Consider the following 144179-nt stretch of genomic DNA (forward strand, 5'->3'; position numbering starts at 1 on the left):
TGACAAATGAGGGCTCTATATTTACAGCCTGGACAACTTTGCTAAAACCACCTAACCATCCCTTTGATCTCCAAATAAGTATTAAAAAAAAAAAACTAAGCTTCGGGGACCAGGAGTTTGGCCTAGTGGTTAAAGTGCTTGCCTAGCATGCATGAAGACCCGGGTTCGATTCCTCGGTACCACATATAGAAAAAAAAAAAAGCCGGAAGTGGTGCTGAGGCTCAAGTGGTAGAGCTCTAGCCTTGAGAAAGTCCAAGGACAGTGCTCAGGCCCTGAGCTCAAGCCCAGGACTGGCAAAAAAAAAAAAACTAAGCTTCGGGCCGGGAGTTTAGCCTAGTGGTAGAATGCTTGCCTAGCATGCACGAGGACCCGGGTTCGATTCCTAGGTACCACATGCATAGAAAAAAGCCAGAAGTGGTGTTGAGGCTCAAGTGGTAGAGTTCTAGCCTTGAGAAAGTCCAAGGACAATGTTCAAGCCCTGAGTTCAAGCCCCAGGACTTGCCAAAAAAAAAAAAAAACAACTAAGTTTCTCAATAACTTTAGGTTGTCTGTTATGGCAGTATAGTGTTATTACTCTGTTAGAAATATTAGCCTTGCGGGGCCAGGAGTTTGGCCTAGCGGTTAAAGTGCTTGCCTAGGATGCACGAAGGCCCGGATTTGATTCCTTGGTACCACATACATAGAAAAATGCCGGAAGTGGTGCTGATGCTCAAGTGGTAGAGCTCTAACCTTGAGAAAGCCCAAGGACAGTGCTCAGGGCAAGCCCAGGACTGGCAAAAAAAAAAAAAAAAAAAAAAACCCAGAAAACCAATGCAAAACAAACAACAACAACAAAAAGAAATTAGCCTTGGGCCGGGAGTTTGGCCTAGTGGTAGAGTGCTTGCCTAGCATGCACAAAGACCCGGGTTTGGTTCCTCGGTACAACATACATAGAAAAAAGCTGGAAGTGGTGCTAAGGCTCAGGTGGTAGAGTTCTAGCCTTGAGAAAATCCAAGGACAATGCTCAGGCCCTGAGCTTAAGCCCAGGACTGGCAAAAAAAAAAAGAAAAAAGAAAAGAAATATTAGCCTATTCAACTTTTTTGGGGGGGGGGCGGGTAACTGAGTAGTAGGCAATTTTAAGTACTTAGTCTACTTACCTGATACTTAAGAATGTCTTACTAACTACCAGAGAAGCCCAACCATGTTAGACAAGGCCATATGACCTGCTTGGGATAAATGTAAAGGAGTATCTGGGGCAACTCTTTTATAGACAGACCTTGTAGTCTTAAAATATGCTTAATCAAAAAAATACGCTTAATTAGATTCAAAGTCAGGAATCTGGATTAGATTTTTATGGGTAAAGTCTCTGAAGACTTTAAAATCAACTGTGAGATCTCATAATTACTACGGAGAAATTTATCTTACCCACAAACTGCAAATGCTCTTTGGCCCCTTCTCCAGCTTGTGGGACAGGCTATCTGAAAAGCACATTGGTAAAATTATTGTCAGAATAACTATTACCATTCCAGAGATGGTGATTATATGTTCTTCAGCACTGTAGTGTTTCATTCCTTGAATGCGTGTGTATGTGGTGGTAATGTGGTTTGAGCTCAAGGCCTTGAGATGAGCCATTTTCAAGTTCTTCCTTTTTGCTGGATAATTGCAGATAATTCTCTTGGACTTGTCTGCCTGGGCTGGCTCTGCACCATATGCCTATCTCAACCTCCTTGGTAGTAGCTAGGATTACAGGCATGAGCATGGTGCCCAGACAGAATGTAAACTCTTCACCACCTCCTGGAATACTGCAGTTTGAACCAAGCCCTTATACTTGTGGGCTTTCTTGCTCAGGTGTGCTTTTTACTATTTGAGCCATGTCTCGAGCCTTGCTTTTTGCTGGCTACATTGGAGATAGTCTAACAGACTTTTCTGCCTACTCTGGATTCAAACCACAATTCTCATAGCCTTCTTTGTAGCTAGGGTTTACAAGTATAAGCTCTTAACTTTTATCTTTTTAAATTTCTTTAAATTTAAATTTTCTAAATTGTATATCCATATGTATTTTGTACATTTCAAATAAAATTTAAAGGAATTATTCATTTTAATAATATTATTGGGGGGCTGGGGGCATGGCCTAGTGGTAGAGTGCTTGCTTAGCATGCACAAAGCCCTAGGTTTGATTCCTTAGTGCTACATACACAGAAAAAACTAGAAGTGGTGTTGTGGCTCAAGTGGCAGAGTACTAGCCTTGAGAAAAACCCAAGGACAGTGCCCAGGCCCTGAGTTCAAGCCCCAGAACTGGCAAAAAAATAAAAATAATAATACTAGGTATTTAAAACAGGTCTATTATGTTTGAAGATCTAAGTGAAACTGAAGTAAAAGAAAGGAGTTCTTCAGGCCAGGAGTTTGGCCTAGCAATAGAGTGCTTGCCTAGCACGCACGAAGACCCGGGTTTGATTTCTCCGTACCACATACATAGAAAAAGCCAGATGAGGCCGGGAGTGTAGACTAGTGGTAAAGTGCTCACCTTGCATGCACAAAGCCCTGGGTTTGATTCCTTGGTACCACATACACAGAAAAGGCTGAAGTGAGGCTGTGGCTCAAGTGGCAGAGCTCTAACCTTGAGCAAAAAGTGTCCAAGGACAGTGTTCAGGCCCTGAGTTCAAGCCCCATCACTGAAAAAAAACAAGGAGTTCTTCAGGTTCAAACACCTACTTGAAAGACTCTACTGTGGTCCCAAAGGAAGGCTAGCTGAACCAAAGCATGAAAGCTCCATCTGCAATGGCTCAGGGGTAATCGTGTACAAGCTAAAGCTAGTATCTACTATGTTAATTAAAAAACAACCTATATCTCATCTTAAGAATGACTGTATGATGCTGGGCACCGGTGGCTCACACCTGTCATCCTAGCTACTCAAGATGCTGAGATCTGAGGATCACAGTTCAAAGCCAGCCAGAGATCAAAAGTCCATGAGACTCTTACCTCCAATTAACCACCAAAAAACTGGGAAGTGGCACTGTGGCTCAAGTGGTAGAGTGCTAGCCTTGAATTGAAGAGCTCAGGGACAATGTCCAGGCCCAGAGTTCAAGGCCCATGAACAACAACAACTAAGAAAAGAACAAGAACAGGAAAATCAGAAGGCTGGATGGGAGCATAGCCTAGTGGTAAGAGTGCTTGCCTAGCATGCACGACGTCCTAAGTTCGATTCCCCAGTACCATATACTCAGAAAAAGCCAGAAGTGGTGCGGTAGCTCAAGTGGCAGAGCACTAGCCTTGAGCAAAAGTGTCCAAGGACAGTGCCCAGGCCCTGAGTTCAAGCCCCAGGACTGGCAAAAAAAAATCAGGATTGATAATGGTGGCTATTGCTGGAAAAAGTACTTTATATTTTCTTGTTTTATGGCTTTTTTGGTATGCCTATTCCAGGACTTGACCTCAAGACTTGGCACAGTCCCCGAGATTCTTCTACTAAGCCACAGCTCCACTTCTGGCTTTTTTTGGTAGTTAATTGGAGATAAGTCTCACAGACTTCGCTTTCTAGGTTGGCTTTGAACCACGACCCTCAGTTCTCAACCTCCTGAGTGGCTAGAATTGCAAGCTATGAGTATTGGCTTTTTTGTTTTGTTGCTGTTTTGAAGTAAGGTCTCACTATGTTGTCCAGTTTGTTTTCAAAATTGTGGGCTCAGCTTATCCTTCTTGCCCAGCCTCTCCAGTAGCTGGAACGCTAGGCATATATCACTATATCTAGTTTACTTGTACTTTTCCTTTTTAATTAACAAATTAACGTATAAGCATTGACAATAGATTTCCTCTGTTCTTTCAAACCAGTTTCTTCTTCAGGATTTGAACACTTGTCCCACTGGACAGCTGTCTAGAAGAATGAAGAGGATGATCCTGTGGACAGGATATTATAGACAACCAAGTGTACAGTCTATGCTGAGACAACCCCTTCCTATTGCCAGGGAAATTGTTAGGGAAATGCGGAGACATGTCTACACATTCCCACCCCACCCCCAATTTAATGTAAGCCCCGAATCTCCACTGGAAGCAGTCATTTGCACCTCGTTTCTTCATTTAGACATTATTTATTTACTATACAAATCATTTACATTACCAGCTTCAAATGTCTGGCCCTTTCACCTGCCCTAACAGATGTGCAGCAGGGCCTAGTCTCTGCCAAATTTCTGGAACCACGTTGATTCTGTCCTTGGTGTTCACTTAAATGTCGAGCAAACACTAAGAGGCCAGTAGGGTAGCTGGCCTCCTAAGTACCTAGGCTTTAAGGACATACGTAAAAGAACTGGCCAAAATAAGAATCAGGAATAGAAAATTGCCAAAGAAACAACACACTCATCATTCTCTCCATCATACTGAACTTTTTATCTATACTGGCTAGTTCTAGAGCAAGTTTAGAACAAAAAAAAAGCAAAGATAATTTTGAATTATGTGTGTGTGGAGAACCAGAATAGAAAATCACAGCAGTACCAAAAAGTTTTTTTAAACTAAGACACTGATGCCAAAGGACCACCCTGGGGATGCAGCTACCCCAGATGGCCTCAACAGGGCCTAGGATACTCTGAAAAAGTGCCATGACTATAGCTTAAAATGATGTAGCCAAGAAAATCAACTCAACTCCAGCATCAGTCTCTGGAGGGCTGCTGGAGGAGAGAATGCAGAATCAAGAACAACTGCCCATTAACAGCCCAACTAGCCCACACGCCCCAGCTGGAAGCCCCAGCCTGAGGGGTAGCAGGGTGATGACTGTACATATCCCATGAGGAAAATGTGGGAAAGCAGAGCACCTTGTCCTGGTCCCTGAGAGCAGTGACCATGTGGCATGGAGGATCCTGGGGTGCAGAGCCCTGATGCCAGATCCTGGACCCCAAGGATGAGTGAGGTCAGCACCCATGCCAAGAAAGGACAAAATGATGCCTGCGAAGGAAGTGAGGTCAGACAGGAACCACAGCAGCTCAGAGGGCTTGTTCCTTATGATCCCTGGGAACAGGAGGGCTCAGACATGCTTCCAGGAAGCCAAGGCATTGCCACAAGTCCTGCTTTGTCTCAGGACTCTGTGTACTTGCTGGTTTTGGCAATAAAGATGGCTTGTAATATCCTCAGAGCTGAGTGCCCCATTGGGAATGGTGGCTTGCAGCAAAGCCTTCTTAAAAACAGAAATTAGGGAAGTCCATGTGATTTTGAGCCTTAAAATTGTTTTCATTCAAATAGAAATGAAAAAGAATGTTGTCATCTTCCAAGAGACAATGGCAGATTCTTTTCAATCACTGCTCAACAGTGGACCTCCTTGCTTCCTTCCCTTTGCCTAACATATTTCTCTCCATCGCTGTCCCCAGTGGCCTCACCTCAGGAATCTGTGATCACTGTTTCCTTACCTTGGCACTGCCCAAGATCACCAAGTAAGGAGAAGGCGGAATTGCTGACACGTTACGTTTACTCTCCCAGTTCTTTGCTACTGAAATTTCTTCAGCAGAGTTCTAAAGACTATCCAGCTTTTAATAGACTGTATACCTTGGAAATCAGTGGTCAGGTCCGGTTGTACCTCAGTACAAAGAACAAGTTCAGGGAAAAGTCTCAGTAGTCTTCAAGCTAGCCATGTGCCTAGACATGCTCCTCACACAATGGAGACTCACACCAGGCACTGGAGGCAAAAGCCTAGCGATCCTTCACTTTCTTCAGTCTCATTGCCTTTCTCGCTGGCTCAAATTCAAGGAAAAGCTTAGAGAGTTCTTCTTTATGGACTAATGATCATTTCCAGAAATGCCTGCAGGGAAGGTACCTTTCCAGTTCAGACACCACAAAAGAGACTTTTTTGTGCTATCAGTCTTCATTAGAGGTAATCCAGTGCCATGGCCCGTGCCTGCCATTGCTCAAGAGAGTAAAAAATATCAAAGGTACCTTGTGTAGGCCAGTTTCTGTCTGTGCTTCTCCCGCTGCTGCTGAGCAGTGATGAAGTCACCCAGAGTAGGGCTCACATGCCAACAGTCAAGTATGGACAGCAAAAAGGACACATCAGAGGAATATCAGCAGAGCACGCTGGAGCAAAGCATGACTTACGGCTCCAAGCATGCCAGCTTCCCAAAAGAGCCGAGCCCTGGTGTCATACCCCTCAGCTATTGAGATCTTCAAAGGACCAAATGAAATGAAGCAGCATGGTCCTCTTCTTATTGACTGGAGAGCTCAGATTAGGTCCCATGATAAAACAGCCTGCAGCAAATAAGGGTGGGGAAAGGTTGAGGTAAAGGCAAGGCTTCTAGGTGATACAATACTCCAGACACAGAGGAGGAGCATGCGATATCTTCTGGTGAATGGTTATGTGTGTTATGGTCAGTGGTATGCCTATAAAATGTGCCCACGATGCTCTAATGAGAGCAAAAGAATCAAGCAGATGACAGGAGTATAGTCAGAGCATGCCAAAGCCCTCGCAACCCTCGCTGATGGCCAGCTGAAGCATCCTGTGCACCTCTTCATACGAGTCATATGTAGGGAGGCACAGCTGGTTAAAACTGCAAAGGCAAGAAGAGAAGTGATTACTTTGTAATACTAGAAACACAGTAAGGCTAGAAAGCTAAACCCTAACAAAGATATGCACCAGACAGTCAATACCTACCATGTGTGTGCAGTAGGTAGTGTACTATGGGTGGGAGCAGCAATAATCTGAAATGAGGGACAGAGAGCAGCAAAGCCTCCAGGTGGTAGCTGAGAAGAACCTGTTGTGAACTGAAGTAACCGAGCCAACTCCTCCTGGGTCAGACTGGAAATCACAGTCCAAAACCACCTCATGACCTGGAAGAGAGTTCAAGACTAGAATCAAGCCCAGGAAATCGATTCTTGGGTGGAAGAAAGAGGAGACTCTGAAGTGGGGGCATGCCTGTTTTCACAAACATAGGTAGGAATGATCGAACTGACAACCTTTACATTCTGACATGGTCAAGAGGGTAGTTAATGATGGCTTGGCTCTATTTATTTGCATTTCCAATTTACTCCTACTGTGGCAGTCATCATAACAACGCATATGGATCAGAAGTCGGTTCTGCACAGATCACCACCAGTCTTTTCAATATCTACCTCATCCCCCCTGCACCGGTTCACATGTCTAGTACTCCTCTACATTTTCTTCTGAATTTTTTTTTCCTTAAAACACAGCACAAATCCAACAGAAGTAAGGCCCATTACCTTTTCTCTGAAATGCCAGGACCCACCAACAACTACAGCATGAGCTTTAAAGTCAGACACACTGATGTCACCAGTCCCACACATCAGCAGCTGAAGAAAGAAAGTCAGAGGTTACTAGGACAGAGGGACTCTTAGAAATGAATGCAAACACTACACAGCCAAAATTACCTGAGATGACATGAAGACACAGAATAAAGACAGAAATTCAAGCCACGGTGCCAGAATACTACTTTAAGAAAATTAATTACAATATAGATATTTTTAAAATCTAAAACAAAGGACACAACCATGATTGTTATCCTAGCTCCCAAAGGGGTTGAGATCTGAGAACTGAAGTTCCAAGCCAGTCCAGGCAGACAAATCCCTGAAACCCATATCTCCAACTAACCATCAAAATGTTGAAGAGGAGCTATGGGTCAAGTGTGGTAGCCTTTACCAAAAAGCTCAGGGACTGAAGCCAGGATCATAGCCTAGTGGTAGAGTGCTTGCCCAGCATGCACAAAGCCCTGGGTATGATTCCTTGGTACCACATACACAGAAAAAGCTGGAAGTGGTGCTGTGGCTCAAGTGGCAGAGTACTAGTCTTGAGCAAAAAGTGTCCAACGACTGTGTCAGTACTAGCACAGAGAGAAAGAAGGGGGAGAGGGGGAGAAGAAGGAGAGGGAGAGAGAGGGAGAAAGGAATAGAGGGGGAGGGAGACTGGAAGGGAGGAAAGACAGAGAGAGAGAGAGAGAAGGGGTCACATTGATCAAGATTCATTGTATTATAACTGAACTGAAACCCCTTTGTACTACTTAACACTTTTTTGTTGTTGTTTGCCAGTCCTGGAGCTTAAACTCAGGGCCTGGGCACTGTCCTTGGACACCTTTTGGTCAAAGCTAGCGCTCTGTCACTTGAAGCACAGCACCACTCCCAGCTTTTTCTGAGTATGTGGTACTGAGGAATCAAACCCAGGGCTCCATGCATGCTAGGCGAGCACTCTACCACTAGGCTACACTCTTGGCCCCTATACTACTATTTAAAAGATAATATAAGCCGGGTACGGTGGCTCATGCCTATAACCCTAGCTACTCAGGAGGTTGAGATCTGAGGATCAAGATTCACTGCCAGCCTGGGCATAAAAGGACCTGAGACTCTTATTTCCAATTAACCACTAGAAAACTGGAAGTGGTGGTGTGGCTCAAGGGGTAGGGTGGTAGCCTGGAGCTGAAAAGCTCAGGGTCAACGTCCAGGCACAGACATAGGGTGGTAGCCTTAAGCTGAAGAGCTCAGGGATAGAACACAGACCCAGAGTTCAAGCCCCACAACCAATAAAAAAAAAAAAAAAAAAAGATAATATGGCCATGTGCAGTGATTCATGACTATAATCCTAGCTACTCAGGAGGCTGAGATCTGAGGATCGTGGTTCAAAGCTAGCCTGGGCACAAAAGTTCATGAGACTCTTATCTTCAAGGATATCACCTAGACCCAGAGTTCAAGTCCCATCACACACACACACACACATACACACACACACGCTAATATGGAAAAAAAAATAAAGGAAGTAATTCAAAATTTGAGGAAACAGAATTGCTAGCATTAAAAAAAAAAAGAGGCTGGGAGTTTGGCCTAGTGGTTAAAGTGCTTGCCTAGCATGCATGAAGACCCGGGTTCAATTCCTTGGTACCACATACATAGAAAAAAGCCAGAAGCGGTGCTGAGGCTCAAGTGGTAGAGCTCTAGCTTTGAGAAAGTCCAAGGACAGTGCTCAGGCCCTGAGCTCAAGCCCAGGACTGGCAAAAATAAATAAATAAATAAATAAATAAATAAATAAATAAATAAATAAAAGAACAGTAAAACCCAAACTAACCTAAGGAGCCCTAGTTCCCTTCAAAAAGAACTTTCTAAGCTAATATGACCAGGATTTGAAACAATTGTGGGAGACTCTATTATTCCTGTCAGTCACTATTATACAATGTTACAAATCTTTGTTTAAGTGATAAAATAGCCCATGGCTATGTCTCAGCAACCATAATAATAGCATCAGGTAAGAGATCTATGTGAACTTTAGGTTGTGATATGAAGAATTCATTTTGTTTGACTCTCATATCTGAAGGTAATATATAAAAGGTGATGAAAATTGTATCAGATTTTGTAGGAAAGTTCAGTTTAGATATCATCTATGAGAGGTTTAAATAAAAACAAGTTATATTTTGTCCATTCTTGATACAGATTTTATTTCAGCTAATTATAATAAAAATTTAGCATTTTATACTCACTTTTTGGTTGTTACAGTATCAAGATCTGCAATATGAATGTATTATCATGCATACATAAAATATACATAGTATTGGGACTGGGAGTTTGGCCTACTGTTAAGAGTGCTTGCCTAGCATGCACAAAGACCTGGGTTTGATTCTTCAGTACTATATACATAGAAAAGCTGGGAGTGGTGCTGTGGCTCACGTGGTAGAGCTCTAGCCTTGAGGAAAGAAAGCTCAAGGACAGTGTTCAGGCCCCAAGTTTAGTACCCAGGACTGGCAATAAAAAAAAAAAATAAATAAAATATATGCATACACTTGGTATTATTACCCATACTTTGAATATATATTTTTTCCTTCTTTTCCTTCATAGCCCCATGATGACTGGAACTTTATGCCTGTTTCCTAGTACCTCAAAATGCATGGCATACAGGATGAACTCAATAAATAGCTGGACACTATCCCCTTAAATAGTATAAACTATAAAAACTGTACATAGAACCAATATCATTTACTTTAGAATCAATAATACTTGATAAGTATTAACTCTTATTCTTGTTTTAAGCTATTATTCTTCATAATTATTTGCTGCTTTTTGACTTTTACGTTATAATTTTATAAAGCTGAAGTTAATAAATGGAAGAGTAATAAATCCTTTGCATAAGGGACTCACCTCAAGTTCATTCTCATCAAAAATAGCCAAAAGGTTCTCAGGAACCAACTCATTCAAGCCTGAAACAACGTTAAAGCTGAGTTAGAGGCATACCAATCAACATCATGGATATAAAATGGCACTTTAACCTCAAGGCCATGAGGAGATGGGATCCCACCTTTTAGGAAATGTTCCACCTCCTCTTTTACTTGACTAGCTAGTCGATATTGGGCCAGCAAGTTCAAATAGAAGATTTTATTTGCATTGGTGACTGGGGTTTGAGCTCCACCTGTCATGAGTTCTACAATCTAAAATGAGAGACAAAAGACAGAGAGGTCTTAGAGAGAGAAGATTTCTAGAAGTTATCTGCCCAGTTTGTTCAACAAACAGCATAAACCAAATTCCATCAGTGTTAACAAGAAATTTCTATTGTATATTTACTGTATATTCGCCTTTCTAACTCATTTGCTTTTTTTTAAACTAATATTTAGGGGCCAGGAGTTTGGCCTAGTGGTACAGTGTTTGCCTAGCATGCACGAAGACCTGGTTCAATTCCTCGGTAACACCTACATAGAAAAAAGCTGGAAGTAGTACTGAGGCTCAAGTGGTAGAGCTCTTGCCTTGAGAAAGTACAAGGACAGTGCTCAGGCCCTGAGCTCAAGCCCAGGACTGGCAAAAAATAAAAACAAACTAATATTTAATATTCTATTAACTACTACTTCTGAAGTGGATGTCTGAATAACATAGCTATTCTTTCTTTATTTATTTTTTGCCAGGCCTGGGGCTTGAACTCAGGGCCTGAGCATTGTCTTTAGGCTTTCTTAAGGCTAGAGCTCTACCACTTGAGCCACAGTTCCATTTCCAGCTTTTTCTATGTATGTGGTACTGAGGAGTCAAATCCCAGTCTTCGAGCATGCTAGGCAAGCACTCTACCACTAGGACGAACTCCCGGCTGACACAGCCAGTCACAGTGCTCAGTACTGTCAAGTGGTGATGATACAACAGAACAATGTTATAGTTAAGGGCTACAGGTATGGCTCAGACCACTTGCCTAGCATGTATAAGGACCTGAGTACAATTCTCAGTACCACACTTACAAAAGAAGTAATACAGTTCCTTGTTAGCAATGCTTTTAATCTATCATCTTAAACTAAACCACTAATGATCTCTTCTCAAAGAAGTCCTTTGTCTCAGAAAGTCTAATATGATTTAAAAAAATTGTTTCCACAAGTTCTTCTATCACCAGAGTAAATAAGCATAAAAAGCCACCCCTTGAAACTTGGAAATCTTAGTTTCTTTTATTTTTAAAAAATTTTGGGGGGTTCATGGGGCTTGAACTCAGGGCCTGGGGCACTATCCTTGGGCTTTTTTGCTTAAGGGTGGCACTCTACTACTCTGAAACATAGCTCCACTTCCAGGTTTTAGGTGGTAAATTTGACAATGAGAGACTTATGGACTTTCCTGCCTGAGCTGAATCTGAAGAGTGATCCTCATATCTCAGCCTCCTCAGTAACTAGGATTATAGGCATGAGCTACCAGTGGCTGTAGGATTACGTCTGAAGCTCTATTGTTCAATATGGAAGCCACTAACTCCAGTTATTCACATTTAAATTAACTAAAATAAGGCAAAATGAGAAATCCAGTTATTTAATTACACTAGATATATTTTAAATTTTCAATAGCCACAACTTTAGAGCCTTTTCATCACTTCAGAACATATTGGTGCTTTAGAGAGAGCTGGGAAAAGGGGAACCACACATATCATTTCTCTTTCTCACCTTATCCAATTGACCTGCTTTGTTATATTTCTCTTCTGCAAAGACCAGCTCCATCTCACTCATGTCATTGTTGAGGATAAAACAAACTTTGGATTTGTAGAATTCCGGGTCATCAGTTTCAAAGTACTAGGAGATAAAAAAAACACAGAGCAGAACATAAATACCCTTTTTTAGAAATTCAATTTGTAACTGCTTGGAACCACTTATCTCTTCAACCTTAAGGATAAAGAGCTAAAGGCCAGGCAGCCTTGTAGAAATGCAAACCTAAGATGTTACCTTGTAATGCATACGTAGTCCTATGATTTGGGCCAGGAAAGAACGCGTGAAACGAGCACGGACCAACTGCTTGTAGGCTCCTCCTAGAGAAGATTCATAGAGACACTTGCCCACCAGTCGCCCTGCAAACTCATACATTTTTAGGCGGAGATGAGTTGGGCGATTTGGGTTGGGATGCACCTGTCAAACAGAAATCGAAAAGTACTGAGCCATTTCATCAAGCCAAGTTCTGAGCCCAACCCTATGTAATACAATTTGGAGATACCCAAAACGTCTCCCAAAAGGCCATGTAAAAAGGCATGGTCCCCAGATCATGGCACTGCAGGAGGTAAGAGAATCTTTTACGAAGTGTGCCTAGCCAGGCCCAGTGGCTCACACCTGTCATCCTAGCTACTCAGGAGACTGAGATCTGAGGATCTCGGTTCAAAGCCAGTCTGGGCACTAAAGTCTGTGAGACTCTTATCTCCAATTAACTACCAGAAAACTGGAAGTGGCGCTGTGGCTCAAGAGGTAGGGCAGTAGCCTTGAGCTAAAGAGCTCAGGGACAACACCCAGGCCCAGAGTTCAAGTCCAACAAAGCCCCCCCCCCAAAAAAAAACCAGAAGTTTGCCTACTGGGAAGTCTCAGATTTAGAGGTACATGACCTTAAAGGAGAACATGAATCCTTAGTCTCTTCCTGTCTTGCACATCCTAGCCATGATGTGAACAGTTTCGTTATGCACTACCACCCTTGATGTGCTGTCTCACTGTAGTTCTATAGTTCCAAAAGCAGTAAGGCCAAGATTCCATGGACAGAAAATTCTAAAACTGTGAGCTAAATAAACTTTTTCCATTATAAGCCGATTATCTCAGGTATTTATTACAGTAATGAAAGCTAAACAGGTTATGCCAACATAGCAAAACTTTTAATATGAGGATCAAAAATAGTCTTTTGAAAGCCAACTATGGTAATTTAAAGTGACTGGAGGACAAAGGGCAGAATGGGTTTTTACTAAGCTGAAGAATGTTGATTGAGTATGAAAATCTGTTATTATGTCTTTTCCATGAACTAGAACTGCTTTCAGCTAGTCTATTTTTCTCTTGAAACCTCTACCTAGTCAAAGATCTAGTTCGGAAACCAACTGCCTCAAATATGTTTTGAGAAAATGATTAATAATTATTAGAGTAGCAACAACATTACCATGTTTTTTAGTCAAATACTCGATTACCTGCATTCTTTTATTTTATAGCAAAACAATGAAGGCAAGTAGGAAGGAAGCAAACTGATTAGTTAAGTCATAAACAGAAAATTAAGAAAAGGATGGGGGCAGGAGTTTGGCCTAGTGGTAGAGTGCTTGCCTAGCATGTATGAAGACCGGGGTACTCCTCAGTACCACATATATAGAAAAAAGCTGGAAGTGGCGCTGTGGTTCAAGTGATAGAGCTCTAGCCTTGAGAAAGTTCAGTGCTTAGAACCTGAGTTCAAGCCCCAGGACTGGCAAAAAAAATAGAAAAGGATGGGAGTCATCAGAATCTCATGCCAATTTCATAATTTCAAACCCCTTTGAATCCATTATAACATAATCCCACATTTCCAGCCACCTAAACTTACCAATGCTTGATTGTTGTCACTAAATCGAGTGAAGAGCTGACTGGTGGTATCAAATAGGGCTTTGCAGATTAGCTCAAACCATTCCCGGCGAGGCCCTCCCCAGTCCAGAGCTGTAAAAATATCAGGAAAATAAACAGTGACTCTAGATGACTTCTCTCATCATTTTTGTTCCTTTCATATTCCCTACATTCTTTTCTATTATCTTACTGTTTCTTCATTGCAACTACCTCAATGGTAGAATATTTTGAATCTCACTCCATTTCTATCGGATTGAATATTATGATCTCTAAGCTAATGGAGACACAAATCAGAGATCCCATGAAATAAACTCTTACAATAGGACTTTGTTCTGGCTTGAATTCCTTTTATTTTTTTTCCACCAGTATTGGGGATTGAACTCAGAGCCTTCCTTGCATTCGTTTTCTTTTTTCTTTGCTTTTTTTTTTTTTTTTTTTTTTGCCAGTCCTAGGCTTGGACCCAGGGCCTGAGCACTGTCCTTGGACTTTCTCAAGGCTAGAGCTCTACCACTTGAGCCCCAGCACCATTTCTGGCTTTTTTCTATGCATGTAGTACCGAGGAATCAAACCCGGGTCTTCGTACATGCTAGGCAAACACTCTTACCACTAGGGCAAACTCCTGGACCACCTTCCTTGAATTCTTGCTTGGCTTTTTCACTCAAGGCTGGCACTGTATTACAAGCTATACTAGTACATCTAACTGTTTTGTGGTTAACTAAAAATGAGAGTCTTATGGATTTATCTATCCCAGTTGGCTTTAAACCATCATCCTCAGATCTCAGCCTCTTGTGTAGCTGTGATTATAAGCATGAACCACTAACATCCAGCTTTGGTTTAAACTCTTTAAAAGAGTTTGTCTCCAGTCCCTATATCTCTGTTCTAAAAACTCCACCACACCATCTGGTTAGTAAACACTTCCTTTTTTTTTTAATTCTTGGAAGAGTTGTTTTAGGGAGTCAGAGGGAGTTTTGTTTTTGTAGAAGGAGAGTAAGAGAGAAAGTGGCAGCAAAGAGGTGAACTAAAAGCTAAAATGAAATTACGAAACTGACCTTCTTCATCTTGGAAAACCACTTCAAAGTTCTTGCTCCAATCTGAAATGGAGAAATTCCGAGTGGCTTTCAGAGACTACAAAGCAGTGAAAGAAAGGAAATTGTCAGAAGACTGGCATCCTTTGGATGCTAAAGACGCACTGCCATTGTTTGTTGAGCTAATCACTACCACATGTAGGAGATATACTGCTTACAAATAAATTATAATAATGGCATCTTATATTTAAATGTACCTGTCACTAGAAGAAATTTAAGGTTTGAAGAAATAATCTAAATTAGGAATGCTTGTACATGTAATCCCAGCATTTACCAGATGAAGCAGAAAAATAGCAAGTTTGAAGATAGCCTGGGCTATTTGACATGACTATAACTTAAAAAATCAAATTTTCCTTTATATAACAGTTTTATATTTTGTTCACAATCTTCATTTTATTAACAAGAAAATCATATTGAAGGAAATAAGACTGATAGTCAATAAGCTATAACCAAGAGAATCAATAAGTCCTGGTTTTTAGTGAAGTGCAGACTATCCTCTAGACATTTACCCTCAAGGTGATGTTCAGCCAGGGAGCCATACTACATGGCAAGTGTGGCTGAAGAAAGAGTTTTCCAATTGCTCCAACCAGAGCCAAATACCACAAACACTTTCTGGACAGGCACTAAGCCTTCTCATTCTTGGGGAATGTCAAACCATGCCAGTGTCTATGTGGTGGAGGCGGACAGACACCAGGTGTTCCTTTTCCATTAGACCCACAGTAACAACAAAAATCACTTCAAGTCAACAAGAGCTCTTCTATTACAGAGATTCAGTAACAAGAAACTTTCTTCTGTAACTACCACTCTTACCTTCCTACATTTCTCTAAAACACATCTCAGTCACAGATGCCCAAATGCAATATAAACAAAGAGAAGAGCAAATAGTGTCTAACAGATACAGTCCAAGATAGAAATGAACATTTCATTAAAAAAAAAAAAAAAGATAACCTGCAGGGTATAACTAAGAGTAAAGAGATTCACAGTTGGAGAACTTCGGCAACTGCTGACCAAGATGGAAGTTTACGCACCGATTCCAGTAAGGCGTGTCTGCTGACCTTCAGGGTGACTTTGGAGTGAGGTCTTTTCATGTGTACCTGTCGGAGCTCTCGCTGAAAAAAGTTCACTTTGTCCTGAAAGGTCTCAGAGCCTCCTGAACAGAAAGATCCATTGTCAGTAGAGACTTTCAGCAAACGTGTGGAGTAACCACTTCTACCCAGGAAGCTGATCTCCGTCAAAAAATCCCATCCAACCTTACCGATGTTCTTATGTAGGGAACGGATGAAAGTGGCTGCCAGAATGTTCCTCTCCTTACAGCTGAGCTCCACAGGAGGCTGAATGCCATCATCCACAACCAGAGTGAGGAGCTTATGAACAGGATCAGGACCCAGGTATGAAAACTAGCAAAGGAAAGAAAAAAAGTTCGTCTATAAAACTCTTACACTTAGTAAAAACCTTCTACACATCCCCATTCTTCTGTATCACCAAAAAATAAACCTGTTTTCTCTAAGTACCTGCTAAGAGTAATCTCTTGTTTTTAATCTCATTATTCTATAATTCAAGTTTTATGTGAAATTATTTGAATTATAGAAACTATCTTTACATAAGGACCTCAGACAATGCTATAAACTTCACTAATATAAAATATAAGAAGGATGAAAATAGTATAGACTTATGAGATAGCAAAAAATTAGCACTCCACTGCCAGGAGGAAAGTGAATATTTATTATTTTATCTTGTTTTGGTGCTGATCCTAGGGCTTGAACTCTAGGCCTGAGCACTGTCCCTGACCTTCTTTCACTCAAGGCTAACACTCTACCACTTGAGCTACAGTGCCATTTTTGGCTTTTTCTATTGATGTGGTACTAAGAAATTTAACCTGGGGCTTCATGCACACTAGGCAAGCACTCTATCATTAAACCACATTTCCAGCCCTCTACTTCCAGATTTCTTTTGATAGTTAATTGGAGATAAGAGTCTAATGGACTTTCTTACCCAGGCTGGCTTCAAACCACAACCACAATCCTCAGATCTTAGTCTCCTGAGTAGCTAGGATTACAGGCATGAGCCACTGATAAAATGTCATAATTAAGTGTCTTGGCCAAAGTTTAGATTCTAACAGCCCTCCTAGAAATTTACAAATCAATTTTTAACTGCATGAGAATGTTTCTTCTAAAAGAATAAAATTCAACACACTGGGAGACCAAGGTTGGGCCAGAAATACCAACATTCTTTTCTAGGAAATCTGTCCTAGAGACAAGGCATATATCCTTCTAAGATTCAAATATTCTATACACCATTTAGTGAGGAAATAGTTTTCTTCTCTTTTCTTTTTTTCTTTTCTTTTCTTTTTTTTTTTTTTTTTTTTTTTTTGCATTGTCTCTGAGCTCTCCAGCTGAAGGCTACCATCCTACCGTTGAGCCAAGCCCCCTTCCCATTTTCTAGAGGTTAATTGGAGATAAGAGTCTCAGGTCCTTTTGTGTCTGGACTGGCTTTGAACCTTGATCCTTAGATCTCAGTCTCCTGAGTAGCTAGGATTACAGGCATAAGCCACCTCTCCTGTGAAATTGCTTTGTTTATTTAGAAATGAATCTTACACTGAGTGCTAGTGGCTCCTGCCTATAAGTCTAGCTACTCAGGAGGCTGAGATCTGAGGATCCCAGTTTGAGGCCAGCCTAGGCAGAAGAGTCCCTGTGAGACTCTTATCTCCAATTAACCACTCAAAACAAACAAACAAACAAACAAAACACCAAAGGAAGTGGTACTGTGGCTCAAGTGGTAGAGTGCTAGCCTGAAGCACAGAGACAACACAGTTGGAAAAAAAAAATCTTGCATACATGGGGAGAACTTCTAAAAACACTAAAGACTCTATGGGGTGGGGGGAGAGTGAAATATACAAGAGATGGAGAAGCAAGAGTGGCAGAGTGCTTGCTTAGCATGCATGAAGCTTTGGGTATGATTCCTCAGTATACCACATAAACAGAAAAAGCTGGAGGTGGTGCCTGTGGCTCAAATGGTAGAGTGCTAGCCATGAGCAAAAAGAAGTTCAGACCCCGTGTTCAAACCCCAGGATTGGTGAGGGGGGTGGGGTGGGAGGAGAAGGAAGCAAGGGAGCAAGCAAGCAAGCAGAGCTGAAGCTTACTCATTGTGAAATAAATATGATATTCAAATTTTCAACTTACTTTTGTTCCTGGACAGACTCGGAAGGTATAAAGGCGCCAGGGAATGATTTTCAGGTAGAACTCCTTTACTGAGAATTGCTGGAAGACCACATACACAAAATGACTGACATGAAGTTCTTATTTGGGCATTATAAGCCAAATATCAGTTTCTTCCTATATTTTACATATAAAATAATCCAATTAGTACTATAATAAAAACATGAAATATATCTTTTTAAAAGGCGAATCACAACTATATTTAATAGCCTTAATACCAAGTCTTTTCGTAATTTTGGAATGTCTGGGCTCAGGTATTCACCTATGAAATAAACAAGACCTCTGTTCTACCCCAAGCTACCAGAATGACTTGCTCCAATTCCACAGATAGGAAACACCAGTAGCCTAAACCTTCGGTTTTCTGCCTACTTGAATGGTATTAAAGATTTGCTGGGGCCAGGAGGGCATGCCTGTAATCTTAACTACTCAGGAGGCTGAGATCTGAGGATAGAGGTTCAAAGCCAGCCCGGGCACTGAAGATCATGAGACCCTTATCTCCAATTAATCACTAGAAAATGAGAAGTAGGGCTGTGGTTTCAGAGGTAGGGCGCTAGCCTTGAGCTAAAGAGCCCAGGCCCAGAGTTCAAGCTCCATGACCCACAAAAAAAAAAAAAAAAAAAAAGAGGAAGATTTGCTGGGGAAGGAGAGAGAAGCAAGAAGATAAAGGAAAGGTGGCTGGTAGTGGCTAGTCTAGAATGCAGCTGTTGGCTCATGCCTCTAATCCTAGCTATTCAGAAGGCTGAGATCTCAGGGTCGTGGTTCAAAGCCAGCCCATGCACAGCACCAGGGACAGCACCCAGGTCCAGAGTTCAAGTTCCACAATTGACAAAAAAAAAAAAGAGGAAAAGGAGAATGTATTTGTTTTACTTCTTTTTCATCCTGGGTGAACTCAGGGCCTGGGTGCTATTCTTGAGACTTCCTTTTTATTTGTTTTTTGGTCATGGGACTTGATCTTTGGGGCTGGGAGTTGTTCCTGAGCTCTTCAGCTCAAGGGCACCACCTTACCCCTTGAGACACATTGCCACTTCCAGCTTTCTAGTGATTAAGTGGACATAAGAATCTCATGGACTTTTTAGTGTCTGGCTGGCTTTGAATCACAATCCTCAGATCTCAGCCTCCTGAGTAGCTAGGATTACAGATGTGAGCCATCATACCTGGCTTGAATTTTTTTTTTTTTTTGCTCAGAGTTAGTGCTCTACCACTTGAGCCACAGCTCCACTTCCAGCCTATTGGTAAATAATTGGTGATAGGAGTTCCAAAGACTATGTTGCCCGGGCTGACTTCAAATCACAATCCTAAAATCTCAGTTTCCTGAATTACTAGATTAAAGGTGTAAACCACCGCTACCCTGTTCTTTTGTTCTTGTTTGCTTTAATAGAAGCTGTTGGGGTTGGAGGCATGGTTTTGTTGGTAGAATGCTAGTCAGTGAGCAAAAGCATCAGGTACCAAGTTCAAGTCCTGGTGTTGAACCAAAAAAAAAAAAATCTGTTACTGATCATATGGCAAGTGAGACAACTTCATTCCCTTTTTTATTTTTATTTTTGCTAGTCCTAGGGCTTGAACTCAGGGCCTAGGTACTGTCCTTGAGCTTTCTCAAGGCTAGTGCTCTACCACTTGAGCCTCAGCCTTTTCTGTGTATATGATACCAAGGAATCAAACCAGGAAAGCCCTGCATACTAGGCAAGCACTCTACCACTAGGCCACACTCCCAGCCCTATTCCCTTTGTTAGTGCTGGAGATCAAACCCACTAGCTTACATATTTAGGTAAAAACTCTTAATACTGAGCTACATCCCCAGCTCCCAGATTTATTTTTTTAACTTAGACACTTTTCATTAAAGAAAATTTCTAACAGTATCAAAACTATAATCTCAGCTTCTCAGGAGACTGAGATTAAGAGGGTAACAGTTATGATATTCCATCTCAACAAACAGCTGGGCACTGTGGTGCAGGCCTGACATCCCTGTTCTGGAGGAGATTTAAACAGGAGGGTCCTAGTACAGGCAGGGCCAAAACTAAAGGCCCTAATCCCTCAAAAAACCAAAACAAAAAGGTCTGGCAGGCCCAAGACAGTCCCTGCCTAACAAACATGAAGGACTGAGTTCAATGCCTAATAAAACACATACACAAATTCCAGCACATACTAATGAAATGGTATGCAAATGCTAATCTTGTTTCAATTGTTCATCTTGTCTACTTCCCTCATGACTATCTGTCCTAATCCAAATAAAGGCTATATTTTTAAATGAAGAATGATACACATCAAAGCACCATAAAGTAGAACAGAATTTGAATTCAGTTTTGCTTACAATATAAACAGGATTAAAAAAATGTTTCAACAGTCTTGTTTTTATGAGGACTGAGTGAATAAGAAAATATAAATATTCAAAAGAAATTCTTAACAAGAAGTCTGTGAGCTTCTTGTTAAGGGGCTTGGGAAGTTCACCTCCTTGTTTCTGCCCACATCTCTTTATTTCAAATGTGGAGCCTGAAAATGACATCCATGTATTATGGTTTCATAAATCACAGAATGAAAGATCAAATTGTTTCAGCACAGTATAAGGAGATAAGAGTGACTTTATCCTACTGAGTACTTTTAAATGTGTTAAAGTAGCTTCCTAAAAGTTCTGAGAGCAGTGCTTTGAAAAATCTTCCCCCACGCAATCCAAGAGCAGAATGTACAAGTGCTCTACAGAGTCAAAGCACACAGAATCATTAGGCAGAGTATCAATCTAATCCAAGCCAAATATTTTATAGCAGCACAGAGGTAGTACAACCTTTAGCTCCACTTGTAAGTAGATCCTATCCTACTTACATTCAGGCTGTTATTTCATAGTCTCTATTACCAAATGCCAATGAAATATAGTCTCAAGCAGGGAGATTTTAAGGCAAGAATGGGGTTCTAACCTTTGGTGACACATAGCAGTATACCTTCTTCGGTTTCTTCACTTTCTCAGGGGTGTGGCACTCTGAGGGTGAGTCTTCTTCTTCTTCTTCAACAGCAGTGGAGGGTCGGCGCTGGGAAGAGCTCATGTGCATGGGTGGAAGGTGCCATGGTGTGCTGGCACAATTAGTAGCATTATAAAGGTAAGCTTCAAAGTAAATGCTTACTCCTGAGGTGGACACATTGCGTTCAACAATATTCTTCTCGTTTTCTGAAGTACAATAAAGAATAAGATTTAAAACAGGAGTCTGGGAGAAAAAAATTACCTGACTATTCACTTAGGACTTAGGCAGGTGTGACTCAAATACCAAATGTTTGCTGGATTGGTCATGAATGAAGAGGTAATGGGGAACAAGACTAAATCACAGCTCTCAACTCACCACTAAGGACAATAATGTCAAATTCGCCATTATTGATTGGCTGATTTTGGTATGAAATGCAGGCATGGAAGCAGCCACGAGAATGCAGTGTAAGTCGCAGGAACACCTGGCAAGTTTGCCTGTTGGATGTCACTGACTTCTCAAATGAGACTCCAGTACTCTCTTCTTCTTGGGGGCCAAGCTATAGGAAGACAAAGTATTACTTAACACATGCCATTTCTCTATTTGCAAGGCAATTTATTTTTCACAAAGAAGTTTCTATTGATCTTCTAGTCTAGGTCTCACAATTACTGAGACAGGTCATGATGTAATAATCACAGAAGTCAAGAAGAAGACAAGAAATGAAAATGAATCAGAAGGTGCGAGAACGACTTGGAAAAAGTAGCCTGTCTTAGCATACATAGGAAGAAGGGAGCCCCTTACCTCATGAATAGACAAACTGTAATTGTGCTCATCTCTCAAGGACGTGGAATTGTTGGTAGGGTTATCATACTCATCTCGGGGCACTATTTGAAGAGTGTGTGGCTGCCCACAGGTTAACACAAGAGTAGAAAAATGACACACAATCTTGGTTTTGGAAGGAACCACCATTCCTGGAACAGACAAGGGAATGTAACATTTAGAGAGGTGGGGAGGTGCTCTTGCGGGAAAGATCTGCTTCGGAGTTAGAGCTGGGATCCCCTCTTAATTTTTAGGGAATATTAAAACACTATGAAGAGAAAAGGCAAAGAAAAGAAATAGAGTGAATAACACAAATGAACTTTAGGGACTTGTTTTATAAATTCTTAACAGTACTAAACAAATTTTTTTAAAAAACCTAGAGAAAGGGGCCCGGGAGTTTGGCCTAGCGGTTAAAGTGCTTGACTAGCATGCACAAAGACCCGGGTTCGATTCCTCGGTATCCCACATACACAACCAAGCCGGAAGTGGCAGAGACGAGACACAACCAAACCAGAAAAGTGGCAGAGACAAGACTGCGACGGCGACAGAGAGCGAAAGAAGCGAGCTGAGCTGAAGTGAACAGAGCCCAACAGAGTGGTGGCCGGAGCGAGCGGGGCGGAGCGAGCAGGACCGGAGCGTGCGGGAGCGAGCCGAGCCAGAGCCAGCGAGGCGGAGCGAGCGGGGCCAGAGCGAGAAGGGGCCAGAGCGAGCAGAGCCAGGAGCAAGCAAGAGCTGGCCGGGCCGGAGCGAGCGGGGCCAGGAGCGTGCGGGAGCGACCCGGGGCGGAGCGAGCGGGGCCAAGAGCAAGCTGGAGCGAGCGGGGCGGAAGAAAGCTGGGCCGGAGCGAGCGGGGCCGGAGCGAGCCGGGCCTGAGCTAGAAAGAGGGCCTAGCCGGGCCCGAGCGAGCCGGGGCGGAGCGAGCAGGGCCGGAGCGAGCGGGGCCGGAGCGAGCGGGGCCTGAGCTAGAAAGGGGGGCCATGTCATAAGAAAGGTTATCAATGTTTGTGAAGTTATGCACCTTCTATCTGGTGAATATAATGTAACCCTTCTATTAATCACAATAAAAAATTATCTTTAGTAGTTGTTCAAAAAAAACCGTAAGTGCTAGGGGAAAAAAAAGGCTAAACAATAGTAAAGACAAACATTTAAAAAAAAAAAAAACCATTTCGGGCTGGGAGTTTGGCCTAGTGGTTAAAGTGCTTGCCTAGCATGCACAAAGACCCAGGTTCGATTCCTTGGTACCACATACATACAAAAAAGCCAGAAGTGGTGCTGAGGCTCAAGTGGTAGAGCTCTAGCCATGAGAAAGTCCAAGGACAGTGCTCAGGCCCTGAGCTCAAGCCCAGGACTGGCAAAAAAAACCCCACTTCTCAGAAGGCTGAGATCTGAGGATCCAGGTTCGAAGCCAGCCCAGGCACTAACTAGTCCATGAGACTAGAAAACCAGAAGTGGCGCTGTGGCTCCAGGGGTAGGGTGGTAGCCTTGAGCTGAACAGCTCAGGGACAATGCCCAGGCCCAGAGTTCAAGCTGTGGCTCAAGTGATAGGGCCCAACTTTGAGAAAGCCCAGTGCTCAAGCCCTGAGTTCAAGTCCTAGGACGGGCAAAAAAAAAAAAAAAGTTCTGCAATGCTTTATTTATAGATTCAGACAGTATTCCAAAATTTATATGGGAAGGTAAAGGAATCAGAATAGGTAAAATAATTTTGAATAAAAGAATAAAGTAGTGGGCCAGGAGTTTGGCCTAGTGATAGAGTGCTTGCCTAGCATGCACAAAGACCCGTGTTGATTCCTCGGTACCATATACATAGAAAAATGAGAAGGTGAGCTGTGGCTCACGCCTGTAATCCTAGCTACTCAGGAGACTGAGATATGAGGATCAAAGGTTAAAAGCCAGCCCAGACACAAAAGGACCTGAGACTCTTATCTCCAGTTAACCTCTAGAAAACAGGAAGTGGGACTTGACACAAGGGTACGGTGGTAGCCTTGAACTGAAGAGCTCAGGGACAGCACCTAGACCCAGAGTTCAAGCTCCAAGACACACACACACAAAAGAATAAAGTGGGAGAGCTAATTTACCAATTTGTAGACTTACTATAATATTTACAGTAATCATGTTATATATATACATATATATGTATGTGTATATAAATACATATACAAACACACAGTAATCACGCAGCTGGTGGCTCATGCCTGTAATCCTAGCTACTCATGAGGCTGAGATTTGAGGATTGTGGTTCAAAGCCAGCCCAGGCAGATAAGTCCCCGTGAGATTCTTATCTCTAGTTAAGCACTAGAAAACCAGAAGTGGGTACTATGGCTCAATGTTGTAGAGTGCTATCCTTGAGCAAAATGTGCCAGGGACAGAATCGAAGCCCTGAATTTCAAAAAGACCTCTCAAAACAACAGTGGGGAAAAAAAAGTCCAATTAGAAAAACTGGCAAAAGACAGAGACATTCTATGGAAAAGAATACAAATGGAGCCAGGCTCACACCTGTAATCCTAACTACTCAAGAGGTTGAGATCTGAGATTCTGAGGACAACGCCCAGGCACAGAGTTCAAGCCCCACAGCTGACAAAAATAAATAAATAAATAAATAAATAAAAATATATATATAAATGGCAAATAAGCACATTTGAGAAATGCAAATTAAAATCATAAGAGATAGCATGTACTTGTTGAAATGGCTAAAATAAAAAATAGTGACAATATTAAATGTTGTCAAGATGAGAAGAAACTGGATCACTGCTAGTGGGAAGTAAAATGCTCTAGTTATTCTGCAGAGGCAGATTAGTGGCTAGCTAGGTCTTGAGGATAGACAACAAAGTAACTGCCAATGTGTCTAAGAGTTCTTTACTGGGTTATGAAAATGTTTTGAAATTTATTATGGTGATAGTGGCATGGCTGTAAATTTTCATAATTTTAAATGGATGGATGTTATGGTATAAATTAAAAATCGATAAAAACATTTCTTTTAAAAAGGGGACTTGGAAGAGGAACTCAGCAGTAGAGTGCATGCTTAGCACACACGTGGCTTTGGGCTCAACTCCACCAGAAACTACCAAAAAAGGAAACAACAAAGGAAAAAAAAATTAGAGACAGTAAAAGGATGTGGATGGAGAGAAAGAGAGAACAAAGAACCTACCAGGCTGAAAAATTTTGTAGTAGGGACTATAGGCCACATTTAATCCACCAAGCTTCACTGTAATCTCATAACGCCCAGCCTTGCGCACAGTGAAGGCCACCTTTACCACATTGGAATTGGGCTCCTGAAGGACTTCCTGGGTCACTGGAATTTCCACTGCTAGCTCCACATGAGAGATGTGCACTCTCAGGCCCACAGGTCGATGTGCAGGGAAAGGCTGCCCATTCTTATAGAATAACTGCAGTGGAAGAAGAGGGCCACACATCAGTAAGCAGAAGGAGAGCAGCACTTCCTGTGTAACAAGAATGGGGGAGAAAGGAAGTAGCTAGTTGAAGTCACACTCGTAAGCCCCAGTGACTACCTTCACCTGACAGTCAAGAAATCATTAAGTTGGGCCGGAGTTTGGTCTAGTGGTTGAGTGCTTGCCTAGCATGCACAAAGACCCGGGTTTGATTCCTCGGTACCACATACTTAGAAAAAGCCGGAAGTGGTGCTAAGGCTCAAGTGGTAGAGCTCTAGCCTTGAGAAAAAATCCAAGGACAGTGCTCAGGCCCTGAGCTTAAGCCCAGGACTGGTCATTAAGTTACAAGCGCTGGGAATTTGGCCTTGTGGTAAAGTGCTTGCCTAGCATGCACGAAGACTCGAGTTTGCTTCCTTGGTAATATATATATATAGCCAGAAATGGTGCTGTGGTTCAAATGGTAGAACTCTAGCCTTGAGAAAGTCCAAGGACAGTGCTCAGGCCCTGAGCTCAAGGTCCAGGACTGGTTAAAAAAAAAGTCATTAAGTTATAAACAAGTTCTTAACTTGTTCAGAGGACATTACTAAATCAAGAAATACCAATTTCAATATGACATTTATGACTTATAAATGCTGTCTCTTTAGTGTCCTTAGTCTTACTCTGTCAACATTATCCCAAATGTGAAAGCAATCAGTTGGCAGCACTGCTGGGCAAGGATAAGGAGGGGCCCAGACTTGCATACCAAGATTAAGGCAACAAAGTGGCAAAGTCATTATAGGTATTGCAAACTTCTGTAAAGTGCCAGTGTATGGTTTTATGGACCATACACAAGCACTCAACTGTCCTAATACTCATGTAAAAAGGAATCTTAGTCAATAAGAGATAATGGGTGTGACTAGATTCCAATAAAGATGCATTCTCATAGTGAACGTGAGCCTGCTTAAGCCCACAGGCTACTGTTTGCTAACATCTCTTTTAAATAGTAGTGTTCTTATTTTTAAAAGACAACAGTTCTTCAAACCTAAGCACCTAGTAAACCAAAAGGATAGAGTAATTCATGACTCTTCAGATACTAATAATTCCCAAGTTCCTGGGAGGAGTTGAAAAACAAGGGAAAATATTAATAATATTCCTGCCAGCACCAACAGACTGAACTAGGTTCTGGAAAGCAAGTGACTCAGAATCACCAATGGATAGGGAGACAGAAACAATCCCTTACATGCACTCGGAAGGCCATGCTGTGGCCCACCTCATAGGGGTCCTTCCAATCCCAGGACACTTTGCAGGACCGGGGATCCAGGTAATTTCCCCGCACGTAGTCATAAATAGTTCGGTCCCCTCGGCGCTCACGGTCCTCATGCTGAAGGAAGCTGACCACACGTGCGGCAAGCTCAAAGAGGAACTTAATTGTGAAGAAGAATGCAACCACAGATACTGTGATTCCACCTGTGTAAAAGAAAGAACAAACAAACCACCTGCCAGTTACATAACACAGCTTCTCATCATCACAGAACAGACTACCCCGCTCACAAAAAGGAGCCACGATGACTTTGTAAGACTGTCAAAGAAAACACTGTGATGGGTCACTACTTCTGTGGGTGAAGAGAAGAACTTCTAAATGAGGTATCAGTAACTACAGCCCTCAAGTCAAATGCCACTTCCTTCTTGGGAGTGTAAATAAAGTTCCCGGGCTCATACCAATGATTTGTGCTACTTCTGCACCACACTAGCAGAGCTACAGACCTTTAAAGAGACTTCATGGCTTTGACGTCTGGGAAAGTACATAATCCCTTGCTTTCACAGAGTCTTCTGACTTCATTCTATATCATGAACTACATTTAGCAGTCCTTCAGGACTGGGTCCCAATAGTAGCAGTAAAAGCAATGTGCATTTGGGCCCCTCATTTGAAAGCCTTTCCCTCTCTTACATATTTGGCAAAAAGCTTTTGGTAAACCCTACCAGAATTTGGTTGTTTCTCTTCTAGGTTCCCTCAAATACTGTATCTATTCTAACTTTTCTCAGAGTCTACCTTCCCTTCATGTAAGGTACTCCTTAAATGTACATTTTTTTGCCTTACTCAATTTTGACTCTATAATTAAATATGTGGCCTGACCTGGAATTACTCAATAAATGGTTTCTACATCAATGAATTAGTCTGTTATCTCTAGGAAGGTACTCTAGGGGGAGTGGAAATATTTTTTTTTTCTTTTTTGTTGGTCATGGGGCTTGGACTCTGGGCTGGGGCGCTGTCCCTGGGCTCCTCAGCTCAAGGCTACTGCTCTACCTCTGCACCTGGCGAGTGGAAATATTTCTCTTTACTTTCAAGGGGAAAGAAGATGGACAGAGAGGCAAAACAAGAACTAGGCAACCATAATACAAAGTTAATAAAGAGAACATAACATATATAACATACCAATAACGTAAAACATCAGGTCCCTTCAATACCAACAGACAGCCGAAGATCACAGCTGCAGCTGCAAAAGAAAATTTTAGTTGTTTTTTTTTTTTTCTACCTCTCAAATTCCTCTTTATGGCCATCATAGAGATAAAGTACAGCATATGGCTTAAGTCAACCAACTGTTTTTAGTATGGCATCCTTCTTTCCTAACCTCTCAGTCTAGCTTGACAAGTGCCTTGCATAATTCATGAAAATGGAGACTGGCATCTCTCCCCCTAAAGGGTTTCATAGGAAGGTACCATAAGAATACCATAGGGCAGAGACTTGCTTTCATGCTAATTATGAAATGTAATAATAGGGATGTCATTTTCTTAGATCCTGAACTCCCAAGACAACTTCCCTCCATGCAAAGTAATGCTAATGAACATGGTGCTAATTAACCTAAGCAAAGAGGATAATGAAATCTATTACAATATTTTGTCTCCTAGAAATAATTCAACTAAGAACAAAAGAGCTATATAAAATGTAAGTTTTTCAAAAGTAAGATTATTATCATGTTATTATGTAATTAAAATAAACTCTGAGGCATCCCAATAATAAGCAGTGGGTATGTATCAGAAATCATTTAAAACATTATCAGATTAGACAAACAAATGTACACTCTGGAAGATGAACTCAGTAGAATGGCCAAAGAGGGAATAAAAGAAGAGGACAGTATTTCTCATTCTAAGTGGCACTTGCAGAAAGTAGAGGTTGAGGGGATATTTCCACTGTTTTTTAGCTTGCTGAAACTTGAACAAAACTCAATCTTCATTTCTCATTTGACCCACCAAAGGTACTATATTAAAATGCTATGTATGCTAACCTTATATTATTACTATGTGTGACCTTACTATCAGCTGTCTATGATCTCTAATCTACAAATGTACTAAATTCACTCTCTTCAAGTCAATATACTGTAATATTGTCACATATCACTTATTTCCACTCAGCACTACTGCCAGTACTAGAACAGACACGAGGGCTGAAAATTTCTAAGCTCAGATCTGGGAGGAACTGAAGTAAGTTCTTTATATAACAGTGAGATATTGGGGAGGGAAGGGTTAGGAGTGAGTCATGGGGATCAAACACAGCATCTTGTACATTCTAAGCAAATATACTTACAATCATTCAGCTACATCTCCATCCTTTAAAATTTTCTTTTTCTTGTGCTGGTGCTGGGGCTTCACCTCAGAACCATGCAGCATTTGCTTAGCTTTTTCACTCAAAGCTGGTACTCTACCATACCTCCACTTTCCAGCTTTTTGCTGGTTAACTGGAGATAAGAGTCTCTCAGATGTGCCCAAACTGGCTTTTAACTTCAATCCTCAGATCTCAACCTTCTGGTATTTGTTTTTCAGGGTGGATATCACTATGAAGCCTGGGTGGTCTGGAACTTGCTGTATAGTCCAGCTTAGTATCAAATTCCTGCTTCAGTGTCTGAGTACAGGGAGTAATCCAGCCTGATTAAAATGGTATGATTTTGCCAGCCGATGGCTGTAATCCTAGCTACTGAAAAGGCTAAGATCTGAGGATCATGGTTCAAAGCAAGCCAGGTAGGAAAGTCCATGAAACTCTCATCTTCAATTAGTGACCAGAAAATTGAAAGAGGATCTGTGGCCCAAAGTGGTAGAGAAATAGCCTTGAGAGAAAAAGCTCAGAGACAGCACTCAGGCCCTGAGTTCAAGCCCCAGGACCAGAAAAAAAAAAAAATCATCTCTTCTGCCTAGAATAATCTTCTTTTTTTTTTTTTTTTGCCGGGCTTGGGCTTGGGCTCAGGGCCTGAGCACTGTCCTTAGACTTTCTCAAGGCTAGAGCTCTACCACTTGAGCCTCAGCACCACTTTCAGCTTTTTTCTATGTATGTGGTACCGAGGAATCGAACCCGGGTATTCGTGCATGCTAGGCAAGCACTCTACCACTAGGCCAAACTCCCGGCCCCCTAGAATAATCTTCTATCTACTTTAGTCTCCTGACCCAAAGCTCTGGAAAAGGTCCTAAACCCTTCTCCCTAAATCTATCTTGATACTCACTTTAAAAATCTTTTCATTGCTGGGCACAGTTGCTCACACCTATAATCCTTGCTACTCAGGAGGGTGAGATCTGAGGATCGTGGTTCAAATCCGCCCAGGCACTAACGTCCATGAGACTCTTACCTCCAATTAACAATGAGAAAACTGGAAGTGGCACTGTGGCTCCAAGGGTATGGTGGTAGCCTTGAGCTAAACAGCTCAGGGACAGCACCCAAGCCCAGAGATCAAGCCCCATGACAAAAAAATAAAATAAAATAAAAAATAAAAATCCTTTCAAGTTGAGCTCCAGTGGCTCAGGGACAACACCCAGGCCCTGACTTCAAGCCCCAGAACTGGGACAGAAAAAAAAGTCCTTTCCACCTTGGAATTTATATCCAACTTAAAAGAAAATTATCTATGGCAATTATAGTCTGCCTTATAGTCTCTTGCTTTTTTTTTTTTATTTCAGGTAAATAACATGAGGTAAAATAGTCTTAAAAATATTCCAAAGCCCCCAATATACTTATATACAGAAACCGTAATAAATATGAATAAAGTATTAGCTGAATGGATTGAATCAAATGTCTATTCTTCCCTTCCCCCTCACCCCCCTATTTTTCTTTTTATGCTAGTCCTGGGGCTTGAACTCAGGGACTGGGCACTGTCCCTGGACATTTTTTGCTCAAGGCTAGAGCTCTGACACTTGAGCCACTATGCCACTTCTGGCGCAGTGTATGTGGAAATGAGGAATCAAACCCCGGGCTTCATGCATGCCAGGCAAGCACTCTACCACTAGGCTATTCTCCTGGCCCTGATTCTTCCATTTATCCACAATGGCTAAGAATCAAGAACTGCAGAAATGGAGCCAGATGCTAGTAGCTCATGCCTATAATCCTAACTATTCAGGAAGCTAGATCTTCGGACTGATGTTTGAACCCAACCTAGGTCGACAAATCCGTGGGACTCTAATCTCCAGTTAACCCAAGGCCTCACAAATTAATCAAGCATTCTACCACTGAACTATACCTTCAGTCATAGATATAGTTTTAAACACAATTTCTATTCAGTAGGAATAGTGAATCTCCAACCTGTGATCAGCTACTTGATCATTACATCAAGTAGCTTTCAGTTTTTACATAATCTTTACTTTCCCTATCATAAGCCTTAAGTGAATAAATTCCTTTAGTCCAAAATGTATCAGTTTAATTCAGTTCTATAAGCATGTATGAAATGGCCACCAGTAACATCATGGTTGTCAAATACAGTATTTTTCTTCAAGTTGTTTCTATGGTACCCTCTACTTTCTGCTGCTCACACTTCTCCTGTCTCTTCCAAAGTCTAATTCAAGCATCCAGAAGTATGTCAAGCCTCTACTATACTATGACATATGATTTGTTCATGAGTCTTTTGTCTTCATGTTTATCCTTATAGTGTTTACATCTTCACACAATTTACTAAATTGAGGTACACCAAGCTAGTGGAACATTAGTTCTACTCTGAGGCCCACAGCTCGTAGTCTCATATAATACTGAATCATGGAAAATAATGAAGTCATATAGATGTTCTATTCAGTGAGAAAACTGATTTAAGAAAACAGATAAGGGCCTGGAGTCTGGCCTAGTGGTAGCATGCTTGTCTAGCATGCATAAAGTGCTAGGTTCTATTCTTCAGTACCACACACACACACAGAAAAAGCTAGAAGTGGTGCTGTGGCTCAAGTGGCAGAGTATGGCCTTGAGGAAATGGTGTCCAAGAACAGTGGCCAGGCCCTGAGCTCAAGCCCCAGGACTGGTTAAAAAAAAGATAAAAGGGACTGGGAATGGGTGGGAAGTTTGGCCTAGTGGTAGAGTGCTTGCCTAGCATGCACAATGACCCAGGTTTGATTCCTCAGTACCACATACATAGAAAAAAGCCAGAAGTGGTGCTGAGATCCAAGTGGTAGAGCTCTAACCTTGAGAAAGTCCAAGGACAGGGCTCAGGCCCTGAGTTCAAGCCCAGGACTGGCAAAAAAAGGGGGGAGGGGCTGGGAATGTGGCTTAGCGGTAGAATTCTTGCCTAGTATATATGAAGCCCTGGGTTAAATTCCTCAGTACCACATAAACAGAAAAAGTCAGAAGTAGTACTGTATTAGCCAAGGCTAATACTCCTAGGCTCATGCCTATAATCCTAGCTACTCAGGAGGCTGAGATCTGACAATCAGGTTCAAAGCCAGCTAGGGAACAAATGTCCTGTGAGACTGTTATCTACAATTAACTACCAGAAAACCGGAAGTGGAGCTGAGGCTTGAGTTCAACCAATGAAAGAAAGAAAGAAGGGGGTGCAGGGAGGGAGTAAGGGAAGGAGGATTGGGAAGATGGAAGGGAGGGAGGGAGGAAGGAAAAGAAAGGAAAGAAAGAAATCACACAATCCTAGCAACTAAGAAGGGTGAAACATAAAGGATCAAGGGTTGAACCCAGTCTGGGCAGAAGAGTTTTCAAGATTCCATCTCCTAGTTATGAGCAAGAAAGCAAGCCAACTGAGAGAGAGCAAGCACAAGGCCCTGAGTTCAGTGCACACACACACACACACACACACACACACACACACACACACACACAATCTGCAAGATTGTTTCCAGTGAGGCTAAAATTAGAAGGATACACTAATGGCTCTTTTTGTTATCTTTTGAAATAAAAATAGCTCATGATAATGGAAGGTAGAATGCAGTACCTATTATCAAATATAGAAACATCACTTGCTCATGTTAGGATTCTAGACAAATTGCTCAATACCACAGCACTTTGACTCATATTCCACATAAGAAAGGGGGGAAATACTGGAAAATACCTGTCTCAAGGGAATGTTAAAAAAAAAGTCATATAATGAACATATTATAAAGCCACTTGCTTTTGGGGGGTATAAAAACTTATAATCACAATATCAAATGAAGTTTATCCTAATCACTTTTAGCTTCAAAAGCCATTTTCCCAAAATGGAGAAATGACTGCTTCAATTCTCAATGCAACTTGTGCTTCAACAGCTATCTACTAATGAAGAAGCTTAGGGATTTGTCATTAGATCCATGCTCTGTAACCTAGTAACTGAATCTTAACATGATGTGTTACCTTACCTTTAAACGAGGGCCCATGTTCTGAGAGCCAAGTTATTCACCGAAGCAGATAATTTTTGGCCCCTTTCACTTTGTCTTCCAACTTCCACATGAAGAAGAAAAGCCACAAAGTCACCAGAAAGTATCTGTCCATCAGACCTTCACTGCTGGTATGTCACAGTAAACAAAGGGTCAATGTTTCTAAATGAATTAATTCCAGGGTGGAGAAATATAGTCCAAGAATAATGTATCATTCCTAGACTTCTCTAGTGCAATGTGCAATCAACTGCTAAAGGATGCATCGGTTCTGGTGTCCCAGGATCCTACCCTAAAAAAGAAAAACAGTTAAGTTCAGTAAGTTTTTTTTTTTATGGAAGAGTCTAACCCCAAAGAGAAAGAATCGAACAGGCAGTGGAAACCTGGGTACACTACAAATAACCAACATTTGATAAATTCTAACCAAGCTTTTCAAATTGAAACTATACTTTGCTTAAGGAACTCTCATCCATTGGAACTATGTCACTCCCTAAATGAAAATCCCAACACTTCAATTGACTCTAGTCTTTCAGTAGAGGTAAACTAAAGCACAATTTCAAAATTGAGACTCATTACAACTGCATGTCTAGTCTCAGTTTAAAGGTGCTGGAGTGAGGGGCCAGGAGTTTGGCCTAGTGGTTAAAGTGCTTGCCTAGCATGCATGAAGACCCGGGTTCGATTCCTCGGTACCACATACATAGAAAAAAGCCAGAAGTGGTGCTGAGGCTCAAGTGGTAGAGCTCTAGCCTTGAGAAAATCCAAGGACAGTGCTCAGGCCCTGAGCTCAAGCCCAGGACTGGCAAAAAAAAAAAAAAAAAAAAAAAAAAAAAAAAAAAGGTGCTGGAGTGAAGAGCTTGTAAACAAACCAGAGGAAAAGAGAAGCACAGGAAGAGCCAGATTACAGAAGACCATAGAAAAAGGACTCAAGGGCCGGGAGTTTGGCCTAGTGGTTAAAGTGCTTGCCTGGCATGCATGAAGACCTGGGTTCGATTCCTCGGTACCACATACCTAGAAAAAAAGCCAGAAGTGGTGCTGAGGCTCAAGTGGTAGAGCTCTAGCCTTGAGAAAGTCCAACAACAGGCCCTGAGCTCAAGCCCAGGACTGGCAAAAATAAATAAATAAAATAAAATAAAAATAAAAATAAAAAGGACTCCAGATAGTATTCATCTAGAAATGGAAACACAAGAGCTTTAAAACCTAACCTATCTGCTTGAGCAATCTGCTCCCTTTGTGCCCATGTATATATTTCTAAGACTGGGCTAAACAAGGCTGACATCTTTGAAACTATAAAATCTACTACTATAAGTAGGAGGAGAACTTTTACAATCTGTGAACTTTTAAAATAAAAGCATCAAGTAAATTTTAGTAAAGGCCATCTGTAAATCTCAAAGATCATCATCATAAATCAAAGTAGCAGAAAGGAATTTATAGCAATGCATTCACAGTCACTATAAAACAAATGAAGAGAGACTACCAATCAGTTAATGGAAAGAAACAATATGACCATTGCTTCATGGCTCACTTAACTCTAAGATAAAAGTGCAATTATCCCTAATTTTACAGGCTGGGATATAAAAAGGAATAAACTTCTTCCTCAATATTACACAGACAAGGCAGGAATGTTGAGTCAAACCCAGATAGCCTAAACTCATAATATATGCTTTTAACAAATGTCTCTTTCCTTTAGGAAACTAAGGAAGAGAACACAAAATGCTAACAAGAATAGAACTGAATGAATGAGGCCAAGGCAGCAGATCAAATAAATTGGCAAACTTCTATAATTAAAAATAAATAAGTATATGCATATGTTTTAATACACAGTCATAGTCTTGCCAAGTACTCAAGCCAAAACCTGGGTCAACTAGCAATTGGAATCAGTTTAAAATACTCATAAACAAAAGAAGAGTTATGTAAACTGTAAGAGATCTCTATGATAGAACATTATATGAGGATTTTAAAATGACTGTTGCTGGAGGTGTAGTTCAAGTGATAGAGCAGAGTGCCTGTGTAACAAGCTCAAAGCCCTGAATTCAATCCCAAGGACTGCCAGTAAGAATTGTTTTGTAAGCTTCTACTTGTGGAATACACACTTTTTAGGAACTTATTTTCCTAAAAAAGGGAGCTAACAGGCAAATTATATTTTGCTCAAATAAGGAAATGGCATAAGCCATGCACTGGTGGCTCACATCTATAATCCTAGCTACTCAGAAGGCTGAGGTTGCCTTCAAAGCCAGCCCATCCTGAAAGTCTGTGAGACTCTTTATCTCCAATTAATCACACGAAAACTGGAAATGGCACTGTGACTCAAGTAGTAGAGGGCAGTCTTGAGTTGAAGAGCTCAGGGAAAGTGCCTAGGCCCGGAGTTCAAGGCCCAAGGACACACACACACACACACACACACACACACACACACACACAAATGGTATATAGCTGGACACTGGTAGCTCACACCTGTAATCCTAATCAAGAGGCTGGAATATGAGGACCACAGTTTGAAGACAGCCTGCAGGAAATGCTACAAGACTCTCTTACCTCCAACAAACTACTCAGAAAAAGCTATGATTCAAGTGGTAGAAAGCTAACCTTGAGCAAAAGAAGCTAAGAGACAGCACCCAGGCTCTAAGTTCAAGCCCCAGGGCAGGAAGGCAGGCAGGTAGGCAGGGAGGGAGAGAGGGAGGGAGGGAGGGAGGGAGGGAAGGAGGGAGGAAAGGAAGGAAATGGTATATAGAAATTGAAGTATAATGAATATTTCTACTATGCTTTTAATAGGTATCCAAACTCTCCTAGTTCTATCAGAATATTTATTCTCCAACATGATCATAAGTGACTTTTGGTGCTCAAATCAAGCACTGACCTTCCCATTTCTGGTTGAGCTCCCAGGTCTGAGGACTATACCAACGCCAGATAGCATTATTTTCAGCCTCCTTTGTGATACTGCCATACAGAAGTTACCTCTATTATAGCATTTCTTAGTTTGCATCATTATAATATGTTTATACAGCATTTTCTTCTTATAGGCTATAGTCTCTTCAGGATACAATGGGGTCTTCAGCTCCCCAAGGCCTAGCATCCTAGGTTCTTCATTCTCACAAGACCTCAGGTGGCTCAAGGGTTGAAGTTTCAAATGCATGGCCTTTACTCTAGAAGAGTCAAAGAAAGGAGCCTAATATTCCTTAGCTGTTAAGCTCACAGATAGTGCTGATGCTGCTAGTTTTAAAGACTAGGATTTTAAGAGCAAGAAACAAAAGCAGGAGTCAGCAAACTACAGCCTGCAGGCTTATTCCACCATCCTAATTTATTTATTTTTAAATTAATTTTATTGTCAGGGTGATGTACAGAGGGGTTACAGCTACCTATGTAGGGTAGTGAGACCCTTTCTTACTGGTCATTGTTACCCCTCCCATGTTTTTCTCCCACTTTCTCTCCTGCCCCCCATTCTATTTTTATAAATGCAGGATGAAAATAGCCAACCTCACTCAGTTACATATTGTCTGTAGCTAGTTTTGCACTTCAATAAATAGCTAAGTAGTTACAGCGTTAAGTGTACAGTCTATGAAACTTTACTATCTGATCCTTTACAGAAAAAAAATCTACCAACACCTGGTATAGACAATTTTTTTTTTTGATCAGCCATGGGGCTTGAACTCTGGGCCAGAACTCTGTCCCTCAGTTCTTCAGCTCAAGGGTAGTGCTTTACAACTTGAGCCACAGTGCCACTTCCAGTTTTGTGGTGGTTAATTGGAGATAAGAGTCTCACAGACTTTCATACCCGGGATGGCTTTGAATCGCAATCCTCAGATCTCAGCCTTATGAGTAGCTAGGATTACAGGTATAAGCCAATGGTGCCCGACTTTGCTATAGACATTTTAAAGCTATAACTAGCATTGGAAAATGTAATCTAATTTCTACAGGCCAAAGAAAGCATGAAAACCATTTTTCCTATTTTATTTTCCCCTCCTCTCTTAGAAAAAGTACTATAAAACTATAAAAATTATGCTAATGTTTCCTGTCTCAACTTTTGGGATTTTCTTTGTTTAGTTTTTCTTTCTTTAGCTGTGTTTTTGTTTTTGAGACAAAGTCTCATTATATAGTTCACATTGGTCTGGGTCTTCTTGCCTAAGCTTTTAGAATGCTGGAGTTATAAGTGAGTGCCACCATGTCCAACTCTAATTTCAATTTTTATTTAAAAGATTCATGTTGGGGCTGGGAGTTTGGCCTAGTGGTTAAAGTGCTTGCCTAGCATGCATGAAGACCCGGGTTCGATTCCTTGGTACCACATACATAGAAAAAAGCCGGAAGTGGTGCTGAGGCTCAAGTGGTTGATAGAGCTCTAGCCTTGAGAAAGTCCAAGGACAGTGCTCAGGCCCTGAGCTCAAGCCCAGGACTGGCAAAAAAAAACAAAACAAAACAAAAACAAAAAAACAAAACAAAAAGATTCATGTTCACATTGACAACCCAATTGTAAGTTTTACATTTTTTTCAAAGTATGTATTTTCTACATTATACATAAGGGATTAAATGCTACATCAGTGTACCTAAAATTATTACAATATATATTAACGTCTCAGTCTGTTTTCTTTTTCTTTTTGCCAGTCCTGGGCTAGATCTCTACCACTTGAGACTCAGCACCACTTCTAGCTTTTTTCTATGTATGTGGAACTGAAGAATTGAACCTGGCCTTTATGCATGCTAGGCAAGCGGCAAGCACTCTACCACTAGGCCAAACTCATGGCCCCTCTCAGTCTGCTTTCATAGTACTATTCTAAAAAGTTGAGAAAAAACTGATGTGAAGGTATGCTTTGGAATTCTGATATATATAGAGCTAGTAGCAGCATATGAGAGTTATCACCTCCTGCTTTCTATACAACAAGGAAGGATTAAGAAAGCTGTTTCACTTCTAATTTGTAGTTCCCAGAATTCTCTATGTAGAGCACCAGCAATAAGTTTAGGAATGATAAACTAAAAAGACAAAAATCATTCAGTTATGGTAAGGCCTACAGGTTAGAGAGGGATGACTAAGGAGTTTCCAAGAAATAAAGTGCTTTATTAGATACTTGGAATTGTTAGTTTACAATTACATTGGCTTAATTTTACTCTTGATTTAGTCTCCCCAACTCAAAACCCTTCCATAAAAGACGGCCTTCCTCTACCAAGTTTATATTCTTGAGATATTTTTATGGTTGTATATTTCTGTCTTGGTTCAGCCAAGTTATAAGGTTTTCATTTATATTCTTTCCTCATCAGTCAACCCCTCCAGTCTCTTAAGCATTGCTGCGGGTCTTCTGTGAACTCTCTCCAAATGGTCCCCAGTGTTCTGGTAATGAGGTGCCTCCAACTGACTGCAGCCGTCCAGGAACAGCATAGTTCGTCAGACAAGATGAGCTCACCCTTCTCTGTTCCATGACTTAATACTCCTGAGTAGGCAGTCCCCCAAAGCACAGAAAGCTGGTATGCTGGCATCAGACTGTAATTCCCCCATGCCATCCCTCCCGGATTTGAGCACCAGAGAATAAATGATACATATTCTTGAAACATCTATCTTACTAGAGGATGAAGTGAAGAGAGGAAAGTAACTTCATATTAAACACCTAAGAAAGTAGAATGCAATGCTTTTATTAATTTCTAAAGATAAGACATGATATGTTCAAAATATTCACTGGACCAAAATGCTTGTTGGGTCTTAAATCCCCATATGCGGTGAGGCAGATTCACCATCCTTTATCTCTAAAGATAGTTGGGTAAATAAACTTGAAAAGCACAACATCTTATCCTCAACTTCTGGTCAACTGACCACTACCACCCATTCTATGTATACATATTTTAAATGACATTTTGTTGCTATTTCTATATCCTTAAAGCCCTGTATATATTGTTTGTTTTTTTTCTTTTGGCAAATTATATTTGCCAAAACTGTATTCAGTGTTTCACTCTGTAATTCACTAACAACATCTTTAGGTAACTCTGCATCATTTATTCAACATTGATTTCACACTTCTTGAGCATCTGCTGTTTGATAGGCTATGTGCTAAAAGCTGAAACTGCTAGGATGAGGGTGTAGTGTTGTTGTTTCCAGTGTTAGGGATCGAATCCATGGCCTTGTACAAGCTAGGCAAACACTCTATTGCTAAAATATAGCCCCAGCTCTGGGCTTTTGAGACAGAATCTTAGTATGTAGGCTCAGGTTGGTCTTGAATTTGCTATGTAGTCCAAGCACGACAGGATAGTTTCTTAACACTAATCTACTTGATTCTACATGAGAAATGGACAAAATTAAGTAATAAGTGCTATAACAGAGGGCAGGAAGAGAACAGTGGCAAGTTGGCCTCTACTTGGAGAGTAGAAAAGTCTCCATAGTAGAGTCAATGGAGCTGATTACTTAAGAATAAGTAAGGATTTGCAAAGCCAGAGAAAAACAGAACTAATACCTTGGGTACAAGCAAAAATATAAAGTTAAAAAAAAAAGAAAGAAAGTAGCTGGGTGTGGTGGCTCATACCTGCAATCCTAGCTACTCAGGAGGCTGAGATCTAAGGGTCAAGGTTCAAAGCCAGCTTGGGCACTAAAGAAAATGAGACTCTTATCTCTAATTAATCACTAGAAAATGGGAAGTGGGGCTTGGCTCAAGGGTAGGGCTGTAGCCTTGAGCTAAGAGCTCAGGGACAGCACTCAGGCCCAGAGTTCAAGCCCCATTACCCACAAAAATAAATAAATAGGGCGGGGAGTTTGGCCTAGTGGTAGAGTGCTTGCCTAGCATGCACGAAGACTCGGGTTCGATTCCTTGGTACCACATATATAGACAAAAGCCGAAATGGTGCTGAGGCTCAAGTGGTAGAGCTCTAGCCTTGAGAAAAGTCCAAGGACAGTGCTCCTGCCCTGAGCTCAAGCCCAGGACTGGCAATAAATAAATAAATATATAAATAAAAATTAATTAGCTAAATTTTAAAAAGAAAGTAAAAATAATGTAAAATTCAGCATAATATAAGCAAAATGTTAAAGAAGACTACCAGGTCCAAAGCAGAGTGACTGTGAATATATTTCCATATAATGATTAAAAGCATTAAGTCTTGGGCCCGGGAGTTTGGCCTAGCGGTTAAAGTGCTTGACTAGCATGCACAAAGACGCGGGTTCGATTCCTCGGTATCCCACATACACAACCAAGCCGGAAGTGGCAGAGACGAGACACAACCAAACCAGAAAAGTGGCAGAGACAAGACTGCGACGGCGACAGAGAGCGAAAGAAGCGAGCTGAGCTGAAGTGAACAGAGCCCAACCGAGTGGTGGCCGGACCGAGCGGGGTGGAGCGAGCAGGACCGGAGCGTGCGGGAGCGAGCCGAGCCAGAGCCAGCAAGGCCGGAGCGAGCGGGGCCAGAGCGAGAAGGGGCCAGAGCAAGCCAGGAGCAGGGCCAGGCGGAAGCAAGTGGGGCCGGAGCGAGCGGGGCCAGAAAGAGAAAGGGGCCAAAAAAAAAAAAAAAAGCATTAAGTCTTGTCAGGCACTAGTCGCTCATCCCTACAATTCTAGCTATTCAAGAGGCTGAGATCCAAATATCACAGGTCAAAACTATCCTAGGCAGAGTCTTAACCACCAAAAAGTTGGAAGTGGACCTGTGTCAGTGTTTAGGCCCTGAGTTCAAGTGCAAGTAACAGCATAAAAAAAAGTATTAGTCGAGAGTCATGGCTCACACCTGTAATCCTGGCTATTCAGGAGGCTGAGATCCGAGGATTGGAGGATCGCAGTTCAAAGCTAGCTAGAAAACTGGAAGTGGCACTGTGGCTTAAGGGGTAGGGCAGTAGCCTTCAGCTGAAGAGCTCAGGGACAGCACCCAGGCCCAGAGGCCTGGAGTTTGGCCTAGTGGTTAAGTGCTTGCCTAGCATGCACGAAGACCAGGGTTTGATTCCTCGGTACCACATACGTAGAAAAAGCCAGAAGTGGTGCTGAGGCTCAAGTGATAGAGCTCTAGCCTTGAGAAAGTCCAAGGACAGTGCTCAGGCTCCGAGCTCCCGCCCAGAACTGGCAAAAAAAACAAACAAACAAACAAACAAAAAAAACCAACAACAAAGAAGTTAATGGGACCTCAAACTTACAAGCTAAGCAAGGTAATTCTAACCAGTAATCCCAGTTATGCAAGAGACACAGAAAGATTATAGACATAGTTGCAAAATCACAAAAGTCTTGCTAAAAATAAAAAACTAAAAAAAAAAAAAAAAAAAAAAGACTGAGACCAAGTTCAAACTGCAGTACCACACACATAAAAGACAAACCACAGTACCAAGAGCAAAGTTATCATGGCAGTTTTGTGTCACAGCAGCTCTCAGTAAGTGACAAAGACAACTAAAGTCTACCCAGGAAGGTAACTACTTTTCCAGCAAGCTCCCAGGTGGAAACAAAGCAACTTCAAAAATGCTCCATTCCTAGATGACTATTTTGATAGTGACATGAATCTATTTTTATAGAGAACTTAACTAGTCACCTCACTTGAATTAGTTCATTTAACTCTCAGAACACACCAAGCAAGCATATTATTATCCATTAAGAATAACATTAGATTAGGAAACAGAGCCATAGGAACTAGTTAACTTGCTAATAAAATCATCCAGTTTATAACTAAATAGGCAATCTACTTCCAGAGCCTACACTCTCAAACAGGAACGCTTATATAGCCAAAAGAACCCAAGAAGGGACCACAGACAATCTTGGGTCAGGAAGAATGAGAGTTTAGAAATATTTAACTTGAAATTTTAAAGGAATAATGACTTATTTTAGACAATAAAACACTTTTTTTTGGTATGTCCTAGAAGCTAAGCTTTTCTGTTCAAATATTTGAGTCACTGCTTCACTCTTGAGCTCTTTGGTGATAAACTAGGATAAGGGTCTTCTGGCTATTCTTGTTTGGCTAGCTTTGAATCATGATCTTTAGATTTCAGCCTCCCGAGTAGCTAAACTTACAGGTGTGAGCCACTGGCACCCAGACACAAGAGGTATTTTTACTGAAGGAAGAACAAAGGTAATACATCTCAAAAGAAATAATTGTGGGGCAATATGAAAGATACCTAAAGAAGAAAGATCCTTGACTCGGAGACAAGGTTAAGAGGCTAGCATGTAATCTAGCATTGGGTAGGTTGAGGCAGGAAGGTGTAGCCTGGGCTACATGACTAGACAGCTTTCAAAAATGAAAGCAAAAGCCAGGTGCAATGGTTCACGCCTATAATCCTAGCTACTCAGGAGGCTGAGATCTGAGTACTGATGTTCAAAGCCAGCCGAGGCACAAAAGGACCTGACAGAACTCTTATCTCCAATTAACCTCTAGAAAATGGGAAGTGGGGCTTGGCACAAGGGTAGGGTGGTAGCCTTAAGCCCAAAAAAAAAAAAAAAAAAAAGCATAGTAAACTAAAGTAACAAAATAAAATAAAATGCAGTCTGTTGTGTGTGGGATTTTTCATTGTTTTTTTTTTTTTGCTACTCCTGGGGCTTGAACTCAGGGCCTGATCTAGCGCTGTCCTTGGACTTTCTCAAAGCTAGCACTCTACCACTTGAGCCATAGCACCATTTCTGGCTTTTTTCTATGTGGTACCAAGAATCGGACCCGGGTCTTTCGTGTATGCTAGGCAAACACTCTACCACTAGGCCAAACTCCCAGCCCATAGTTCAACTGTTTTTAAGTTCACACACACTATTATCGGTATTCTTTTAGTTTTTAACTTAACTGTCATCAAATAGAACTAGAAATGTCTTTTTCATCTTTATTAGTATATACTAATTGTCCAAAATGGGTTTCAGCTGGGTGCTGGTGGCTCACACCTATAATCCTAGCTACTCAGGAGGCTGAGATCTGAGGATCATGGTTCAAAGCCAGCCTGGGCACTAAAGAACATGAGACTCTTATCTCCAATTAACCTCAGAAAACCAGAAGTGATGTTGTGGCTCAAGTAGTAGAGTGCTAGCCTTGAGCTGAAGAGCTCAGGGACTGGTCCCAGGCCCAGAGTTCAAGCCCTATGTCTGACAATAATGATGATGATAATGTTTCATTGATATTTGCATACATGTACATAATGTACTTTGATCATATTTTCATCCATATTACTGTCTCTTGTCCATATCTTCCTAAGTACTGCTTCTTCTACATTGTCTTTATTTTTTGCCAGTCCTGGGCTTGAGCTCAGAGCCTGAGCACTGTCCTTGGACTTTCTCAAGGCTAGAGCTCTACCACTTGAGCCTCAGCACCACTTCTGGCTTTTTTCTATATGTGGAACCGAGGAATCGAACCCGGGTCTTCATGCATGCTAGGCAAGCACTTTAACCACTAGGCCAAACTGCCGGCCCCTACATTGTCTTTCTTATTAAAGAATTTATTAACATTGATTTTTAATCATATTTCAAATGACATGTTTAACAAGCATTCAAGAAGGGAATCTCTATGTATAATCACTGGCACTTAGTTTTTAGAACATAATCAAAATTAGGCTAAGGGTTTGTATATCATAGATACATATTAATCTATGCAACAAAACCTTATGTCTATAGAGTCATAGATTTTTTTTAATTTTTTATTGTAATTAATAAAAGGGTTACATGATATTTGCCAGATAGAAGGTGCATTAATTCACATACATTGATACCCTTTCACATGTCTTGGTACCCATTACCCTCCCCCCCACCCCCCAGAGTCATAGGTTTTTAAGCAAGATTTCACATATGAGAAAATGTACCATACTGGGGCCGGGAGTTTGGCCTAATGGTAGAGTGCTTGCTTAGCATTCATGAAGACTCGGATTCGATTCCTTGGTACCACATACATAGAAAAAAGCCCGAAGTGATGCTGAGACTCAAGTGGTAGAGCTTGAGAAAGTCCAAGGACAGTGCTCAGGCCCTGAGCTCAAGCCCAGGACTGGCAAAAAAAAAAGGAAAAGAAAAGAAAATATGTCATAGGTATTTGTGTGTGTGTGTGTGTGTGTGTGTCTGGCTTATTTTGCTTAACATGACAATCTCTATTTTATTTCCATCCATTTTCCCAGTTCATTTCTCTTTATTGCTACATAGTCTATTCAATTGATGCAGTGCAAGTTATTTATCCATCCACCAGATGGACACTGAGTTATATCCAACTTGGAAACGTCATGAATAAAGCTGTTATGAACATCTAAGTACAAGTCTTTCTGTGGACACATTTTCATTTCTCTTGAGTAAATACATAGGAATAGAATTACTGGTTCATATGGTAAGCATATATTTCACTTTTAAGAAACTGCCAAATTGTTTTTCAAAGCAGCTGAACAATTTTGCATTTCTATAGAGCTCCAGTTGCTCCGCATCCACCAACACTTTGTATTACTGATGGTTTTAATTTTAGCAATTCTAACAGCTATGAAATGGTAACTTTAATTGGTATTTTCCTGAGGGATGCTGAACATCTTTTCAGGTGCTATTGTCTATTTGTATTGTTTCTTTGGTGAAGTGTCTGTTCAATTCCTTTTTGTCACTGAAAAAAAAAATGGAGTAGCTGTCTCCTTACCTCTAAGGGTTCTTTTATATATTCTAAATATAAGCAATTTGGGGTCATGTTTGGCAAGTATATTCTGTAGCTTGCCTTTTTATTTTAACAGAAAATAGATGTGAGGGTTTTTTGTTTTGCTTTTGGTTGGTCATGGGGCTTGAATTCTGGGTGCTCACGGGGCTGTCCCTTGAGCTCTTCAGCGCAAAGCTAGGACTCTACTACTTTGAGCCACAGCACCACTTCCAGTGTTCTGGTGATTAACTGAAGATATGAGTCTCATGGACTTTCGTGTCTGGACTGGCTTTGAACCACAATCCTCAGGTCTCAGTCTCCTGAGTAACTAGGATTACAGGGATAAGCCACAGGTGCCCAGCTTAGATTTTTTTTTTTAAAGATCAAGCATTTCTAACTTTGATGAAATCCCACTTACCAACTTTTGTCTTTCTCTAGTTTGTATTTCTTGTGTTTTATTTACTTTTTACTTTTGCCAGTCTTGGGGCTCAAATTTAGGGCCTAGGCACTGTTCTTGAGCTTTCTCAAGGCTAGCCCTCTACCACACGAACTACAGCACCACTTCTAGCTTTGTTTTGTTTTTTTTTTTTGGTTCATCGTGGAGCTTGAACTCTTGGCCTGGGTGCTATACCTGAGCTTTTAGCTCAAGGTTACCCCTCTACCATTTTAGCCATAGCAACAATTCCATTTTTTCCGGTGGTTAATTGGAGACAAGTCTCATGGACTTTTATGCCTGGGCTGGCTTTGAACTGCAATCCTCAGATCTCAGCCTCCTGAGTAGCTGGGATTATAGGCATGAGCCATCAGAGCCCAGCTACTTCCGGCTTTTTTTATGTGTTTGTGGTACCAAGGAATCAAACCCAGGGCTTCGTAGGGAAGCACTCTACCATTAGGCCACACTCCTAGCCTCCTGTTTTTTTAATCTTTGCTTAACTTTATTCCATAACAACTTTCAAAACTATCTCTCTTTTAAATTTTAGCTAGATGTTTGACAAGACAAAAAAAAGTCTCATCAATTTTTTCAGCAAGATTTTTAAGTTCCTACATTCCATTAATCTAATGATTATCCAGCATTATGTCTTTGCTTCTTTCAAATTCAACTTCCCACATTACCAAGAATTATTTAAAATATACTCTATTTCTGATCTTAGGAGGATTTTTATCTAACAGATCCTTTTCTACCTAATAAATGGTATATCTAAATTTAGCCAAGGTTTCACCATCTCTGAGGCCGATTCTGAAAGGGGAAGAAAAAACTCTAAATTCCATAGCAGAACATGAACACTGGGGTTCAGCCAGGAACAATTAACTACTTACCTTCTATATTAAAAAGGTTTTGCCAGGCATTGGCGGCTCACGCCTCTCATCCTAGCTACTAAGGAGGCTGAGATCTGAGGATCGAGGTTCAAAGCCAGCTCAGGCACTAAAAAGTGTGTGAGACTCTTATCTCGAATTAATGACCAGAAAATCGTAAGTGGCATTGTGGCTCAAGAGGTAGGACAGTAGCCTTGAGCTGAAAAGCTCAGGGATAGCACCCAGGCCCAGAGTTCAGCTCCATGACCGACAAAAAACAAAACCAAAACCCAAAAGGATGTTTTTATATGCGCATTCTCATCATTTTATGCTACTATCACCTACAGGGAAGCTGGTGAAAGTTACTTTATTATCATGTTACTTAAAATTTATGCTTACAAAGGTCAAGCTGATCAACACAAAAGTAATTCTATATCCCTTAAGTCAATTTAAATTCAGTCTTTAGTGAAACATTCTCTTTAAAAAGAGCTAGAATTAGCCAGGCACTGGTGGCTCACACCTGTAATACTAGCTACTCAGGAGGCTGAGATCTGAGGATCGTGGTTCAAAGCCAGCCTGGGCACAAGAGACCATGAGACTCTTATCCTCAATTAACCACCAGAAAACTGGAAGTGGCGTTGTAACTCAAGTGGTAAGCTCTAGCTTTGAGCTGAAGAGCTCCGGACAGTACCCAGGCCCAGAGTTCAAGCCCCATGACCAATACACACACACACACACACACACACACACACACACACACACACACACACACTGGAGCTAAAATTATTCAGACTCAAATGAAATATGTAGCAAATACAAAAGCATGGCTCAAATCTATTCAACTTCTCATAGTTTGGAGGGGAAAAAAAAAAAGACTGAAAGCTAATGTGACCAAAATAGGAAGAAACAGAAATGACTGCTTACCACTGTTGATTTTATAACCTCATGGGACATCTAGAAAAATATAATTTTTTAAAATTTTATGTTCCTTGAGTGAGAAAATGGTTGAATATCTTACATAGTGAACATTTACTCTAAAGAGCCTGAGTCATTCAAAAGAAATAATCTAAACAGGAAGAGACAGAAATGTAGCTAATTAGCAAGATTAAAGCACCCAACCCTCAACCTTATTCCCCTCACAAGCACAGAACAAGCTCAGAAGAAAGATTAAATCATTATCAAAAAATTCTTCTACAAAGCCTACTGAGGAAATTATACAAAATAGCATTCACAGGACAAATGTTGTTGAATCTATCATACCTAGCCTGCAAAAATCTGGGCACTTTGGTGCAAAATGGCTCTCCCTCAGGACTGCTGGGATGATTATGGCAGACAGAACCTCGCATAAACATCAGTAGATCTTGATGTCAATAAAGTTCCTTCTTCAATTAAAAAAAATTATGTCCCCGTCAAATTCATTACCCTAAACCCAGAATCCAGAAAATATTAGTTTCTAAAATTACTGATTCAAAAAGAGTCCTAATTATGATCCCATATGTTGGGGATGTTGTTTTTCTTAATGCTCAATAATTTATTCAAATTAATAAACTAGAAAATGTTTCTGTGGGGAGAACTGTTTATTTTTGTTCTGTTTGAAAAAGGGTCTTACTACCCAGTCCAGACTAGTTCTGAACTCCCAATCCTTTTGTCTTAGCCTTCCAAATACTGGGATTACAGGTATGCACCAACACATGAGGCATAAAAATGTTAGTGTTTAACACAATGTTTAAGCAAATGTTATGGTAAGAAGTTAAAGCACTTGTAGCAATCAGAATAAAAAAATGATCTTCTAAACTAAGAATTTCTTAGTTATTAAAAAAAAAGGATACGGGCTGGGAGTTTGGTCTAGTGGTTAAAGTGCTTGCCTAGCATGCATGAAGACCCGGGTTCGATTCCTCGGTACCACATACATAGAAAAAAAAAAAGCTGGAAGTGGTGCTAAGGTTCAAGTGGTAGAGCTCTAGCCTTGAGAAAACCCAAGGACAGTGCTCAGGCCCTGAGCTCAAGCCCAGGACTGGTAAAAATAAAATAAATAAATAAATAAATAAATAAATAAAAATAAAAAATAAAGGATACTTCTTTAATAGAACAGGGAGGTATCACTTGGTGGTAGTATAGGGGCTTCCCTAGCATACACTAATGAGGCACTGGGTTGGACTCAATTCAGCACATAGGGAAAGATACTTTGTATTGTGTCTGACCTAAACCAGTTGCTGATCAGGATTCTTCATCATTGCATAGATAATAAGGCATCTTCACTAAAATGCCCTACCGAAAATTCTATCAGGTGATATAGACATCTCTTAGTGTTCCACTTCAATAATGAGAGATTTAAAGGAACACATTAAAGGAGAGAAACACGTTTTAGCTGGCTTAAGGATGCAGCAAATGACAACCATGGTGGGCAAATGACAGAAGTTTAGGAAATACTTGCCCTAGAAGACATGCTGCAAGGCAAGTTAAAACTTCAAACTCAGCAAGGCATGGTGGCTCACACCTGTAACCTAGCTACTCAGGAGGCTGAGATCCCAGAATCTTGGTTCAAAGCCAGCCCAGGCACTAAAAAGTCCCTGAGACTCTTATCTCCAATTAATCACTAGAAAACCAGAAGTAGCATTGTGGCTCAAGGGGTAGGGCAGTAGCCTTGAGCTGCAGAACGCAGGGACAGTGGCCAGGCCCAGAGTTCAAGTCCCACAACCAGAAATAAAAACAAATGGTGATCCTAAAATCTCAGCCTCCTGAATAGCTAGGGTTATGGCATGAGCTACTGGTGCCCAGCATGTTGTTTTGTTTCTTGGTTTGGGTTTTGTTGTTGTTTTTCTTTTTCCCCTTAAGAAGGTTCTTAGCCCCCACTGGCATTGGAACTTGCCATTTTCTTGCCTTGGATTCCTAGTACTGAGATTATAAGCCTGAGCCACCACACCTAGTATACATTTTATTTTTCCTGGTTTTCTCTCTTAATGTTCATGTACATGTACTGAGTCAGTCTTGTCTTGCCTTTTCTTCCTTCCTTCCTCCCTCCCTCTATTTCTCATTGCCAGTCCTGTGGCTAGAACTCAGGGACTGGACCCTGTCTCTGAGCTGCTTTTGCTCAAGGCTAGAACTCTACCACTTGAGCCACAGCGCCACTTCTGTTTTTTTTCTGTTTGTGTGGTACTGAGGAATTGAACCCAGGGCTTCAGGCATGCTAGGCAAGCACTCTAACACTAAGCCACTTTTCCAGTCATGGGCGGCCAGTCTTTCATTTCCAATGCTTTTGGAGATGACAGTGTGGTACCTAAGTCAGCAAATCAAAGATTTTATGGGTTCTCCCCACCCTCCCCAGTTGTGGGGCTTGAATTCTGGGCCTCAATGCTGTCTCTGAGCTCTTCAACTCAAGACTACTGTTCTACCACTTGGAGCCACAGTGCCACTTCCAGTTTTCTGGTTAATTGGAGAGACTCAGGGACTTTCATGTCCAGGCTGGCTTTGAACCATGATCCTCAGATCCCAGCCTCCTGATTTGCTAGGATTACAGGCATGAGTCACCCTCACTGACTTTTATGTATTTTTTAAGAGAAAAGTATTAGCTTCTGTTTACTACTTTCTCTTATTCTGAATTTTTTTCCCTGTAAACAAAACAAACTGCTGATTTGCAGAATTAGGACATACTTCCATGTTCCCATCATAGGGCAGCTTTCATACTTAGATAACTCTGAGCCAGTAAATCTTGGCTGAAACAGGAAGATTTTTAAACCTAATTCTTGGAACCTGACAGGCCGTCTCCCTCAATAAGTCTAGGAAGTTATTATTTCATTAAGTGTGCATGAAATGGCAGGCAAACAGCCAGATACATAGCTCACTGAGGTAAAACTGGAATGCTCTCTCGCGCACACGCTCTCTCTCTCTGTCTCTCTCTCTCTCTGTCTCGCTCTCTGTCTCTCTCTCTCTCTCTCTTTCTCTCTCTCTCTCTCACACACACACACACACACACTTAACAGCTAACACAATTTCTCACTCTTATGCTTCATTCTTTTCAATTTTAAGGAAAGTAAATTATATAATTGATAAGACAAAAGATCTTAAATAAGCATTTTAAAGGTTTCTGTTCAATTCTAACTGGTAAACTTAACCACAAAAATGGTAACCTAAGATGGCTCAGTTTGAAGAAATAACCCAACACTTAAGTATTCAAAACAGAATTTCTGTTAAAACAGTTATCAGAGTTACTAAATATTTATTAATATCTTCAAATGTGTATTAATTGATATTAATCATCGTACCCGATAAGATCTAGGAAAACTGTAATCCTCTCAAAGTTCCTTAGTCTTTAAGTCTGGTCAAACTATGAGAATAACTGAATGGAGAAAAGAAAGGAAGGAAGGAAGGAGGGAAGGAGAAGAAGGAAGGAAAGAAGGAGAGGTAATTTTACATTTACTATAAAAATTATTTTACAATAAATTTGGTTTTACTCACATGTTTGCTTCCCCTCAGTTTCTTACTACCCTTAGGTTCTGATCCTGCCATCCTAATCACTTCCCCAAGGCATGTAATACTAGGCTAAAATATTCTTCAAAATTTTTTCCAACTCCTTTCTTTTCTTTTTTTTTTTTTTTTGCCAGTCCTGGGCCTTGAACTCAGGGCCTGAGCACTGTCCTTGGGCTTTCTCAAGGCTAGAGCTCTACCACTGGAGCCACAGAATCATTTCCAGCCTTTTTCTATATATGTGGTACCAAGGAATCAAACCTCAGTTTTCATGAATGCTAGGCAAGCACTCTTACCACTAGGCCAAACTCCAGACCCCCAACTCCTTTCTATAAATCATTTGTACAGCCCTAAGTTCCCTTCTTTACCATGACATGGAAAATTAGATCACACAAGAGAAGCAGCTTTCTCTTCCTAATAGCTTGACCACATTTTCACAAAGGCGTTACTTTAGATTTGATCTTTCCAAAGTGAACAAGAAACAGGCTAAAAAACATGGGCTGAATCTCTGGATAAAATCAAGCAGTCTGTTCTGACTGTTAGACTAACACTGCAGAAAATGTATATTGTATATTGTTAAATTACCTTTATCTGATCTCTAGTTAAGAAGTACATAGAAAATACAATTAAAAGATGTTGATTCAATACTAAATAGCACTAAAATGAATGCTCTAGCTAATTTGCATGCAAATATGTATGTGTGTACACACTCAAACTTTTACATTTTAATAAGCCTAAACAACTACAAAAGTTTTAAACTTTACCAAAAAAAACTAAGCATTCACGAGTCTTTAAAGAAACAACCTAAGTAAAATAAAATTTAAACCTAATTAGATAGCTATTTAAAGGCAAAAATGATATTCTATACCACGATACTTTTGAGCTGAACCACTTCTAGATAGATGAATAGGTAAATTGCTCTAAAATATTTCAATTCATTCACTTCTGTTCAACCACCTGCCATAATTTAACTGCTTGCAAATCTAATATGAACTGAGTTCTAGAAAAGCAGTTAGAACACACTGGCTAGGGCAAAATGAGTCCTCAATAAATCAGTTGTCCTTACAAAATTATTCAATGTCAATATTTAGGAGACCATTCTGTCCATGCTACCACATTCAGATGGCAGCCAAGTTAATTGAAAAATCATAGAAATAAATGTTAATTGGAGGAAAAGTCCTATCATATATGAATCATAAGGATAAATGTAAAAATGTAACTTGAAAGTGGAGAAAATATCACTAATTTTGTTTCCTTTGATGAAAACAAAAAGCGAATTCGCTCACACTTTTTAGAAGTACTGGGGTTTAAACTTGGGACTTCAAACTTAATAGACAAGGACTACCAGTTCGGTCATGACTCCTGCCTTTGTTGCTTTGGTTATTTTTATTTATTATTATTGTTTTGCCAGTCCTAGGGCTTGAACTCAGGGCCTGAGCACTGTCCTTGGGTTTTTTCCTCAACTCTAGCACTCTACCACTTGAGCCACAGCACCACTTCCAGCTTTTCTATGTTTGTGGTGCTGAGGAGGTGAACCCAGGTCTTCATGCATACTAGGCAAGCACTCTACCACTAGGCTAAACTCCGGCCCTTTTGGTTATTTTTAAAGTAAGAGTCTCACATTTCAGGCCAGCCTGAAATTCAATCCTCTTATTCTTCTTACAATCATTGAGATAAAATGCATGCACCACCATGCCAGTTGTTTGTTATGCCTCAAAAAATACATACACACACACACACCACACACACACACACACACACACACACACACACACACACACACACACACACATGCGCGCGCACAGCCCACCTGGCTGTCCTCAAACTGCAATCTTTCCAATCTCTTGAGTAGCTAAAATTACAGGTATGCGCCACAGAATTTGGTTGCAAATATACTGAAATACAAGATGGCTTTAGGGAATCTCTTCATGATCTATAATCACTTAACAAAATTTATTATCATTTTTCTTTCAAACTGTAGGTCCAATGTCTTGAGATTCTTTGGGCCAGTAAAAAAAACTCTTTTCACTGCTGAGAATTAAAATCTTTTTTTGCCAGTCCCTAGGGTCCATGCACTGTTCTTGAGCTTTCTCAAGTCTAACACTTTACTACTTGAACCACAGCACCACTTCTGGCCTTTTCTGTGTATGTGATACCAAGGAATGGAACATAGGGCTTAATGTATGCTAGGCAAGCACTAGGCCACTAGGCCACACTCCCTACCTAAAATCTTTTTTTTTTTTTTTTCACATAACAATGTATCTGAAGGCAATTATTTTCTGCTCTTGTCCAACTTAATCAACATTACCTCTCCTCATCAAAGAATGATATTCTACCTCTGAGTACAATATTCTCAGACTGGCCAGGAACTGGTGGCTCATACCTGTAATCCTAGCTACTCTGGAGGCTGAGATGTGACAATCATGGTTCAAAGCCAGCCCAGCTAGTGAAGTCCATAGACTTTTTTTTAACCACTCCTGGGGCTTGAACTCAGGGCCTGAGCACTGTCCTTGGGCTTTTTCCTGTAGGCCAGCACTCTGCCACTTGAGCCACAGCACCATTTCTGGCTTTTTCTATGTATGTGGTATTGAGGAATCGAACCCAGGTCTTCGTGCATGCTAGGCAAGCACTCTAACAATAGGCCAAACTTCTGGCCCTATGAGACTTTTATCTCCAATCAATCACCAAAAAGTAGGAATTGAAGGTATGGCTCAGAGAGTAGAGTGCCAGCATTAAGCTAAAAAGCAAAGGGACAGCAACCAGGCAGTGTTCGATGTTCAAGCTCTTAACAAAAAGGGAGAGGGGGCAGAGATATGGTTTCGTGATAAAGTGTTTGCCTTGTATGCATGAAACCCTACATTTGATTCCTCAATACCACATCAACAGTAAAAGTCCAAAATGGTGGTATGGCTCAAAGTGGTGGAGTGCTAGCCTTGAGCAAAAAGAAAGTCACAGACAGTACCCAGGCCATGAGTTCAAGCCCCAAGACTGATAAAAAGAAAAAGAAATAATCTAATTATGATAAAGTTACAATGCAGCAAAAACACTTTTCTAAGTTATGTTCCTATCTCCTACAGTGTTCCATCCTACTTTAGCTAACAGCAATTATTAATAATCAAGGAAATCAGAACATTCTCAAAATAGAAACTGCAAACTGCTTTTGAAAATCAATGTTTTATTCATGGATTCCAAAATTCAGGGTACATATAACCACAAAGTGGTTTTTCCAGCAGTGCCTGAATTTAAATGTAAATTACAATTTTACAATTTAATCATTTGTAATTTTCTTGGGGGGAGTGGAAATCTGGGTGTGTATTAATTAGTCTTTGAATGCTTTTAGTAACTGGCCATATTAATTTAAAAAGCTTGCCTAATCACCGACTGGTAATTGTTTCTTTTAAGTGACTGCTGTTAGCTTTATCCATAAATGACAGCTTAACAGAGACAAGCTGTTCTGAAAAGATTAGGAACTTCTGGTGATCTCAAATGGGGTAAAGTAGGAGGGGCACACTGTATTTGTAGATACTTCAATAATAAAATGATTACAATGTCAAAAGTCCAGAGTCTAAAGATATGTAAGCTATCTAAATGTACTCATGCTTAAACAAGAAAGGGAAAGAAAGGAGAAAGAACATTAGGGTTGCATTCAAATCAACACAAGAGCTTTTCAAAATCTAAAACCTTTCAAAGCTTTGAAGGTTTATCAACACATTCAAGTTTCAAAAAAGCCCAATTATGTTAAAATCAATTGGCATAAAATTTCAACTCTACCATAAAAGAGAGCACTTTAAAGAGTTGAATTTTTGGTAGGTTCTGTTTTCAGGGCTTACACATTTCAATTACTATTACCTTAACCAACACTAGTGCTGGTAGCTCACACTGGTAATCCTGGCTACTGAGGAGGCTGAGACCTGAAGACACAAGTCCAAAGACAGCTGAGGCAGACACATCCAAAACTCTTACCTCTTGGAGGCGGAGCGGTGGCTCAAGTGGTAGGGACAGTGTGAGGCCCTGAATTCAAGTACTACCAGTACTAGCAGTCGCCCCTTTTTTCCCCCTCAAAAAAAAAAAAAAAAAAAAAAAACCTGGGTGCGGAAACACCCTTGCAAAGTTGGGGCCCAGAAAGACAAAGAAGCTCATCTAATAATTAAGAGACAGAGTTGAGGTCTTAACTTCAATCAAACCCTAAAATTCATTAACCAATGAACAGTCTTATAAGAAAGATCAGACAATGATCACCTTTTTTCTAAAACTGATAACAAAAAAACCCAACTACAAACTAGACCCCTCAACCCAGTAATATAAAGTGCTAAGTGCAGTACACAAGACAGGTAAATAGAAACTTTACACACCCTGATGGGCTTTCATAGTCCAGGAGCCTTCTAAGTTGAATAACAAATTTTGTGTGTGCATCTACACATATCAAACTTTCCACACATCCTTAAGGTGTACAGGTGATCTCCTCTCCAAAAGAGTTCATAGCATGTACCGAGGATGGAGGGGTGGGGGGAGAAACAACGGAAACTATCTCTGGATGTCTCCAAACCTCCCTTTTTCCCTTAAGAATGGCCAAGTCTTCACAGTGCATGTCAAGGGTTGCCCACCATTTTCCAGTAGTGACACACGCACGCCTGTGCCTCAGTTTTCTAACGACAGATTGCAGGGGACCTCGAGCGCTGCTTCACCCCATCTCTTCGCTGAGAGGAATACGCGGTTGGCTAAGAATCCTCCGCCTCGCCGCATGAGGCAAAAATGCCCGCGAGGAAAAGAAGGAACCAAAGCCTCGGGGCGCGATGACAGAGACCTGACACCCCTGCGTTGGAAGATAAAAGGGATCGTGTCTCCCCAAACTACGGGGCAAGCCGGGACTCCCACACTCCCGCCCCAGTCCGCCCTGGAGCTCTGTGGTGCAGGGGGTCAGCATGGGGCTGGGAGGAGGAAGAGAAACGTTACCCAAGCTAGGTGAGGCAGCGCGGCGACGGTGGCGGCCCGGCTCTGAGATCGCCGAGACGGCGGCAGCACCGAGCTGAACACCCGCCTTGCACCTTCCCCACAAAACGCCCGGAGACCTGTCTCCGCCCGTGTGGAGAGCCGGCTTGGGGCTTTTCCGGGTCCCAAGATGACTTCTGCTTCCGGGTTATCCTTTGCCGGAAATGACGTGGGAGTGACGCAAACGTGTCGCGCAGACGGTGATTCCGGAAGGGACCGGAGTGAGGCGAGAACATGGTGAGAAGAGTTGGACCAATTTCGGGGATGGAGTTGTGGGGATTTAGCGCTACAGTGAGATTCCTGTACTTCTTTTTCATTCTGAGCTTAGAGCTGGGCCTTCTTCTAACGGAACCTGTGCTTTGAGACTGAGGAGAGGCGCTTGGGGAAAGGACAGGGGGTGTTACTGTAGAGATGAAAAATAACCACCCCCAGACCCAAATTATTCCCCTCCAGTAAGCAGAATAAAAAGAAAACTCTGACTCGAAAAATCTCCATGGACCCAGAGGCTGCACAAACAGGAACTTCTGAACCCTAGTCAGCCATTGTTCACACAGATGTCCATAAGCTCCAGGAACTAACTTATTTTGTGTCAAAATTAGACTGCACATATAGCATGGTATAGCATTTGTTTCCCAAACCATAAAACTACTCTCTGGGACCTAGCCAGCATGAGAACTTCCCATTAGTTTCCACCAGCCTGGGAAGCTCCCTAATCCCTATCTTATCTCACTCGACCACCGATGGGTGTAAACCTGTGATTTTTGCCTTTAAAAAGACTGTGTAAACCCTGACTGTCAACTTCTCCCCCCCCCCACCTCACTGTGTCACTGCTTTGGGGTGCGAGTGGACAAGTTCCCTGCCTGGCATGTAACCGCAATAAACCTTGCTTTTGCATTTCGGAACGTCTGACTCTCGGTGGTCTCTTGGTGGTCGTCCTGAGACTTGGGCATAACATCACAAGAGGGGAAACAAGGCGATTTTTAACAGACGAGATGTTTTTCCAGCTCTTTTAATTCTAAAATTTCTGTTTCAAGGGGAAGCAAAAGAAAACGAGGAAGTATGCGACCATGAAAAGAATGCTTAGTCTCAGAGATGAGAGACTGTGAGTGTCTGGAATCAACGAGGTTCTTAGACTGCCCAGGGGATAAGTAGTAAAAGTTCTTGTTACTTTGGTTTTCCTTACATTGTTATTGTGTCGTGGATTTATTGTGCATGGGATAACAGTCAGGTATTTAACCTGTTACACTGTGGGAAACGATGAGAATTAGACACTTTACTTTATCCCCCTATTTTATGTTTTTCCGATTGTATTATATTTAAGCCTCATAATAGTTACATGAAGTAGACGTGAATACCTTTATGTTTTGACTGTTACAATACCACATTTCTTAACGGAAAAAAAAATTGGCCTTGTCCAAAGATGGTGTCACACATCCTGCTTGTCTTACTTCTCCAATACTGATCTGCAGTGTGTGTGTGTGTGTGTGTGTGTGTGTGTGTGTGTGTGTGTGTGTGGCCTGATGTTTAAACTCATGGGCTGTGTGCTCTGAACTTTTTGCTCAAGGGTAATACTCTACCACTTGAATGGCAACTCCACCTCTAACTTTTGGGTGATTAAAAGACTCATGATTTCTCAGATCACAGCCTCCTGAGTAGCAAGAATTACAGGTGTGAGCCACTGGCGCCTGGAGTCTTAACAAACAGATACTGGAGAGATGTAAAAAGTTTCAGATGTCTCCATTTTCTAAATCTTATCCAGATCACTGTAAAGAAGTGAACTAATAGTCTCTGTTATAAGATCTGAGTGTTCAGAAGATGATCGTCAGTTTCTTGGAGATGGACTTTGGTCCTTGTTATAAGAGCTTCTGACTTAGGGAAAGTTATAGTCCACATTATCATCAAAAATATTTTGGGTTGTTATTATTATTATTGCCAGTCCTGGGCTTGAGCTCAGGCCCGAGCACTGACCTTGGACTTTTTCAAGGTTAGCTCTCTACCACTTGAGCCACAGCACCACTTCTGGCTTTTTCTATGTATGTGGTACTAAGGAATTGAACCCAGGTCTTTGTGCAGGCTGTGCAAGCACTCTACCACTAGGACAAACTCCTGGCCCATATTTTGGGTTATTGACTTTAATAGTTAACTTTGATACTTCCAACTAATTTGCTATGAAAGTGATATTAATATATCACAGGGGTTGGGCATGTGGCCTAGTGGTAGAATGCTTGCCTGGCATGCATGAAGCCCTGGTTTTGATTCCTCAATATCTCATACACAGGAAAAGCTTTAAGTGGCACTGTGGCTCAAGTGGCAAAGTACTACTCTTGAGCAAAAAAATGTCCAAGGACAGTGCCCAGGCCCTGAATTCAAGCCCCAGGACTGGCAAAAAGAAAAATCAGCTGGGTGCAGTGGCTCACACCTGTAATCCTATCTACTCACTGGTGGAGGAGACTGTAATCTTAGCTACTTAGGAGCTATCTTCAATAAACTACTCAGAAAAAAAAAAAAAAAAAAACCTCAGAAGCAGTGCTATAGTTCAAATGGTAGAGTGCTAGCCTTGAGTACAAAGAAGCTCAGGGACAGCACTGAGGCCCTGAGTTTAATCTCCATGACTGTAAAAAAAAGAAAAAGAAAGAAACTATTGAATATATTGTGACAAGGACAAATGAAAAATGAATAAATTTGAAGTACATTACAACTATAAATGAAAGCCTCACTGAAACTTGTTATATCAGTAGAGGACTGAGGCAGAGGAAAAAGAGAAAATGGTTTTGTGGGGAAAGGGAGCTAGAGGAAGAGGGCTGGGCTAATAAGGATGATGAAAGGAGGATTATAGCCCAAGAAGATTTTTTTGAATTTATAGAAATAGAACACTGAAAGTTGTTGAAAATATTTCAAAAGGGAAGAAGGAGGGGAGGGAGTAATTAGAGATTGAAATATATTATAAACATATAACCATAAAATTCCCCCATACACCAATAACTAAGCTTATAAAACAATTATAACTATTGTCATTTCTTCTTCCCTGAATTTACTTTTTTTTTTTCCAGGAAAGAAAAGGATAGGTTAAAGCCTAAAAAGAAAGAAAAGAAGGATCCCAGTGCACTGAAGGAAAGAGAAGTGTGAGTAAGCAAAAGTTTTTAAGTTTTCCATTAAAATTAGAAGAGACATGTTAAAGCCACGTATCCTTTAGGAATCCACGCTTTCCCTGAGCTGACAAGTATTTGTTAATAATTACACTCGTGAAAGTGTTAGTTCTAATGCTTTTAAAGATTTTAGATTTCATAGAGCATTAAAATTTCTCTAACACTCTGGGGATATAACTTATGCCAGCAGGTCACACCTGTAATCGTAGCTTCTTGGGAGGCTGAAATTTTAGGATTGCAACTGGAAGGCAGCCTGGGCAGGAAAGTCCATTAGACTCTTACCTCTAACCACTACTTAAGCTGTGACTCAAGTGGTAGAGTGTTAGCCTTAAGCACAAAAGCTCAGGAACAGTGCCCATGCCCTAAGTTCAAGCCCCACGACTGGCACAGACAACAAACCCAAAACCCTCTTTGGAAATATACTTTAAGATTATTTTATTTTTTGCCAAAAATCCTTTAATTGAAATAAACACTGGGAAGCTGAAACATGTTTTGTTTTGTTGTTTTTGTGGGGAAGATCAAGGTTGGAACAGACAAAATGAATGAAAAAGATAAGAGAATACAATTAAATATGTTAATATACTTATGTGAAAATGGACCCAGGTAAACCAGAAAACTGGAAGTTGTGCTGTGGCTCAAGGGATAAGGCAGTAGCCTTGAGCTGAAGAGCTCAGGGACAGCACCCAGCCCCAGAGTTCAAATCCCATGACCCAGGGGAAGGAAAAAAAAAAAATGGAACCAGGTAACTTGAGATGATGAGTGTGGTTGAGGAGATTGAGGGAAGGGGTGATATTGGTCAGATACATTGTACTCATAAATTGACATGTTAAATTGAAATCCCTTTGTAAGAATACTTAAAGGTAAGCTCAAAATTAAGGAAACAGCTGAGTACTGGGGGCTCATGCTTGTGATCCTGTGTACTCAGGAGGCTGAAGGTTAAGGATTGCTGTTCAAACCAGCTCAGGCAGGAAAGTCCCAAGAGACTTATCTCAACTATAAACTACTCAGAAAAATCTGGAAGTTGTACTATGACTCATGTGGTAGAGTGCTAGCCTTGGACAAAAAAAGCTCAAAGAATCCAGGGCTCACGCCTGTAATCCTAGCTACTCAGGAGGCTGAGATCTGAGGATCAAGGTTCAAAGCCAGCCCTGGCACAAAAGGACTCTTATCTCCAATTAACCTCTAGAAAGTGGGAAGTGGGGTAGGGCGGTAGCCTTGAGCTGAAGAGCACAAGGATAGCACCCAGGCCTAGTTCAAGACCCATGACCCACCAAAAAAAAAAAAAAGCTCAAAGACAGTGCTCACTAGAATTTACAGGTCATTAACTTTTAGATAAGAATGGGCTTTATTGTAGGAATATGTAACACATTATTCTATCCCTGGATAAACTCTTCTCCAAATCTCATTTTTACAGGATTTTAGAACCCTATGAGAATGGCAAACTTGCTGTAGTATTATTCAAAGAACTGTATTAGTTAGGTGCCAGTGGCTCCTGTTTGTAATGCTAGCTACTCTGAAGGCTGAGATATGAAGATCCCAGTTCAAAACCAGCCCAGGCAAAAAAGTCCATAAAACTCTTACTCCAATTAACCACCAGAAAACCAGAAGTAGCACTGTGGATCAAAGTGGTGGAGCACTCGGGCTCAAGAGCTCAAGGACAGAGCCCAGGCCCTGCATTTACCTGCAAAACCAAACCATACCAAACCATATTCTTCCTCTCTGTAACCATAGCTACCCTTCTAATAGAGGAAAATCTAAGGTTGGATCATTGCTTTCATTTTATTTATTTATTTATTTATTTTTTGCTAGTCCTGGGCTTGAGCTCAGGGCCTGAGCACTGTCCTTGGACTTTCTCAAGGCTAGAGCTCTACCACTTGAGCCTCAGCACCACTTCCGGCTTTTTTCTATGTATGTGGTACTGAGGAATCGAACCCGGGTCTTCATGCATGCTAGGCAAGCACTTTAACCACTAGGCCAAACTCCCGGCCCAATGGATCATTGCTTTTAAAAAGTTGTGACAAGCATGCTAATGATATGAGATTAGATATGCTGTTACTTTTTCTTTACCTTGTTTTTAAGATTTACTCCCAATAAATAGAGGGAAAGATGTTTCTGTTCTTGTGTTTTTGTTCTTTTTATAATCCAGCAAGGGCCTGAGTGCCAGCCCTCAGCTTTTTTTTTTCTTTCCCCACCACTTGAGCCACAATTCCACTTCCAGCTTCTTGGTCATTAACTGGAGATAAAATGTCTCATGGACTTCACTTCCTTGATTGGTTTTGAACTGGGATCCTTAGACCTCAGCCTTTAGGAATTAGGATTACCAGCATGAGTCACTTGTGCCTGGTTGGAAAGGTGTTTTATGTATAGTAAATTACTCCTATCAGAGACTCGTTTTTGTTTTGTTTTATTTTAATTGATACTAAAGTATCAATTTAATGTTAATTTTATGTTCTTATTTTCTTTTTTCTTTAGCCCCCAGCACCCTTCCTGCTTATTTTTTCAATATAATACACAGCTGGGTCCACCATACCACATCCTGGTTGATACCAACTTTATCAACTTTTCCATCAAAGCCAAACTGGACTTAGTACAGTCGATGATGGACTGTCTATATGCCAAGTGTGAGTATTGTCCTTTTATGATTCTGTGACATTTGTAAGAACTAGTCGTATTTGTCCAAATATATGGGAAAAAAAGTCCATATTAGGTTCTCATTAAATGAATTACTAGCCATTTAATTGCACTTGTCATATCTCTGATGATTTTCAATGAATTGATACATAACGCAGACTTGTCTAGGAATAGTTCTCACAATTAAGAAAACAATGCTTTGACTACCATAGATAACAATTTTTGACATAAAAGGGGAATTTTCTTTTTAGAATTCAGGATTTAAAATTTCTGATCCTGGGTGCCAGTGACTCATGCCTATAATCCTAGCTACTCAGGAATCTCAGCACTGAGGATCAGCCCAGTTGAAGCCACTTGGGCATGAAAGTCCATGAGATTCTTTGATTTCAATTAATAAGCAAATAACCTGAAGTAGAGCTGTGGCTGAAGTGATAGTACTCTAGTCTTGAGTGAAAAAGCCAAGACACAGCATCTAGGCCCTGAATTCAAGCCCTAATATCAGCACACACAAGAAAATGTGTATGGGCCACGAGCATAGCATAGTAGTACAGTGCTTGCCTAGCATGCATGAAGCCCTGGGTTGGATTCCTCAGTACCACATATAGAGAAAAAGCTGGAAGTGGTGTTATGGCTCAAGTGGTAGAGGGCTAGCCTTGAGCTGAAGAGCTCAGGGATAGTGCCCAGACCTAGAGTTCAAGCCCCATGGCCTACCAAAAAAAAAAAAAAAAAAAAAAGGCGTGAAAGTGTGTGTGTGTGTGTGTGTGTGTGTGTGTGTGTAAATGAAAATCTTTATTTTTTGCAGTATATCTGTGTATATATTCTATTGTATTCAGGAAAATACCTTTGTCCATTTCATTCCACTATACAAAGCTGAATAAGACATTTTGCTATTTTTAAATTACAGATCTAGAATTTTGAAAATGTTCAGTTTCTAAGTTCATTCAGATGGTATTTATTTGTACCAATGAATAAAATAAAGGGTCTGAAGTAGTTTATACATTGGTATGCAATTTACCAATAGCAGTGTTCTGGTAAGCTTCTGTATATTTTTGTTTGTTTGTTTTTGTCAGTTGTGGGGCTTGAACTCTGGGCCTGGGTGTTGTCCCTGTGCTTTTCAGCTCAAGGCTAGCGCTCCACCACTTGAGCCACAGCGCCCCTCCTGGTTTTCTGGTGGTTAATTGAGATAAGAGTCTCATGGACTTTTGTGCCCAGGCTGCCTTTCAGCCGAGATCCTCAGATCTCAGCTTTCTGAATAGGTAGAATTACAGGCATGAGCCACCGGTGCCCAGCTTTATTTTATTTTATTTTTTAATTTTTTTTTTTGCCACTTGTGGGGCTTGAACTCAGTGCCTGGGCACTGTCCTTGGACTTTTCTCAAGGCTAGAGCTCTACCCTTGAGCCACAGCATCACTTCTATGTATGTGGTGCCAAGGAATTGAACCCAGGTCTTCATGCATGCTAGGCAAGCACTCTACCATGAGACCAAATTCCCAGCCCCCTATATATTTATTTTTTGTAACCCTTTTTTTTTTTTTGGCTAATCCTGGGGCTTGAACTCAGGGCCTGAACACTGTCCTTGGGCTTTCCTCAAGGCTGGTGCTCTACCACTTGAGCAATAGCACCACTTCCAGCTTTTTTTTTTTTCTTCTTCTATGTTTGTGATACCAAGGAATCGAGCCTGGGCCTTTGTGCATACTAGGCAAGCACTCTTATCAGTAGGCCAAATTCCTGGCCCCCTATTTTTTTAGTAACACATTTAAAGTTACAAAAGAAAGCTAGACTTACATGTCATAAATAAACCAACATGGAGTCTAGCAGGCATCTTCTTCTGCCCAGGAGTCCTATTGTTTTAGTTTCTTTGTCAATAGACTCTCCGTTTAACTAGCAAAAAAGCTGGACTAGAGGTGTAACTAAAGTGGTAGAGTACTATCTATGAGCAAAAAAAGCTGAGTAAGAGCTCAAGGCCCTGAATTCAAGTTCTGATAACAGTAAACACTAATTTTTTAAATCTAGTATAAATACAGAAAGGTTGCTATTACGCTTGTCCTTAGAAAAGGGTATTTTAAAAAATCTGTATGTAAGCTGTGTGAATTAGAGGCTTCTTTTTTTCTTTTTTTGCCAGTTGTGGGCCTTGAACTCAGAGCCTGAACACTGTCCTTGGGCTTTCTCTCAAGGGTAGACCTCTACCATTTGAGCTACTGTACCACTCTGGCTTTTTTTCTATATGTGTGTACCAAGGACTCAAACATGGGTCTTCGTATATGCTAGGCAAGCACTCTACCACTAAGCCAAACTCCCGGCCCTAGAGGTTATTTTTATCTGTTAATAAAATGAGCTAGGTACTGTTAGCTCACACCTGTAATCTTAGCTACTCAGCAAACAGGAATCTGAGGATCACAGTTCAAAGTCAGCCCAGGCAGAAAAATCCTTGCAAGAATCATCTCCAGCTAAGCACTAGAAAGTTGGTCATGGAGCTGTTGCTCAAAGTGTTAGAATGCTAGCTTTGAGCAAGAACAACTTTTTTCTTCTTTTTAAAATAATTTTATTGAGCTGGGATTTTGGCCTAGTGGTAAAGTACTCTTTGGCATGCACGAAGCCCTGGGTTCAATTCCCCGGACCCACATACATGGAAAAAGCCAAAAGTGGCAGAATGCTAGCCTTGAGCAAAAAGGCTCTGAGTTCAAGCTCCAGGACTGGCAAAAATAAATAAACTAAATAAAAATAAAACAACTTTATTTAGCTATTATTTATCAGCTTAAGGTATACAATTTAATGGTCTTTAGCATATCCACAGACTTTGAGTCAGTTCATCACTATAATTTTAGAACATTTTTATTACTACAAGAAAAGACCTCAAATCCTTTAGTCACTCAACCCTTCTATGCCCTACTCCACCCCTCAACTTCCCTCCTGAGTGAGACAGATCAACTTCTGCCCCTATATCTAGATTTGCTTATTCTGGACATTTTATAGGCGTTTTGATAGGCGTAATGGTTTCCCTCATTTGTAATAAATAGTACACATCTAGGACTCTCCTAGCAGAGGATTACAGTAGCTCAAAACCTAGGTACATAAGGTCATATAGGATGAGGCTAAATGAAAGGATTTCTAGGATATGGAAACAGGAGCTTTATCTTGTGTGATTGTTGTTCTTAATGTACTATGTTCTCTTCTCTTTTTTTGCCCTTATAGTTAATCTCATATTGTTACTGCATCTGACTTTGTTAACTGGTATATTATATATACTTTTTTTATTTAAAATAGGAAAGGGAAGGAGAAAAAACAAGATGATTGGGAAGGAGTGGGTGGAGGGAAATGGGGACAAAAACATGAGAAGGGGTATCAATGTGAGAATAATGCACCTACCGGATGAATGTAACTGTAACCCCTCTATACATTATCCCGGCAATTAAAAAATATATATATGTTTTGCTGGGCATAGTAGCTCACGCCTATAATCCTAGCTACTCAAGAAGCTGAGATCTGAAGATTGCAGTTCAAAGCCAGCCCGGGCACTAAAATGTCCGTGAGACTCTTATCTCCAATTAATCACCAGAAAATCAGAAATGGTGCTGTGTCTCAAGGGGTAGCGCAGTAGCCTTGAACTGAAGAGCTCAGGGATAGCGCCCAGGCCCAGAGTTCAAGTCCCACGACCAACAACAACAACAAAAAAGAATAAAGAAAAAAAATCATGCTTTATTTTCATACATTTATTATGGTATTTCAAGGATAATTCCAGTTAGCATGTATGAGTATTTTAATGTGCTTGTGTTGGTATTGGGACTTGAACTCCAGGTCTCACACTTTCATTTATGTTTTTTGCTTAAAGCTAATATGCTATCATTTGAGGTACACCTCCACTTCTAGCTTTTGGTGATTAATTGGAGGCTAGAGTTTTACAGATTGATGTACAGGCTGACTTTGAGTGGAGATTCTCCATTCAAATCTTAGCCTTAAGTAGCTAGGATTACAAGTGAGCACTACCAACACCCCTCCCAGCTATCAGTATTATATTTATTTCTATTATTTTATTTAATTTATTTTTGCCGGTACTACGTCTGGAACTCAGACTGGGTACTGTGCCTGAGCTTTTCTGCTCAAGTATAGTGCTCTACCACTTAAGACATAGTTTCAATTCCAGCTCTCCCCACCTCCACCCTGCCCCATGTTTAATTGGAGATCAAAGTCTGACAGCCTTTTCTGCCTAGACTAGCTTAGAACTGTGATCCTCAGAATTTAGCCTCTTAAGTAGGCACAATTTATAGGCATGAGCCACCAGCTCCTGGCTCCAACTTCACCATTTTTTATAGAGTTCTGTAACTCTTTCTTAGGTTTTTCATTATAAAATGGGAATGATGATAATTAAGGCAACAATGCTACCTGGTGGAGATTATTGTAAAAGTAGGTGAAGTTATTCTTAACAAGTGTCTGGTATATAGCATATTATCATAAACTACTATAAGCTTTATACATTAAGAAAATTAGCCCTTTGACAAATATGTAAAGAATTTTACCTGCTTTATTTTTATTCTATTGTGTATGGTAAAGATTACATTTTTCAAAAAATTCCACACTTTATGGGCTGAGAGTTTGGCCTAGTGGTAGAGTGCTTGCCTAGCATGCACAAAGATCTGGGTTCGATTCCTTGGTACCACATACATAGAAAAAAGCCAGAAGTGGTGCTGAGGCTCAAGTGGTGAGAAAGTCCAGGGACAGTGCTCAGGCCCTGAGCTCAAGCCCAGGACTAGCAAAAAAAAAAATCCACACTTTATCCCTCATTTAAATTTTACCATCTAGAACTTATAAAAAAAATAATAATGACTGGATTTAAATTTTTTTTTCTCAGACCTGTTTGTGACAGATAGTTGTTGAAGTCTTAAATGTGGACTTGGGAAAGTTTCTTAGCTTCTTTGTAAATAGAGGTAAATAGAGTTTCTTCTAGTCCTTTCTGTTTATTACAGCATTATTCTAGTGTCATTCCGGAAGTCTACTGGGTCTTTTAAAGACTAACAGGAGATACAGAGGATTTTTTCACAAGTGTTATTACTAATTTTTTGTGCTTTTTTTTTCCTGTCAGGTATCCCTTGCATAACTGACTGTGTAATGGCTGAAATTGAGAAACTGGGACAGAAGTATCGAGTGGCTCTAAGGTAAGAGTAGTCTAGGTTTATTCTAGGTTATTGGCGATTGTTTTGGTCCTCCTTCATCTTTGCTGTCCTAAGATTCTTTTAGCCTACTAGCTTAAAATAAAAAATGACTTTTGTGATTAAAATGCTGATATTTGAAGTTAAGAAAATTTTATGTGAGCGGCTGAGGTTGGAAGAATCGCAGTTTATTCAGTATGTCCTCCCACAGTTCTACTTTGTTTTTGTTTAATAGAATGGGACACCAAAGCACATTTAGCTTTTAGTTTGTTGGTGGATGTTTTGACTACCTTCAGTTTTTCTCTACCATAAACTGTGTGGTAGTGACCAGCCCTAACCTGTCTTTCCCCTACTTTGTGTCACACAACTTCCCAAAAGTGACATGATTGGGTCAAGACTAATTTGGATTTAAATCTTGGTTTTCAGAAAGCTGAAAAATCTCCACATAATCAGATTATGTTTGTGTTACAGGTGTGTTTTAGGAAGTTATCCATTGTTTCCTTTAATATACTGTTACAATCCCACAGAATCGCTAAGGATCCACGATTTGAACGATTACCATGCACACACAAAGGAACCTATGCAGATGACTGCTTAGTTCAAAGAGTAACTCAGGTATCATTTTTATTTTATATTTTTAAACTTCAACTTAAGCCCTGGTCACTGTCCATGGGCTTTGGTACTAAAAGCTAGCGGTCTATCACTTGATCCCTTGGTCCATAACTCCACTTCCAGCCTTTTGGTGATTAATTGGAGGGAAGGAGCTCATGGACTCTTCTGCCTAGGCTGGCTTCCAATCATTATCCTTCCAACCATTATCCATGTCAGCCTTCTTAGTAGCTACAAGTATAGACATGAGCCACTAGTACCGGGCACTGTCACCATTTTTTTAAATTTAAATTTTGCTATTTTTTTTAAGACAAGCTTATTATTATCACTTGAAAAGACATGGTCAGTAAAGTATCTAAGAATATAAATGGTAAAATAAAAAGGACTTTATAGCAACCTTTCATAACTAACATATGCATTTACTTGAGAGAAAGGATTGGAAATATATACTACAATTATAATGAAAAGAGAAAATGCTTGAAAAGGAAACATGGTTTCAAATCTCAACATATGGACTGACTCAGTATATGACTTGGGACACTTATTTATTCATTATCTCCCAAATCTCTGCAAAATGATTTGTGTAGACTAATGTGGTATAATAATATGTCAGGTTCTACCTCTCTGCATCTAAAATAAGGTACATTTCCTCCTTACAGGAATTTTGTCCCCTCTCTACAATATTTTTTAGCTGTATATGAGAATCTCTCTCAGGGTTCTGTCTCACACATACCGTAGGATAAGTATGTTTTGAATTCTTCCATTTTTGACCATGTTGTCAAACACAAGAACTGCTAATGATTTTTTTTTTGGGGGGGGGGGCAGTCCTGGGGTTTAATCTCAGGCCTGAGCACTATCCTTGGGCTTTCCTCAAGGCTAGCACTCTTCCACTTGCGCCACAGTACCACTTTCGGCTTTTTCTTTTCTTTCTTTCTTTCTTTCTTTTTTTTTTTTTTTACCAGTCCTGGGCTTGAGCTTAGGGCCTGAGCACTGTCCTTGGACTTTCTCAAGGCTAGAGCTCTACCGCTTGAGCCTCAGCACCATTTCTGGATTTTATCTATGTATGTGGTACCGAGGAATCGAACCCGGGTCTTTATGCATGCTAGGCAAGCACTTTAACCACTAGGCCAAACTCCCGGCCCTCTTTTCTTTCTTTCATCCTCTCCCCCACCCCCACCCCTCTCTCTCTTTTTGCCAGTCTTGAACCCAGAGCCTGAACACTGCACTTGGTTTTTCTCAAGATTAGAACTCTACCACTTGAGCCTCAGCACCACTTCTGTCTTTTTCTAAAAGTATGTGGTACCAAGGAATCGAACCCGGGTCTTCATGCAGGCTAGGCAAGCACTCTACCACTAGGCCAAACTCCCTGCCCTAATGATTGATTTTATAAGGACCTCTCCCAGGTTGGAGATATAACTCATTTTGAACATTTACCTAGCATGTACTAAGCCTGGAGTTTGATCACTAATATTTCCTCCCCTCACCCTTGAACCCTACCACCCCTCCCCCCCAAAAAAAGGAAAGAGAGAAGGGGAGGCAAGTGGAAGAGAGAAAAGAATTCACTTCTCCTGAAGATGATAATCGCCATGATCTTCATCTGATTACCACATGTCCTTTAGCCACATACTCCATCAGATGGGGCCAGCATTTCCCTTAATTTCCCATAGCACAGTTGCCACAACATTATAACTTTGATAACATAAAACTCGATGCTTTTAGTAGCCAGTGGCTCATACCAGTAATCTTAGCTGTTCAATAAGCTAAGATCTGAGGACTGAGGTTAACCCAGAAGGAAAGCTGTAAGACTATCTCCAATGAACCACTCAAAACCAAAGTGGACCTGTGGCTCAAGTGATAAAGTGCTAGTCTTGAGCAAAAGAAGCACAGGCAAGCTGGGCACTGGCTCATGCCTGTAATCCTAGCTACTCAGGAGACTGAGATCTAAGGATCAAGGTTCAAAGCCAGCCTGGGCACAAAAGAACCTGAGACTCTTATTCCAATTAACCCCTAGAAAACAACCCCTAAAAAATGGGAAGTGGTGCTTGATTCCAGGGTAGAGCCATAGCCTTGAGCTGAAGAGCTCAGAGACAACGCTCAGGCCCAGGAGTAGGGTGGTAGCCTTGAGCTAAAGAGCTCTGGGACAGGGCCCAAGCCAAGTTCAAGCCCTATGACCCACCAGAAGGAGAAGAAGGAGAAGAAGAAGAGGAGGAAGAGGAAGAGGAGGAGGAGGAAGGGGAGGAGGAGGAGGAGGAAGGGGAGGAGGAAGGGGAGGAAGAGGAAGACGAGGAGGAGGAGGAGGAGAAGCAGCATAGGCAAAAAGAAAATAAATCAACAACAACAACAAAAACCCTAATGCTGACTTAGATATAACTTAAGTACAACACAAAGTTTTTAAATATTATACCTTTCAGAGGTGTTAGGCTCAAATTCTTAGAGATGTTTCTTTTTTTTTCTTTCTTTTTTTTTTGCCAGTTCTGTGTTTGGGCTCAGGGCCTGAGAACTGTCCTTGGGTTTTCTCAAGGCTAGAGCTCTACCACTTGAACCTCAGCACCACTTCCAGCTTTTTCTAAGTATGTGGTACCAAGGAATCAAATGCGGGTCTTCATGCATGCTAGGCAAGCACCCTAACACTAGGCCAAACTCCCTGCCAAGATGTTTCTTTATGTTCTCCAGGGCAGAAGTAGCCTTCCTTCAACATGAAAGGCCTCAGGGCATACACAAAAGAACGAGAGCACTTGCTCTGCATTTGCATGGGATCCATCCGAATATTTTCCTGAAGCTAACAATTTGTCTCTCTTAAATGTGAAAAGAAAGTCCCTTCCACTCATGAAGGTTTTCGTTCTTTTTTGTTTTGTTTTGTTGCCCATTGTGGGACTTGAACTCAGGACCTAGGTTCGGTCTCTGAACTTTTTTGCTGGATAACTTGAGCCACAGCTCCACTTCTATCTTTTTTTGCTATATAACTGTCTCATACTCTTTTTTTTTTTTCCCCAGAGCTGGCTTTGAACTGTAATCGTCTTCTGTGTAGCTAGGATTATGAGTATGAACTACTGGCGCCTAGCTCACCTAAAAAGTTTTTACCTTAGGGCCGGGCACAGTGGCTCACACCTGTAATTCTAGCTACTCAGGAGGTTGAGATCTGAGGATGGAGGTTCAAATCCAGCCCTGGCACTAAAGTCTCTTATCTAATTAATCACTAGAAAAGGGGAAGTAGGACTGTGGCTCAAGGGGTAGAGTGTTAGCCTTGAGCTAAAGAGCTCAAGGGCAGTGCCCAAGACCCAGAGTTCAAACCCCATGACTGACAAAAAAGTTTTTACCTTAATCCCTTCAAGATTCTTAGAACCAATCACATTCAGCCCAGGCAACTTGTTCTTCATTTCACAAATAGGAATTCGTTGACCATAGTAGCTACTCCACAAATGTTGCAGTCTTTCCTGACCTAGTTACTATGAAATGAATGAATATTTATTTATAAGTACACGTTCCTCTGTACTAAAAGTGTCATTTTCCAGTAGTCATTAAAAATAAACTTAAGAGAGCTGGGTGTATTTATTGAATCTCTCTTTTAGCACAAGTGTTACATTGTGGCTACTGTTGACCGAGACCTTAAACGAAGAATCCGGAAGATCCCGGGAGTTCCTATCATGTACATTTCTAATCATAGGTAAGAAATTATTCTTGGAAACCTGACTAGATGTACATAGTTTATCAATAAAAAATGAGATCTTTCAACAATAAAAATGACATCAAATTATACAGCTATAAAAGGATTTTTCAAAGCTAGGCACTGGTTGGCTCATGCCTTAATCCTACCTACTTGGGAAGCTAAGATCTGAGGATCACAGTTTGAAGCCAGCCTGGGCAGAAAAGTCTGTGAGACTCTTTAGTAAACTACAAAAGAAAAAAAAAAAGCCAGAAGTAGAGCTGTGGCTCAAGTGGTAGAGCCTTGAGCAAAAGAAGCTCAGGGACAGTGCCCAGACTCTGAGTTAAAGCCCCAGTCCAGGCACAAAAATTAATTAAAGTAAAATAAAAGAATTTCAAAGAAAGTACTGTTTCAAATATTTGTAATGTTAGAGTTGAAGGAATAAGACAAATAGCCAGAACAAAGGTAAAGATAAAGATAGGTTTTAGAAATCATGGACCAGGGGCCGGGAGTTTGGCCTAGTGGTAGAGTGCTTGCCTAGCATGCACGAAGACCTGGGTTTGATTCCTTGGTACCACATACTTAGAAAAAGCCGGAAGTGGTGCTGAGGCTCAAGTGGTAGAGCTCTAGCCTTGAGAAAAATCCAAGGACAGTGCTCAGGCCCTGAGCTCAAGCCCAGGACTGGCAAAAAAAAAAAAAAAAAAAAAAAATCATGGATCGTTTTAAGTATAGGTAATCTTTTTGGCTAAAGATACCTGGACTTACTTCCTGGCTTCCCTATTTGGCTAACTTTGTGTCAGTATTTTGCTATAATTCATTCTTTATGAGATCCCTCTGGCAGAAAGAATTTCTAGTTGGGAGGTAGTGAGAGTAGTATGGTCAGTAAAGGATCGATTTTTAAATAGTTTCTGTACCCACCGTTCTTACCAGTGCTAATTTTCTCTTCTGATCAGATACAACATTGAGCGGATGCCAGATGATTATGGAGCCCCTCGGTTCTAATACTTACAAGACACAGTTACACTACCTTCCTTGGACCAGCTTTCTCTATTGCCTGTTCCTAGTAGTTCAATAATCAGCATGATTATTATTCTCTTCACTCATTGGCTCTATTATGAGCTGATTATGGTTAAATATACTCACTTTTTAATGTTTTTGAAATTGATACGTTGTCTTATTTAAAAGTTTGCTTTGTGTGGTGGTACACACCTAATCTTAGCTACATAAGAGACAGAGACCAGAGGATTGGCAGTTTAAGGCTAGTTCCAGCCATCACCACCACCACCCCCAAAAAGAAGCACAAGACCATTCTTTTCAAAGTTAATAAATTATTTAAATAAATAAAATAACTTTAAAGCCAGGCACCAGTGGCTCCTGCCTGTAATCCTAGCTACACAGGAGTCTGAGATCCGAGGATCGCCAGCCTGGGCTCAATGTGGTAGAGCACTATCCTTGAACTGAAGAGCTCAGGGGCAGAGCCCTGGCCCAAAGCACAGGACAGACAACGAAAACAGCAACTTAAAAAAATAAAGAGGGGCCGGGAGTTTGGCCTAGTGGTTAAGGTGCTTGCCTAGCATGCATGAGGACCCGGGTTCGATTCCTCGGTACCACATAGAAAAAAGCCGGAAGTGGTGCTGAGGCTCAAGTGGTAGAGCTCTAGCCTTGAGAAAAGCCAAGGACAGTGCTCAGGCCTTGAGCTCAAGCCCAGGACTGGCAAAAAAAAAAAAAGAAAGAAAGAAACCAAAGGACACAATTCTAGTGGTCGAGTGGTTGCCTAACAAGTACAAGGCCCTGAGTTGAAACCTCCATATATGTACATACCAAAAGACTTGCATGTCAAAACAATGAACCAAGAATGAAATGTAACCTTTGCAGTAGGAGAAAAAGCCTAAGGATCATATCTAATTAGATTAATAGGCCGGGAGCCTGGCCTAGTAGTACAAAGTACTACTAGTAGTGCCTGCCTAGCTTGTACAAAGCCTTCGATTTGTGGCGCATACACCGAAAAAGCCAGAAGTGGTACTATGGCTCAGGTGGTAGAGTGTTAGCTTTGAGAAAGCCCAAGGACAATGCTCAAGCCCTGAGTTCAAGCCCCAGGCCAGGCAAAAATATAGATTAATTACCAGAGTATTCAAGGAACTTTAACCACCACCACAACAAAAAAATCAAGTATCTATAATCCCAGGTAGTCCAGAGACAGAGTTTGAGTGATTCACAGTTTAAGACCAGCTCAGGAAAAACATTAGTGAGACACCCCGCCCATCTCAAGCAACAGTCGGTTCCATGGTGATATTTCTGATGCCAGCTACATGGAAGGCATTTGTAAGAGGATTGTGGTCCAGTGCTGGCCACAGGCAAAATTGTAAGACTCTATCTGAAAAATAACTAAAGTAAAAAAGGAATGAGGTAATAAAGTTTTAAAAAAAAAAGTTGGGGAGGGTGAGGTGATAGAGGTGAGTTCATAAAGCCCCTGTCCTGCCTCCTGTAATCTGAGCTACTCAGAAGGCTGAGATCTGAGAATCGGAAGTTCAAAGCCTGCCTGGGCACTAAAATCCTGAGACTCTTATCTCCAATTAACCGCTAGAAAAGGAAAAGTGGCCCTGTGGCTCCAGGGGTAGGTTGGTAGTTGAGCTGAAACAGTCAGGGACAGTGCCCAGGCCGAGTTCAAGCCCCATGACTGAAAAAAAAAAAAAGCCTCCAGAAAGTCCTAGAGACTTCCTCTGGTTATGCTATATAACCAGGCAATGGTACTATCTTCCATATAGTTACTGAGAGCCCTCGTTTAGGGAGAAAAATGGAGAGACTACCTAGAACCTACTAGGCAAGGACAAAAAGAAAAGACAAAGTTTCCTACCTACTTTTTTTTTTTTTTTGGTGGGTCATGGGGCTTGAACTTAGCCTGGGCACTGTCCCTGAGCTTTTCAGCTCAAGGCTACCACTCTACCCCTGGGCATGGGCATTGTCCCTGAGCTCTTCAACTCAAGGCTACTGCCCTACTCGAGCCAAGCCCCACTTACCATTTTCTAGAGATTGGAGATAAGAATTTTAGGTTCTGTTGTGCCTGGGCTGGTTTTGAACCATGATCCTCAGATCTCAGCCTCCCGAGTAGCTAGGATTACAGGTGTGAGCACCTTGCCTGGCTTCCTGCCTTTCTCTACCTAATTTTTTCTATGATGGCTTTTCTTATCCTTCTCCTTCCCACATTTTTTGGGGGGGGGGGCAGTCCTGAGCTTGAGCTCAAGGCCTGAACACTGTTCTTGGGCTTTCTCAAGGCTAGTGCTCTACTACTTGAGCTACTTCCAGCTTTTTCTATGTATATGGTACCGAGGAATTGAACCCAGGTCTTCATGCATGCTAGGCAAGCACTCTACCAATAGGCCAAACCCCCGGCCCCATTCTTTTCACTTTTTAAAAACAAAACCAAATTGTGAGTCTTCCACCAATGGCTTATGTCCTAATCTTAAACTATCCAGGACAGAGAAGTCCTCGAGACTCTTAATCTCCATTTAACCACCATAAAACTGAAGTAGAGCTGTAGCTCAAGTGGTAGAACACCACCCTTCAGTGAAAAAGCTAAGGGACAGCACCCAAAGTTCAAGTGCCAGTACCAGCATCAAAAGAAAAGAAAAAAAAAATGGAAGGGGCACTATTTTCAAAGTGGTAGAATGCTAGCTTTGAGTGGAAAAGCTCAGAAACAGGCCCTGAGTTCAAACCCGATGATGAAACAAAATTTAAAAAGTGACATCAACAAGTACTCTAACAAGAAACTACAAAGCATTAAAATACGGCTACCATAGGTTTCACCAAAGCAAAATTTGTGAAAGCATCACTTTTTTCAAGAAATACATTGTCAGCACCTCAGGAACTCCAATTGTACCCCTCCTAATACTTACTCTTTCTTTGATTCATAGACAACTAAGTATTATAACATTGCCTATTTTTTCTAACAATATGAAAGTTAATGTACAACTGACATTCTTTTGAATTGCCATCATTCGGCACTTGTGAAAGTACATTTGTTGAATGGTAACATAAACTATTCATAGTCTAACTTGAAGAATTTTAAAATCAGCACTCACATTTAAAAATAAAAGCAAAAGCCAGGCACTGGTGACTCACCAGTAATCCTAGCTACTCATGAGTCGGAGATCTGAGGATTGCGATTCAAAGCCAACCCCAGGCAGAAAACTCTTATCTCCTATTAACCACTCAAAAACTGCATGTGGAATTGTGGCTCAAGTGGTATAGCACTAGCCTTGAACACAAAAAGGCTCAAGGATACCAGGCCCTGAGTTCAACTGACTCCCCTCCCCCACCAAAAGAAGGAAGCTGGGTGCCAGTGGCTCACTTCTATAACTGAAGCTACTCAATAAACTCAAGTCTGAAGGATAGCAGTCAAAGCAGCCAAAAAGTCAGCAGAAAAGTCTGAGAGACTTTATATCCAATTAACCAGCAAAAATACCAACTGGAAACGTAGCTTAAGTTATTGTGCTAGCTACAAGAAAAAAAAAACTGAGATCCCATGACTGGCACAAATGTATAGATACATATATGTTGGGGTGTGTGTGTGTGTCCAGAAATCCTCTTTATAATCTCTTTGTTACTATTTTGAAAATCAGGGTTCTCCAAGGACAAGGCATGTGTGTATGTACACACATTAAAGGGATTGTTAGCTTGCAGTGGAATAATGGCATTCTCTGCCCCTGTCTGTTTTTTGGGGGTGGTATTATCTAATTTGATTTATGGTTTCTGAGGTTTCAGACTATAGTCTCTGCACTGTTGCTTTGTGACAGCTCTGTGTGTCACATTGGAAGCCTTTGCCAAAGGTGACCTGCTCAGTCATGGTACATGGGTCCTGAGCTTGCTAGGCAAGTGCTTAACAACTTATACAATACCTCTAGTTGTCTCTTCATGTGGTCACTTTTTTGTGAAAGTTCTGCTTGTAGTGGATTAGTAGTCCACTAATTAGAGGTCCAGTTGGGCCTCATCTGTACCCTATTTCCAAATAAGGTCACATTTTAAGGTACTGAGTATAGAACTTTCAAGATGGACGTGTTGCTATGGATCAAAGTGATAGAGCATTAGTCTTGAGCAAAAGAGCTCAGGGCCAGTGGCTAGGCCCTGAGTTCAAGCCCCATGACTGACAAAAAAAAAATAGTACTTAAAAGATACCTTTTAGGGGGTGCAGAACAACTCATCCACAAATCCTGGTGTCTATCCTTGGTGTTAGTGGAGAATTTTTAAACTTTCCATCATTAAAGATCACATCTCCCATAAATTTCTTAGTAGATTTGTGTTTTTTTTTTTGTCAGTCATGGGACTTGAACTCTGGGCCTGGATGCTGTCCATGAGCTCTTCAGCTTAAGGCTACCGCCCTATGCCCTGAGCCACAGTGCCACTTCCAATTTTCTGGTGGTTAACTGGAGATAAGAATTTCACAGGCTGGGAATTTGGCCTAGTGGTTAAAGTGCTTGCCTAGCATGCACGAAGACCTGAGTTTGATTCCTTGGTACCACATATATAGAAAAAGCCGGAAGTGGTGCTGAGGCTCAAGTGGTAGAGCTCTACCCTTGAGAAAGTCCAAGGACAGTGCTCAGGCCCTGAGCTCAAGCCCAGGACTGGCAAAAAAAAAAAAAAAAAAAAAAAAAGCATCTCACAGACTTTATTGCTGGGGCTGGCTTTGAACTGTGATTCTCAGATTTCAGCCTCCTGAGTAGCTAGGATTTCAGGTGTGAGCCACTGCGTGCCAATGCAAATATTCTTTATTAGATCACAGAAGTTCTTATTCGTTTCTTTTATTTCCTTTTTTAAATTCAGGGTCTCATGCATACTTAGCTCAGCTTGTTTGCTAGGCTGGCACTCTACCACTTGAGCTTCACCTTCAGCCTGGCTTTTTGTAGTTATTTGGGACATAGAATCTTGGAGATTTTTCTTCCCAGGCTGGCTTTGATCCTCCAGATCTCAGCTTCCTAAGTAGCTAGGATTATAGGCATGAACCACTGTGCTATCCTGTTTTTATTTATTTGCTGTATGTTGCTGTGACCTGCACCTGAGTGAAATCCATTTAAAGGGTGGAAAGGTTTATTTTTGACTGGTGATTTAGAGGTTTCAGCCCCTGGTCCCTGAGCTGTATTGATTTGAGCCTGTGGCATAGCCCACATTATAGGCTTGTGACAAAAGTTGCTGTTCACTCATGACAGATGGGAAGGAAATAAAAAGAAGAAGTGGCAGGATCCCAATAATCTCTTCAGAGACACAATCCAGTGATCTAACTGCCTGCCATTACATCCAACTTCTTAAAATTCTGCTACCCCTAATAATGCCACAGATTGGGTACAGGTAGAGCCTCCTCTGTACCAAGGGCCTTTTGGTTACTTATAACAATTCAGAGGCCATACAAAATTACCAGGATAGAAAGATGGGTGGCAGGCAGTGATGGAGGAGGACACATAAGTTTGTCTCAATTTCAAGGTCCCAATTTGAATTGGGAGCAGACATTTTCTGAGTACCATACAGGCCTTGGGTAAACCTCTAAAATCTAAACTAATGGGCACAGAACATAAAGAGAGAGATTCAAAAAGTAGAATTACATAAAAATAAAAAGGTTCTACACAGCAAAGTATATAGTTACTAAACCAAAAAGATAGCTAACAGACTGAAAGAAAATCTTTATCAGCAATACATACAACAAAAGCCTAGTATCCAAAATATACAAGGAGCTCAAGAAATCAACCACTCTCAAGGCAAAAAAAAAAAAGTCACTAAATATGCAAAGGAGCTAAGGAGAAACTTCTCAGAAGATTAAGAATAGCAAAGAACCATATGAAGAAATGTTCAACATCCCTGGCCATAGAGGAAATACAAATTGAAACAAATTTAAGATTCTATCTCACCCCAGTTGGATTGGCCAACATCATGAATCCAAACAATAAATGTTGGCAGGGATGTGAGGAAAAAGGAATCTGACTGTGGGAATGTAAATTAGTACAACCACTCTGGATAGCAGTCTGGAGGTTTTTAAAAGACTAAACATGTTCCAGGTACCTATAGCTCATGCCTGTAATCCTAGCTATTCAGGAGGCTGAGATCAGAGCATTGTGGATTAAAGCCAACCTGGGCAGGAAAATCCTTGAGACTCTTTATCACCAAACTACTCAGAAGAAACTAGAAATGGCATTGTGGCTCTACTGGTATAGCACTAACCTTGAGCATAAAGAGGCTCGGGGACAGCACCCTGAGTTCAAGCCCCACTACCAGCAAACAAACACACAAACAAAAATGACTAAACATAGATCTTCCCTACGACCTAGCACTACCACTAACTAACAGTACTACTCTCAGTTATCTACCCAGAACATTACAAGCAAGACACTTGCACATCCATATTCATTGCTGCAGTATTCACAATAGCTAAGCTATAGAAGCAGCTCAGATCCCCTACAATAAAAGAGTGGATACCAAAAAAAATGGTATCTATACATAATGGGCTTTTACATAATCATTAGAATACTATGTCAAGCCAGGTGCTGGTTGCTCACACCTGTAATCCTAGCTACTCAGGAGGCTGAGTTCTGAGGATTTCGGTTCAAAGTCAGATACAGCAGGAAAAGTCCATGAGACTCTAATTACTCGGAAAACAAACAAACAAACAAACAAACAAAACCAGAAGCTCAAGTGGTAAAGTGCTAGCCTTGAGAAAAAAAATCTCAGGGATAGTACCCAAGTCCTGAGTTCAAGCCCCAAGACTGGCACACACACACAAATACATTGGAGCTAGGAATGTGCCCTAGTGGTAGAGTGCTTGCCTAGCATGCACAAAACCCTGGGTTCAATTCCTCGATACAACATGTACAGAAAAAGTAGGAAGTGGTGCTGTGGTTCAAGTGGTAGAGTGATAACCTTTTACACATAGAGTCTCAAGGATAGTGCCCAGGCCCTGAGTTCAAGCTTTGGGACTGGCAAAAAAATAAAATACATTGAGGCATGATGTATCATACAGGACTGTAGGCATTCACATACAGTGAGACCAAAGGATACACTTATGGAAGGAATGCAAAGGCTCAATGCCTCTGGTCATATAAAATAATATTTATCAAAACCAATACCAGGAAGTGGGAAAACAGTAGGGTTCTTTTTTTTGTCTTGTTTATTTACCTGTCTTTGGAAGGATGGGGGGAGGCACAGAAATGGAGAGACTAAAGGTGAACAAATTCGCAGCAGTAGTACTCAGTAGACACTGTTGAAACTGATCAATACAATTTTTCAGTGGGGACAGAAGGAAAAAACTGGGAGAGAGTAATGGGGTGGTATTGTCCCCCGAAAAATGTATTTATTACCTGACTTAGGAAATGGTAACCTTTCTGAATATCACCTTTATAATAATTTCTAAAAATCTAATCTTTAAAAATCATGAAATTTTACTTTATCAGATTCTTTTTCTGCATCTAATAAGGTGATTGATCATGTGATTTCCTTCTTTTCTACTAGAGTGATTTACATTTATTTTCATATATTAAATTTTCATTAGCATAAATTGTACAAGAGTTTCATTGTGATGTCTGAATACATAAATATACTTTGATCGACTTCATCATATCTGTGTTACTCTTTCTTAACCACTCTTCTGTTACCCTTAATTTTTATGTTTTTCAAAAAGGAATTTCAATTAAAAATAAGCCAAGTGCTAGTGGCTCACACTTGAAATCCTTGGTAGTTAGGAGGCTAAGAGCTGAGATTATAATTTGAGTCAGTCCCTACAGACAAGTCAGAGAGACTGTTATCTCCAATTAATCAGCAACAGCCAGAGTGGAGGCATATCTCAAACAGAAGAACACCAGCCTTGAATCAAAAAGCTAAGTGGGAGCACAAAGTCCTAAATTTAAGCCCTAGTACTGCTCTCTATTCCCAAATTTAAAATATAACTGGGATTTTTAGGTTGGGTAATGTTGTTTCCTGTAAAACTCAAAAACTTACTATGCTATGTATTTATGGCAGGAAATTCCTGTACATTTGTTCTATTTCAATAAAAATTACAAGGAGTGGGGCAGGGAGTTTGGCCTAGTGGTAGAGTGCTTGCCTAACATGCACGAAGACCTGGGTTCAATTCCTCGGTACCACATACATAGAAAAAAGTCGGAGGTGGTACTGAGGCTCAAGTGGTAGAGCGCTAGTCTTGAGAAAGTCCAAGGACGGTGCTCAGGCCCTGATCCCAAGCCCAGGACTGGCAAAATAAATAAATAAATAAATAAATTACAAGGAGCACAACTAGATTCCTGCTTGAGAATAGAAGCCCTCATATTCACCTCCTGAGCTGGGTGAAGATCTGGGTTGCTGACGTGAAAACCTCCAGTGATAATGTTCTAGACTTTGTTTTATCCCCCTAGAATATGGTATGTTACCTTTGCTGGTTTGTTTTGTCAGCCCTCAGGCTTGAACTCGGTATAGGCACTGTCCCTGAGCTTCTTTTTGCTCAGGGCTAGCACTCTACCACAGCACCATTTCTGGCTTTTTCTGTTTATGTGCTATTGAGGAATTGAACCCCGGGCTTCATGTGTGTTAGGCAATCACTCTACCACTAAGCCATATTCCCAGTCCCACCTTTGGTCTTTTAATAATTCATTCAAGCCAAAGGCATTTTGAAATGCTTTTTGGGGGGGTCAGTTGTGGGGTTTGAACTCAGGGTCTGGGCACTGTCCCTGAGATTTTGTGCTCAAGGCTAGCACTCTACAACGTCCGATTTTCTGGTACGTAGTTGGAGGTAAAACTCCCACGGATTTTCCTGCCTGGGCTTGGCTTTGAACTGAGATCCTTGAGTAGTTCGGATTATAGGCTTGAGCCACCAGTGCCTGGCTTCTACACAATCTGTACTTTTTCCCCATGTTTGCTTTAGTTCTAAGGAGACCTTCACAACATAGTTTTTTTTTTTTCTTTTTTCTTTACCAGTCATGGGGCTTGAACTCAGGGCCTGAGCACTGTCCTTGGACTTTTCTCAAGGCTAGAGCTCTACCACTTGAGCCACAGTACCACTTCCACCTTTGTTCTTTGAATGTGGTACCAAGGAATCGAATCCTGGCCTTTTTGCATGCTACGCAAGCACTCTACCACTAGGCCAAATTCCCGGCCCTATTTTTTTTTTTTCTTTTTAATGTGCTGAGAAATTCTAAACAATTCTCTTTCTCTTCTTTCATAGGAATTTGAAGTGGTCTTGATATCTAAATTCAAAATACATTTCCACTTCTCACAGCTTTGTGCCTAATTGGACTTTTGGGTAGAATGAGTTGACTACTCAATTTGGGAAGAACTGAAATCTTTACGATTTCTCCTCTCTTCATGCAGGACTATGACAAACCTCTCTGCTATGTCAAATCTAATTTTCTCCTCAGGCATGATCTTCTCAGTTTTCTTCATGTAATTGGTATGTATGTATTTTTTTTTTTTTTTTGAGGGTCATGGGGCTTGAACTCTGGGCCTGGGCTGTCCTTGAGCTGAAAGGTACCGGCCTACCCCTGGGCCTGGATGTGTTCCCTGAGTTCTTCAGCTCAAGGCTAGTGCTCTACCCCTGGAGCTACAGCGCTACTTCCGGTTTTCTAGTGATTAATTGGAGGTCATAGTCTCATGTTCTTTAGTGCCTGGGCTGGCTTTGATCTGCGATCCTCAGATCTCAGTCTCCTGAAGAGCTAGGATAACAGGCGGGGGCGACTGCACTTGACCTAGTATGTACTTTTTAGGTTATTCCTTGTTGCTCTGTGGGGTTTGTTGTTGAGCTCGTAAATGGAATGATTTCCTTCCCCTCCCCGCCCCCCCACTCTTCAAAAATGAACCCGAGCAGCAATAGGATGTCTACCACCCCTTTTGGCTGTGATACTCTATGGTTTCTGAGCTCCACGAGACCACTCCACCCCTTGCCTAGAATCCCCAAACCTGACGGAAGAGGGCAGCCGCGAGTCGCCAAGCTCGCGGCCACTCTATCTCGCCTTTGTTCTCGTCTCGGTGGTACTGCGCAGGCGTAGTCGTCTCCGTGCGGTCCCCGCCTTCCCGGTCGCGGGCCCTGTTCGGTAGCGCCGGCGCACTGGCGCGCTCCGTTTACACGTTCCGTGGCCTGTAGGCGCCGCGAGTTCCGGCTATCGCCGTCGCTGCCGGGACTCCTTGGAGGTCGGTTGCGACGAGTAACGGCGCCAGGACGAGCTCTGCGCCTTCTTTTCCGAGATGTACCCGAATTGGGCCCGGTATGGCGGGAACAACCACTATCCACAGCCGTCGATCCCGCCGCCGCCGCCGCCGCCGGTGGCGCTTCCTGAGGCCTCTCCGGGGCCGGGGTACCCGAATTCGACGGCTACCGCAGCCCCCTCCTCGTCCGGCTTCTTGAGCTTCCGAGAGCAGCACCTGGCGCAGCTCCAGCAGCTGCAGCAGATGCACCAGAAGCAGATGCAGTGCGTGCTCCAGCCCCACCACCTCCCTCCGCCCCCGATGCCGCCCCCGCCGGTGATGCCCGGGGGCGGCTATGGAGACTGGCAGCCCCCGCCGCCGCCGATGCCCCCGCCACCCGGGCCCGTCCTCAGCTATCAGAAGCAGCAGCAGTACAAACACCAGATGCTCCACCACCAACGAGATGGGCCTCCTGGTTTGGTTCCAATGGAGCTGGATTCCCCTCCCGAATCTCCCCCTGTACCGCCCGGGTCGTATATGCCCCCCGCTCAGTCGTTCATGCCCCCACCTCAGCCACCACCCTCGTTTTACCCCCCGTCCTCGTCTCAGCCCTACCTGCCTCCCGCTCAGCCATCCCCTTCCCAGTCCCCACCTTGCCAGACCTACCTCGCGCCCACCCCTACTTACTCTTCCTCCTCGTCCTCCTCGCAATCTTTTCTGAGCCATTCCCAGACCTATTTACCCCCTTCTCAGGCATCGCCTTCCCGCCCCTCCCAGAGCCACTCTAAATCCCAGCTACTACCACCTCCACCCTCCGTCCCTCCTGGGAGTAAGACAACTGTCCAGCAAGAGCCTTTGGAGAGTGGGGCCAAGAACAAGAGTGCTGAACAGCAAACTGCTCCTGAGCCAGATCCCTCTACCATGACTCCACAGGTAAGAAAGATCTTCAAAGCTTCTTTCACCTAGAAGTCCTAAGTAAGCAGGCCTTTGGACTTAAACTAGTGTCTAGCCTAATTCCAACAAGGTCTCCTTAGGAGGCTGGACCTGACTGCCTTTAAAAACAGTATTGAAGATGTTTGTAGACACCATGGAGAAGTGGGGTGACTCAGGAGTTGCTTCTTAGATAGATGCCCTGGTTTCCTTGGACCAGCCTCCTACATTTTATTGCAAAGAGCCTGTCTTAAATTTTTAACCTTTTGAGAGGCAGCATAAAAAAGCTTCTTAAAGGACTGACATAAGTAGATGTAAACCTTATGACCAATTGACTTTATTTAGAGGGCTGGAGGCATGGCTCAATCCGAGAATGCCTGCCTGCCTAACAATCAAGAAACCTGAGTCCAAACCTCTAGTACTACCAAAATAAAATAATTCTGTGCACACATACACCCCATTGGGCCAGGAGTATCTGTCAGCTTTCTGGATTAAACTTTCTCAGAAATGAATGATTAGATACTTGTCTTACCAGAAACACCTTAATTATGCTTAGTTCTTTATAGACATTTGATCCTTTATGGGTATATTTACCTATTTTACAAATTGACTCTCATGTGCTCTTACATTACTTGAAGCTAATTTTTTTTTTTTTTAAACCAGTCCTGGGGCTTGTACTCAGGGCCTGAACACTGTCCTTGGGCTTTCTCAAGGCTAGAGCTCTTGAGCCACAGCACCACTTCTGGCTTTTTTCTATGTATGTGGTACCATGGAATCGAACCCAGGTCTTCGTGCATGCTAGGCAAGCACTGTGCCTATGTGGTACCAAGGAATCAAACCCAGGTCTTCATGCATGCTAGGCAAGCACTGTGCCATTAGGCCAAACTTCCAGCCTTAAAGCTAATTTTAAGACATGATCTGTTTTCTATATTCCATTGTTACCATTTATTCAAAATATTTGGCTATGGCTAAAAAAAAAAAAGTTTTGTGATAGCCCTTCTTGAGAGCCATCCCTCCAAAACATCTGTGTGGAGAGCTCCTTCCCACAGGACAAAGCTTCAAAGGAATAAATGAATTCCTTTGTAGGAATTCATACCTTCTCTCCTAGAGGTGGAAGTAAAGTAGAATAGAAGCTGGACATGGTGGGGCACCCATGTAATCCTAGTACTCCAGAGTTCAAGGCAGGAGGATTGTGAGTTTGAGGTCAACCTGAGCTTCTTTCTCACACTTCCATCAATCAAGTGAATCAATCTGTCAGTTGTTGGTTATGATACCTCAATCTAGACAGTGAATCTAGGGAAAAGACAGTCTTCTTGATATACAATTTCAGATTTACATATAAGAGATTTTCAAAAGATAGAGATATGCAATAGTTGATTTTAAAGTGGTTTGGTATTAGAAATCAAGAACAGTAACATGTTGTATTATGGAATGAAGCTTGGCATGTCATAAGAAGGAAACAGGGATAAAACAGGATAAATAATTCTCTGGGCTTAGACCAAATGTAACTACCTACCGAAGTTATTTCCACCAAATCACTCTTACTATATTTGGCTTTGTGTGTGTGTGTGTGTGTGTGTGTGTGTGTGTGTGTATGTTTGTGTGTATGAGCCCATAAGAGCATACCTATGTACCAATACTGTCCTCTAGTTCTTACCTAGCTCACTCCACCCCCTAAGTTGGTGTTCTACCACTTGAGCCACACCTCCATTTTTTTGATTGCTCTATTATAGAGATAGAATTTCTGTTCTTTTTCCTTTCACCCTGAAGTTTCCAGTAGGTTTTGAGTTTCCAATCTTTTCAGAGTTAGTTCAAGCCAAACTATGATATTTATGTCCTTAACCTCTACTAGACTTTTTTTTTTGCCTTGTAGATTAACAAATGAATTGTGTTTTTTTACTTTTTTTTGTTTGAGGATATGTGTCAGATTGGCCATAGTAGAAAGCTATGAACACTATATTTGTTTTATTGCTTTTACATTCATTACATTAATGTTTTTCTGTGCTTTTAATATTCAGTGCCTCTAATTCTTTGCTTTGAAACAAAGTAATAGGAGATTAGGCCTGAAGGCTCTGCATAGGCCAGATTACAAAGGGCCTCATAGGCCTATGGCTTTCTTACCTTTCTCCAGAGTTCAACCGAACTTCCTCAGCCTTCTCTTTCTTCTTAAGAGTTGTGTGGCTTTCAATGCGCTTCTCACATATGAGGGTCTTTGTGAAGCTATGCCTGTGTTTACCCACTTGATTTGTTTCTGGTCTTCATATTTCAAGTGTCCTGCCGACAAAGACTGCTTATCTTTTTTTTCTTTTTTTAAATTCTCAACAGCACTGAGGACAGTGCTTACAACCTGTGCCTTCGTTTTACTTGAGTACTTGTTGAGTAAGATTCAAGAGTTTGACAACTCTAGACTTAGCATACTTTTGTTTGCTAGATTATAAATACTTCTTTATGCCAGTGCCAATCTTTGACAACTCTTCTATATACTATTTTTTTTGTCCATCATGTATATGCTAAAGCCTAGCTAAGGTACTATAAATACAACAATCTCAGCTATGCAAGAGAAACAGGTAGGGGAATCCTAATTTAAGGCTGGCCCAGGCAGAAAGGTAAGATCTCATCTGAAACAATAGAGTGAAATATAGCTGAAGGCTTGGGTCAAGTGGTGGAGGGCCTGTCTAGTGATCATAAACTCCTTGAGTACAAGACCCAGATTAGGAAGCTCATAGCTTAGCCAGGCGCTGTGGCTCACGCCTGCAATCCTAGCTACTCAGGAAGCTGAGGTCTGAAGATCAAGGTTCAAAGCCAGCCTAGGCACAAAAGGACTTGAGACTCTTATCTCCAATTAACCTCTAGAAAATGGGAAGTGGCCCTTGGTTCAAGGGTAGGGCATTTGCTTCGAGGGTAAGGTGGTTGCCTTGAGTTAAAGAGCTCAGGGACAGTGCCCAGGCCAACTTCAAACCCCATGACCCACAAAATAAATAAATAAAAATAATAAAGCTCACTGGGTGCTGGTGGCTCTTGCCTGTAATTCTAGTCACTGAGGAAACTGAGATCTGAGGCTCACAGCTCAAAGCCAGCCTGTGCAGGACAAAGCATTAGTGGTGCTGTGGATCAAATGGTAGAGTGCTACCTCAGCTCAGGGAAAGGCCCTGAGTTCAAGCCCCAGTATCTGCACAAAAATAAATAAATAAAGATTTCAAAGCCTACTCAGAAAACAAACAAGCAAAAAACAGAAGAGAAAACAGCAAGTATTTATCCTGGCGTTCCTAATTGTATTTCTTATCAAACAGCACTAGTTAATAAATGAAAGTTTTTCTTTATAGCATTCTATATTAAGTGGGGAAGAAATGGCGGGGGGGGGGAATCTTATGGTAAACTAGAGAAATAATTTATTGACATAAAAGACCATCAATGGAATCACTGCATAAGACATTACATGCAAGACTGATAGGAAGTTTTACAAAAGAGGAGGTCCTGACTGTCACCATCTGAATAGGAACTGTGGGATAATCAGGTGTAAGTGTCTCACGATGGGACACTGTTCACCACCTCTGCACTACACTTGCCAAGAAAAGGCAGAACTTCCATCTAAATCTGTGAAAGTATTAAAATTAACATCTAACTCACAAAATAAGAAAAGAATTAAGACAGAGATACAAGTTGAATGATAGCATGAGATAGCAGATGAACCACAAGAACGTGGGATATTCTTTAGGACATTTGTTACTTTTTTTTTTTTTTCTGCCATTTCTAGGGCTTGAACTCAGGGCCTGGGCACTGTCCTTGAGCTTTTTCAAGGCTAAGGCTCTACCACTTGAGCTACAGCACCATTTGCTGCTTTTTCTAAGTATGTGGCACCAAGGAGTTAAACCAGGGTCTTTGTGAATGCTAGGCAAGTACTCTACCATTATACCAAACTCCCGTCCCCTTCCCTCCACCTTTTTTTTGTTCGGTTGTGGAACTTGAAACTTGGCCTGGGTGCTGTCCCTGAGCTCTTCAGCTCAAAGCTACTGCTCTACCACTTGAGCCATAACACCACTTCCTGTTTTCTAGTGGTTAATTGGAGGTAAGAGTCTCATAGATTTTAGTGCCTGGGCTGGCTTTGAACTGAAATACCCAGGTCTCAGCCTCCTGAGTAGTTAGGATTACAGGTGTGAGCTACTGGCACCCAGCCTTGTTGCAAATTTTTCATCACACTCAATAGTGTAAGATAAGAAGAGAGTAAGAGAAACTTAGATATGTGGTTCCCAATTGAGGTCAGTTTGTGTCTTTCAGGGCATATTTGTCAATGTTTGAAAATATTTTACTGTCTCAGCTGGGCATATAGAAGTAGCTTCTAGTGGGCAGGAGATATTGATAAGCCTCCCACACAAGAAATTATACAGTCACAAATGTTTATAGTGCTGAGGCTGAGAAACTTTTTTTTAAAACATACGAAATAGAGAAAATGTTATGAAATCCATCATTCATTTTTCAGTAGCTCTTAAGATTTTGCCATGTGTTGCCTGTGATGGCTCAAGCCTATAATCCTAGCTACAGATGAGGGAATCCTGAATTGAGGCCACTCGGGACAAAAAGAAATTGGTGAGACTCCATCTCAGGTTATGGTGGTGTACACCTGTTATCTCAGCTACAGGAAAGCACAAGTATGAGAATCTCAGCCCATGCCAGCCAGGGGAATACAAGTGAGACCCTACTTTACAAATAAAACATTTTGCCATTTTATTAAAAACTTTGTCTAGGCAATCTTTATTGTTGCTACTGAAATGTTTTGTTGGTTCTCTCTCTCTCTTTCTTTTTGTGTGCTTAGCAGGCACACCTAGGACCTTGTGCATGCCCTTCATCCTTGTATCCTGTCATCTTTCCTCTCCCTTTCCTTGGTACTGTATTTTTGTTTTTGTTTTTTTTTTTTGCCAGTCCTGGACTTGAGCTCAGGGCCTGAGCACTGTCCTTGGACTTTCTCAAGGCTAGAGCTCTACCACTTGAGCCTCAGCACCACTTCCGGCTTTTTTCTATATAAGGTACCGAGGAATCGAACCCGGGTCTTCATGCATGCTAGGCAAGCACTTTAACCACTAGGCCAAACTCCCGGCCCACTCCCAGTACTTTTTTCTTTTTGTTATTTTCAAATCAACTCTGGCCTGGGCTGTGATACTTTCTTTGTAGCTGGAATAACAAGCGTATGGTACATTATACACCTCATCCCTTCTTACCTTCATTCCTTCTTGTTTTTTCTTTTTCTTTTTTGTCATACTCAGCTTGAACTCAGAGCCTTTCTTTTGCTTTGGCTTGTTTGCTCGCAGCTAGCATTTTTACCATTTGGCCCATGATTCCAGCCTAGCTTTGTACTGGTTAGACATGGCGTTTCCAGACTTTTCTGTCTGTTATCACTGGCATCAAATCTCAACCCTCCAGGTTTCAGCCTCTTGAATAGTGTGAGCCATCAGTGTCTGGTTAATCCTTATGTTCTTATTTAGGTACATCATAATAGGTTCTTTAGGGCTGGCAAATGGCTCAGGTGGTAGAGTACTTGCCTAGAAAGAGAGGCCCTGAGTTCAAATCCCATTAAAAAAATGTTTTCTTAGCTGGCGCTGGTGGCTCACACCTGTAATCCTAGCTATTCAGGTTTCAGTTCAAAGCCAGCCCAGGCACAAAAGTCATGAGACTCTTCAATTAATTACCAGAAAGCCTCAAGGGGCTCAGAGTGGTAGAGTGTTAGCCTTGAATGAAAAAACTCAGAGATAGCACCCAGGCCCTCAGTTCAACCAACAACAAAAATGTTTTCTTAGCAAAGTGCATTGTTGTACCTAAGAAATTAGTATTGCTTTCTAGGAATCATCTGATGACTAATCCATTCAGATTTTTTGGTATTGTTTGGTCATATGAAAAATAATTTCTTGAGCCTGGGATGGTTGTACATACATATAATCACAGCATGGGATGCTGGGATAAGTAGATCAGAAATTCAAAGTCAGCCTGTACTACAGAGCAAGGCCCTGTCTCAAAAAACAAACAAACAAAAAAAAACATTTTGACTTCCCTCCCTGGGCTGGCTTTGAACCACAGTCCTCAGATCTCAGGTTCCTGAGTAGCTAGGATTACAGATGTGAACCCCTGGCACCCAGGTTGGTTTCCCTGGCTTTTTATGTAAGTGGTACCGAGATGTCAAACCCTGGTCTTCGTGTGTTCATGCCAGGCAAGCACTCTACGACTTGGCCAAATGCCCGGCCGCTTCTTTTTGATATTCAAAATATTTGTTCACCTATTTATATTGTCATTCTGAAGGTGATAGATGGGTTACAGCTTCATAAGTCAAGTAATGAATACATTTTTTTTTCTTTTATTAGTCGGTTGTGGTATTTGAACTAGGGAGCTGGGTACTGTTCCTGAGCTTTTTTTTGTTTTTTGTTGGTTAGTCTTGAACTCTGGGCCTGGGTGTTGCCCCTGAGCTCCTTAGTTCAAGGCTAACATTGCACCACTTGAGCCACTTCCTTCTTGAGCTTTTTTGCTCAAGGCTAACACTGTACCTCTTTGAGCTACCAAGTTACTTCTGGTTTTCTGGTGGTTAATTGGAGATTAACCCACCAGACTTTGAACTACAAGCCTCAGATCTCAGCCTCCTGAGTAGCTAGTATTACAGGCGTGAAACACCAGCACTGAGTTATGAGTACATTTCTTATTGGATAATGTCAGCCCTACTTTACCTCTTTCCCAGTTTTTCTGTCGTCTTCCCTAACCATAAGTTGTATAGTTCATTTGCAACATGGTATCTAGTGAATACCACTGCTACTTTTCTTCATCCTTTGTCCTTCCATTTTTGTGCTCCACCCCCTTATTCTCCTAAAGACAGATAAAATGAATAAGACAAAAAGAAAAAAGAAAAACATATAACAAAGAAGATTTTTTTTTCCCCCTAAAGTCAGTGGGAAGCCATTAGAGGATTTCCCAAAGGCAAATGTGATAGATTAGCTTTATTTTTGTGGTTCTAGATATTGAATTTAGAGCCTCCCACGTGCTAGGCAAGCACTGTACCAGTGGAATACATCAACAGACCCAGATTGGTATTAAAGTTCGCTTTGCTTGTAGTGTGGAGAGTGGAATTAAAAAGTTTAAAAAAAAAAAAAAAGCCTGCTTCAGGTAAGAAATAATAGTGGTTTGGACTTGGACAGACTGTGACCATGGAGATTGAGAAAAGTAGAAAAGACTGTAGGAATATTTAGCTGTGGTGCCTGTTGGAGATAACTAGTTGTGACAAGAGAGATATTAAAGAAAGATCCTAAGCCAGGTGCAGTGGCTCATGCCTGCAGTCCTAGCTACTCAGGAGACTGAGATCTGAGGTTCAAAGCCAGCCTGGGCACTAAAGTCTGTGAGACTGTGGTGCTTGTAGCTCAAGGGGTAGGGCAGTAGCCTTGAGCTAAAGAGCTCAGGGACAACACTCAGGTCCAGAGTTCAAGTCCCATGACCCGACCAAAAAAAAAAAAAGAAAGAAAGATCCTCAGTTTAGGATCTGATGAGTGATTAGTAAGTGCCTTTAGAAAATAGGAAAACCTATGGAAGGAACCGGAAAAAGTCTGAAGATAAGGAGAAAGTGATAGATGAGTTAGGTTTTAGACATATTAAGCTTAGGGTATAGATCCCAAGTAGAAAGGTCCATTTGGAAATCAGATGGGAAGTCTGAAGTATGGAAGCCACATCTGGTAACTCATTAATATAAAAAGTATTATTAAAGATACTGAAATACATGAGCTCTTCTGAGGAATGTGGTAGGTTAAGAACCAAGGACATGGCTTTTAGCCTCACAGAATAGCAGCATATAAGGAAACCAATGGAAGAAAGGCCAAATTAAATTGGTGTAGAATCATGATAATGCAGGGGCACAGTGGGTGAAATCTAGGAGTAGGGAGTGGTCAGCTGTTTCTGGTACTGCTGAAAGGTCAAGCAAGATGAGAATTGAGTTATCTTTTGTACTTACTGACATGTAGATTATTGTTGACCTTGGCAGGAGCAGTTTCATAGTGACTGAAGCCATATTGCATTGATTTGAGGAGTGATGGAAGGTGAGGATGGGGATGGTGAGTATAGACAACTCTTTCTAGAAGTTTGTGATTGAAAAGGATTAAGGGAGAATGAGGGCAAGAGCTGGAGGAAGAGGCAGTAAAGCAGCATTTTTATTCTTTTTAAAATGGAGACTAGGGCCAGGAGTTTGGCCTAGTGGTAGAGTGCTTGCCTAGCCTGCACAAAGACCCAGGTTTGATTCCTTGGTACCACATACATAGCAGAAAGTCAGAAGTGGTGCTATGGCTCAAGTGGTAGAGCCCTAGCTTTGAGAAAATCCAGGGACAGTGCTCAGGCCCTGAGCCCAAGCTCAGGACTGGCAAAAAAAAAAAAAAAAAATGGAGACTAAATTTACCTGGTAGCCCTAGACTAGAATATGAGCCTCAAAAATATTTAAATTTCTAATGACTCAATTATTTTATTTTTCTCTGCTTGCTTTAAGATATAGACATGGAACATTCAGTATAGGCATTTGTAATAATCAACATGGATTGGGAAGGTAGCCTCCCAAATTAATCTTTTAATTGTTATACACATTCACCCTTCTTTACATTTCTCTACTTGGAAAATCATTTTACTAACCTAGTTCATTGCTGTGCTACTAGCAAGTGGGCACTAAGTGCTTCCTGAAAAGTCCTTGTTCGTATGTCAAATAGTTCTTAAATTCTTTATGTCTTATGTTTTTATGTCTTTACTCAGTCTTAAAAAAAAAATGTGATATTCTACAATTTTCCCTCACTGGCATCCCTGCTATGATGAGACTTTCAGAAGTGGCTTATGCCTTTAATCCTAACTACTTAGGAGGCTGCGATTTGCGGTTTGAAGCCAGCCCAGGCAGAAAAGTCTCCATGAGACATTTATCTCCAGTTAACCACCAGAAAACCAGAAGTAGTACTGTGACTCCAGTGGTAGAAGGCTCGCTCTACCACTCAGGGACAGTGCCCAGGCCCTGTTGACCACGACCACTACTACCAACAACAAAATGGCTCCTGGCCTGTCTTTACTCGCAAGTTCTGCCACAACTTTTTTCTAAAATGTCTCAGCACCATTGAGGATATTTCTGAAGTCATTATTATTCATTTGAAGGGCTTCAAAAATGCTGCAGAGAAGTAGGGAAGTGGCTAGGAGGGAGAAAGGGGAGAAGCGAAAGTGATGGGGATGAATATGATTGAAGTGCAGTGTCACAAAACCTTATTCATTAGTTTTTCATGTTTCAGTTTTTCTAATTCGATCTACGAGTCCACTGAGTCTTTTGTTTTGTTTTGCTGAATCAGTATTTAACCTGTTGAAATAGTTGTCTTTGATAATGTGTTCATATTTCCATTTCAGTTAACGTTTCCATCTTTGTCTTTTTAAAAAATGTAATGGTATTGTCAGAGTGATGTATAGAGGGGTGTGTAATGGTCTCATTCATCAGGTAGTGAGTACATTACTTCTTGAACATTGTTACCCCTTCCCATGTTTTCTTCCCACTCCCCTCCCCCACTTTTCTCTAAAATTCCACATCTGTTATTCTTTTGTACTAGATTCTTGACTATATTGAATAAAAACCCTTCTAAAACTTTTTTTAATATATATTTTTTATTGTAATTAATAGAAGGGTTACATGATATTTGCCAGATAGAAGGTGCCTTAATTCCCATGCATTGATACCCTTTCACATGTCATGGTCCCCATTTCCCTTCCCCCCTCCCCCACCCATCATCTTGTTTTCCCCCATTCCCTATCCAATTTCAGATAACCAAATACAATTATATCCGATATATCAGATAACAAAGTGAGATAGTATAACAATATGAGATAACCAAAGGACAGTAGAAGTGATGAGAGATAACATAGTACCTTAAGAACAACAATGGTTAATTATATGGCTGATGTTTACATCATATTTTAAATGACAAGTCTAAAACTTAATAATATTTTTCTTACCTGTGCATTTGGTTCTGTTGTTTGATTCATGTTTTAATAGTGGCTTTTTTTCTATTTTAACTGAATCTCAACTTTTTATTGAATACTGAACATAGTATATAGACAAACTAGATATTGAGGCCAACTATCTCTAGGCAAGCCCTCTATCGTTTGGCCTATGTCTAGTCCATAATTATTGTGCGTGTGTGTGTGTGTTACCTAAGTTTGAACTTTTAGCCTTTACCTTGCTAACACAAGCAATCACTCTACTTCTTGAGTCATCCTTCCAGCAGAATGAACTTCTTTTTATTGGGTTATTAGTTTGAGATAGAGGTCAAGCTAGTTGAATGGGCCTGCACTGAATGCTTATGCCTGTAACTGCTAACTACTCAGGAAACTGAGATCTGAGAATCATACTTTGAAGCCAGCCTGAACAGGAAAGTCAATGACACAAACACTTATCTCCAGTAAACTACTGAAACACCAGTAAACTACTTAAACAAACTAACAAACGAAACTGGAACTGGAGCTGTAGCTCGTGGTAGAACAATAGAGGAACAACAAAAAAGCTCAAGGACAGTTCAAACCTCAGGACTGGCACCAAAAATTTCAGTTGGATTTACATTTTCATTGTAATGTTACTTTTAGTTACAGTGTCTTCTTGATTCCTTTACTAATGGGCTGGTCTTGTCCTTAGAATGGAAGTACTGGAGGACTTTTCTTGTCCCCGTTTTCCCTCAGACTTAGCTGTCCATGCAGACCTTCATTGCAAGATATTCTCTGCATGCTTTTATATTTCTTTACCTGAGATGGAGTGCCTTTTGATCATATGATTGCTTGGGGGCATAGCACATTGCTTTCGTTGCCCAGCATTTGAAGAATATTGCATCATACTGTTTATCACCGGAAGTTCTGGACCAGGGAGACAGATTCAGTGTGTAATGAGGGCTTGTTCCTCATAATGCCTTCCGTGCATCCTCCCTTGATGGGAACTTTATCTTTTTCTTTTTCTTTTTTTTTTTTCCGTCCTGGAGCTTGAACTCTGGGCCTGGATGCTGTCCCTGAGCTACCATTTGAGCCATAGCACCACTTGTAGCTTTTTCTGTGATTACAGTCTCATTTACTTTTCTGTCTATGCTGGTCTCCAAACTTGATCCAATGCCCAGGGAAATTTTTTTTTTTTTAATTTTTCCTTGAGACAGGCTCTCATGCTGTAGACCAGTCTATTCTCAAATTCATAATCCTCCTGCCTCAGCCTCCTGAGAAAGTGGGGTTTTAAGTGTGTACCACCATATTTCACTCCATTTGTAGTGAATATTTTAGTGTTGTGATCCCTTTATAGTCTTGAGTGATGAGATTTAATTAGTTATTGCTTATTTGTACGATTGATTTTCTTTGAAGTATTTATGTTTAAAGTCACAAATACTGAATTAGTGACTCTGGAACCTTTGTTCGTTGGGAAGTTATAAAGTGAATCAGAAATTCAGATCATATTTTCATTAATTGGTTAATACATAACCTTTTTATGTATTTTTGATTTGACGATACTGGATTTTATATATATTGCTGGTTTATTAGCATAATTTCATGGCCAAAAGTACTATGACCACTTATCAGAGTGAAGTTTACAAATGTGTTTTTTTTTCTATAAGGTGTTTATCACTGCCTTTTACTCTAGGAATGCCAGACCACTTCAGCTATGCTTGGGGTGGGGGGGGAGCGATTTGAAACAGCAAAATAACCAGCAGAAAGCACAAAAATTTGAAAAAATGTGACACTAAATAGACTATGAATAGGATACTTTTCAAGAGGTTGGGAGCTGAAACTAGAAGATACAGCATCAATTTATTACCCTTATCTGGGAATGAATGCAGGAGGCCACTCAGCTTTTTCACTGTCTTCCACATGTTTGTGAATGACTAGGGAAGCTCAGCATAAACATAAACAAGTATCCCAAGTTGCAGTTTGGTAGAATTTATGAATAATGAGCACTGAGTATACTTTATACATATTTTTCCATATTGAACTTCTGTTTATAGATTTTAAAGATGGAATCATAGAATAATACTTTTTTAGACAATTAAGCTACAGTATGGTTTTGAAAGTAAAACTGATTCTTGGAAGTGGCACTGTGGCTTAAGTGGTAGAGTGCTAGCTGAAAACTAGCCCAGGCCCAGAGTTCAAGCCTCACAACCAACAACAACAACAACAAAAACCCTGATACTTCAGAAATAAATAGGAAACTATGTATTTACTTGTGGTACTGGGAATTGAACTCAGGACTTCTTACTTGCTGGGCAAATACTTAACCACTTGAGCCATGCCCCTAGTCCAAGTAAAAGTATTTTAAAACATAGCGTATCTCATGTAGGGGTGTGTGTGTGTGTGTGTGTGTGTGTGTGTGTGTGCGCACACTAATTATACAATGAGCATTTTAAAGAAGGAGGTAGGGCTGGAGACGTGGTTCAGCTTAACAAGCAGAAGGCCCTGAGTTCAAATCCTGTATCTCAAAAAAGAAATAAATAATGCTAATGCAAATGGCTCAGAGAAGCAATCTTTTTTTTCCCCCAAGTCTTGGGGCTTGAACTCCGAGCCTTGGGGTTTCTCAAGGGTAGACCTCTACCACTTGAGCCACAGCACCACCTCTGGCTTTTTCTGTGTATGTGGTACTAAGAAATTGAACCCAGGGTTTTGTGCATGCTAGGCAAGCACTCTACCACTAGTCTCCCAGCCCATACAAGCAATGTTCTCAGGGACCGTGGTTCAAAGTAAACCTGGATTGAAATATTCTCAAAACTTTCATCTCTAAAGCAAGCAACACAGATCTGTGCTGGAGGTGTGGCCTATGTGGTAGACTTTACTAAGCAAGCACACCAGGGGAGAGGGCTTGAATTCAGTCATCGTCAGTGCCTGTGTATACGTGGGCACTTGCGCACACATTAAAATGAAGCATGTTGTAGGAGTGTGAGGGCATAAAGAGAAGGTTATTATAAATTTCTGTGGAGTTGAACTCAGGGCCTGGGCTCTCTCCCTAAGCCTCTGTGCTTGAAGCTTGCACTCTACTACTTGAGCCCACAGCACCACTTCCAGCTTTTTTTTTTTTTTTAATTGGAGCTAAGAGTCTCGTGGACTTTCTAACCTGGGCTGGCTTTGCACCATAATCCTCAGGTCTCAGTCTCCTGAGTAGCTAGGGTTACAGAGAAACATCTTTTTCTTTCTTTTTTGTCATTCGTGGGGCTTGAACTCTGGACCTTGGCACTGTCCCTAAGCTCTTCAGCTCAAGTCTAGTGCCCTACTACCGCTTTGAATCACAGCACCATTTCTGGTTTTCTGGTGATTAATTGGAGATAAGTGTCTCATGGACTTATCCTGGCTTTGAACCAAGATCCTCAGATCTCCTCCTCCTAGTAGCTAGGATAACTGGCATTAGCTGCTGGCACCCAGCTGAAAAGCATCTTTTTTTTTTTGGTCGGTCATGGGGCTTGAACTCTGGGCCTGGGCACTATCCCTGAGCTACCGCCCTGCACCTTGCGCCACAGCGCCACTTTAGCTTTTCTAGTGGTTAATTGGAAATAAGTCTCATGGACTTTAGTTCCTGTGCTAGCTTTGATCAAGAAGTATCTTCTTAAACATTGTTAGTAAAGATTTATTTTGGTGTAACAGGATAAAGACGAAGTGGAAAAAATGGGTAAACAGTTTTTGCTCCCTGTTCAGGAAATGAAAGAAGATTTTTCAAAGCATATGTTTTGAGAGTGATTTGCTGACTTGATGTATGCTTTAATTCATCATATAAATTTGCCCTTTTCAGTCCAGCTTCATATGTGTGTGTGTGTGTGTGCTGATCTTGAGGCTTGAACTCAGGGTTTGAGTTCAAAAACTCAAGCTGTCCGTGAGTTTTTCTCAAGGCTACAGCTTCACTTCTGGCTTTTTAGTGGCTAACTGGTAATAAGAGCCTCATAGACTTTTCTGCTTGAGGTGGCTCTGAACTGAGATCCTCAGATCTCAACCTCCTTAGTAGCTAGGATTACAGGTATAAGCCACCCATCCATCTTCCTTTTCACTTGCTATAAACACATGAACACACGTAGTTGTAACTCCATCAATACCAACTTGCAGAGATAGTATCCACTAAAACTCTAAAGAATGGTTTCTGTTGTAGGAACAACAGCAGTACTGGTATCGACAGCACCTGCTTAGTTTACAGCAGAGGACTAAAGTACATTTGCCGGGACACAAAAAAGGGCCTGCCATAGCAAAGGATGCACCTGAACCAGTAAAAGAGGAAGTTACAGTACCTACCACTAGTCAAGTCTCAGAACCTCTTTCATCTGATGAGCCGCCATTACCGCCTCCAAATGAGGAGGTACCACCTCCTCTCCCCCCTGAGGAACCCCAGGTAATTGGTGTTTATTAAGTGATTCCGGTTTGTGTCTTTTTTTCTGATTAATTTATGTACAGTTATAAGTGGAGATATAAGTCAGACACCAGTGGCTCACACCTGTAATCCTAGCTGCTCAGGAGGCTGGAATCTGAGGATTGTGGTTTGAAGCCACCCTGGGCAGAAAAATCCCAAAAAAACTGGAAGTGGCACTGTGGCCCAAGTGGTAGATTGCTAGCCTTGAGCACAAAGAGGCTCAGGGATAGCACCCAGGCCCTGACTTCAACCCCTAGGAATGACCCGGAAAATAAATCAGATAGATCGATTTTAATGTTCTGTGACGTGTAAAATTTTATTCTTGATGATCAGTTTTCTGCCCTGTCAGATTTATTTTTTGGTGGGTCATGGGGCTTGCATTCTGCCTGGGCACTCTCCCTGAGCTCTTCAGCTCAAGGCTACCTTCCTACCCTGGAGCCAAGCCCCACTTCCCATTTTCTAGAGGTTAATTGGAGATAAGAGTCTCAGGTCGTTTTGTGCTGGGCTGACTTTGAACCTTGATCCTCAGATCTCAGCCTCCTGAATAACTAGGATTCAGGCCTGGCTCCTTGTCAGAAATTTTAAGTGAGAGTGAAGACTTAAGTACTCTTCTAAATGGAGTATCTATACATATCTATACAAAGGGGACATGTCTTGTTATATTCATAAAAATAGCATAGGGCAGTAGTTAAAACTTTCACCTTTTTTTTTTTTTTTTTTTGTAAGTCCTGGGGCTTGAACTCAGGGCCTGATATCTGTCCTTGGGTTTTTCTCAAGGCTTGAACTCTACCACTTGAACCACTTCTGGCTTTTTTTTTTTTTTTATGTATATGGTATGGAAGAATCGAACCTGAGTCTCCATGCATGCTGGGCAAGCACTCGACCACTAGGCTATACTCCTGGCACACCAACTTTCAACTTTAGAGTCACCTGTTCAGGCACTGATCCTACTAATTGTGACTCTGTTCTTCAATTTTCTCTTAGGCCAAGTGGGCCTCTATTTAAATTGTAAAGGTCTATAGAGCTATTAAAGCATTAAATATGATCACCTTCATCACTAGTAGCATAGTAACTGGATCAGGCAATGCTCTTACAGTAGCCAAAAGTCATTGTTCTTCCAGCTTTATTGAATCATACTGATTACATGTAGGCCTTTGCTAAAAGTAACCAAGAAAAGAAAAGAAAAAGGGTTTTCCCTTAGAGTGGAAAGGACTATAATTGTAGGTTCACTTTCTGGGGGAGTTGTTGGCTTATTTAAGAAGAATAAGACTCATGCTCTAGTGAAAGTTTGTGAAATTTATAAATTCCATTGTATTAGCATCATGATAACAATATAGGGTTAGGTGTTTAGTGTTAAACTTGCTACTTAGAATCTGAGATCTGAAGATCTTAACTTTGAAGCTAGCTTTGACTTGTTACCCAATAAAAAGCCAGAAGTAGAGGTGCAGCTCAAGAAGAGCACCAGTCTTAGGTGAAGAAGCCAAGTGAAAATGGGCCCTGAGTTCAAGCTCCAGTACTGGTACACATTTTAAAAAAAACAAATTTGTGTGTGTGTGTGTGTGTGTGTGTGTGTGTACGTGTGTGTACACGATACATATTAGTTTTTCTCAGGGCTACTGAGGTGTAGAGATTCTGGAACTATATAATGCATTTATAAATAGGAATTTGGTGGTGCTTTATGGCTGAGGTAAAGTGTATCTTCTTTTACCTTTAGTCTGAGGATCCAGAAGAAGATGCCAGGTTAAAACAGTTGCAGGCGGCAGCAGCACATTGGCAGCAGCACCAACAGCATCGAGTTGGCTTCCAATATCAGGGAATAATGCAGAAACACACTCAGCTACAGCAGATCCTACAGCAGTACCAGCAAGTTATACAGCAGCCACCGCATATACAGGCAAGTATTTGCATCACTGACAAATTGGGTAGTCATCCTAAGACTATATAAAGAATACATTATTCCTGAGAGTTGACTATGAGTAACTAAAGATACCAAGTATGACAGTGTTTCCCAGGGGATGCTCAAGTAGGTAACACATTACCTGGGGCTTGGAGAAGATTGAGTGTAGTACAGTCTTGGGGAAGGGTAGGTAGAGTGCAGTCTCCAGATCATGTCAATATGGGCCAGATATTACTTGCTATTTTATTAATGGATTTAAGAAGCAGAGCAGGCTTTAGTGCCTGGTCTGGTGGTTCACACCTGTAATCCTAGCTATTCAGGAGGCTGAGATCTCAGGATCATAGTTCAAAGATAGCCCAGGCAGGAAAGTCTGTAAGACTCTTATTTCCAATTAACCACCAAAAAAGTGGCACTGTGGTTCAAGTGGTAGTGCACTATTCTTGAGCAAAAGAGCTCGGAGACAGGTCCTGAGTTGAAGCTCCACTCCAGACAAAAAGCACAAGTTAATTTGTGTTTTGCGTAAAAACCAAATATGGTAACAAGTGGATAAATAATCTACCAAAAAAGGCCAAAAGCAATAATCACAGAAAACCTAGGAAAATATACCATAATGATAAAGCAAAGCCGGGTGCCTGTCGTCACACCAGTAATCCTAGCTATTCAGGGGGCTTAAATCTGAGGATCACAGTTCAAAGCCAGCCCAGGCACTAAAGCCCTTGAGACTCTTTATCTCCAGTTAGCCACCAGAAAACCAGAATTGGCAGTGTGGCTCAAGTCCAGGGCCTGTGCTCAGAGTTTAAGCCCCACTACAACAAAAAATAAAGCATCTTGGATTTGTCTTGTACCTCTGGAGTATAATCTTGTGTCTTTTTTTTTTTTTTTTTTTTTTTTGCTAGTCCTGGGCTTAAGCTCAGGGCCTGAGGACTGTCCTTGGATTTTCTCAAGGTTAGAACTCTACCACTTGAGCCTCAGCACCACTTCTGGCTTTTTCTAAGTATGTGGTACCAAGGAATCGAACCCGGGTCTTTGTGCATGCTAGGCAAGCACTCCACCATTAGGCCAAACTCCCGGCCCCCCCTTTTTTTTATTAAAGAATTTATTAACACTGATTTTTACATCATATTTCAAATGACATGTTCAACAAACAAGTGTTCAAGAAGGGAATCTATATACAATCACTGGCACTTAGTTTTTAGAACATAATCAAAATTAGGCTAAGGGTTTGTATATCATAGATACATATTAATTTATGAAATAAAACATTAAGTCTATAGAGTCATAGAATCTTGGTGTCTTTTGATCTATAACAGTATATTATTTTTCAGGTTTTAAAAATAATTCTTAATAATTTAAAAAGAGCTTGGGAAATGCTTGTTGAAGTGGCTATTTGTTTCTATGTTTGGGTGATGTTTTCAACTTCATAAGGAAGGCAGAAAGAAAAGTGTGCATCACTAAGAAGACAACAAGCTTATTTTCTGGTCTCTCAAAGTCTTTATTGTTGTAATTTCCCAGGGTTTCAGATACCATCAATTCATTAATATTTTAACTTACTACTGGTTCTTATATGAATGCCTTGAACTAATTTTTATTCCTCTATTTGTAGACCATGTCTGTAGATGTGCAGCTGCGGCATCACGAGATGCAGCAGCAACAGTTTCAGCATCTCTACCAAGAATGGGAGCGAGAGTTTCAGCTGTGGGAGGAGCAGCTCCATTCCTATCCTCATAAAGATCAACTTCAGGAATATGAAAAACAGTGGAAAACGTGGCAGGGACATATGAAAGCCACTCATAACTACCTACAAGAGAAAGTCAATTCATTTCAGAATATGAAGAACCAGTATATGGGAAATATGTCAATGCCACCTCCTTTTGTTCCATATTCTCAGATACCCCCACCTTTACCGACAATGCCCCCTCCAGTATTGCCTCCATCATTACCACCACCAGTGATGCCCCCTGCCCTACCTGCTACTGTGCCACCACCTGGCATGCCTCCACCTGTAATGCCACCTTCTCTACCAACCTCTGTTCCTCCACCAGTGATGCCTCCATCTCTCTCCTCAGCAGGGCCACCTCCAGTCCTTCCCCTACCTTCCCTTTCTTCTACAGGGCCTCCACCAGTCCTTCCCCCATCTCTCTCTTCAGGGGCACCTCCACCTGTCCTGCCCCTCCCACCGTTATCTTCAGCCACACCTCCTCCAGGAATTCCTCCCCCTGGAGTTCCACCAGGAATGCCTCCTCAGTTACCAACAGCCCCAATTCCACCAGCTTCCGGTTCTCAGAACTCACAAGTTCCGGAGAAACCTAGACCAGCACTGCTTCCCACGCCTGTGTCTTTTGGTTCAGGCCCACCATCAACTTATCACCCTCCACTGCAATCAGAACAACTGAATTCTAAACTTCCTCTCAGCAAGTCTACTTTGCCATACAGTTCATTCTCCTCTGAGCAAGGACTTGGGGACTCTTCTCAGGCAATCACTACAGCCAAGGACATGCCAGTGAGGTCAGGTGGCCTGCTTCCAGATCCTCCTAGAAGTAGTTACTTGGAAGGTCCAAGAGGCCCAAGGTAGGTCTGTTTTTTGGAGGGGTTTTGGTTGTTTTTTTATTTGTTTGGCTATTGTAACTTAAGTTGCATAGGTTTTGAAGGAATCAAACATTCATTTATGCATTTTTGTAATTTGTATATTCTGGCTTATACTTAATAGCATTAGTTATGTTTGCTGGTTTGACATCACATAATCTGGAAAAGATAACATGTGCCCATTTCTTTGTGGTATAGACATTACAGTTCATTACAGATGTAGTGTTTTGGGGTATTGACTTCTCAGCTTTAGAAATAATTTCTTTAAACTTATTTATCTAAGCTGGGATATGAATTACATATCTGGGAAGCCCAGCTTCTCAGAAGCATTAGTAGGAGGATCAGATCAGACTTTAGATGAGACCCTATCCAAAAAAAAACTAAAGCATACAAGGACTGAAGATATGGCTCAAGTGGTAGAGTGCTTATCCTGAGTTCAAATACCAACATTGCCCACCAAAACTCTACAACCCAAGAACCTAGTTATCTTTTTTGCTTTTCACTGATTTGACAAATAGTTGGATTGTCAAATACTGTTTGTTAGAATAGTATAAAGATAATGTAGCATAGGTGGCTTGGAACTTATATTTCACGGTGACCTCAGTCCTCCTGCCTCCTGAGTGTTGGGATTACAGAAATGTATCATGCTTGTCTATTAAGTAGAACCTTAAAAAAATTATTTAGAGCCGGGCACAGTGGCTCACGCCTATAATCCTAGCTACTCAGGAGGCTGAGATCTAAGGATCAAGGTTCAAAGCCAGCCCAGGCACTAAAGTCTGGGAGACTCTTATCTCCAAAAACTACTAGAAAAGGAGAAGTGGGACTGTGGCTCCTGGGGTAGAGTGGTAGCCTTGAGCTGAAGTGCTCAAGGACAGAGCCCACGCCCAGAGTTCAAGTCCCATGACCTACAAAAAAAATTATTCAGCAAATACACACACACACACACACACACACAGACACACCATATAAATATATATATATATATTTACATATTTATATGGTGTGTCTGTGTGTGTGTGTGTATGTTAAAAATATGAAGTGGGCCGGGAATGTAGCCTAGTGGTAGAGTGTTTACCTGGCACGCATGAAGCCCTGGGTTTGATTTCTCAGTACCACATTCACAGAAAAGACCAGAAGTGGCACTGTGGCTCAAGTGGCAGAGCACTAGCCTTGAGCAAAAATTGTCCAAGGACAGGGCACAGGCCCTGAGTTCAAGCCCCAGGACTGGCAAAAAAAAAAAAAAAAAAGTATGGTGTATATATAAACCATGTATTTCGGTGTCTGTGTGTGTGTATACGTACAATATATATATAATACATATAATATTATATATTATACGTATACACACATACATACTTCATCCTTTTTTTTTTTTTGCCAGACCTGTTACTTAATTGGAGATAAAAGTCTTCCAGTACTTTTCTTCCAAGGCTGGCTTCTAGCTGCATTCCTTAGATCTTAGCCTCCTGAGTAGCTAGGATTACTGGTATTAGCCACCAGTACCCAGCTGTTTTGTTTTGTTTAACTTTTTAAAAAGTTAAAATTCAGCTGGGGATAGTGGTATATTCCTGCAATCCCAACAACTAAGAGGTTGAGACAGGAGGAATACAAGTTCGCAGCCTGCTTGGGCTATATAACAAGATCTTGTCTAGGGGCCGGGAGTTTGGCCTAGTGGTTAAAGTGCTTGCCTAGCATGCATGAAGACCCGGGTTTGATTCCTCGGTACCACATACATAGAAAAAAGCCGGAAGTGGTGCTGAGGCTCAAGTGGTAGAGTTCTAGCCTTGAGAAAGTCCAAGGACAGTGCTCAGGCACTGAGCTCAGGCCCAGGACTGACAAAAAAAAAAAAAAAGATCTTGTCTTAAAAAAAAAAAAAAAAAAAAGAAGGTAAACAAAAATGTGTTGAATTTCCAAGTTTGTAAGAATATATTTTTCTCCTGGGGTGATCTAAATGGCTGTTCCTATAGAAAAAAAAATCAATCAGCGTTTTTCTTAATTTAAAATTGTAATAGAAATACATATTATTTAGAAAAAATACAAACATAATAGAAAAGTATAGAAAAAAGGTTTAACTGTATTGTTGACGGATTAAAAACATGTCATAAACATAAGGTCATTCTAACTATTGCTTATCACTTGCTTTTTTTCTCATGTGTACTTAATTTTTCATCTCTGTATTAGTGGAGCTGTATCATTTTGAACTTACTTATTATTACTGCTTTTTGGTGCCTGTCCCGGGGCTTGAACTCATCCTAGGCACTGACCTTGAGTTTTTTTTGTTCAAGGCTAAAGCTCTAGGGTTTGGGATTTTAACTCAGTGGAAGAGCACTTGCCTAGTAAGTGCAAGGCTCTGAGTTCAGTCCTTGGCTCTGGGGGAAAACAAATGAACAAACATAGAAGGCTAGAGTTCTGCTACTTGAACCATAGTGTCACTTCTGACCTTTTTGGTGGTTGATCAGAGATAAGAATCCATAGACTTTCCTGGCTAGGGTGGCCAGGAAACTTGTTCCCCAAGTAAAAAATTCTAAATTCAGCGTGCTACAAACCATCCTAAGTCAAAGCTAAGAGAAAGTGTAATTAATTCCTTTGTGTATTAATAAGCTTTGTAAGAATCAGAACTACATCATTGTCTCTAGGGAGTCTTCTGAACCATCAGCAGGTTATTTCACATTTACCCCTTTACAGACTCGAGCTGAGAGGACAGATAAGTTGTTCAGTTAGGATCCTCATGTGGCTAGGAGAATGCAACAAATTTATACCCATGTGGAACTTAATCGACAAGATCCACAAAGCAAAAGCACTACTTAAGCACTGTTTAATGCCATACTGCTAATTCGTGCTAGAGCTACAATTACATTTGTAGTGTGTCTCATTTTCTGATTTGAATCTTATTTAATGGTTGAACCTTGCCGTTAAGATCTGGAGACTAATTTGCTAGAAGGCATTTGTACCCTCACCCCTTTTCTGGCATCACTGTGGTTTGAACTCTTTACTCTCACTGCTCTGCCAGTTACATGTATTTGTTTATTTTCACATTATCATTGGTTCTGCTCTCCTGCTCTCCTTCTCACTATTCTTTAAGGGGCCAGTGGTTTGTTACACTTATTCAGGTTCAGAGGACTGTGAGCCTATTCTCAGCTCATTACAAATACTGTGCTTACCTAGTTTAACAAATTCCTTTTTGGGTTTTATTCCTTATTTTTTGTGCTAGTCTTGGAGCCTGAAATCAAGGCCTGGGCACTGTGCCTGAATTTTTTAGCTGAAGGCTAATAACACTTTACTACTTGAGCCAAAGCTCCTCTTCCAGTTTTTGTTGTTGTTGTTGTTTTGTTTTGTTTTGTTTTAACTCAGGGCCTAGGCACTGTCCTTGAGCTAGCTTTCTCAAGGCTAGTGCTCTACCAATTGAGCCATAACACCACTTGTGGCTTTTTCTGTGTCTTAGGTAACTAAAGAATTGAACCACAGGACTTTGTGCATGGTAGGCAAGCACTCTACCACTAGACCAAACTACTAGCCCCTCTTCCAGCTTTTTGATGTTTAATGAAGATAATCATCTCATGGACTTTCTTTGTCCTGCCTTTCAACTGTGATCCTCAAATTTCAGCCCCCTCAGTAGCTAAGATTACAGATGTAGCCACAAGTGCCTTGTTCCTTCTCCTTTTTTGTTTTGTTTTTTATTGTTTTTTGCACTCTCTATGCTGACTCTTGTACTAAGCCTCAATTTGGGTTCTAGGTCTTTTTCACATTAGCTATTATTAAGCTATCATTTTCATTCTAAACTTGTTTAGCTGGGTGCTAGTAACTCATGCTTGTAATCCTAGCTACTGAGGAGACGGATCCTGAGAATCACAATTCAAACCCAGCTGGGGCAAAGTTCTGGGTTTGTTTCCCAGAATTACTAATACTATATTTTGAAATAATAATAAATACAAGAGGTGGATGCCAGTAGAGCACGCCAGTACTCTATCCAGGAGGCTAAGATCTGAGGATCACAATTTGGAGCCCGTTAAGGCAACAATTTGAGAAACTTTTATCTCCAATTAACCACCTAGAGGTACGGTTCAAGTGGTAGAGTACCAGTCTTGAGCAGAAAAAGGGAAAGGATCATTCCTAGGCTCAGTTCAAGATCTAGTGGGGGGAAGAAAGGGTTTTGATAGTAAAAGATAGCAAATATGAAAAATTCACATTAGAAATGCCACTTAAAAATACACACATCAAGCTGGGCATTGTTGGCTCACTCCTGTAATCTTACCTATCCAGGTAAGCCTGTGAGACTTTCTTTCCAATTAACCAGAGAAGTGGAGTGTGTCTCAAGTGGTGAAGTGATAGCCTTGTGGGTAAATACTAAGTAACGGCACCCAGGCCCCTGGTCAAATCCCAACTATCACCACAAAAACAAAACAAAACATCCTGAAAGTTGTATAGTCATTCTTTTATCTTCTTTAACTAAGACTTCACACTTAACCTTTTTTTAATCTAATTAGGCTTAGTCTGTTGGGATCCTGGTGAATATGTTTGTTGTTGTTGTTGTTGTTGTTGTTGTTGTTGATTATGGGACTTGAACTCTGGGCCTGGGCCCTGTTCCTGAGCTCTTCAGCTCAAGGCTACCACCCTACCTTTGGAGCCACGGCTCCAATCTGGTTTTCTAGTGGTTAACTGGAGATAGGAATCTCCTGGCTTTGAACTGTGATCCTCAGATCTCAGCCTCCTGAGTAGCTAAGATTACAGGCGTGAGCGGCTTCTGGTGAATATTTCTTTTTTTCTTTTACTTTTCTTTTCTTTTCTTTTTTTTTTTTTTTTGCCAGTCCTGGGCTTGAGCTCAGGGCCTGAGCACTGTCCTTGGACTTTCTCAAGACTAGAGCTCTACCACTTGAGCCTCAGCACCAATTCCAGCTTTTTCCTATGTATGTGGTACCGAGGAATTGAACCTGGGTCTTCGTGCATGCTAGGCAAGCACTCTACCACTGGGCCAAACTCCCAAACAGTGGTGAATATTCCTTACCGTTCTAGTTTTATTTGAGTTTTCTTTTTAAACTGCAAATTTTTTTTTTCCTGCTTTTCTTTTTATCCTGTGACAGGATTTCTTGTGTAGATCAGTCTTGAATCTTTTTTTTTCCTAGGCTTGAGCTCAGAGCCTGGGCACTGTCATTGGGGTTTTTTTTTTTGTTTGTTTTTTCTCTCAAGGTTAGAAACCTACCACTTGAGCCACAGCACCACTTCTGGCTTTTCCTATGTATGTGGTACTGAGGAATCAAACCTGGGTCTTCATGCATGCACTCTACTACTAGGTAGTGCCCCCAGTACAGTCTTGGATCTTTTTTTTTTTTTTTTTTTGGTCAGTCATGGGACTTAAACTCTAGGCCTGGGCTTTATTCCTGAGCTCTTCCGCTCAAGGCTACCGTCCTACCCCTGGAGCCACAGTGTTACTTCCAGTTTTCTGGTGGTTAATTGGAGATGAGTCTCATGGACTTTAGTGCCCGGGTTGGCTTTGAACCTCGATCCTCAGGTCTCAGCCTCCTGGGTACCTAGGTTTATAAGCGGAGTCAGTCCTTCTGCCTCAGACCCCAGGTGCTAGAGGTTCAGGCATTTGCCACCACTCCTGCTTTCAGTTGCGACTCAGATGGGTTTTTGAATAGGATCCTGTTTCATGTTTCTATTGTATTTATTTCATTGCCATTTCTGTAACATATCTTTCTTTTGCTTATTGAAGCCTTAAAGAATACAATGACTATAAGGCCTCCATAGTTCTTTTTAATTCGGGCGGGGGAGGGGGGGTGGCAGGAGTTTGGCCTAGTGATAGAGTGTTTGCCTAGCATGAAAACTCAGGTTTGATTCTCTGGTACCACATACATAGAAAAGCAGGAAGTGGTGCTGTGGCTCAAGTAGTAGAGCATTAGCCTTGAAGAAAGCCCAAGGACAGTGGTCAGGCCATGAGTTCAGTCCCCGGGACTGGCAAAAATAAAAGATAAAAAAATCACTGGGAGGAGCCAGGAGTTTGGCCTAGTGGTTAAAGTGTTTGCGTAGCATGCACAAAGACCTGGGTTCGATTCCTTGGTACCACATACATACAAAAAAAAAAAGCCGGAAGTGGTGCTGAGGCTCAACTGGTAGAGCTCTAGCCTTGAGACAGTCCAAGGACAGTGCTTAGACCCTGAGCTCAAGCCCAGGACTGGCAAAAAAAAAAAAAAATATCACTGGGAAAAACTGGATAGTGAATGAAAATATGAGGCAAGCATAATTTATACTATGAAGGAATCATGAATTTCTTTTATTGGTTCAATTCAGATTTTGTTATATATGCATACTGGATATGGTATGCTGCCATTAAGGAAAAAAAACTGGGTAGAAAAATAAAAATTGAGTGATTGGACACATGGGTTAGTTGGCAGAACGCCAGTCAACAAGTAAAGGCATCATGTACTGAGTTCGAGTCTCCATCTTGGATTAGAAAAAAACAATAGAGAACACAAATTAATATCAGTAATATGCTGTTAAAGTTAAAGGGTAGTTAATTGCTTTGAAGCTTTGTAAAATATAAGCTACTTTCCAAACAACGAAAGATTTCCAAGAGTCAAGCCAAAAGTCATCAAATGTAAATAGCATATTGCATCATTGAGCTCTGGGGTAGCTTTTGAAACTGTGAATGTATGTGTCATGAATCATTTGCACTGATGCTTCAAAAAGACTATGATTGCTTCAATAATAGATTGTATCCGCAGGACTTGGTTTCCTAGAACCCTTTATTTTTCAATAATGAAACTTCCATTGCGAAGTAACCGACAGAAAAATGCATGGTCATAAGTGTACAGCCCATTAATTTTCTCAAAGCATACACAGTCATGTTATAATTACTCGGGTCAAGAAATTAAGCTGGTTGCCAGTGGCTCACGCCTATAATCCTAGCTACTCTTGAGGCTGACATTTGAGGATTGCAATTCATAGCCAGCCCGGGCAGGAAAGTTTGTGAAACTCTTAATCTTCAATTAACCAGCAAGAAATCAGAAGTGGAACTGTCGTTCAAGATGTAGAGGGTCAGCCTTGAGCGAAAAAGCTAAAGGATAGAGGCCAAGAGTGTGGGTGTCCTAGTGGTAGAGTGCTCGCCTAGCATGCACAGAGCCCTGGGTTCTATTCCTCAGTGCCACATATGTGGGAAAAAGCTAGAAATGGTGCTGTAGTTCAGTTGGTAGAGTACTGGTCTTGTGAAAGCCCAAGGACAGTGCCCAGGCCCTGAGTTCAAGCCCCAGGACTGGCACACACACAACAAAAAAGGAAATGTTATGTATGGGGGACACACACACACACACACACACACACACACACACACTGTCTGGGAGAGGGCAGAAGGGGAGAAATTGCTAGTATTTGAGAAGTCCCTCAGTTCTTTTTTTTTTTTTTTTTTTTTTCCAGTCCTGGGCTTGAGCTCAGGGCCTGAGCACTGTCCTTGGACTTTCTCAAGGCTAGAGCTCTACCACTTGAGCCTCAGCACCACTTCCAGCTTTTTTCTGTGTATGTGGTTCCAAGGAATTGAACCCGGGTCTTTGTGCATGCTAGGCAAGCACTCTGCCACTAGGCCAAACTCCTGGCCCCCCTTTGTTCTTTTTGATGGTGATCCTGGAGCTTGAACTCAGGGCCTGAGCACTGTTCTGAGATTCTTTTGCTGAAGGCTAATGTCCTAACCCTCAAGCCACAGAGCCACTTCCAGCTTTTTCTGAATAATTTATTGGAGATTAGGAATTTATTGCCCCGGGCTGGCTTTGAATTAGGATCCTTAGATCTCCAACTCCTGAGTAGCTAGGATTTAAATGCCTGAGTCACCAGTGCCTAACCTCAGTCATTTTTCTCCCTAACAATCATTATAGTTATATTTTACACCTTGCATTGCCTATTTTTAAGCCTCATACTGTACATACTTCTTGGTAGCATCTTTCATTGGACATATTTGTGAGATTCATCCATGCTGTGTGTAATAGTCCTTTCCTGTTTGCACAATATTTCATTGTACAAATATAATCTTTTAATTCATCCTAATAGTGATGGCATTAGTCTTATTTGATTATTATGAAAAATACTGCTTTGTGTGTTTTTTATGCTTTATATATATGAGATGTGCATATGAATGTGTATGCTTAATTTTTTTCAGACATATTGTATGTATTGAGTAGAATCATACTGTATATACTTTTTGAGTGTGGCATTTTTCACTTGACTTGATGTTGTGAGATTCACCCATATAGTGTTCATTGCAATAGGTTTTTTTTCATTTCCTATGTTACATTCTATTGTATGAGTATACTGCGTTGTTTAAAATATTGAAATTGAATAGGCATATAACCTTAACTACTAAGGAAGTTAAAATCACCATTCCAAGCCAGCCCAGCACAAAAGTTGGAGGGACGCTTATCATTAATTAATCACAGAAAAAGCCAGAAGTGGGGCTGTGGCTCAAATGGTAGAGAGCTAGCAAAAGTTGCTCAGGAATAATGGCCAACTCTGAGTTCAAGCCACAAGATTAGCACACACACAAGAAAAGTACTTGTTGGACATAGCACTTGAACTCTGGGCCTGAGTGCTCTCCCTGAGCTCCTCAGCTCAAGGCTCCCACCTTACCCCTTGAGCAACATCACCATTTCCAGTTTTCTGGTGGTTAATTGGAGATAAGAATCTCCTGGGACTATCTTGGTCGAGCTGACCTTGATCCGCAATCCTCAGATCTCAATCTCCTGAGTAGTTAGGATTACAGGTGTGTGAGCCACCACGCCCAAGCTGTATGTCGTCACTTTTTATGGGCTTCACCAATCTTTCTGGGGTCCATGTTTACACAGGTTTGAAAGCATGAACTTAGAACTTAAAAGTGTAAAGGACAGTGAAAATCAGATTGGAGATTTTAATAAATATTTTAATAGAATAAATTCTTGTATCACATAAGATTTATCACAACAATCTCAAAAGATGATAATTGTCATATATTCTTTTAGCAAATCTAAATGGTATAGGGTCTTCTCATAGAATATGTAATGAAATGAAGTCCTTCCTGTTTAGTAACTAAGTAGTAACAATACTACATTACCTTTTTTTTGGTCAGTTGTGTGGCTTGAACTCTAGGCCTGAGCACTGTCCCTAAGCTCCTCAGCTCAAGGCTAGTGCTCTGCCACTTGGAGCCACGGTGCCACTTCCAGTTTTCTGGTGGTTAATTGGAGATAAGAGTCTCATAAACTCCCCTGTCCAGTTTGGCTTTGAACTGGGATCCTCAGATCTCAGCCTTCTGAATAGCTAGGATTAACAGGTGTGAACCACTAGTCCCCGGCCTACTTTTAATCTTAAAAAGTATTTACTCATAGAATCATGATTTTGAGGATATTATCATCTGAGGACTCATACTCATAAATGGACATTTCATTTGTATGATAAATTTGACATTTTTAGGGCCTACAATACTTCAGACTGCATTTCTCTGTTTTGTTGTTGTTGTTGGTGGTGGTGGTGGTGGTGGTGGTGGTGTGTGTGTATGTTTTGAAGGGGCAATACTAGGATTTGAACTTAGCCTTAGACTTGATAGGTAAGCACTCTTCCATTTGAATCATGCACATAGGTAGAGCCCTTTTTGCTTTAGTTACTTTTCACGGAATAATTGGACATTTTGCTAGATAGGCTTCAGACTATGATCTCTGCCTATGGAGGACCTGGATTTTAGTCATGATCCAGATTATCTTGCTTGTATTTGTCTTTAAATTCTAATAATTTTGAAACCATTTTCTCTGAAAGAATTGACTACTGTGGGTCGTAGGATAAGGAAATCACATAATGTTTCAAAATGCAGGAAAATCATTATGATATCGTTATTTATCTTAGATTTATGAAAGAATCCAATGATCGCAAATGATAATTACAAGATGACATGTATTTTGTTCTATTTTTTTTTTTTTTTTTTGGTCTGTCTTGAGACTTGAACTCTGGGTCTGGGTACTGTCCCTGAGCTCTTCAACTCAAGGCTACCACCCTACCCCTGGAGCCACAGCACCACTTCTGGGTTTCTGGTGGCTAATTGGAGATGAGTCTCATGAGCTTTAGTGCTTGGCCTGGCTTTGAACCTCAGTCCTCAGATCTCAGGCTCCTGAGTAGCTAGGATTACAGACTACATTTTGTTCTAGTTTTTAAAAATTAAATTTTATCTTTGTGGGTAGGTCTGCAAAGAAAAAATGTCTTGAAATAGTTTCTTTACATAGTTAGAGCTGTTTAACGACAACAATAAAACCTATAATTGGATCCAAATCTCAGTGAACAAATAGGTTGGTGGTAAAAATTCTTGGTTTCAATAATCCAGTTTGTAAATCTTTTTCTTTATTACTAGTGCTTCTTTGGATCTTGTCTAAATGGCCATAAATACATCCATTATTTTCTACCTTTTATTTCTTTAGCCCTTTCTTTTATAATGTTCATATAGAATTGATCCAAGTTCATTATTTTCCCCAGTTTGGCTGGTTATTGAAAAAGGCAGTGTCTTTTCAGTGTCTCCATCATAAATTACATATCTAAAGTATTTGTTTCTGAAATATTTGTTAGCTTGACTTGGGCATTGACCCTGAGCTCTTCAGCTCAAGCCTACCACTCTATCCTTGGAGCCACAGCCCCACTTACTCTTTTCTGGAGGTTAATTGGAGATGAGTCTCACGGTCTTTAGAGCCTGTGCTGACTTTGAACCTTGATCCTTAGATCTCAGCCTCCTGAGTAGCTAGGATTACAGCTGAGCCACCGTGCCTGACTTCTATATGCATTTTTGTACTTCTATGAAGAATGACATTTGAACTTCAGTGGTTTGTATGGCTTTGAACCTGTAGATTATTCTTGGCAGTATGGCCAAGAGTATGGTAGTATATGGAAGTATGGTACTGACTTTGCCAATCCATAAACAAGGAAGACCTTTTAGTCTTATGTTATCTTCAGTTTCTTTATAAAAGGTAGTGGATTCTTTTGTTTGTTTTGTGTTTCTAGTAACAGGGCTTGACCTTGGGGGGCTCAAATTGACTTAGCTTGCTTAATCATGGCTGGTACTCTATGACTTGAACTACAGCTCCATCCTAGCATTTTGCTAGTTAATTGGAGATAGAGTTTTAGTGGTCTTTTCAGCCTGGACTGGCTTTGAACTTCAATCCTCTGGGTTTTAGATTCCTGAGTAACTTAACATTATAAGTATGAGCCACTGGTGCCTAGCTCTTTAAGGTTGCATAGTTTTCTTTGTTGGGGTCTTTTGCTTGCTTGATTGACTTAATACATAGATATGCTAAAGTTTTTTTAGGCTGTTGTGAATGGAATTGTTATCCTCATTTTTTTTTTTTTAATTTGTGGGGGTAATACATAGAAGGGTTACAGTTACTTTTGTCAGGTAGTGGGTGTATTACTTCTCAAATATTGATGCCCTTTTCATGTTTTTGTCCCTCTTTCCTTGCCCCCATCCCCTAATTTTTTTTTTCTGGTCAGTCATGGGACTTGAACTCTGGGCCTGGGCATTGTCCCAGCTCAAGGCTACCACCCTACCCCTTGAGCTACAGCTTTCAGTTTTCTGGTGGCTAATTGGAGATAAGCATCTCTCAGACTTTTTAGTGCCTGGGCTGGCTTTGAACTGTGATCCTCAGATCTCAGCCTCCTGAGGAGCTAGGATTATAGGTGTGAGCCACGTTACTCTGCTTGAGTGTTGCTTTTAATTACTGCTTGCTACGTTTTAAAAGGTATTGATCAGATCACTTATTTTGGTGGGATCTGTAGGATCGAAGATAGTATTATTTGCAAATAGGGTTAATTTGACTTCTTCCTTTTCTGTTTGGAATCTTTTTTATTTCTTTCACTTACCTTATTGGTGTGGCTCAGAATTCTAGTAGCATATCAAGTAAGAATAGCATGTACACATCTGTCTCATTCTTAACCTTAGGGGAAATGATTTCTGTTTCCTCTACTTAATATGAAGTTAGCTCTAGGTTTGGTATATATATCTTTATATATACATATCTATATGTTATTTTTCTTTTAAAGAAAACTTTTAAAAGGTGTATCATAATTTAGTGGCCCTAGCTTCTTATATAGTAATTTCAGACTTTTTTTTTTTTTTTTTTTTTTGCCAGTCCTGGGCTTGAGCTCAGGGCCTGAGCACTGTCCTTGGACTTTCTCAAGGCTAGAGCTCTACCGCTCGAGCCTCAGCACCACTTCCGGCTTTTTTCTATGTATGTGGTACCAAGGAATCGAACCCAGGTCTTCGTGCATGCTAGGCAAGCACTTTAACCACTAGGCCAAACTCCCGGCCCTAATTTCAGACTTTTTAACTGGCTGAATTAATGTAACAGTGCTCCAAAGGCATATGGCTTCAACAAGTTAGAAGTTTATTCTCTCTCAGGATTTATATGATGGATCAACAACCCAAGCTCCTTCTGACTGGTTATCTCTCCATCTCTTAGTATATTGCCTTTGTTTATATGCCCCAGGGAGCTTCACCCTGTGTCAAAGCCAGCATGGAAAAGAAAAAGGTAAAGAGGTGTCCCTTTACAAGAGCAACCCAGAGGGATGTGTGAAACATGCTCACTCTCAGCCCATTAGCCAGAACTTGACTCTCAAGTTTCATCCACAGAAGAAAGTGAGGAACAATCTGCAATATGGAAATTATTGTGTCTAGCTAAAAATAGAGATGTTCTATTATGTAGAAAAAAGGATAATGGTATTGTATGTCTTGTGTAGCCAGTCTCTAGTAGTTTTGGCTACAAAAGGCAGATCTTTTGAACATTGATGGTTGACTGCTCCTTGGCGCCTCTCTCTCTCTCTCTCTTTCCCTCCCTCCCTCCCTCTCTCTCTCTCTCTCTCTCTCTCTCTCTCTCTCTCTCTCTCTCTCTCTCTCTCTCTCTCTCTCTCTTCTCTCTCTCTCTCTCTCTCTTCCTCCCTTCCTTCTTTCTCTTGGCTAGGCAGGTTCTGTACTTCTGAGCCACACCTCCCATCTCCCTCCTCTCTTTTGGACTGGGACTTCGACTTGAAGAAAGAGCCTCATGTGGATTGCTCACATGTGGTTTGACCCTCTACCACTTGGGCCATGCCACTCCCAGATTTTTGCTGGTTGATTGGAAATGATAATGTTTCATTTTGTCTGCCCTGGCTTACTCTGAACATCAATCCTCAGATCTCAACCTCCTGAGTAGTTAGGATTATAGGTTTGAGACACCAGCAGCTGGCCTTTGTGTCATTTCATGCATTAGTTTTTTTGTTGTTGTTGTTGTTTTGTTTTGTTGTTTTTGTTTTTTTAAAGGTCATGGGGTTGAACTCTGGGTCTAGGCACTATCCCTGAACTCTTCAGCTCAAGGCTACTGCCCTACCCTTTGAGCCACAGTGTCATTGCCGGTGAAAGAACGTTTGGTTCTTAACCAGGCATGATCCTGGACTGTGATAATCCCATTTCACTTCCTGCCACAACTGGGATGACTGGCACATCCAACTGCTTCTGTTGAGATTGAGTTTCATGACCATAGTTGGGTTGGTCTAGAACTTTGACATACTTAATTTCTGCCTGCCATGGAGCTCAAATAACAGACACACACCACTGTGCCCAGCTATTGGTTGAGAAAGAGTTTTAGGATCTTTTTAGCATAGGTTGGCCTTGAACTACAATCATCCCAATCTTGTTTTTCCAAGATGATATGATTGTAGGCATACTAATAATGCCCAGCTTTCTTTGCCTTATGTCATAACTTGAAGCCTTGGCTTTCTTTCCCCTTGGCTTAAGTAAACTATACTAAGCTATTTGTGATTGTAGACATGCTGTACTGGAATGTACTTTGCTACACTTTTCCTCATATTTCCTTAACTTGAGATCTGTCATTTTCCTTCCTTATTTGTAACACATTCCAGCAGCTCAATCTCAAAGAATTTGTCAATCTCAAAACTCAATTGAAGCATCACTTATTGATTGTATATAGCCTTTTTTGGACACTGCTCTTCTCACCTGGTTGACCACTCTTTTCTCTTGTACTTTATTGTTGTGCCTTACTTGCATTTATATTCTCTCCATCTGATCATATTTATTTAGCACTATATGTGTGTCTGGTAGATATTACTTTATATGTAAAAGTGTCTAATAGTGGTATAAATGTTAATGTAGTGTGATAGGGGAAATATACACTAAATATTTCTTCAGTGAATGAGTTGGGTCCATAGCAAAAACGTCTCTGTCCAAATTTTTTTAAATGTCAGAGCACTGTCCTAAAAATTGGCTGCATTCTAAAGATCTCAGTGCTAGCCCTTCAATATTTACAGTTACCTTGTACTTTCTTGCTAATTGTTTCATGCTTAGTTTTTAGTTATAGGTTAATTCTAAAAATACTCATAGTTATGGATTTTGTTAATTTTTTTCATCTAAAATGAGTGGGTTTTCTGTATACCAAAGGCATGATATTTATAATTGCTTTTTAACAATTCTGTAGATGAGTGACTTGCTGCATGAGCTGTATTTAAGTGGATTAGATAATGCTGATGTGACTTCCAAAGCTAGTCCTAAGACCTCCGAGCACTGCCGCCTTAACATGCTGTTCTAAGAAATAGATGACACGGATTTGTTTAATGACTGCAAGAGTCATTGTAATAAACAAATTCTAAGGCAAGAGTGCCTTAAATATTCTTACATGGAGAATTTTTTTCTGCTTTACTGTCTTGAGTAATATCTTTTGTTTTACTTGTAGATTTGATGGTCCTCGAAGATTTGAGGATTTAGGGTCAAGGTGTGAAGGACCGAGACCCAAAGGGCCTCGTTTTGAAGGAAATCGCCCCGATGGGCCAAGACCCAGATATGAAGGTCACCCAACCGAGGGCACTAAAAGCAAATGGGGAATGATTCCCCGGGGGCCAGCATCTCAATTTTATATTACCCCCAATACATCCCTAAGTCCTCGACAGAGTGGACCACAGTGGAAAGGCCCCAAACCAACTTTTGGACAGCAACATCAGCAGCAACCTAAGTCACAAGCAGAGCCTCTTTCACGAAACAAAGAACCATTAGCAGACACCAGTAGTAACCAGCAGAAGAATTTTAAAATGCAATCAGCTGCATTTTCCATTGCTGCAGATGTAAAGGATGCCAAGGCGGCTCAGTCAAATGAGAATCTAAGCGACTCTCAACAAGAGCCACCTAAAAGCGAAGTCTCGGAAGGGTCCATAGAGCCCTCTAACTGGGACCAGAATTCTCAAAGTTTGGAGACTCAAATGGACAAAGCCCAAGCTGTTACTCAGCCTATACCCCTTGCAAATAAACTTGTACCTACTCAATCTACTTTTCCCTCAAAAGCAGGGGGCATGGAGGGAGGAGCAGCGGTAGCAACATCATCATCATTAACTGCAGATAATGATTTTAAACCTTTGAGTATTGACCTGGCCCATTCAGAAAACAACCAAGATAAAGGGCTGCCTCAGCCAGATAATAGAGGTAGTAGATTAGAAGGCAATAGAAGCAGCCGAGGTCCTGGTCCAAACAGAATGGAGGACAACCGGGAGAAAGGACTAGTAAACAGAGGTCGTGGCCAGGCAATCAGTCGAGGCCCTGGGTTGATCAAGCAAGAAGACTTTCGTGATAAAATGATGGGTAGAAGAGAGGACAGCCGAGAGAAGATGAGCAGAGGAGAAGGAAGCCGGGACAGAGGGTTAGTGAGACCGGGAAGCAGTCGGGAGAAAGTGCCAGGTGGTCTACAAGGCAGCCAGGATAGAGGTGGAGATGGCAGTCGGGAAAGAGGACCACCTCGGAGGGCTAGCAGTCAGGAGAGAGGACCTCCTCGAAGGGCTGGAAGTAGGGAAAGAGTACTACCCAGAAGAGCTGGGAGCAGAGAGAGGGGACTCCCCCGGGGGCCTGGAAGTAGGGAAAAGGGACAGGGAAGAACAGATTTTAGTCGTGACAGAGGTCCATTCAGACAAGAACCAGGAGATGGAGGGGAGAAAATATATCCATATCACCGAGATGAGCCAGCTCGGGCTCCTTGGAATCATGGAGAGGAACGAGGGCATGAGGAGTTCCCATTAGATGGTAGAAATCCTCCGATGGAAAGAGATAGACTTGATGACTGGGATAGAGAGAGATACTGGAGAGAGTGTGAACGTGACTATCAAGATGATGTGGTAGATCCATGTAGCAGAGATGACAGGTTCTCAGCTCCCCCATCTAGGTCTCATGATGGAGATAGGCGAGGTCCCTGGTGGGATGATTGGGAGAGAGATCAGGATATGGATGAGGACTATAGTAACCAAATGGATAGGGACATGGACAGGGATGTGGATCGAATTGGAAGACCCATGGAGATGTATGATAGAAATTTGGATAATGAGTGGGACAGAGATTATGGGAGACCACTGGATGAACAAGAATCACAATTTCGTGAACGGGATATTCCATCTCTTCCGCCTTTACCACCCCTCCCACCTCTTCCACCTTTGGATAGATATCGGGATGATAGATGGAGAGAAGAAAGAAATCGAGACCATGGGTATGACCGAGATTTCCGTGATAGGGGTGAGTTGAGGATTCGAGAGTATCCAGAAAGAGGAGATACATGGCGGGAAAAGCGAGATTATGTTCCTGAAAGAATGGACTGGGAAAGAGAACGGTTGTCAGACAGATGGTACCCATCTGATGTGGATAGACATTCCCCCATGGCGGAACACATGCCCTCCTCACATCATTCCTCTGAAATGATGGGGTCCGATGCAAACTTAGACTCTGACCAAGGCCTTGGAGGGGTAATGGTTCTCAGTCAGAGGCAGCACGAAATCATATTGAAAGCTGCACAAGAACTGAAAATGCTTCGGTAAGTTCACTCCTTAAGATCATTTCTTTTAGTCCAAACGAGACTGCTCTTTTTTTTTTTTTTAATGATGTGATATATTTGAATGGAATAATTTTACTTCATTTTTAAAAAATCACATTCAATTTTATATTTCTGGTCATTCTGTGCTGTTTTAGAGTTAGGATGAGAAGGAACTGTGTTAATTATGATTCTCTGAGATGTGCAAATTGATTGCAATTCTTGGCCTTTGTAGATGTGTTCTTGGCATGCCTTGCCTGTGCATGGTTCAAAGTGTTATAAGCTTCGGCTTTTTAGGACTGGATTTCACAGGGCTCATGTATAACTTCATTTTGCAGTTGGTCAGTTCATTGTAGAGCTGGTAGACTTCATAGTCACTAACTTTTACTGTAATTGGAAAGTGCTTTGTTTTTCTCTTTTGAAGAATGGTGTACCTGGAAATGTCATCATATTTGTCTGTCAATACTTCCTTTTCGAGATGCTTTATCTTTCACTAACTAGTATGTTTTCTTTGTGAGACTGAATTTGGATCTCCTCAATCACCTATGTATAGGTATCTATGTAATGCTTACCATGTAGTAGAAATAACACAGCTAATGTTTATTGCATGCATAACTGTTCAAGGAATTGTACTAAGTGTTCTGTACAGTATTGAATAACTCATTTAATCCTTAAACCAACTATATCATGAAGGAGGAATTTAGGAGTCAAAATGTAAGCTTAAGATAATAATGATTAGTGTGTTTGATAGATTCTAATACATTGTGTTTGATTCATTTTTAAAATATCGGTCATTTGCGTATCACACCAGTTAAATTTATATCTGAAAAGTTAATACTAAAAAAGAAAATATAATGTGGCAAGATTACTGTAGGAAAATGAAAATCCAGGCAGTGAAATCGTTTCCTCTGATTAATTAGGTCATAAGGTGTCTAAGGCTTCTATTTTTCCCAGATAACTCGTGAAGACTATGTGAAAGCATGCCATAAAATATTTGCCTATCCATCTTTAAATTATAGGTAACTTTAATTCACATGCTGGGATCCATGCTAGGTACTTTGCTATTGACTAATCCAATGTTAATAATCAGTCTGAATCATCTATCTCAAGTCCTTATGTCAAAAGGCCTGTAAAAATAAGTGTATAGTTCCCACTTAACAAATGATGCTAAAAAAAGACTCACTTGGCTATTAAGTAGCAGACCCAGAATAACTAATTGGTGTTACTAAACTACCAAAGTTTCTTTCCTTTCCTTTGTAAAAATTTGCTTTTTTCATCCACTATTGCATAGTAATACTGAATAAAAGCTGCTTCTTCATTTTCATTTTTTAAGCTCTTTTTAGGCAACATAAAATTAAACTGTAGTGATGGATAATAGAGTGGTTGAATGCTAGTAGGTTATGTTGTATCTATATAGTCAAGGAATATTTAATGAAGCAGAAAATAATCTTTTTGTATTCTGTGTCTATTTGGGTTACTATACTGTAAAAACAAACAAGAAAACCCTTAGAATAAAATTGTAAAAGAGCAGTTGGCCAGAGTAGTTGGGGTGGATGTTGGATATGTTTAAGGCAAACATTGTAAAGGAAAATAAAAAGAATTAACTAGGATAAAACCAAAAGGTTATTATGTAATTAATATTCAGGATTATGAAATCTTGGTTTTAAAGGTATAGACTGAAAATTATTTTCACTAGCAGAAATCATGAACAAAAAAGACCACAAGAGCCAGACAGGTGACAACTAAGTGAAAGTGGGCCGTATAGAAAAAACTCACTGGAATGTGGGAGGGTTATGGTAGACTGAAATCATTACTCTGCTCAGTGTGTGGGTATATAGGCTCAGTGTTTCCAAGCTCTTTAAAGTTTGAAATTTATTTGTGAAATATTTACTTTGCAAATAATAGCAGATTATTCAGGTTTTTAAAAAATATGTGAAGGCCAAATGAAAAAAGTCTTCTTAAAGTATGTTTTACTTACAGGCCACCATTTTGTAATGGGACTCAAACATATACATATATATATATATTTTTTTTTTTTTTAATGGCAAGAGAACTTTTGATTGGGTGAAACAAAAACAAGTAGATAATATATTAGAATAAACTGCTGAGGCAGGTTGTAGAAACTGTCCTTGAACAGCACCAATAGTTTATAATTATTTATAGTCTTGATGACTGATGTTAGCTATTCAAAAGCAAGAGATCGTTACTTTAGACATGCTCTGTTGTTACTGCAGAAGGTTTTAGGACAAAGATTTTAGTCTCTTTAAGTTTGGTATCAATTGTAGTCATTTAGGGATGGTATAAACAGGATTTACGTACAATGGCAGTGTCATTTGTTTACAGGGAACAGAAAGAACAACTTCAGAAGCTGAAAGACTTTGGGTCTGAGCTACAGTTGGCTGACCATCTACCACCTCAGGACTCCAGATTGCCGAATACGTCAAGACCAGGGATGTATCCGGTATGGGAAAAAGTGTATTCAGAAATTGAAATGTTTTCTTTGTTACTGGATCTTTTTTTTACAGTGATAGTAACTAAATTATCACTGTAAAAATGTAATTTTTTTTAAAGTAAAAGCTTACAGCAATTTTGCTTTGAGCTTCTTAAAGTAGGTCCAAGTGTGGCAAAATGCTCTTTTGCCTCAGGTTTTGATAAGTTGTAACTGACCTCTACATGGCTTCATGTTTACGGGTTTTTTTCTATTAATTTTTTGTGCAAATACTCTTTATTTTCCATCGTCATAGGGCTAGATATAAGGCTAACTACAATGCTTCCAGCCTTTTTAGCTTGTGTAAGGAATGGGACATCATATCTCAAAACATTCCTCCAGCCTGGCGGGCACAGTGGCTCATGCCTGTAATCCTAGCTACTCAGGAGGCTGAGATCTGAGGATCAAGTCAAGGTTTAAAGCCAGCCCAGGCCGAAAAGGACCTGAGACTCTTATCTCCAATTAACCTCTAGAAAAGGGAAGTGGGGCTTGGATCAAGGGTAGGCTACCCAGGGTAGAGCGGTAGCCTTGAGCTGAAGAGCTCAGGGACAGTGCCCAGGCCTAGTTCAAGCTCCATGATCCCTGCCCCCCCCCAAAAAAAAAAAATTCCTCCATACTGTTCAAATAATAGCAAAAGATATTGATGTTAAAAGTTGAGTGATTGGGCTGGGAGTTTGGCCTAGTGGTAGAGTGCTTGCCTAGCATGCATGAAGACCTGGGTTCGATTCCTCAGTACCACATATGTAGAAAAGCTGGAAATGGTGCTATGGCTCAAGTGGTAGAGCACTAGCAGTGAGGAAAGCCCAACGACAGTGCTCAGGCCCTGAGATAAAGCCCAGGACTGGCAAAAAAAAAAAAGGTTGAGTGATTAAGTTTTCCCCTTGTTTTGTTTTGCGGCTTTTGCTTTATCTAGTTGTTTGCTATTTTGCTGTTAAGCCAGTAATGGGCTTTAAAAAACATTACACTGCAGCTAAATTTATAGCACAATGGAGAAAAATCCATTATTGAAACAATTCATCAAATTAACTCTTCATTTCTTAGTGTTGTTTCCTATGCCAATCTAAAACATAACACTCAGAGAAGTTGTAGACATTGGTGACTAACTACAGAGATGATGTTGACGCTCTTTAAATTGCATTTCCTGACCTTTGTATACATCAGTTTATCTACGAAGTTTCTATCAGTAGACATATCTGCTGTCAAATTCTGTGTATTCAAAATGTGCCTCATGATAATTCCTCATACTGAGTTGTTCTTTCTCACTGTGACCCAATCACATTAAAATTTGAAAGCTCTATGTCTTTGCTCTGTCCTTACTTTCCATATGCAGTTATCTATATGCTAGGATTACAGGCATAAGTCATCGCTCCCCAGTAAACAGTGAGTTTGACCTAGTGGTAGAGTGTTTGCCTAACATGCATGATGACCTGGTTCAGTTCTTCAGTACCACATACATAGAAAAACCTGGAAATGGAGCTGTCCCTTTTTCACCTTGAGTGAAAAAGCCAAGGGACAGCATACAGACCCTGAGTTCAAGACCTAGTATTAGGGCACACGCGTGCATATGTGCTTGTACACACAAAGACTATTCAAGTCCGTCCTCTCCCCCCCCCCCCGTTTTGAAATATTCCATTAATAGTTGTCATTTATGCCTGAAGGCATGGCATCTATCAAAGCATAAAGTAAGCCCTGAATTCAAAGCCTAATAACATATACACGCAAAAAATTGTTACCATAGTTATCCTACAGTGTCAGAATATTAGAAATTCCTTCTATCTAGCTGTGTGTTCCCTGTATCTGTTAACCATCTTCTCACTACTCCTTCTCACCTCCATCATTTTCTTCCCACACCCATCTCAGACTGTGGTGGTTTTTATCTGAAATGTGTAGCAGGACCACACCCACCGAAACTAAATTATGTTTGGGATGGGCCTAAGATATTTGACTCTAAATAAAGTCAGAGAAAAAAAGAGAGTACAGTACCTTCTTGGAAGGAATGATAGTCTTAAAGCCATTTTTCCCCCTGGTTTTTACTTTGTTTTGTTTTGATGTTAATACTGAGGCTTGACAGAGCTCCACTTCTTGCTTTTTAGTGGCTAATTTTTTTTTTAATTTATTTTTGCCAGTGTCCTTGGACACTTTTGCTCAAGGCTAGTACTCTGCCACTTGAGCCACAATACCACTTTCAGCTTTTTCTGTGTGTGTGGTACTGAGGAATTGAACTCAGGGCTTCGTGCATGCTAGGCGAGCAGTCTACCAATAGGCTATGCTTCCAGCCCTGCCCTTACATACTTTTTTATTATATGTCATATTATTGAATATGAAATTTATATATCTCGAACTCAAATTAGGTTGAAGATTTGAGTATATTTTCTTCTCTATCATTTGTCTTTTCATTTTTCCATTGATGTCTTTGTTTACTAGTACTGAACATTTAACTCGAGGCCTGGGACTGCCCCTTAGTTTTTTCACTCTAGGCTGCCCTTCTACCACTGGAGCCACACCTTTACTTTACTACTTTAGTGGTTAGCTGGAGGTCAAAGTTTTGCAGACTTTTGTTCTGGGCTGGCTTGGAACCATAGCCTCAAATCTCAGTCTCCTGAATAGGTAGGATTACAAGTATAATCTACTGGTTACCTGGCTTATTGATATTTTTCAAAGCACAAAGTTTTAAAGTTTGAGGCTGATTTATTAATGTTTTAATGAATTGATAATCAGATTGTAATTCCTGCTGATCTGTGACAATGTGGTAGTGTGCTTGCTAAGCAATATACTCTCTTCTTTAGCCTCCAGGGTCTTATAGACCACCCCTTCCTATGGGTAAACCACCAGGTTCAATTGTAAGACCATCTGTTCCACCAGCAAGATCATCTATTCCTATGACTAGGCCTCCTGTACCTATACCTCCACCTCTGCCACCACCTCCTCCGCCGCCGCCGCCTCCTCCAATCATGAAGCCACCACCATCAGCTGTGGAACAGGAACGCTGGGACGAAGATTCTTTCTATGGACTCTGGGATACAAATGATGAACAAGGACTAAATTCAGAATTTAAGTCAGAGAATGCATCAATTCCATCTGCTTCAGTATTACCACCTCCACCTGTTCACCCTTCCATTCCCCCTCCAGGCCCAATGCCTATGGGTATGCCACCAATGTCCAAACCACCACCAGTGCAGCAGACAGTTGATTATGGCCATGGTCGAGGTGAGTAATAACAGTGAACTTGTATTTAGAATTGTGCAGGAATTGGTTCTTTATGCAGGTTTTGTTATTTGCTTGCTTTTAAGATAAGGTCTCACTATTGTAGCCTAAGCTGGACTGCAGCTCTACAACTCCCACTGTGTAACACAGATTGACCTTGAACTCCTGATCCTCCTGCCGTAGCATCCTGAGTGCTAGGATTATAGTCATGTGCTTACCATGCCTAGCTTCTACAGTAATTAATTTGAGCTTTTGTTTTCTTAAGCTTCTCTATTTTTTTTTTTTTTTGCCAGTCCTGGGCGTGGGCTCAGGGCCTGAGCACTGTCCTTGGACTTTCTCAAGGCTAGAGCTTTACCACTTGAGCCTCAGCACCACTTCCGGCTTTTTTCTATGTATGTGGTACCGAGGAATTGAACCCTGGTCTTCATGCATGCTAAGCAAGCACTTTAACCAGTAGGCCAAACTCCCGGCCCCTTAAGCTTCTCTATTATAACTATATTTTATTCTTGGATTTATTTATCAGATATGTCCACCAACAAAGTTGAACAGATACCATATGGAGAAAGAATAACCCTACGCCCAGATCCACTACCTGAAAGATCAAACTTTGAGACAGGTAGGTTTCCCATAGAGAAAAGTTGTTTTTTTTTTTTTTCCAGTCGTGGGCTTGAGCTCAGGACCTGAGCACTGTCCTTGGACTTTCTCAAGGCTAGAGCTCTACCACTTGAGCCTCAGCACCATTTCTGGCTTTTTTCTATGTATGTGGTACCAAGGAATCGAACCCGGGTCTTCGTGCATGCTAGGCAAGAACTCTACCACTAGGCCAAACTCCCGGCCCTGAGAAAAGTATTTTTAAACTTAATTTTATGGCTTATTATATGATTTTTCCTTCTAGTGAGATTGTCTCTACCTCCCTTTAATATAGCTAAAAGACTCTTAAATTTAAGACCTTAATTTATGCTTGCTCTGTTATTAGGTTTGTATTTTTTATATTTTTGGATATAAATTTTTACTTTTCTATTGCTTTTATAGAGCATATAGGTCAACGTGACCGCTATGATAGAGACCGAGATCGTGAACCCTACTTTGATCGTCAGAGTAATATCATAGCAGATCATCGAGATTTTAAAAGAGATCGAGAGGCACATAGAGATCGAGACCGAGATCGTGTTATGGACTATGAACGAGATCGATTTGACAGAGAACGCCGTCCCCGAGATGATAGGTATGCTGTGAACAAGTATCTTTGCTAGGCATGTGCAGCAAAGGTCAATTTACCAAAAAGAAAGTGAGTGATATTCTTATGCATATATATAATTGAAGAAGAAGGAAATTCTAGAAGATTGCAGGAAAGTACAGGCTTATATCATTTTACTTTGTATTCCAAAAAAATTAAGTGGGAAATGGAACATGTCTATAAAGGAAAGAAAAGAGAAGAATTGATAAAAGTGAAGTCATTGTAGAACAAAATGTTTATTTTTGCAGTTGATGAGCTTTTTAGATATGTTCATGAAAGGCAGATCTAAAATAAAAAACAAAATCAAAATATATGTCTGAGCTGGGTACGGTGGCGCCTGCCTGGAATCGAGGTTCAAAGCCAGCCTGGGCACTAACGTGAGGCTCTTTATCTCCAATTAATCACTAGAAAGTAGGAAGTGGGGTTGTGCTTCAAGGGGTAGGGTGGTAGCCTTGAGCTGAAGAGCTCAGGGACAGCACCCAGGGCCAGAGTTCAAGCCCTGTGACCGACCAAAAAAAAAAAAAAAGTGTGTGTGTGTGTGTGTGTGTGGAATAACTGCCCATGGAGACGATTAGACAGATCATGGTATTGTTGGTAAAACATTAACTTTTAAACCTTCTAGGACTCAATCATACCGAGATAAAAAAGACCATTCCTCATCCAGAAGAGGGGGATTTGATAGGCCATCCTATGACCGGAAGTCTGACCGTCCAGCCTACGAAGGCCCATCTATGTTTGGAGGTAGAGTAGTGCCTTATTAGCTTTAAGAATGTTGAGAATATAAACAGTGGGAAATGCTTTCTGTATAACTGAATTCAAGCAGTCGGAGTAAAATGTACTTGATTTTTCTCAGCATTATGAAAAATGGAGTAATTAGGACTGGTTCTGGTCACTCTCCTCTGTTATCCTTGCTACTTGAGAAGCTTAAAGGCCAACCTGAGCAGAAAAGCTCTTGGGATTCCTTTTCAGTGAAGAGCTGTCATAATGGCAAGTGCCTGTTATCTTAGCTACCAAGAAACATAACATCGATGAATTTTGTTTAGGCCCATACTTGGGCAGAAAGTGAGACCTGTATCTCAGACCCCAGTAGGGTCAGCCAGTTACTGGTGGCTCAAGCTAGTTATCCTGGCTATTTGGCCAGCTATGATCTGAGAAAAACAATTTGAAGCTAGCCCAGGCAGGAATGTTTGTGAGATTCTTTATGTCTAATTAACTACCAAAAAGCCAGAAGTTGAGCTGTGATTCAAATGGTAGAGCATTAACGTTGAACGTAAAAGCTCAAACACCCAGGCCCTGAGGTCAAGCCCCAGTAGTGGCAGAAACACAAAATTACCAGACGGAAAACAGGGCTGGAGGCATGGCTCAGTGCAGTGATCAGAGCACCTGCCTCGCAAACTCCAGTACTGTTTAAAAAAAAAGTGTGTGTGTGTGTGTGTGTGTGTGTGTGTGTGTGTGTGTCCCGTTAAAGAAAATTTGGAACCAAATAATTGCTAATTTTATTATTTATTTGTGTGTGTGTAGTGTTTGAAGTTAGGGCCTCACACTTAAGGCAGATGTGCTACCTCTAAGACCATAAACATAGTTTGACTTTTTATATTCCTCTCTCTCTTCATACATATTTATAAAGTTGTCATCAATGTATAAATGCAGACAAGTTTTTTGTTGTTGTTGTTCTTGTTTTTCCCTTTCTAGGTAGGATTGAACCCAGGGCATTGTACATAACAGCTGTTGAATTAACACACCCAACCCTAAAGATAGTTTTTGTTATGCTTGTTCTGTTTGATTATTATACCATTTGTAATAGTGATCCTGTGACATTCTAGTGAATAAAATGTAAGACTATTGTTGGACATGTAATATGCTTTTATCGTTCCACTACCATAAATTACACTTGAGCTAGAAACTTCTACCTATTTTTTCCTAAGCATTCCAAATTTATTCCTATAAATTCGTGATGACTCTGGTTCTTAAATCTGAAAAGCAGAATTATAGAACTCGTTGTCAGTCGTGCTTGAGATTGTCCAGCAGAGAATTTCTTCCTCTGTGTCTTATCAGTTTTTTTGTTTGTTTTTTTTTTTTTGCCAGTCCTGGGCTTGGGCTCAGGGCTTGAGCACTGTCCTTGGATTTTCTCAAGGCTAGCACTTGAACCTCAGCACCACTTCCAGCTTTTTGCTATGTATGTGGTACCGAGGAATCGAACCCGGGTCTTCATGCATGCTAGGCAAGCACTCTACCACTAGGCCAAACTCCCGGCCCCTTATCAGTTATTTTGTTGATTAACTTTTCCTACATAAGTCAGTTATAATCAAGGTAAGATAATGGTTATGTAAATAATAAGTTTATTCAATTGTGGGATTCTAGGAGAACGGAGAACTTACCCAGAGGAGCGAATGCCCCTGCCAGCTCCATCTCTAAGCCACCAGCCACCTCCAGCTCCACGGGTTGAAAAGAAACCTGAATCAAAGAATGTGGATGATATTTTGAAACCACCAGGCCGAGAGAGCAGACCTGAAAGAGTAAGTGCTATAAAATTGATATCGTTTTCTTGTAAATCCAAAGATGATAAATCTTTTTAGTATGCTGAATAGATTTTCTTTACTTGTGTGCAACATAGAAATAAAATCAGAACCAGTGCAGTAGTTTGTGCCGGTAATCCTAGCTACTCAGGAGGCTGAGACCTGAGGATCGGGTTCAAAGCCAGCTCTGGCACTAAAAGGTCTGTGAGATTTTTATCTCCAATTAATCACCAGAAAACTGGAAGTGAAGCTGTGGCTCAATGGGTAGGATGGTCTCCTTGAGCTGAAGAGTTCAGAGGTCCAGAATTCAAGTCCCATGACATACATACATACATACATACATACATACATACATACATACATACATACAATTCAAGTCATTGTAGCATCTCTAAATTATCATACAGTCTCAGCTACCGAAAATCATAAAGAAGTTAGAGCTTAATTTTTTGGCAAAAAAGACATTGGAAACTTTTTTTAAAAACAGGAAAGCCGAATCAAATGCATTTTGAAGAGAGGAAAAGTATATTTGGGTTTTTGGTATGTTGGAAAAAGGGGATAGCAAGGAGTTAATTAATTTACTAGTGAGTTCCAAATGTACACATTCTTTTAAGTTTATCTTATATTGCAGAATAATTAGACTTTCATTTGAATAAACTGACACTGGAGATTTAAGCCAGGTATTTGATAGCATATATGTAGAACTAATAGTTTACTGTTTCAGTCCTTTTTTTTTTTCTTTTTCTTTTGGCATATTGTTAATGTGTAATTGCAACTATTCCATCTTCCCTGTAGTGATTGTTAGTAGAATTCCCTTATCTGTGGTCTCCCTTTCTTCAGTTCCACTTAACCCAAATCAGAAATAATCCTGAGATGGAAAATTCCAGAAATAAACGATTTATAACTTTAAATTGTGTTTTTCTGGGTAGCGTGATGAAATCTTACTATTCAGAAAGTAGATGATTCAGGAGAAATCTCCCCCTTGTTCAGTACGTCCATAGTCTACTCCTTACCTATTGGTCACTTTGTAGCTTTCTTGGTTATCAGATTGACTGTAATGGTATTGAAATACTTATATGAAGAGTTTGCTACTTATGATTTATCAATAAATTTGGTCTTTTCAAAGAGCTATCTTTTGAGTTTCTATAGTCTATTTTCTGTTGCTGTAACAAAATACCTGAGATTGAACACTTGCAAGGGAAAAGAATTTATTTAGTTTGTAGTGCTGGAGAGTCAAGAGTATGCTATTCAGTCTTCAGGGAGCTATCCGTAGTCTGCAAAAAGTATTCGTCAACAACCCTAACTACTTTCTCCTCACCAATAAAGTTTCTCCTACCTCAATACTGCCATACTGGACCAAGTTTCCAACATTGAGGAACATAACTCACATATCTAAACCCCACGTCTCATTGATATCGCGCTCCCCCCCCCCTTTCTGTCTCAAAGTAGATGTATATGTCATTTCGTCTCTCTGTTTCTCTTGGTGAAAGTTTATCAGGAAAAAATTTGGCAGAGAAAAGAAATTATGTGGCAGAGATATGCTACAGGAAGATAGCCATACTTAGTTTATCTATGCTCATCTTCTGCTATCTTCCGGAATTCAGCATTGGACTTAGGATATATAGGGAGAATTGGGAACATGGAGAGGTATGCATACTTAGAATAATTCAATCTCAGGCTGATTTAGACTCTGGCATCAGCCTGACTCTGGTAGCCTTGTTACAATAAGATTCATTAATGCCTAGCAAATGATCTGGCCCTTCTTGGATCCCAGTATGGCTGCAGTGTGACTTCAGGAGAGAATGGAATGGTTCAAGAGCATTAAGTCCCTCCCCAGGACCAGCTCAGAGACCAGAGTCACTGTCCCAGGTGTGAGAGAAGTTTGCTGAATTGTATTTACCTTAAAGGCATGGCTGTATTGGCTTGAGTAATATAAACTTTATTTATGTGTTTATTTATGCACACTGATACTAGGGTTTAAACTCAGGGTCTCACAATCTTGCTGGCCATTTCACTCAGGGCTGACCCTTTACCACTAAACCATGCCTTCACTATGACATTTTGTTGATTAATTTGAGCTAGTCTTGAAGACTATTCTGCCCAGCTGGCTTTGACCTTTACTTCTCAAATCTTAGCTTGCTGAGTAGTAGCTAGGATTGCAAGCCAGAAATTACAGTCCTCTTTAATCATGGAACTTGCATGTTAGGATGACAGACATATGCCACTATTCCTACGTAGTTACTGATTTGAAAGGGGGGGGTCTTTCAAACTTTTTGCTTAGGCTGTTCTCTAACAGCAGTCTTCAGGAATAGGCCACCAGTTCTGGAATCTGATTTCTTCTTCAACTAATTTCCACTAATTTCTGTTTTTGTGATCAGGTAACATATTTTGCATTATTCCTATTCTTTCAAATATATTAAGATTTGTTTCATGCCCTCCCATGAATAATAAGTCATTGAGAAAAGCTCTCTTAAGTGATTTTCTCTCCATTGTGTTTCAGATTGTTGTTATTATGAGAGGATTGCCTGGCAGTGGAAAGACACATGTTGCAAAACTTATTCGAGTGAGTAGAAGAAAGCCAATAAATCAAGTATTTGTGTTAGTAAGCCGTGTGTTGTGGATGTAGACATCTCCCACTTGGTCCATTTAAGGGCCCATGGATCCATGCAGATGTTGTCCCATATATATTTTTGATTAATTTAAACAAATATTGTCTTTCAACTACCAACATGTTATTTAGCCAGAAGAGGGAACTTTGTGAATATTCATTAATTTGTTTTTACTATCCTTAGGATAAGGAGGTAGAATTTGGAGGACCTGCCCCCAGAGTTTTAAGCCTAGATGATTACTTTATCACTGAAGTAGAAAAAGAAGAAAAAGATCCGGATTCTGGAAAGAAAGTGAAAAAGAAGGTGTGGATATTACTTTTTTTGCATATTAATATTTTCATTTATTTTTATTTTAATGTGTAGAGGGGTTACAGTTATATTCACCAGATAGAAGGTGCATTATGTCTCACACATTGATACCCCTTCTCATGTTTTTGTTCCCATCTCCCTCCCTTCATCTTCTCCCCTCATTTCCCCCCCTCCTATTTCAAATAAACATACACACACACACACACACACACACACACACACACACACACACACCAGGTAACAAAGTCAGATACTGTAACAATATGAGATTAACCAAAGGGCAACACAAGAGAAGAGAAAAAAAAAAAAACATGGTACATTAAGAACAAGAGTCATTCATAATTCTGAATGTGATGCACTTACAGTATTTAAGGGACAATGTGTTCAGAAAAAGAGGCTTTTGAGAAGACTTCTCTGTTTTCTAAACATAAGCTTTGGTACTCAGGTATGAAGGAAAGACTGCAAGATAACATCTATGCAGATGTTGACCAGGTCAAAGGTTAAGAATGATTCTTTACATTTACTAATCCTAGATCTTTTTATGGCGATCATCCTAGGTAATGGAATATGAATATGAAGCAGAGATGGAGGAGACCTACCGCACCAGCATGTTCAAGACTTTCAAAAAGACTCTGGATGATGGCTTTTTCCCCTTCATCATTCTGGATGCTATCAATGACAGAGTTAGACATTTTGACCAGTTTTGGAGTGCAGCAAAAACCAAGGGATTTGAGGTAAAGCCTTAAAAGAACTTCTAAAAGCATTTCATTAAAAGACAAGTTTTCTGTTGTTTGTCTAATCATTACTAATTATTGCTTAGGTATATTTGGCTGAAATGACTGTGGATAACCAGACTTGTGGCAAAAGAAATATTCATGGAAGAAAGCTTAAAGAAATTAATAAGGTGATTTTCCTTTTTTTGAGGGGTGGAGGGATGGGTACTTAGGTTTAGACTGGGGCTTCTTGCTTTCTAGGCAAGTGTTCCAGGCCTTCTCCTTAGTTTCCCTTTCTTTTATTATATATGTTAAACAAAATGCTTTCATTGTTGTATTTCCAAATACAAAGCTCTTATTTATCCCATTTTGTTTAAGAATGTTTTTTCTACCTACATTAGAAAGTATTTCTTTTCCTTTGTATGTATGAGTGAAAAAAGTATTCAAGCTCTTCTTGGAACTGATCTGTTAACATGTTAGTGTTAAATTTATTTCAGATGCCTATTTGTTCTTCATTTGAGTAGTTTCTAGAGATAACTTGACTTCTTAAATTTCACAATAGATGGCTGACCACTGGGAAACTGCGCCTCGTCACATGATGCGTTTAGATATTCGTTCTTTGCTACAAGATGCTGCTATTGAAGAGGTAAGTGGGTATGCACCTTTGGCCCAAAGGCAGTTTAAATTAAATAACACTTTTTTTCCTCCTGCTTTTACCTTGAAAAAGTTTAAATCTATGAAATCATATGAACAGTAAAGAAAACCTCTCTCTCTTCTGCATATATATATATATATATATATATATGCCTTTCTTGAGATTGACTAATTGTTAATGTTTTTCATGTTCTTCTGTATACAGATACATACTGTTACAGTAGAACCATATTAGAGTTGAGTTCAAGGCATAACCTGTAACCCTAAATGCTTCACGGTTATCTCCTAAGAACAAAAACATTCTCTTACAAAACCTGGAAATTTAACACTGAAAAAACACTATATTGAGTAAAATATCCTGAATTAAAGTTCTTATATGTAGTTCATTTTCAGATTTCACTAGCTTTACCTATAGGGTGCTTTATAGAAATGTTTTAAAAATCTAGAAACCACTCCTTTAATATAAAAAGTATAATATATGAATGTTTTAATATAAAAACATTCATAAAAGAATGTTTTTATTAAATAGAGATTAAAGTTCCATAAGTCAGGCTAATATAGGCCCCTTCTAACATTCTCCCCCTTTCTCCCATTCCCTCCCCTATCCCTATCCTCAAGTTACATAGTTTGATTTTTACAGTGTCTACTGAATATAATGTCTGCATTTGCTCACCCTTCCTCCCTCCATTTGTGTGTCCCCTTTCTCCCTCAAATCACATTTCCACACCTCGGTGTTCATTTGTTAGTTGTTCAGAAGAATTGCACCATCGGGCTCCTCCCCTAAGTATACCATCCTTTTAGTTGGTTTGTATGTATATGTGTAAAACCTGTATATGTTATCATATATGTTTGTATTTTAGATCTAGCTTCCACATACAAGAGAAAAGATATGCCGTTTATCTCTGTGAGCCTGACTTTCTTAACCTGATTTTTTTTCTAGTTCTATCCATTTCCCTGCAAATGACATTCTTTCTGCTAGATGAATAAAATTGCATTGTATGCATGTTACACATTTTTCTTGCTCCACTCATCATCCATTGTAGGACATCTTTGATGTTTCCATAATTTGGCTATTGTGAATAGTGCAGCAATGAACAAGGATGTGCATATGTCTTTACTGTATCCTGACTTGTAATATTTTGGGGTAGATGTCCAAAAGTGGCATTGCTGGATAATAGGGTAGTTCTGTGTTTAAAAGAGGTTTTGTTTGTTTGTTTTCCAGTCCTGGGGCTTGAACTCAGGGTCTGAGCACTGTACGTTTTGAGTTGAAATTATTACAAAGAAGGATTCAATTTCAGTCTTCTACATATGGATGTCCATTTTTTCCAATACCATTTGTTGAAGAGACTGTCTTTTTTCCAACATATTTTTTTAGCTCCTTTGTCAAATATCAGATAACTGGAAGTATATGGATTCATTTCTGGATCTTCTAGTCTATTCCACTGGTCTTCAGGCCGTCAGTACTGAGAATTTTTTGTTGTTGTTACTCTAACTCTAGTAGTTTGAGTAGTTCTAGAATTGTGATACCTCCAATATTGCTTTTCTTGCCCATATTTGCTTTAGCTTTTTGGAGTCTTTTGTGGTTCCATATGAATTTTGGAATTGTTTCCTCTGTCTTAGTGAAGAATGGCATTACAATGTTGATGAATATTTCATTAAACTTGTAGATTGCCTTTCACAATGTGGTTGTTTTTACAAGAATAATTCTACCAACCTATGGGACAGTCTTCCCACTTCCTGGTGCCTTCCTTTTTTTTTTTTTTGGTGGCTCATGGGGCTTGAACTTTGCCTGAGTGCTGTACTTGTGCTCTTCAGCTCATGGCTACCTCCCTATCCCTGGGCCTGGGCATTGTCCCTGAGCTCTTCAGCTGAAGGCTGTCACCCTACCATAGAGCCAACAAAAAAAAAAAAACCAAAGAAATATCCGGGCCAGCAGTTTGGCCTAGTGGTAGAGTGCTTGTCTGGTATGCACAAAGACCCAGGTTCAACTCCTCTGTACCACATACATAGAAAAAGCTAGAAGTGGTGCTGAAGCTCAAGTGGTAGAGCTCTAGCCTTGAGAAAGTCCAAAGACAGTGCTCAGGCGCTGGCAAAAAAAGTTTTATAATGAAACCTTAGGAATCCATGAGTATTTAAAACTGTTTTAACTTCAATTAAAGCATTGTACTTACAATTTTAGTAATTACAAAGATGAATATCTCAGGAAACTAAAAGGCAGGAATATCTTTTTGTCTTTTATCAGTTTTCCTTAAAATGTTGGATTGCTAAACAGTGACCAGGTACCAATGGTTCACACCCGTAATCCTAGCTACTCAGGTGGCTGAAATCTGAGGATCAGGATTCAACAATGGGCAATAATGTCTGTGTGATTCTTATCTCCAGTAAACTACTCCAAAAAGCCAGAAATGGTGCTGTGGCTCAAATGATAGAGCACTAGCCTGAGCACAAAGAGACACAGGGACAGGACACAGGGACAGCACCCAGGCCCTGAATTCAAGACCCAGGACCAGCTTTAAAATAGATAGATAGATAGATAGATAGATAGATAGATAGATAGATAGATGCATGTATATATATATATTATATATATATATAGCTATATTGTAGTATGTAATAATAAATCTGTGCTATTGTGTTCTGGGCAGCTGTGCTCATTCCAGAAATTAGAAAATGAATCCACATTTTTCTAAAAGTTAACTCAGTTATTTTTCAATGATTATTGCCATGTTATAGGTAGAGATGGAAGATTTTGATGCAAATATTGAAGAACAGAAGGAAGAAAAGAAAGATGCAGAAGAAGAGGAAAACGAACTGGTAGGAGACAGACCAACCACTTTGAGCAAAGTGTCTCATTATTAGAATTATTAAGGAGGGTTCATATTTAGATCCATGGTGGTTTTACTACTTATGATACACACTTTTTAATAGCAAAAGTTCCTATAATCATCTTGAACTTTTAGCTACTTTTGTTTTTCCTGGACCAAGGGAAGCCTGTGTTGTTAAAAATTTTTTAACAGATTGCAAAGAAACTTACCTTTGTACACATCTATCTGTGGGTAGTTTTAGAAGGATACTTTTCAAGAAATTAATTATATTTGAAAGTCATTTTTACATTCCAGCAGAAAAGTCGTACAACCTACCGAACATATACACAGTTGTGTCTCTACTACAAAATCTCAAGATTGAGTTTCTGTCAATGAGCAAATAGATTGGTTACCACTGGCTGCTGGATTTGTTCTGGTTTTTGTTTTTTTTTTAATCCTGTTAAGTGATGGGAAAAATGATTTGACTGTGTAGGCAATGCATTTTACTTAGACTGATTAGAAACTTACATAATATGAGTTTAAAGTTCTTGTGTACCTCCTGTAAATGTTTTTAAAACCTCTGTAGAGATATTTGCCTTATCCTATTATTCAAGAAAATGCAATCTAGAGTTAATCTGACTGTTCAGTGTTTGCTAATGAGGTACAGAGATGAGCAATGCCTTGGAACAGTTGCTTTTTTTTAAATCCAGAGTATTACTTGGTTTAGTTAATACTTCAGTTCTTGGTCAATTTGCTTTTCATACTCCTGAAAATGTAAAAATTGAGAATCCTGATTTTCCTACCCGCGCTAGAGTATATGGAGTCTTCAAGAAGTGGTCCCATTAAACTTACGTGTACTATAGAGGACTCTTAATAGAAACTGTGTTTATATAGAGATGATGTCGACCTCTACATTCCTACATTTTAAATGTGGATTAAAAAATAAGTTAATGGCATTTGAGTCTCAATACGTTTGGTTTTTAAACACAAAATCTTTTTCTTTGAATTAAGTTGTTTTGCTATACATAATCTCAAATACAGGCAAGAAGTTTACTTAAAGGCCCTGCTATCCTGGAATATTGCCAATGACCTTTATAGCTACTTAAAGCGTACATGATAGAAACTGACCATGTGAAAATCTATAGCGTTGTTTACTTTCTGAAGCTGTCTTTTGTGGAGATTTCATTTAGGATGTGGTTTTTAACACTTTATTTGTAGATTGAACTTGGAGCTTCTAATTGAATGTACATTTTTTTTTAATGAAAGGCATTATTGTACTATATTTTCACATCAGAGACCTGGCAAGTAAACCTTAGAATTCCACCCTGCTAGACTTTCATTTCTAAGTATTCTTCCACTTTTTGCAGTGAAAAGATGGCTTGGTTTCAAGGAAGAACAAAATGGTTTCAGCAGGGGGAAACTAACGTTGTTGCTTGTTTACTTTATGTTTAAAAACTTCTCTTAACCCATGCAAAGAGCAGAATCCAAATGTTTTACTATTGGAGTCTATCCCAAGAGTAAAAGATTCTTGGAGAATATTAACCAAAGGGTTAAGAGCAAGTCTCATATTATTCAGACTGTTTTGACAGAATTGTCAGTAAACTTTGCATTTTCTAATATGTACCTATGAATACAACTGGATGAAATCCAAACCTTTCTTAAGAGAATCCTTTTGGGGGAATCACTGGTGTGAGAGTTTGTCTTTATTTGTTGCTTCATTGAATCTAGTAGTGAATTTAGTATGTTTCAGACTTTATATTATTCCAGTTGTGCTTAAGGTTTTAAGATGAGTGTTGAGCTATCACTTACATAAAAGTTTCCTTAGACCTTAACTTTCATCACTACTGTAGCTTTGTCTTGGTTCATTCTAAAAATGTGTTTCAAAAGGATGATGATATAATTTACAACCTGAAATACTATCTAAGTTGAAATGGACTTTAAAGACTAAAAATGTATAAAACTAGGTTTCCTGGAATAATGATGGAACTTAAGTAAACTCACTCATAGAAAAGAAACTATTGTTACGATATCTTCAACATGTTTTCTGATCTAGCTGCATGTCAGTCTGTTCTATAAACTTGCACATTTCCAACCATAGAAATGATACATAAGAGAAAATGCTGACACTTTGGATGAATTTGTCCTGTTTTCTAAGTCCTAATAGTAAAGTTTCTGTATGCTAGGGACCAAAAGAAAAAATGTCTAGTGAAGGAAAAGAGGACTCATGATAAATCACTTGGAACAAGTATACACTTTGTTAGGTGAATAAAGAGAAAAGACATAGTTCATTGTGCACACTGGGTAATTGGAAAATGTTAGTTATCTTATGAAATCTAAGATGTAAGTTGATTGTAGTGATTTCTGGGTTTTCATATACCTAGAAACACAATTCTAAAAGGTATTAGAAATAATAATCTAGTTCACAACTGACCCAAGAGAAAAGCTCTGAAATTGATTCAATAAAATTAGTCTTTGTAAGATCTAACTGGTATATGGATTGAGTCATTTTAAAGTAAGTTTACCTTCATAATTGGGTAGTTGGGTTCAGTAATACTAGTCCTTTTCCCCTCTTTTAAGTACTTAAAATGATACTGATATATCAGTAACTGTTTTGAAGAACATTTTCGACTTCATGGTTATAATCACTTAAATAGCAGTTGTATTTAGAAAATAGTATAGCTAATATTATAAATTATCTGATCTCCAAAGGATATTAATATTGGCACAGTAACTGTACATGCTTTTCATAATAATAATAACTATACAGCTGCTGTTCAGACTACAGTTGTGAGTCCTGAACTGTAGCTGCCACAAAGCACCTTCATGACACTCTCTTGAAGTCACTGTTCTGAAATCTTCAGTGAAGTTTGGCGAATTTGATCATTTAGTTTCTCCAAAGATAATGAGATTGTGTTTTCCCTAAGGATATATATTTATAACTAGCCAGTGGAAACTGAATCCATTCCCAGTTTTAATGCTTTTCCAATTCAAAAGTGTATGCATGTATGTGTCTCTTTCTAACCCTTCGAGCTTCTCTCTGTGTACAATTTAGGGTTACATTCCGAAAAGCAAATGGGAGATGGACACATCTGAGGCAAAGCTAGGTGGGTATTTCTTTTTTCCTGTTTTTATATGTGATACCTGATGGTAATGGTCATAGAGCTTTCCACTATAAGAAGAACAATTTTCCAAAACTTCTGCTTAAAGCAAGATTTTTGGCCTACCTTGCATCCTCCAGTCTACTCCACTAGTTTTTGGTTTGATTAGTAATAAAAAAGAAGTGTTATAAAAGTACTCTTTTCAATACCATTTAATGCTTTTAGAGTAAACAAATAATAAATTTAGTAACAAAATACTGTTGCTTTCAGCATTCATTTTTTTATATTAACGAGAAACGTTGAGGCAAACGTTTCTTAGAAAAAATTAACTGCAGTCCAAGTTGAACCTGTTTTTATGAGTACTTAAGATGATAGTCATAATAAATATTAATTCTTAAAAATTAAAGGACATTTTTGAATAATAAATTTGTTTGGGTATACAGGGAAGTGGATATATAATTCAGAATTTTAAAGATCCCTTTTTATGAGATTCCATTTAAATTTTCCTTAAGTTGTTCTGAGTGCCATAATGTAAACCACTTAAAAGGACTGTCTAAATTACATTTTGGAGTTGTTTACTGTGTGTTTTCCCATCAAATCATATATATTGAATAGATACCTCCTGTATTTCATAGCAATACTATAAAATGCTTTGCCATTTTTTAAAGTTCATTTTACCCAGTTAATTAAGCTACATCAATAAAAACTATAAGAAAACATGGAGACTTTTTGATTTACAAAAGGCCTTACTGATTATAAAGCATGACAATTTCTACATTTCTCTTAATGTCAATACAGAAGTGAAGTAATCATCTAAGTATCTTCATTTAATAACATGAACCGAGCACTTAGCTCCTTCACTGACCTCAGGAAATACATCTTGCACACACTTGTATGGGTCCTATTTTCCCTTGTGCCCAACTGCTTGGTTTACCACTTGATGTTGACCAGGCCCCATCTGAGAAAAATAGGTACACAAACTGTAGTATTAATATTCTGTTGGTACAGGTGCCTTACTGTAAAATCTTTACAAAAAAAAAATGGGCAGGAAGCAGTGGTTCACGCCTAGAATCCTAGCTACTCAAGAAGCTAAGATCTGAGGATCATGGTTAAAAGCCAGCCCAGGCATTAAAGAACTTGAGGCTCTTATCTTCAATTAACCACTAGAAAATGGGAAGTGGGGCTGTGGCTCAGGAATAGGACAGTAGCCTTGAGCTGAAGAACTCAGGGACAGTGCCCAGGCCCAGGGGTAGGGTGGTAGCCTTGAGCTGTGAAGAGCTCAGGGACAGCACCCAGGCCCAGAGTTCAAGCCCCATGACCCAAAAGAAAAATTGAGGGTATGTTAAATAAAAATTATACTCAGTCCAGTCTTTTTAATCTTCTCTCTGGGAAATCTTAATTTCCTTCCTTAACTCTTAAGCTCTTACATATTTAACAATTAAATATAAAGTATTTAGGAAAGTGATGATAATAAATTAATTTTTAAAATAAAATGCTCTGGTCCTGCTTATTTTGATATTAAATTAGCTCCATTTAAAGTTCTGTACTTTTTAAATAACCTGTAAGACTTTACAGATCATTTCTTCTGGTGCTCTAAACAGTGATTATCTTCCGGACAAAGAGAAATTGTAAAAATGATTATAAATGTGATAAATATTTTAGCTAACATATTTTCAAAGGTCTTATGTAAAACATAATTTGTGATAGGGTTTCACTAAACTAGAGCCAGTTCGTTTTGTATATTCATTTCTAGTTTTTAAGGAAAAAAGAAAATGGCATTCAGTTATGATGAATGTTCAAGAAAATAGGAATACTGGTATCAACTTCTTGGGGTGGGGAAGGAATTTGGCATATCTACCACTTACTTCTCAGAAAATACATCTTATACAATTCCATCAGTTTTAAAGACAATATTACACAATAAATTGCATAAGTGGATTTCTTACATAAATCATTTTTCAGCTATTGACACTGAACATCTGGAAATGAATCTAGAAAAAAAATCTAGAGGTTTTGCAGCTGAGTCTTTGCTTGTTCTTAATGGGAGTAACAATGATGTTTTCTATAAGGACTTGCATACTGCACTATTGTATTGTCTTAAGAGCTAATCCAGCTATGGAGGAAGGCGAATTGAATGTGAGCCTTAACAGTGCATGCTTCTTTGAGATTGGTCCATTGAGCCAGTTGAGAAGAAGTTTCTCCTCTTAACCTATGAAGATCTTCAGCTGAATTAGCACATATATATTGCCTCCCTATCATAACAAATGTAGTGTTTGCCTACCAAGTGTAACTTACTTTTCGGAGTACCAACATTCTTTCATTATTCTTGGTAACAGGATCATGCTGGATGGGCACATACTGACCTTTAGCAGTGTTACTTGTGAGAGAAAGGGGTGAAACTGGGGAACTTAGACTTACAAATGAATCTACTAATAAGAAAGTGCTTACCTATAATATTTCAAACAGCTGTTTGGATTTCACTGCAGATTCTTGGTCTCTGCTCAGTGTATAGTTCTGCCTGTGTAGTTTAAAACAGTTTGGGACAGGACTGAGTTATATCTGGCATCAGGGTCAGGAAGTTGTTAAAAGCTGTCTGTCCACGTCAGTCACACCTGACTGCTTCTTCCCACCTGGGACACAGGCACCCTAATACATAGGTTGGATATTATGTGACATCAGAGGCTGGGATTCAGGACTGAGGGCATTTAAACTCAAAAACAGGATTTTAGTTTCTCAGACTGTAAGAACTAGAATATTTAAGACAATCACCACTCTAATTTAAGTTCTCTGTGTGAAATATTTTGGTTTTCCTCATCTCAGTATCATTTGTGTATACTTAAGAGTTGTATATTGACATTCTGCAAACTCATCTCTTCAGAATTAGAATGTAATTATTTGTACAGGCACAAAAACCTATGTTCACCATGAACAAATTTCAAATATTATCTATAGAAAATGCATAGTTGTATCTAAAGAATTCTTGCGTTATGTTAGAATAATATACACTGTTTTAAAGATTTGGTAAAATTTTGTGACCTACCAAGTTGGATTTAAAGTTTCATCTTCATCTTAAAACTTTATCTTTTGAAACTCAGATCTCTAACAATCACTAGCATGAGTGTTTTGGATGCCAAACTTCTGTAATTAACACCCCAGATTCCTCTTCCCTCACCCTCTATCATTCATCTGTGTGTTTAGGTTTCTAGTATGCCATATGAATGAACTGCAAGCCTTTCTTTAGCCCCAAAAGGAAACTATAATATGCTTGCAGAGTAAAATTTCAAATAAAATGAAGGTGCTGTGACTAGAAATGCATGCTGTATTGGATTTCATGTTGCAGATATAGATCTGATCTGTACCTAGTGTATGAGGAGAAGTTCTTGCAGTTTTTCATGCTGCCTTTATGTGCTATTGCCTGCCAGGCTTTATTCTTGGAATTAAAGTGTGAATTTTTTTTCCTTTGAAAATATGTTAATGTCAAAGTTGATCGTGTTAAGTTTGGAAATCCATCGAGGTTTATTTAATACATGGGTTGGGACTTCCTACTCTTCTATTAATACTGTTACACTATTGAACTGAGATGAGATTAATTTTATTGCTTATAGGACCTCATTGATGTTCTAATGCCATATCCTGTGTCCCTGTGCAGTCAAGGGGCCACAGGTGTTATCATGTGTAGTATGGTCTATAGATAGAGCCATTTGGTATAGCATGTAGTTCGTAGAGGAAATAGAATGTTAGTTCTATGGAACCTATTCAAACAAGATGATAAAATGTTCTTGAGTTTTGTAAAGTGTATTGTCATTTGCCTTTCTGATGTTTTATTTTGTTTTTCAATGAAATTGCTTTCAATGGGCGGGGGAGGGGTAGGGATTTAGAACCTAATAGTTTTGCTACATATGCAAAATCTTTCTGGTTTTTAAAACTTACATAGTCATGTGAGAAACTTGTATATTTGAAGCATAAATTCACCCTCCTTACCACTGCTTCCATTGCACTTTCCTTTTCATATCAAGTTCTGTCCAACTTGGTGCCTTAAAGACTTCTGTTACATGTACTTGGTATCCTTCATGGAGTTCAATGAAGTGTGGTTATTGCGTTTTTCTGAAGTTTTCAGGCTTTTCTTAATAATAGCATGTTTATATAGCTTCAAGTGATTCAAAAGCTTAGTGCCTCACCTTAGCTAAAAATGCCTATAACTCATTTCTACTTCTGTATTCAAAATCTATATTAAACAATAAAAAAGATAAAACATGCTTTCCTATATTCCAAGACTTCTAAATGTACAATTCCTTTTATTTGACTATAGTTGTTAATCCTTACGAGGTCTTATCCTTTCATTCAGAGTTCAAAAAGAAATATCAAATCTCATCACTTTGCTAAGGAACCCTTAACCTCAGTATGGTCAAGAGTACTTCATGGTATATCAAAAGTAGCAACCTCATACAGTCATCTTATTAATAAACATTAACTTATGGTGATTATTCTGAGAGCCACCAGAATTCTAGAAACTGTTCATCTAAAGTCATCTTAGGTTTAGCCATTAAATTCTTCATGTTACTTGCTTTTTGTATGACACAGTATCACAAATGATTGAACATTAAATGAGTTACATTGTATTGAAGGAAAAAACAAGAATGAAAGGTACTATCATTAGGAAAACCCAACTTTTCATTTTCCTTCAGAACATAAGAGCTAGCATAAGATTTTTGTGAGAGTAGCAGGAAGGGTGGCTTGGAGACGATGGTAGCATAAGACTGCCAGCAGGAACACCAAACAGACTATCGAAATGGCAGAGATCTTCTTGTTATCTCAGCCCAGAAGATAGTTTGGATCTGCAAGTGATGCTGTACTAACAAATTGGATATGCCCTCTGAAAGTATCCCAGCCTTCCTTTTCCTTTGTTTGTGTGTTGTATGGAAATTCACAATCTTTCTTAATGCTGTGGCTCTGTGTTTGTCCCTCAGACAAGTTGGATGGCTTGAGGACTGGCACTAAAAGGAAACGTGACTGGGAGGCGATTGCCAGCAGAATGGAAGATTATCTTCAGCTCCCTGATGATTATGAGACTCGTGCTTCTGAGCCTGGGAAGAAGAGGGTAAGAAACTTTCAGGAATTGCCAACAGATGAAGGGCTCATTTAAGCATCTGGTTGTAGAAAGATTTAAGCAGATAATCACATGAATGCTATTTTAAGAGCAGTTTGAGGGAAGGCATTTGTGGACCTGGGCACTGTCTCTTGAGCTTTTTTAAACCCCAGTACCACTTCCAGTTTGAGGGTGGTTAATTAGAGATGAGAATCTCAAGAAACTTTCCTGCCCTGGCTGGCTTTGTTCCACCACCCTTAGATCTCAGCCTGTTGAGTAGCTAGGTTTACAAGTGTGAGCCACAATTAAACTATTTTATATTACATGTTCAGAAAAGCAGTCATGCCTGGCAGATTTCAGATCAAAACATACAAGTAACTAAAAAGTGAAGAACAGAAGCACAACCTGTAAGAGTTGGTAGTATCCAGTTGTATCATTTTGTCATTGGACAAAAGAGCCAGATATGGAGTAGGATACTGAAGAGAGTCTGTGGGACTACCTAATGATTGAATATATGAAAGGTCTCAGGGCAAATGGGATCGTATGACTACTTCACATGTGTGTCATTTCCTGAGAAAGAGCAGTCTAGAGAATCATAATTTGACTTGATTGAGGGACCAATTGAATTAGAAGACTAAGTTGACTGTTGGCTATACAAGTATGAAATTCATTGAAAATAATCAGACTAAAACAATAAATTTGAGAAAATGCTATTTAAAACCACAAGACCAGCTGAGTGCTAGTGGCTCACGTCTATAGTCTTAATTACTCAGGAGCCTGAAATCTGAGGGTCACAGTTCAAAGCCAGCCTTGGCAATAAAAGATATTGATATTTGTACCAACTTAAAAGTGGGGGAGGGGGGGCCTGGAGTTTGGCTTAGTGGTTAAAGTGCTTGCCTAGCATGCACAAAGACCCAGGTTCAATTCCATGGTACCACATACATAGAAAAAAGCCGGAAATGGTGCTGAGGCTCAAGTGGTAGAGCTCTAGCCTTGAGAGAGTCCAAGGACAGTGCTCAGGCCCTGAGCTCAAGCCCAGGACTGGCAAAAAAAAAAAAAAAAAAGTGGGGTAGGGGAAGCAGAGGAGAGGAAAAAGGGTGTGAGAAGTGGGTGTGAGAAAGTTCACAGTTGTATAATGTTAGCCTTGAGCAGAAAAGAAGTAAGAGACCTTAAGTCCAAGCCCCAGTACAAACAATAAAGCCATGAGGCCAAATTATCTTGCCCAAAGAGAAAGTGTAACTAGAAAAGAGAAAAGCATGCAAAAATTTAGAGTCTAAATAGGTGTGTTTACCCCTCCTCCACATTGGAACGGACAACTTGGACACTGTCCTTGCGCTTCTTTTGCTCAAGGCTTTCGATCTACCGCTCTGAGCCACAGCCCCACTTCCTGCTTTTTCTGAGTAAATTTTTGGAGTCTCATGGACTTTCCTACCCAGGCTGGTTTGTGATCCTCAAATCTCAGAGCCATTTTTTTTCCTTTGTTGGTCGTGGAGCTTGAACTCGGGGCCTGTGTATTGTCCCTGAGCTTTTGTGCTCAAGACAGCACTCCACTTTGAGGC

At 40.4% G+C, this 144179-nt stretch overlaps 3 protein-coding genes across 8 annotated transcripts in view; 2 read left to right on the forward strand and 1 right to left on the reverse strand.

Annotated features, from left to right (window-relative positions):
- Window positions 1–6103: 6103 nt before the first annotated feature.
- On the reverse strand, window positions 6104–55100 carry Arel1 (apoptosis resistant E3 ubiquitin protein ligase 1). 3 transcript variants are annotated; one of them, XM_090344481.1, is made up of 20 exons: window positions 54951–55100; window positions 32727–33033; window positions 27583–27643; window positions 26419–26615; window positions 24929–25166; window positions 21766–21935; window positions 21343–21523; window positions 20926–21173; window positions 17984–18061; window positions 16060–16201; window positions 15833–15954; window positions 14769–14844; window positions 13703–13812; window positions 12112–12291; window positions 11836–11961; window positions 10236–10365; window positions 10079–10137; window positions 7166–7255; window positions 6600–6775; window positions 6104–6495 (listed from the first exon to the last, which is right to left on the reverse strand). In XM_090344481.1, exons 3-20 carry the CDS (start codon window positions 27596–27598, stop codon window positions 6393–6395), a joined length of 2442 nt encoding a protein of 813 aa, XP_090200607.1. In that variant the 5' UTR covers window positions 27599–27643; window positions 32727–33033; window positions 54951–55100; the 3' UTR covers window positions 6104–6392. The 3 variants fall into 3 exon arrangements, with proteins under 3 accessions (XP_090200607.1, XP_090200605.1, XP_090200606.1); XM_090344479.1 differs by having other exon boundaries at window positions 26389–26615; XM_090344480.1 differs by lacking the exon at window positions 54951–55100 and adding an exon at window positions 54350–54479 and having other exon boundaries at window positions 26389–26615.
- Window positions 55101–55146: 46 nt separating this feature from the next.
- On the forward strand, window positions 55147–71320 carry Fcf1 (FCF1 rRNA-processing protein). The gene is made up of 8 exons (XM_090344482.1): window positions 55147–55223; window positions 56021–56088; window positions 58037–58108; window positions 60605–60753; window positions 65841–65913; window positions 66435–66522; window positions 70086–70180; window positions 71113–71320. Exons 1-8 carry the CDS (start codon window positions 55221–55223, stop codon window positions 71159–71161), a joined length of 597 nt encoding a protein of 198 aa, XP_090200608.1. The 5' UTR covers window positions 55147–55220; the 3' UTR covers window positions 71162–71320.
- A 9909-nt stretch (window positions 71321–81229) lies between these two features.
- Ylpm1 (YLP motif containing 1) overlaps window positions 81230–144179 on the forward strand; it is a 69072-nt gene continuing 6122 nt past the window's right edge. Inside the window, exons 1-20 of one of the 4 annotated variants that reach the window (XM_090344487.1) lie at window positions 81234–82237; window positions 96357–96593; window positions 98326–98505; window positions 100112–101076; window positions 115797–116750; window positions 117540–117905; window positions 120246–120363; window positions 123177–123597; window positions 124118–124210; window positions 124627–124819; window positions 125454–125572; window positions 127193–127347; window positions 129848–129910; window positions 130140–130259; window positions 130823–130999; window positions 131086–131169; window positions 131541–131624; window positions 134366–134446; window positions 137489–137540; window positions 142502–142632. In XM_090344487.1, coding sequence (XP_090200613.1) covers window positions 81365–82237; window positions 96357–96593; window positions 98326–98505; window positions 100112–101076; window positions 115797–116750; window positions 117540–117905; window positions 120246–120363; window positions 123177–123597; window positions 124118–124210; window positions 124627–124819; window positions 125454–125572; window positions 127193–127347; window positions 129848–129910; window positions 130140–130259; window positions 130823–130999; window positions 131086–131169; window positions 131541–131624; window positions 134366–134446; window positions 137489–137540; window positions 142502–142632 — 5466 coding nt within the window. In that variant the 5' untranslated portion in view covers window positions 81234–81364. Of the gene's footprint in view, window positions 82238–96356; window positions 96594–98325; window positions 98506–100111; window positions 101077–115796; window positions 117906–120245; window positions 120364–123176; window positions 123598–124117; window positions 124211–124626; window positions 124820–125453; window positions 125573–127192; window positions 127348–129847; window positions 129911–130139; window positions 130260–130822; window positions 131000–131085; window positions 131170–131540; window positions 131625–134365; window positions 134447–137488; window positions 137541–142501; window positions 142633–144179 lie in introns of those variants that run through there. The other 3 variants (XM_090344483.1, XM_090344486.1, XM_090344485.1) reach the window with 3 other exon arrangements.

This window comes from Megascapheus bottae, chromosome 14 (assembly GCF_031878675.1).
Source record: "Megascapheus bottae isolate mThoBot1 chromosome 14, mThoBot2.hap1, whole genome shotgun sequence".
Classification (NCBI taxonomy): Eukaryota; Metazoa; Chordata; class Mammalia; order Rodentia; family Geomyidae; genus Megascapheus; species Megascapheus bottae.

Bases quoted from the DNA above. Each gene is read 5' to 3' on its own strand.
- Arel1 (XM_090344479.1), bottom strand. The intron at 25,167-26,388 runs GTAAGGGATTGT...CTTCCACTGCAG, and splicing joins GCATGGCCTTCCGAGTGCAT to TTATTCTATAAGAATGGGCA. The intron at 18,062-20,925 runs GTTAGAACCCCA...GTGGTCTTCCAG, and splicing joins ACTGCTATGTGTCACCAAAG to CAATTCTCAGTAAAGGAGTT.
- Fcf1 (XM_090344482.1), top strand. The intron at 60,754-65,840 runs GTGAGTATTGTC...TTTTCCTGTCAG, and splicing joins GGACTGTCTATATGCCAAGT to GTATCCCTTGCATAACTGAC. The intron at 66,523-70,085 runs GTATCATTTTTA...TCTCTCTTTTAG, and splicing joins TAGTTCAAAGAGTAACTCAG to CACAAGTGTTACATTGTGGC.